General features: G+C 40.7%; 5 protein-coding genes across 17 annotated transcripts; 2 read left to right on the forward strand and 3 right to left on the reverse strand.

The window, feature by feature from the left end:
* The first annotated feature begins 3,443 nt into the window (after positions 1-3,443).
* Positions 3,444-12,676, forward strand: ZNF397 (zinc finger protein 397). 3 transcript variants are annotated; one of them, XM_512090.8, is made up of 4 exons: positions 3,444-3,985; positions 5,256-5,749; positions 6,017-6,158; positions 8,125-12,676. In XM_512090.8, exons 2-4 carry the CDS (start codon positions 5,336-5,338, stop codon positions 9,171-9,173), a joined length of 1,605 nt encoding a protein of 534 aa, XP_512090.3. In that variant the 5' UTR covers positions 3,444-3,985; positions 5,256-5,335; the 3' UTR covers positions 9,174-12,676. The 3 variants fall into 3 exon arrangements, with proteins under 3 accessions (XP_512090.3, XP_063651682.1, XP_009432159.1); XM_063795612.1 differs by having other exon boundaries at positions 3,444-3,947; positions 8,125-9,635; XM_009433884.5 differs by having other exon boundaries at positions 3,447-4,554; positions 8,125-9,635.
* Positions 12,677-13,936: 1,260 nt separating this feature from the next.
* On the reverse strand, positions 13,937-53,180 carry ZSCAN30 (zinc finger and SCAN domain containing 30). 3 transcript variants are annotated; one of them, XM_009433883.3, is made up of 4 exons: positions 53,050-53,180; positions 26,796-27,306; positions 26,368-26,512; positions 13,937-17,258 (listed from the first exon to the last, which is right to left on the reverse strand). In XM_009433883.3, exons 2-4 carry the CDS (start codon positions 27,201-27,203, stop codon positions 16,327-16,329), a joined length of 1,485 nt encoding a protein of 494 aa, XP_009432158.3. In that variant the 5' UTR covers positions 27,204-27,306; positions 53,050-53,180; the 3' UTR covers positions 13,937-16,326. The 3 variants fall into 3 exon arrangements, with proteins under 3 accessions (XP_009432158.3, XP_529948.4, XP_054527766.2); XM_529948.6 differs by having other exon boundaries at positions 53,003-53,169; XM_054671791.2 differs by lacking the exon at positions 53,050-53,180 and adding an exon at positions 30,331-30,446.
* Positions 53,181-53,194: 14 nt separating this feature from the next.
* LOC468520 (zinc finger protein 271) lies at positions 53,195-72,248 on the forward strand. The gene is made up of 3 exons (XM_523909.8): positions 53,195-53,310; positions 53,929-54,151; positions 68,898-72,248. Exons 2-3 carry the CDS (start codon positions 54,103-54,105, stop codon positions 70,865-70,867), a joined length of 2,019 nt encoding a protein of 672 aa, XP_523909.2. The 5' UTR covers positions 53,195-53,310; positions 53,929-54,102; the 3' UTR covers positions 70,868-72,248.
* Positions 72,249-95,197: 22,949 nt separating this feature from the next.
* Positions 95,198-107,450, reverse strand: ZNF24 (zinc finger protein 24). Of its 6 annotated transcripts, none has more exons than XM_009433742.5 (4): positions 107,353-107,450; positions 103,205-103,707; positions 102,803-102,950; positions 95,198-100,745 (listed from the first exon to the last, which is right to left on the reverse strand). In XM_009433742.5, the coding sequence occupies exons 2-4, from the start codon at positions 103,622-103,624 to the stop codon at positions 100,207-100,209; spliced, it is 1,107 nt and encodes a 368-aa protein (XP_009432017.2). In that variant the 5' UTR covers positions 103,625-103,707; positions 107,353-107,450; the 3' UTR covers positions 95,198-100,206.
* A 23,096-nt stretch (positions 107,451-130,546) lies between these two features.
* ZNF396 (zinc finger protein 396) lies at positions 130,547-139,969 on the reverse strand. 4 transcript variants are annotated; one of them, XM_054671792.2, is made up of 5 exons: positions 139,660-139,912; positions 139,020-139,256; positions 136,496-136,984; positions 136,076-136,220; positions 130,547-132,597 (listed from the first exon to the last, which is right to left on the reverse strand). In XM_054671792.2, the coding sequence occupies exons 3-5, from the start codon at positions 136,910-136,912 to the stop codon at positions 132,152-132,154; spliced, it is 1,008 nt and encodes a 335-aa protein (XP_054527767.2). In that variant the 5' UTR covers positions 136,913-136,984; positions 139,020-139,256; positions 139,660-139,912; the 3' UTR covers positions 130,547-132,151. The 4 variants fall into 4 exon arrangements, with proteins under 4 accessions (XP_054527767.2, XP_009432171.3, XP_063651678.1 ...); XM_009433896.5 differs by lacking the exon at positions 139,020-139,256 and having other exon boundaries at positions 139,902-139,969; XM_063795608.1 differs by having other exon boundaries at positions 138,751-139,664.
* Between the last annotated feature and the right edge of the window lie 4,210 nt (positions 139,970-144,179).

Here is a 144,179-nt window from a genome sequence, read left to right on the forward strand (position 1 = left end):
TTGGATACTACAAATAAGCACTGTCATGCTCTGTTAATACATCCTATTATCTGTCTCTAAAAAATACAACTGCCAAATTAGTGACATCATGGAAGAGCCATAGAACACATTGTGAGTAATAAAAAACTCTTTTTGTAAAGGCAATGGCCTCTGTGTCTGTCATCTTACCATAACTGATAAAAACAAATCCTGGGTTCATATTAAAATAGTCTAAGCATATTATTAAAAATGTTCCTACCTGTATACTCCATTTCTTTGAATGCTTCAAATACTGTCACTAGTTTTTGCATCAATACTTCCTCTTGTATATATGTATTATATATTCATTCATTTATTCATCAAAATATCTACACAATGCTAGGCCATACAGGAGAGACAACAATGGAAGACAAAATCCTTCCCCTCATGGAATTTATACTCTAGGAATTACAGTGATGAGTGAGGTGAAAGGGTATATATTTTACTTCATTTGAATCCCTACTTTTCTTCTCAGTGTTTCACATATACAAATATTTCATAACATTTGCTGAATGAGAAAATGATTTGGCCAGGCGTGGTGTCTCATGTCTGTAATCCTAGTACTTTGGGAGGCTGAGACGGGAGGATCACTTGAGCCCAGGAGTTTAAGACCACCCTGGGCAATATATTGAGACCTCGTCTCTATGAAAAAAAATGTTTTCTATAAAAAATAAAAATAAAAGAAAATGCTTCCTTTCCTTTGTGCATCAGAAGCCATTTTCTGTATCCTTTATTATTGAATAGTTGTTTATAGTTAAGAGACTTTCAATGGGCTTACGTCACTTGATAAATATCATAAAGTAGACCGATGTTGTATGATACAGTAATTCAAGCAGTTGGACTTCACTGAATGAGCAACCTTACTCACTAATCACTGGTAATGCCTGGAGCTGACATTATTTCACACCTGTCATCCATATCATTAAAAAAACAGAAACAAAAATCAAGAACATCTGAAGGAGGAGAAAAACAAAAATTATATTTCTCTACCCTTGATTCAATAATTTTGCAAATATTTTCACATTAAAGCAGACTGGATATGTGTGAAACTGGGGATGGGGGAAGATAGAGGGAATGATTTCAAGGGCATTGATATAATCGATAGCACTGAAAGTTAAATAAGTCATGGAAATTGTTGGCTAAGGTCCTTAAGGGGCTCTAAGGAAGCCCTAAGGTCCTACAGTCCTATGGGGTAATCAGTTGCTCTCTCAGTAGGAACTTAAACTATGTCCCAGAAACTGGCTCTAGATCTCTAATCTACATCTCTTGCAAGTAAGTAATTACTAATATTTTATATTTTAAACATATGTAACATCTTATAAGGAAGGACAGGAGTCTGGGTTTTTTCTCAGTGTCTCACTTTCTTACCTATACAAGGGAATCAGATTACCTATCAAAGCAGATATTACTGTTGCAAATTCAACATTCATCTATTTATTTCCCTTTTCTGCCTTTTTAACACAGCCCTAATTTCATGCATTCTCCCCAGAGTGTCTGTGTCCTTTAGGAGAGGCTGGCCTTCTCCTTAGCCCTGGGATATAAATTTCAATTGTCCTAATCCCACCATGGAGGCCTTACCTCCCTTGTTAGTGATAGACATAAGCACTCAAAGCAATTTCAGTTAATAAGACATGACGGAGAAATCTGTCAGGGAAAAAGAGTCTCCTTAATCGTATAAAGGGGCAAAAGATAAAGGTGTTCCCCTTTTTGGTCTCTGAACATTATCTGTAGTCTGGAACTGAGGAAATCATTTTAGGACCATAAAGGAAGCCAGACTGGAGAACAACACACTTAAAGATGGCAGAGCCAAAAGAAGGAAGAAACCTGTGTCCTTGACAATATTGTCCAGATACAGAAGTAACCAACCCTGGGAATGATTTTATCTCCATGCATCTAGCTATTAGGATTTGTTTTTAAAAGGCTTAAACAATAAGGACATTTAGTAAGGTTCCTGTTACTGCAGCCAAAAGCATTTCAACTGATATGCCTTCTCTCTTTCAATAGTTTCACTCTTACATAGTAGGTTTCTCAATATAACAAGGTGTGTTAGGTTGGATGCAAAGATAACTGCCAAAATTTCCTCCTATGATCAAGCTGCTTAATGTCTATTTCCCTTTTCCACCATTCTAGTCCTTCTGTCATGGAAAACTGCAGAAAAATGTAATGCCAGTTCCAGACTCAGGCTTTAAGAGAATTAGCATCTTTCCTCCTCCTTAACTCTCTTGGAAGCCAGTCACCATGTAAGAAATCTTAGGCTAAACTCCTGAATGGAGAGAGGCCTTGTGGAGAAGAATCAAGTAACTTCAACCAAGAGGCAACACCAAGACTTCAGCAATTTGAGTGAAGCCATCTTGGACCTTCCACCCCAGTTAAGTGAAGATAGCTGACACATCATAAAGCAGACTAGCCATCTCCGCTAAGCCCTTCCTGAATTCCTGGCAACAGAACTGTGAGCAATAAAACATCTGCTGTTTTTAGTCACTAAGTCTTGAAGTGGTTCATTATGAAGCAATTGATAATTTATAAACAAATTAATATTATTTGGTTTTTTGCTTTGTAAAATTGCTGTAGTCATTTCACAATGATAAAATTATTTAGTGAGTCACTAATAGCTTTGAATGCTAACGAACATTTTTCTCAAATATGTGTTTTAAGTCTTGGCTCACAAAGGAGAATTTGTTTCTATGTATGTATGTATCGCTTTGTTATTATCCTGTGTACTTTTTTAATATAACATTTTAAAAATATGTAACATTTAAACATGTAAAATGTAACATTTTAAAAATAAATACAAATAAATGGGAAACGATTTGCAACAAATGAGTTGCTATCCTTAATAAGCAAAAAATTCTCACAAATAAAAAAGAAAAATTTTACTCCCTTAATTTTTTAAATGGGAAAAGCCATCTCTGAAGAACCATAAATGGTCAGTAAACATGAAGGGGGACCATCTTAAGCTCACAAAGTTGAAACATGAGGCATCATTTTTCACCGACTAAATAGCCAAAGAAAAATTTAAACAGTGAGACAATACCAGCAAGCTTCCACTGAAGAACGGGAAGACCCTAAGATAGGCTCCTGGAGTCTACGATACCAGTCTCCTTAACTATGGGGACGTGGACGTCCCTGGTCACAAGCTGCCTGACTTTGGGCGATGTCTACGGCTGTAAATTTGGGATTACATAGCCACAGCACAGAACTGTTGTAAGGCTCCAGTGATACTCATAGGCAAAAGCAATATAGGTGACTGTTAGTTTTTGTTCAGCCTATTCATCCTTACATTTACTTTTGTCGGAAAAGAACTGGAATCACAGGAAAATCTGAGTTTTTTTTTTTTTTTTTTGAGACAGAGTCTCGCTCTGTCGCCCAGGCTGGAGTGTAGTGGCACATCTCAGTTCACTGCAAGCTCCGCCTCCCGGGTTCACGCCATTCTCCTGCCTCAGCCTCCCGAGTAGCTGGAACTACAGGCGCCCGCCACCAGGCCCGGCTAACTTTTTGTATTTTTAGTAGAGACGGGGTTTCACCGTGTTAGCCAGGATGGTCTCTATCTCCTGACCTCGTGATCCGCCCGCCTCGGCCACCGCGCCCGGCCGAAAATCTGAATATTTTAATGGAAAACTGGGAGTGAGATTCGGGAATTACTTGACACCAACAATGATGGGTGGTGCCAGGGTGGGAACGGCCCAGGCGAGATGCGGGACCCTCCAGGTGCCGCCGCTCACAAGGACCCCCGACTCCTAGCGCACCCTCCCCTGGGCTTGGAGGTTCCCCCGGGCTAGCGGCTACCGGGAGAAGGCGGTGGAAACGGTAGAGCCCGCGGCTCTGATTGGCTACCTCAGAGCAAGGGGCGGGGCGGCGGAGGACCCGAAGGGCGCGAGAGCGGAACACTGCGTACGCGCACTTCCGGTCTTTGTGGCTTGCAGCTCGGGGTGGGTGGCTCATTTCCTGGCCGCTCCTGGGCTTCGCGGTGAGGGACGTGGGCCCCTAGGAAGAGGGAGGTGGGGTTGGGAGCGCGCGCCGGACAGTGGAGGAGCCCCTCTCCTCGGCCTGCCCATCCCCAGGTCGCGGCCCCTTGGCCCGCGCGGCGTCTCCAAGCGACTGGGGAACTCAGAGGAGGCCAGCACTCAAACTCCTGCTTTCCAAAGGAAAACGCAGTTCCGCTGACCCCGTGACTACGTAAATGCTGCGGTTTAACCAAGGATATAAAAATAGAAGGGCTAGTTAGTGCGGCCGGACTGGTTAAACCTTAAATTTGTAGGCTAAATATTCTAATTAATCTCTTAACGTTAACCGTAGTGTGAGGAATGAATTTTACTCATCTGTCCTGACAAACTAAGGGCATACATTCCTATCGATATCTCGCCATCCTAAAAGCAGGTCAAGTTTGGTCTGTGTCACAACATTTAATACCTATTTGTTACCATATTTTGCTTTTGAACATTTTTAGTCTTGGGATATTCTAAGCTTTTTCAGAACTGATACGGATCTTTTTGCTTCTTTTGTGTATGTGATACCTATCATGTTTTTGAACACATGGTAAGCATTTTACAGATACGTCTTGGTTCTTGGTCAATTCCTCTGTAGACTCGTTTATTCATAAGCAAAAATCTTAATGCTCAGTAAGTGCCTCAGTGTTTGTTGAAGTAATTCGGTAAACAGCAAATGTGATCAAATGACAAATATCCAATATTTACATCAACTCATGTTTAATGTGAACTTTTAAAAAAACGTTATTACTGCCTTAAATGAAAATCAACATTACTTGCTTTAGATAGAAAGTAAGTAAAAATAAATGTTTAAAATCAGTATTACTAAATTCTGCCTAAATATTTTTACCCTTGGAAGTCTGATTCTGAAGCCTGTATTTTATTTAAAAGAGAGTTCTACAAGTTTATTAATATATACATGTTAAAGATAGACTTTTCTCCTTGATACAATCAGAATTGAAAGAGAATTGGAAAGGAAATTTTCTCACTATGTGATTGATGTTAATGTTGCATTCACATTCTTAGGCTTCTAAAATAGTTTTTTCTAACATTAGTGGTAGGAATTCTTCATAATGGGAGACACTAATTGAGGTTAATGATTTTTAGTTTATCATCACATTATTGTTTTATTTAGTGATAGCCCCAAATCTACTCCCTTTCAATATATTACTAAAGTTACTCATCTTTATTATTACAAGTACTTAGAGATTTTATTGATTGCTGTAAGTTAACTGCTTTTATATCCTTCAGGAAAGAAGAGATTACTCACACTCCTTCTCAAGCACAGAACCAGTTGTACTGAGCTTTTTGCTAAGCTGTTTCAGCCAAGAATGGCTGTGGAATCTGGAGTGATTTCAACTCTGATACCTCAGGATCCTCCGGAACAAGAACTAATACTAGTGAAAGTAGAAGATAACTTGTCCTGGGATGAGAAATTTAAGCAGAATGGGAGTACTCAATCCTGCCAAGAATTGTTTCGTCAGCAATTCAGAAAGTTTTGCTACCAGGAGACACCTGGGCCCCGGGAGGCTCTGAGCCGACTCCAGGAACTTTGCTATCAGTGGCTAATGCCAGAGTTGCACACAAAGGAGCAGATCTTAGAACTGCTGGTACTGGAGCAGTTCCTGAGCATTCTGCCTGAGGAGCTGCAGATCTGGGTTCAGCAACATAATCCAGAAAGCGGCGAGGAAGCTGTGACCCTGTTGGAGGATTTAGAGAGGGAGTTTGATGACCCAGGGCAGCAGGTAGGAACAGAGAAAAGTGATGTGGGAAAAGGAATTTACAGCCTGGAGCATGTAATGGTATCATAACAGTAGGATAAAAATTTTTATGTCTCTACTGAACCCTAACCTGAAGGGACTAATAGAGCCATACTTGTCTATACCCTTGAATGGTCTTTTTCCCCTGTCCTTCATCCCTGGAGATGTCATCATTGACCTCTTTGAGATTTTTACTAAGCAAGTTTTCTTAGGGATTTTCTCACAAAGCTAACCATATTTTACTGATTTCAGGTCCCAGCTAGTCCACAGGGACCAGCAGTGCCATGGAAGGATTTAACATGTCTCAGAGCATCCCAAGAGTCAACAGACATCCACCTCCAGCCCTTAAAGACACAGCTGAAATCCTGGAAACCATGCCTTTCCCCTAAAAGTGGTGAGGAATGGGAAATCATCTGGAAACTCTTGACACTTAGGCCTCTGTTTTTGAGAATGCAGAATTAATTGCACTTGACAAACTTGCCACATGTGAGCATCACCTTTATTATTCTAAACCAGAGGTGCTCGCTTTAGCGGCTTTGTATTCACCCCTCATGAATTGCTGTCAGCCCTCCTGTGTGAGTTTCCCTGTTATTCATTCATTCATTTCATTATGTTGTAACTTTATAAAGCGTCAATACATGTCTGGTACTGTGGTAGGCCCCAGGAGAGGTTTCAGGTCTAGGTGGGTGATGGACAAATAAAAAGGCAGTTGCAATGTAGTAAATTATAGAATATAAGTAGGCAGTGGGTACTGTTGGAGCACATCTAAAGGCACCTAACCCAATCTTAGAGGATCAAGGAACACTTCCTGAAGGAAGAAAATCTAAGCTAAGACTTGAACTATGAGTAAGAGAAAGCCAGGTAAATAGGTGGGAGGAGGAGTAGCCCAAGTAAAGGCCATACCATCCCGAAGGTGTGAGAATATAACCCATTCTGAAAATTGCAGGTAGTTTAATTTGACTTGAATGGAGAATTGACAGGTGGTAAGAAAAGAACCAGAGAGGAAAATAGGATCCAAGTCATGAAGACCTGTATGTCATGCTAATTTGTTTGTATAGTTTCTTAAGTGCAGTGGGATGCAGTTGAAGGATTTTGGACAAGGAGTGACATAGTTTGATTTGTAGTTTAGAAGTTAGCTGCAAATGGAGAATCGTGAGGAAGGCAAGAGTATAGTCCTATTAAAGACTGCTGTAATCCAAGTGGCCACAGTGTATTCAATCAATATGTGTTATGGTAAGCAGTGGAGAACATAAAAGCTGACTCCTGTTCATCAGCATTTAAGTTGTTTTGCAACATCTGGTAATTATTAAAACTAGAGTGTGAGGGAGAGGAGTTGAGGATGATACTGAGGTTTCAGTCGTCAACAGTCTGGTTAATGGTAGTACTGTTCATGTGAATGAGAAAACATAAGGAAAAACAAATACATCTGATGATGTGTTTAGGTTGGTACATTTGGTGCTTGTGAAATATTCAAAAGTAAAATGCCCGATTAGCATAAGACTCTAGAGCTTAATAAAATATGGATATAATTGGGGATCTGGGCAGACATTAGTCAGACAATAGCTTACAATGTAAGATGTAATGGAAGCCAAGGGTAGAGAGTTTGTAGAGTAAGGATACATGAGAGCCCAAAACAGAATCTGGAGGAACGCTCGTGTTTGAGTGATTTACCCTAGAATCTAAGAAGGAACAGCCACAGAAATAAGGCTAATATCACTGGAAGAGAATGTCTCTAGAAGGAAGGTGTGATCCTCAGTGTCAATGCTACAGAGAGGCTAAGTAATAATCTAGAAAGTACTTAGTGGATTAAAGAGCTATGAAGTGATCTTGATGAGAGTAGTATCAGTGGAAGTAGGGGATGGGGCGGTGGGGGGCGGGGGAGGACAGTAAGGCAGAAACCAGATTGTGGAATGAGGATACTTTCACTTGAAAGGCTGCAGACAACTCTTTCAAGAAATCAGTATGAGAGAGTGAGGTTGCGAAACCACTTGAGAGAGAGTGAGGTTGCTTGAGGGAGATATGTAGGCAAGAAGGTTGATTTTAAAAGGTAAGAGACACTTAAGCTTATTTAAAAGCTGATGAACAGGAATCAGTTGAGAAAGAGATTGTAAATAGTAGAAAAAAATTGTAGGTAATTTATCAGTTGATGTCTCAAAAGAGGCAGGAAAGGATGGAATTCAAAGTGTAGATGTAGACTTTATTATTAGATAAGAGAGACCCTCTTTTGGCCAGTTGAAAAAAAAGATACTGGAGGACAGTGACATCTTTATAGGTAGAAGCTTCTGTTTTCTCTCATGTAGAAAGTTTTGACGGTGACAAGAGAAATGTAATATCTGTTTTTTTGCTACTTATTGTTTCAGATTGTGAGAACAGTGAAACAGCAACAAAAGAGGGCATCTCAGAAGAAAAATCACAGGGACTCCCTCAGGAACCTTCATTTCGAGGAATTAGTGAGCATGAAAGCAATTTAGTGTGGAAGCAAGGAAGTGCTACAGGGGAGAAACTAAGATCTCCTTCCCAGGGGGGCAGTTTTAGTCAAGTGATCTTCACAAACAAATCTCTAGGAAAGAGAGACCTTTATGATGAGGCTGAAAGATGCTTGATTCTAACTACAGACTCTATAATGTGTCAGAAAGTTCCTCCAGAAGAGAGACCTTATAGATGTGATGTATGTGGGCACAGCTTCAAGCAGCATTCCTCTCTAACACAACATCAGAGAATCCATACTGGAGAAAAGCCCTATAAATGTAACCAGTGTGGGAAGGCCTTTAGTTTGAGGTCCTATCTTATTATTCATCAGAGAATTCATAGTGGTGAGAAAGCATATGAATGTAGTGAATGTGGGAAAGCTTTCAATCAGAGCTCAGCCCTCATTAGACATCGGAAAATCCATACTGGTGAGAAAGCTTGTAAATGTAATGAGTGTGGCAAAGCATTCAGTCAAAGTTCATATCTCATTATACATCAAAGAATTCACACTGGTGAGAAACCTTATGAGTGTAATGAATGTGGGAAAACCTTTAGCCAGAGCTCAAAACTCATTAGACATCAGCGAATTCACACAGGAGAGAGACCCTATGAATGTAATGAATGTGGAAAAGCTTTCAGGCAGAGCTCAGAGCTGATTACTCATCAGAGAATACATAGTGGAGAGAAACCCTATGAATGTAGTGAATGTGGAAAAGCTTTCAGTTTGAGCTCAAACCTTATCAGACATCAGAGAATTCATAGTGGAGAGGAACCTTATCAGTGTAATGAATGTGGCAAAACTTTCAAAAGGAGCTCAGCCCTTGTTCAGCATCAGAGAATTCATTCTGGGGATGAAGCTTATATATGTAATGAATGTGGGAAGGCTTTCAGGCACAGATCGGTCCTTATGCGCCATCAAAGAGTCCACACTATAAAGTAATTTTTGAATACTGTGAATAGTGTAAATACTTCAGTCAGATTTTTATGTTTGTTAGTCAAAAGAGTTTACTTTGGAGCAAAACTCCATAAAGGTTATAAAATACTAGGTCTTGAGTCTAGCTTGCTTTGTGCAGCGTTTCCCAGTGCTAATGTAAAGTGTCCCTTGAAAGCTTTTCCTGTGACTAATCAGAACAGAATACAGAAGAATCATTACTTCCAGCTCTTCTCTTATTAGGAATACTCAGGAAATACGAAAAGTGGGAATGTAACATTGAAACCTCATTTTGTATGAAAGTGTCATGAATATAGCAACCCAGGCTCTGTCACTGCATCTGATTGTTAGTGTGCTAGGTTATGGGGCTGGTGTGGACTGTGTGAGGCACTTTGTCTCAGGAACTAAAAAAAAAAAAAAAAAACTGACCCAATAAAGAACAGTGACAGAGCAGCAGGAAAAGTGGGGAAATGGCTTCATCAATGATTTGTTGAGCCCAGGGCAGGCCAGGAATTAGATAGGCATGAGAAGAAAGAATATAATTTACCCAAAGTTTATTTTTTGAGTACCTACTTTGTCCCAGGAACTAGGAATACAGTGGAAAACGACTGTAGTCTCTACAGTCTAATGGGCAAGGCAGCCAGACAGGCAGTGAAAGTGGAATGCTCCTATGTGACCTTAAGGAGCACCTGACTCAGCCTTGGATAAGGAAATGGGGGAAATGGCCTGAAGGATGAGGAGGAGTTAGCCAAGGTGGTACTCCAGGGAAGTGGTACCCCAGTAAAGAACAGTAGCCAAAGGCCAGAAACAAAGTGTGGAGCATTCCTTGAGTTCCTGTTGTAGTGAGATCTTGTCTGTCAGAGAAGTCTGGGTCTGGCCAGACTCTTAAGCAGTGCCAATGGAGAAGTTCCTGTTAATAGACAAAACCTGGAGCCCTTGGGCCACAGGGTAGTCAAGAGCTTTGTCTTGGTTTATGTGACCCCAGGGAAAGGGCAAATATGTGGTTTCCTTGCCCAACCTGTAGGCTATCCTACAACTTCCATGAGGGTGGTGGTGGGAATGAGGGTGAGAAAGAGCCCAGCCTATACCTCAAGAGTCTGTTAGAGTGTTAAGACTCTATTCTCCTTTGAGTCTAAACACAATATCAGAGCTGCTGTCAGGTTTCTTAAAATTCCCAACGCTCTGGATCAGAAGCTGCCATATCATTTGTTTCTGGGGCTATACGCCCACAATTCCTAGTACATTCCCTTGGGCTTTGGTGCTCAAAAAATATTTGTCAGTTGCTGGGTCTGTGACATTCTTTGGGCACCTCGCACATGTTCAGTTTTGTCTTACGTCACCAGTATTTCACAATATCTTTTGCAATTTTTTTTTTTTTTTTTTTTTTTTTGAGATGGAGTTCGCTCTTGTTGTCCAGGCTGGAGTGCAATAGCACGATCTTGGCTCACCACAAACTCTGCCTCCTGGGTTCAAGCGATTCTCCTGCCTCAGCCTCCTGAGTAGCTGGGATTACAGGCATGCACCACCACAGCTGGCTAATTTTGTATTTTTAGGAAAGACAGGGTTTCTCCATGTTGGTCAGGCTGGTCTGAATTCCCGATCTCAGGTGATCCGCCCGCCTCGGCCTCCCAAAGTGCTGGGATTACAGGCGTGAGCCATGGCGCCCAACCATCTTTTGCAAATTTTATTAAAGACAATGCTAAAAGGAAGTGACAACTGAAACTAATGGTCACAGTCAGTCGAGACTTCCCTTTTCTGAGGGGCCTAGCAGGAAGAGAATATTTAGACTGATGCTTAGTGTAAGAAGGAATGTTGTACAGGTTAGCCAGCAACACAAAGACATATTCAAAAGACCTAATAGGTCAGAAGAATAACACACCACACCAAAAACAAATCTGTATGGAAATCTAGAATCATGTGCATAGAAAAAGAATTTTCATGAGGATAAAAAGAAGCAAAGAGAAGTAATGCTCTTATTGGGGCATGCATCAGTGGACATGTGCTAACCAGTAAGAACAGCAGGAGGCCTAAATGCCGATGTTTAGGGAGAGAATATGGAAAAAATTGATGGGATTATTTGGAAAAGATGTAAGATATTAAAATACATGGTAAGAGCTACTCAACTCTTGTTTTCCTCCTTTTCCATAGATAAAGACCTGAACAAACTGAAAAGGTAGGACGTAAAGTAGGAATTGTAAAACGGAAATACTCTTTATATAAGAAAGCTCTACTGTATGTCAGAAAGCAATGTAATAGATAGACCAAGCACAGTGGCTCACACCTATAATGCCAGCACTTTGGGAGGCCAAGGCTGGAGGATTGCTTGAGTCTAGAAGTTCAAGCCGAGCCTGGGCAGCATAGTGAGACCCCATCTCTACAAAAAATAAACAGAATTTGCCAGACGTGGTAGTGCATGCCTGTAGACCCAAGTATTTGGGAGGCTGAGGTGAGAGGTTCGCTTGAGCCCTGGAAGTCGAGGCTTCAGTGAGGCAAGATCACACCACTGCACTCCAGCCTGGGAGAGCAAGACCCTGTCTCCAAACCAAAAAAAAAGGAAAAAAGTAAATGTAACAGATACTTGCTAAGGGCTTTGTATATACTTATTATTGTTATTTCTCAGCACGTATGTAGCAGATGAGGAAATGAAGGCTAAAGGTCATATATCTACAAAGTGGGGAGGTCAGACTTTGAACCCACAACCTGACTGTGGAGCCACTTCAGTATACTCTCTCCCCATAAGAAAGTTCCAATAGAAAAAAAAAATGCTACTTAAGTAGGGAAATCACAAAATAAGTGCCAATGAACAATAAATGTTCAACCTCACTACAGTTAAAATGTATATTAAAGCAAGAGTTGAGATGACACTTTTCCTTATAAAACAGACAGGGATTCAGGGACATTGGGACTCTAATGCTGCTGGTAAGACATGAATAAATACATACCATCTCTGGCAATCAATACCAGAAGCCTTAAGCATTGCCTTTTGACTTTGAAGTTGTACCTGGAAATGTATGTTTCAGTAACCATCATGAATGTACACAAAATCCTGAAACTGTTAAAACTGATGTCACAGGCCAGGCACAGTGGCTCATGCCTGTAATCCCAGCACTTTGGGAGGCTGAGGCGGGTGGATCACCTGAGATCAGGAGTTCGAGACCAGCCTGACCAATATGGTGAAACCCCGTCTCTACTAAAAATACAAAACAATTAGCTGGTGTGGTGGCATGTGCCTGTAGTCCCAGCTACTTGGGAGGCTGAGACAGGAGAATTGCTTGAACCCAGGAGGTGGAGGTTGCAGTGAGCCGAGATTGTACCACTGTATTCCAGCCTGGGTGACAGAGTGAGACTGTGTCTCAAAAAAAAAAAAAAAAAAAAAAAAAAAAACTGATGTCAATTAATATTAAATGAGGTATTCATGATATATTGTTAAGTAAAAATATTACAAAACAATATGTACAGTATGATCCTATGTAAAATACATATTTATGTATTAAAAATACTGAAAACATAAACTCAAAGTGCTATACTGGTTATCTGTGGGTGCTGAGGTTGTAGGTGATGTAATTTTTTTCTTGTGCTTTTTTGTGTTTTCCAAATTTTTCTATAGTAAACCTCTAATACTCTTAAAATTAGGGGGCAAGAGTGAATGGAATCCCAGGATGCTTGAGAAAATATTTTAAAAGCATTTGCTTTTCATAGCATCTCTTGTCTCTTCCAAGTTTCAGGAAATTAGCTAACTTGTTAACTCTGATCCCTTCATCACTGGTAAAATGACAATGGTAAACATAACCATCTCACACCTAGTATATTAAAAAGTCTACAAAGTATAAATCTGGGTGCAAAAGGAATTCTTGCCTGAAAGATTTACAGTTGAGAAAAGCAATAGCTTTGAAGTGGAGATCTTTGATTATTAGAGTTTTTCCATGTATTCCGTAGCCATAAGCAAGTCATCTTCCAACTCTAGACCCTCACTTAAAGGAGCTGATGTAGATGATCTCTTATGGTCAAAGCTTCAACATTCCACTTTTTATGAAATGGAAGGGGCACCAATATAGGGTGGATGTCAAAGGAAATTTTTTTGTCTTCACCACTCTTGCTTGGAAGAAAAGTAATTCATGCCTTTCCCTTCTGCTCAGGGCTGTCCTGTTTCTCTTGGTATAGAAGCAGTCCAGGGAATAATAATGTCTACCTTAAATGAGTCTTAAACAGATTTTAAAAGATAATGTGCAATTTAGGCAGTGTACTTAACTTTGATTTCCTGCCTTTCCCCTTCCCTCATTTCCATAGCCTGCAACTAATACATACAGCTGAAAGGATTGGAAATTTAAAGCAAATCCGACCCTCATCTCTCCAAGCTCATTGAAGACCTGCTGAGGGAGGAGGTGGTCATGGCAGGTCCACAGGTCTAAGCTTGGTCCTTCTCAGCAATTAGTGTTGAAGATTCCAGTCTGGTGCATACAGCCACCTCCACTAAAGGGAAGAGAGAGTCCTAATTCTGGTGAACACAGGACATGTTTGTGTTTAAGAGGCTCCTTCTTGCTCTCATTCCCATTGTCTTCCAACAACAACTAAATCTCAGATGCCCCCTCACTTTGGTTAACTGCAGCCCCAGAGACTGTCTATTTTAGTTTCCCGACATTTTTTGGCCCAGAAAATAGAAACTGAGAACACCAGTTCCCTATCTTCTTCCCACAACCTCTTCCCCATCGTCCTAGCATTATCTCTGTTCATGTTATTGTGTTCCGTATTCTTGAATGAATAATTTCAAAGCAAACTTTTAAAACTCAAGTTTTATTGCAATACATCTTGCATTACATTCTAATAATAAACGGTTGAAGTATAAATTTTGAAATTAGTTACCAAAAATCATTTACTAAACAGTAGTTTTACTAAAAATACTAGGATTGGGAAAAATAAACACTAATAGAAAGTACTCCAAAATGTTAACAACGTTTCTATGGGCAATGGGATTAGGGGTGGTTTATACTTTCTCATTTTCTGTATTACCAACACTTACAATTCACAATCAGGAGAAAAACCTATTATATGATACTTAAAACATTAAATCTCTGATTGTCACCTATAGGAAAAGGCAACTCACTATCCATTTGAAAGATCCCTTTAGACTTCTGATCGACCTCACTCGATAACTGCACAACCTCTGGACACAAAGAGGCCGAATTGTCCCCCCAATTTCACCTCCCCTATTACCCACAACAGCAGTGATATGGTTTGGCTCTTGTGTCCCCACCCAAATCTCCAATTGTAATCCCCAGGTGTTGAGGGAGAGTCGTGGTGGGAGGTGATTAGATCATGGGAGCAGATTTCCCCCTTGTTCTCATGATAGTGAATTCTCATGAGATTTGGCTGATTGATAAGTGCCTGGCATTTCCCCTGCACTCTCTCTTGCCACCTTGTGAAGAAGGTGCTTGCTTCCCCTTCGCCTTCCACCATGATTTAAGTTTCCTGAGGCCTCCCCAGCCCTGCGGAGCTGTCAGTCAATTAAACCTCTTTTTTTTTTAAATAAATTACCCAGTATCAGGTAGTATCTTCATAGCACTGTGAAAATGGACTAATACAAGCAGTGATCACCAAGTCTTCTTTAGAAATGACACTACCTAGGATATCTTAGAAGAGGAATCAAACTTTCTTTTAGGTATTAATTGCCCTCAGCAATTGTGGGTTAATTAAAACTGCCAAAATAAAAATTAGCAGAGAGAGTTACAGGCAGAGGTTATAGCCCATACAATGGCATGAAGATAAGATAGGATCTGGAGACAGCCCATCATCAGGACTCTTCTCTCCAGCAGGAATTAGTTGTCATAAAGCCTGGCTCAGAATCCCCATGTGTTGCTTTTCCTCTTCCTACTTATAATCACTGAGTTGGGGAGCCTATTCTAGACCCAGAATGACTTGTGAGACTCTGAAGTGCTCAGAATTAGTGTGGTGAGAGACTGGTGCATTTTATGGGAAAAGGCATGTATATACACAGGGAAAGAATGCATATCAGAGGCTAGAGAGACAGTGGGGACTGGAGTGTTTGTGTCCCATGACTCTGGGACTCAGGCATTGGGAAGTATAAAGGAACACGGTGATCTGCCTTCCCAGGCTCTGCTATTCCCCATTCCCTGCCCACACCCCTCCTTACCAGGCTTGCAGGCCCTGAGCTATTATACTTGAGGGCAATAAATATTTGTTGAATTACTCCCTCAGATTCATTTTTTTAAAAATTAGGTCTATGACAATTTCTGCAGTAGAGAAGAGTCTTCATGGAGTGTCTCCAGATCCTGTTCTCTTCTCCCCTGCCCTTGCTACCTTCTACCCACCTTTACGTCTGAGATACCATCATATCCAGGAAGTCTTTAGTGACTCATAGACCAGATTTAGATATCCCTGCCATGTACTTTGATGGAAACCCGCATTTTTCCTACCAAAGCACTTACCACACTTTACTGTAATTACTGTTTAGTATATATGCATATCCTATTAGCCCTTAACTCTGGGAGGGCAATGACCAGGTCTACCTCAATGCCTAGCACATAGCAGGTGCTCAATAAACAAGTAGACTTGAATTAACCTCAGCAGGAAGCTCAGGATTGAGGAGACAACTGGCAAGGGGGCAGAATGAGGCACCATTCCTCAGGTACTATTTTACTGCCTCAGATATTATTAAACTAATAGCATAATTCAATATTTTCACAACCTCCCAATTCAACATTTCAGATAGTTGAATAACTCTCAGCACATGCCTCCACCTGACAAAATACAAATGCTCTTGCCAGGCACATTTGCCATCTTATAAGAAGCTCTTTCAGGATCTCTGCCCCAATCCTGGCATTACTGTGAAGGTGCCCAATGGAAATTATATCTGAGTTGGCAGAGAGTGGAGTGAAGGGGATATTGATGAGTCTCATCCAGAAATGGGTTAGGCATTTCAAGGAAATATCTACCATTCTTTTTGGAGAAGACTTGGGTAACATTTTTCTTCCATTTAACACTTCAATAATCATAACAAACATCTTTGTGTGGATGTCTTCTTATAGTACCGAACTGGGCGGGAAGGACAGAAGTTCTGCTCTCAGGAAACTTTTCTTTTCTGTGGAGTCTCACCCCTACAGTGAACTCCTTGCATTTCACAATTGTACAACTCTTACCCACAGAGTTAAACTCTGGTGTGTGTTCTCTGATGCTGCATAAGGCCTGACCTATGCCTAAATGTTTTTCTACATTCACTACATTCATAAGGCTTCTCTCCAGTGTGAATTCTCTGGTGCTGGGTGAGGGCTGAGCTCTGATTGAAGGATTTTCCACATTCATTACATTCATAAGGTTTCTCTCCAGTGTGAATTCTTTGATGTTCAATAAGGATAGAACTCCTACCAAAAGCCTTACCACATGCAATACATTCATAGCCTTTATCTCCAGTGTGAATTTTCTTATGCTGAATAAGGGCTGAGCTCCGGCTGAAGGCTTTCCCACATTCTCCACATTCATAAGGCTTCTCTCCAGTGTGGATTCTCCGATGCCTGATGAGCTCTGAACTGCCCCTGAAGGCTTTTCCACATTCACAACATTCATAGGGTTTTTCACCACTATGAATTCTCTGATGTCTAACAAGGTCTGAGCTCAAACTGAAGGCTTTGCCACATTCTTTACATGCATAAGGTCTCTCTCCAGTATGAATTCTCTGATGTCTAATCAGCTTTGAGCTCTGGCAAAAGGCCTTCCCACAGTCAAAGCACTCATAGAGCTTTTCCCTAGTGTGAACGCTCTGTTGTGTAATATCATTTGAATTCATACTGAAACTTCCTTCACTCTCATGAGATTCAAGGACACTGTGTTCTGTGGGGATTCTTCTGTTGAAGGTTGCCAGACTGAAATGTCTGTCCTGGGAAGGAAGCTGACTGATTTTGTTCCCTGCAGCATTTCCCTTTTGCTTCTTAGAGTTGTCCAGACCTCCCAAAGCTTCTTCAGCTATCTGTTGGGAATGTGTTTCTCCAGGAAGTTTTCCCAGCGATATCATAGCTGCTGAGGCTACACATTCAACAATTTCTTGCTTTGCCATCAACACTTTGCCAGCCACCATCCTGCCATCTAAAAATGTGAATAGAAAGTGTAAGTATCATTTACTTCCCATGACAGAAGAAACTGTTGTAGCAGGAACACAAACTCAATGAAATAGGTATTTATTTATTAGGAGGACAGTTCTCAAAACTAGATTCCCAATCTAGAATTCAGAGAAGTGGCCTGGGGTAGCCAAATATGGCCCCCTTGGAGAGTAAGGTAGACAAAGAAATGAATTAGTATTGGAGAAGAGGGATGGTGAACAAGGAAAGACATTAGTTAGAGGGAATGGTGACAAACAGGAATATTGGCGATAAACCAGGAAGCTAGGAGACAATCTTGGGTTAGAGAAGATACATTTTTAGGTAATGAGATAATCAGGAAAAAAAAGTTAAAAGGAATGATCAGGATAAAGAAAGATATCTAAGAGTCTTAAATCTGTGGTCTTCTATCAATATAGGAGAGCAGAAGATATGATTAGGAAATGCTTTGGGAGTTAGCACTGAACAGAGGTAGCTGGGCAGCAACTAGAAAGCATTAAGGCAATTTCAGATTCTGATAGGTTCCAAATGAATTAAATAATTATAAGCAAATAGAATAAGACACAGACCCAGAGAAAAGAAATACAGGTTCCTGACTCATTCTCAGGTCAGGTGGGAATTTTTTTTAACTTTAAAAAAATTTTTTCACTTAAATCATCCATGGAATACAAAAGAATCTTATAGTTTTACTTTTTTAAATGTATAAGTATCAAAGAAGGGGATGGAGACAACTCCTTCTTTGAGCATTTATACCTAAAAACATGACTGCCCAGAGCCAGACCTTCTGGCTCTCACAAAACATGCCCCATCTCTAGTAGTCTCCTGTTATGAGTTACTGGAAATCTCTCTAGATAACTACAGTAACTCATAATAGAAGGCTACTAGAGATGGGGCATATTATGTCAGCCATCTACTAGTTATATCTAGAGATTTCTAGTAACTAGAAATGGCTGATATAACTTGAATTATTTTATTCTGAAAAATACATCTTCCCAAAAGCCCTCTAAATGTATATGCATTTTACATATCAGGAAACTGAGGCTCAGAGAAGCTAAGTGAGGCCATAGAAGTAATAATTGCTAAGAGTTAGGGTTCAAATAAACATTCTTAACATCAAAACTGGTAATCTTTATGCTATCTGCCTTCCATATTGGAAGGATGCAGGGCTGTAGTTGCACTGAATCAAAATATAACTTAAAAATCATTTAAATTTGGCTTTGGAAAAGCATTATGCTTTTATATAAAAATGAATACCTATTTCTGATATTAAGTTCACAACACTTCAAACACAACAATAAAGCACCACAATTGATACCTGATCAAAGCAGAGGATTGTCTGGCTTCCCGTTTTCCCCATTCCTTACCAGAAATTAAACACAGACGACATCACCTCTAAAATTCATATTGTCCTTGGATTTTAGATAGAAATTTAAATTATTCATTGTTTCATTTATTCAAAAAGAAAACATTTATGAAAAATATACTTGCATACAATAGAGGCATAAAAATTAAAAGTACCAAATAGGTTAAAGTCAGAGACCCAACAACCTAATGAGAAATTTTCTGAAAGTAATAAATAGGTCAAATTATTAAGAGTATCAATTATAGGGTATAAAGTGGCAATATAATTGTGTAGGGACAAAATTAAGGGCAATGAAAATTAGAAAAGCAATGTAACTTATGGGATTTAAATACGTCTTCAAATTCTGTAACTATATGAAGTCAAATTATGAGACCAGAGAAAAATTTTGTCCTCAGATGTATACATCAGGAAGACATCAAGATTTTTATTTGTTCAACTATACATTTATTATTGTATTTAAAAAGTTGGAATAAATAGCTAACTAGAGTAATTCTTAGAAAAGACAAATAGAGATTACAAGTAGAGACTGGGCACGGTGGCTCACACCTGTAATCCCAGCACTTTTGGAGGCTGAGGCAGGCAGATCGCTTGAGGCCAGGGGAGTTCAAAACCAACTTGGCCAACATGGCAAAACCCCATCTCTACTAAAAGTATAAAAAATTAGCCAGGCATGGTGGTGCATGCCTGTAATCCCAGCTACTCGGGAGGCTGAGGCACGAGAATCACTTGAACCAGGGACGTGGAGGTTGCAGTGAACCAAGATCACACCACTGCATGACAGAACAAGACTGTCTCAAAAAGAAAAAAAAAAAGATTACAATAAGAAATGGTCACTTGATTATTCAGAAATACTTGCATAGAGATAACCCAATTACTATCTCCCAAGAATGAAAACTAATTCGTAATCAGGCCCAAGTCTGGAGGCTGGAGGGTGGGGTACAGATTTATAAGAGGCTCTTTGGAGGAGAAATAAGGCACAGGTATCTCTGTTAGAAGAGCTCTTCTGTTTTTGTTGTTGTTGTTGTTGTTTGTTTGTTTTTGAAACAGAGTCTTGCTCTGTCACTCAGGCTGGAGTTCAGTGGTACAATTATCAGCCACTGCAGCCTTGAAATCCTGGACTCAAGGGATCCTCCCACCTCAGTCTCCCCAGTAACTAAGAGTACAGGTGCGCATCATTGCATCCAGTTAATTAAAAATTTTTTTTTGTAGACACGGGGTCTTGCCATGTTGCCCAGACTGGTCTTGAACTCCTGGTCTCAAGCAATCCTCCTGCCTCAGCCTCCCAAAGTGATGGAACTACAGGCATGAGCCACCACACCCAGCTAGCTTTTCTCTTTAACACACCTCCTGCTTTTCTTACTTGTTCTCTGGGGTGGCTCCTCAGTGAGTTCTGCCAGCTCAGCAGTTCAGTGAGCAATTCCATCCTGTTTAGTTTAAAATCCTTTTAACTAGGGATGTGGCCTTCAATTGCATATTGACGAGTATGCTTTTAGCCTTAATGCTATGTCAGTGATGCTCCACTGCCCACCCAGTTCCCCTTTACCAATATGATGCCTCCTTCCCTCAGCCACTGTGAATGTTGGCTCCTCCAATGATGTGAATGTCTGTGTCTCCCCAAAATTCATATGTTGAAGTCCTAACCCCGAAGGTGATGGTATTAGGAAGTGCGGCCCTTTGGAAGGTGACTAGGTCATGAGGGCTTAGTGACCTTATAAAATAGGCCCTATGGTGCTCATTTGCCCCTTCCACCACGTGAGGACACAGTGAAAAGGTGCCATCCATGAGAAAGTGGGACCTTACCAAATACAAAATCTGCTAGCACCTTGAACTTCTCAGCCTCCAGAACTGTGAGAAGTAAATCCGTGTTGTTTACAAGCCACTCAGTTGATAGTATTTTGTTATAGCAGTCCTAACCGATTAAGACAGCTCCTAACTATACAGAGATGCCTCCTTCTGTGGAGAATTACCCTGGCTGATGAGAGCCACTTGGCCCAGGAAGTAACTTCCACCTTCATTGCCCCATCTCTGCGTCAAGAAGAGACAACTCTGCAGTGCAATTATGCTTCAGCGGCCCATGAAATGCTCCAAGGATTAGACCAAGGCTAGACTGTAACTGAGACCACATCATTGCTTGCTCTTTTCCCTTCCTAATCCTGCTTCTCTCCCTCCATTACAGATTTTTCCTGAAGAACACATCGTCAATAAATCACCTGCACCCAAATCTCCATCTCAGGCGCTACTTCTGGCAAGGCATATCATGAGGCTAGTGAAGCACCTACAAGAAACTTATAACTCAAGGTTGTAAAAATGGCATGGTGACTCTTACAATCATATCACAGTGGGCCTCTCCAACAATTTAAACCTCATGACCTAGGTGAAAGCTGTAAAAGGATCCACATTAATTCTTCAGAGGCAGGGCTAAGACTTTCAAGACTGAAAAGAGACTAGCATAAGGAGACTTAACAGGAACCCAGTCAAGGCCATTCATGGCCATGGGACCACGCATAAATGGAGAACGAGTAAATTTTGCTAAGTCCAAGGACATTGGAGAGATAGAGTCACTATTACTGATATGGTGACTGAGTCAACAACATACTGCCACTATGAAGTAATAAGAAAATAAAAAGTTAAAAAATGTAACAGATAACAGTTGGAGGGTGAATATATTTTAAATCAATCAGATCCTCATTAGAGTATTTTATTTTGTCTTGATCCCCAAACTTCAGATGAATGTGGAGAAACTGAAGCATGTCCAGAGAAAAGTGGCAAGATATCCAAACAGACAGAACACAGATGGGATCAGAGGGAGTGAGAGGCTTAGTTAAAACAAGGTCAGGAGGCTGGGCACGGTGGCTCATGCCTGTAATTCCAGCACTTTGGGAGGCCGAGGCGGGTGGATAACAAGGTCAGGAGTTTGAGAACAGCCTGACCAATATGGTGAAACCCCATCTCTACTAAAAATACAAAAATTAGCCAGGCGTGGTGGCGGGTGCCTGTAGTCCCAGCTACTCGGGAGGCTGAGGCAGGAGAATCGCTTGAACCCAGGAGGTGGAGGTTGTAGTGAGCCAAGATCACACCACTGCACTCTAGCCTGGGCGACAGAGCCAGACTCCATCTCAAAAAAAAAAAAAAAAAAAAAGGTCAAAGTGCAGTGTACTCACTGCATTCAAGTATAGATTGTGTTTTATGAGGACTCTGTAAACTAAAGAAAGTGGATTATGAATAAAGTTGGGAGTATTTCATATGGACATAAGGAAGAATTTTAATATAGTATGTTTACTAGGGTTTCCATAACAAAATACCACAGAATGGGTGGTAAACAACAGAAATCTCTTTTCTCACAATTCTAGAGACTAGAAGTCCAAGATCAATGTGTCAGCAGGTTTGGTTTCTTCTCTCTCCTTGGCTTGCAGATGATGGCCACCTTCTTTTCTTGTTGTTGTTGAGATAGTCTCACTCTGTCATCCAGGCTGGAGTGCAGTGGCACAATCTTGGCTCACTGCAACCTCCACCTTCTGGGCTCAGGTGACCCTCCTGTCTCAGCCTCCCAAGTAGCTGGGGCTATAGGCATGCACCACCATCCCTGGCTAATTTTTGTATTTTTAGTAAAGACAGGGTTTCACAGTGGTCTTGAACTCCTGACCTCAAGTAATCTGCCTGCCTCAACCTCTTAAAGCGCTGGGATTACAGGCATAAGCCACTGCACCCGGCCACAGATGGCCACTTTCTTGCTAGGTCCTCACAAGATCATCCCTTGGTCTGTGTTGTGTCCTAATCTCCTCTTCTTTTAAGGACATCAATTATTTTGGATTAAGGCCAACCCTAATGACCCCATTTTAACCTTTATAAAGGCCCTATCTCTAAAAAAATGCAGTCATACTCTAAGGTTCTGGCTGGGGGTTACATTTTCAACATATGAATTTTGAAGGGACACAACTCATCCCATAACAAATAACAATATGAAAAGCCCAAGAAACACTTACCACAGTCTCTGTTCCTTAAGATTTTAAAAAAAACAAAGTAAAAATAGTCTACCTAAATGATTTCGTCATTTACCTGATTTAAGGCAGGGGACCTGATGAGATGAATTTTCTTTTTTAAAAGTTTAAGTTCCAGGATGCATGTGCAGGATATGCAGGTTTGTTACATAGGTAAATGTGTGCCATGGTGATTTGCTGCACCTATCAACCCATCACCTAGGTATTAAGCCCCACATGCATTAGCTATTTATCCTGATGCTTTCTCTCCCACCCCCACAGGCCCCAGTGTGTGTTGTTCCTCTCTCTGTTTCTATGTATTCTCATTGTTCAGCTCCCACTTATAAGTGAGAACACGTGGTGTTTGGTTTTCTGTTCCTGTGTTAGTTTGCTGAGGATAATGGCTTCAGGCTCCATCTGTGTCCCTGCAAAGGACATGATCTCATTCCTGTTTATGGCTGTATAGTATTCGATGGTGTATACATACCACATTTTCTTTATCCACTCTATCACTGGTAGGCATTTGAGTTGAATCCATGTCTTTGCTATTGTGAGTAGTGCTGCAATGAACATATGCATGCATATATCTTTATAATAGGATAATTTATATTCCTTTGAGTATATACCCAGTAATGGGATTGCTGGGTCAAGTGGTATTTCTGGTTCTAGGTCTTTGAGGAATCACCACACTGTCTTCCACAATGGTTGAACTAATTTACATTCCCACCAACACTGTAAAAGTGTTCCTACTCCTCCACAGCATTGCCAGCATCTGTTGTTTCTCGACTTTTTAATAATCGCCATTCTGACTGCCATGAGATTGTTTCTCATTGTGGTATTGATTTGCATTTCTCTAATGATCAGTGATGTTGAGCTATTTTTTATATATTTTTTGGTGCATAAATGTCTTCTTTTGAGGTCTCTGTTCATGTCCTTTGCCCACTTTTTAATGGGGTTTTTTTCTTGTAAATTTAAGTTTCTTGTAGATCCTGGATATTAGACCTTTGTCAGATGGATAGATTGCAAAAATTTTCTCCCATTCTGTAGGTTGTCTGTTCACTCTTATAATAGTTTCTTTTGCTGTGCAGAAGCTCTTTAATTACGTCCCATTTGTCAATTTTTGCTTCTATTGCAATTGCTTTTGACATTTTCATCATGAAATCTTTGCCCATGCCTATGTCCTGAATGGTATTACCTAGATTTTTTTACTAGGGATTTTATAGTTTTGGGTTTTACATTTAAGTCTTTAGTCCATGTTGAGTTTATTTTTGTACAAGGTGTAAAGGAGGGATCCAGTTTCAGTTTTCTGCATATGGCTAGCCAGTTTTCCCAGCACCATTTATCAAATAGGTAATCCTTTCCCCATTGCTTGTTTGTGTCAGGTTTGTCAAATATCACGTGGTTGTAGATGTGCAGTCTTATTTCTCAGATCTCTATTCTGTTCCATTGGTCTATGTGTCTGTTTTTGTACCAGTACCATGCTGTTTGGGTTATAGTAGCCTTGTAGTACAGATTGAAGGCAGGTGGCATGATGCCTCCAGCTTTGTTCTTTTTGCTTAGGATTGTCTTGGCTATAAGGGCTCTTTTTTTTGTACCATATGAATTTTAAAGTATTTTTTTCTAATTCTGTGAAGAATGTCAATGGTAGTTTAATGGGAATAACACTGAATCTATAAATTACTTTGGGCAGTATGGCCATTTTCATGATATTAATTCTTCCTATCCATGAGCATGGAATGTTTCTCCATTTGTTTGTGTCCTCTCTGATTTCCTTGAGCAGTGGTTTGTAGTTCTCCTTGAAGAGGCCCTTCACCTCCCTTGTTAGCTGTATTCCTAGGTATTTTATTCTCTTTGTAGCAATTGTGAATGGGAGTTAATCATGTTTGGCTCTCTGGTTGTCTATTGTTGTTCAGGTGTGCAGTACAGACACAGAGATATAGGAATCTCTGTATATAGGAATGCTTATGATTTTTGCACATTAATTTTGTATCCTGAGACTTTGCTGTAGTTGCTTCTTGGCTTAAGAAGCTTTGGGGCTGAGACGATAGGTTTTTCTAGACATGGGATCATATTTTCTGCAAATAGAGACAGCTTGATTTCCTTGAGATGAATTTTCAAAACCCGTTTTAATGTAGCACCTGCTTGGTGCAGAAGATACTTAAGAGGGCCTGCTTGGCTAATGGTAGTATCAGGGTATGATGCCTGGGGAAGGTTGGGAAGCAGTTTCCCAGAAGAATTCAGTGGATGGATGGTATGGATTCCTTTGGTGAACTGCCAAGGTCCAGGGTCTGGCCCTTGGGCTTAGGTCCTCATATACCTAATTTTATCATCATACAAAAAATAGATTTATCTCTTGGGGTAGACTCTTAATAACTAAGCCCGTGAAACTCAGTAATAAAAACAGAATGAGAATTAATGAGTAATGTAACCATCACATGGACCGGACTGAACAAATGCAATTTTCTTATTACAGCTAAGCTTCATAGGAAGTTAATAAGATTGCTTGGTGAAGACAAAATCAGAAGGGTAGTCAGATTTAACAAAAGATTAATGAGAACAAGCTGGTATACCTGATATATCTGCTGCCCATAGGATGATTTTGCCAATAACATAATCAAAGTCCTTTCAGTTCTAATCCCTGGCATCTGTGACAGCTATCAATTTATTGCCTCAGTTTCAAATCTACGCTTCATTGCCCTGTCTGTGATACTGGACTATTTGCCAGCTGGCATGATGTGCGCTTTATCAATAGAGGGGGTTGCAGAGGAACTGTAAGAAAGGGCTTTTCTTCCTGGTTCTGGCATGTTCTTTGTGTTTGTTTCTGTAGCACATGGGACACCCAGCAGTACACATCCCAATGAGTTCCAAACGCCCCATCCCTATGGGTAGCTTCCCAGCAAGTTCTGTACCAGGTCAGCTCCCCATGGGGAGCTTCTAGCACCCCAGAGTGTGGCTCCTCAGTGAGTTCTGCCAGCTCAGCACTGCAGTGGCATCTCCATCCAGTGGGCTGTGGCTGTGCCCTCTCCAACAAGGCCTGGATCTAAGACCTGGCAGGAAAGGGGAAGTTGTGGCACCCTCCTGCAAATTTGTTCTTACCTTGGATGTTCTGCCTCAGCCCTAGAGACACTCTATATCTGTTATTCCTGTATTCTTTTGAGTTTCACTTTTTGTTATAACACTTAGTAGTTAATAATTCTTAACATTAAACTTTCCCTGTTCAAGTGATTATGTGGTTTCTATTACTGAAAATGTATTCATCTCCATCTTAGGGACTGTCTTGCCAATGAAGCCAAAATTATATAACAGAATACTGAGCTTTGAATATTATGGATATTTAGCCAGGCATGGTGGTGTACAACTGTAGTCCTAGCTACTCTGGAGGCTGAGGCAGGAGGATCACTTGAACCCAGGGGTTCAAGGCTGCTGCAGTGAGCTGTGGTTGCACCACTGCACTCCAACCTGGGTGATAGAGTGAGACCCCATCTAAAAAAAAAAAAAGAAAGAAAAAAGAAAAAGAAAAAAAATAATTATGGGTATTAGAGAATTTTACTAAAGACTTTAATTCTTAACCCAAAGTTACAAATGATACTGGAATTTCAGATTCTAGGCAGAGCCTAAGGAAGAATATTTCTAGGCAAAGAAGCCTTTCCACAATACTTAGTGATAGCCACAAGTGGCTGTCATTAAGAAAATGAACCGTGCCACAGTTGATAGCTCTCACCTCCATCCTCAACCCCACATGGACTGGGGCTTCTCACCTCTCTCCTGGAAAGCCTGGGACTCCTGAGTCTCAGTCTTGCACTGGTTCTCTAAGGGCTGCACCGGGCTATTCAGAGACAGAGACTTCAGTGCTCCTGTGGATGTCATTTCCTGCCAGAACATTTCTTGGCCATGAGTTGTGTCCTAGGAGTAATCAAGTACCAGCACTATCATTCTGAGGATACACAAGCAGAAAACTCCTAGAGCAACAGGGCAGTAACAGAAGAATCAAAAACTCAAATGATTAGAGAGAAAAAAAACAGGACCTTAAGAGCCCTAGTGACTTGAACCCAATGAGTGAATAATTAATAACCCAAAAGAAAGAAACTGTATAATTCTCTGAGAGCTGAGTCAATGCCCCAGTCATAATTATGGCTTCCCCATTAACTTACAATAGATCAAACAAACAAAAATGTTTACTTCTTACCTGTTGCCTTGGCTCCTCCAGTTCTTTTTCCAGCTCCTCCAGCATAGTCACAGCTTCCTCTCCATTCTCTGGCCGATGCTCTCGCAGCCAAGCTTGCAGCTCCTCAGGAAGGATGGCCAGGAACTGCTCCAACATCAGCAGCTCCAGGATCTGCTCCTTGGAGTGCACCTCCGGCCTCAACCACTGACAGCAAAGCTCTCGCAGCCGGCTCAGAGCCTCCCGAGGGCCAGTGGAGTCAGAGTAACTAAACTGCCTGAACTTCTGCCGGAATACCTCTTGGCTCCAGGGGTTTTCCTGAAGGCCAAAGTCCTGGTCCAAAACATAATTTTCTTCTTCAACCTTGACAACTAGAAGTCCTTCCTGTTCTTCTGGAGCATGGTAGGCCAAGACTGTGGCCTCTCCTGACATTCTGGGCAGAGACAGTCTGAAAAGGCTGCCCAGGTGAGGCAGGGAGGAGATGGAGATTTGCGTCTGAGAGATTCCTTCTGAATTCCAACTCCCCAGGACGCTCCTGAGGGTGGACAATGCTCATGTTACACAGGGAAAATAATGTACTTGGAATATAAATACAGGTTTTTGAAGCCCAGTTGCCAGGGAGCATAGCATTGTAAAGAAAACTGACTAACAGGGCACTTCCACATAAATGATACATTTATAGATGACTCAGGATTTTTTTAGGATGTGAAAGAAAAATGTTAGTATGGCTGAAATCAATTTGGCCTTTAGTAATACTGTTAGGAACAACATTAGGGATAATAAAATAGTGCTTGTAGATTACAGAGAGCAAGAAAAGCACTGTAGTATATGATTACATCTCAGAAATAACCACCATTTTATTGAGCACTAGCTTGATACTTAACATAAATTTTATATGCTTTTCCTAACAAGTCTATAAGGACAATCAAAATTATGCCCATTTTTGCCAGGCAGGGTGGCTCACGCCTGTAATCCTAGCACTCTGGGAGGCTGAGGCGGGAGGATCACGAGGTCAGAAAATCGAGACCATCCTGGCTAACATGGTGAAACCTCATCTCTACTAAAAATACAAAAAGTTAGCCGGGCGTGGTGGCGGGCGCCTATAGTCCCAGCTACTCGGGAGGCTGAGGCAGGAGAATGGCATGAACCGGGGAGGGGGAGCTTGCAGTGAGCCAAGATGGCGCCACTGCACTCCAGCCTGGGCAACAGAGTGAGACTCCGCCTCGGAAAAAAAAAAAAAAATTACGCCCATTTTCCTAACGAGGCTACTAAGTCATAAGTTGACCAAAGACAGCCAGGGAGCAGCAGAACTGGACTCTGCAACCAAAGTCTTTAGCTCTTTCTATTATGCTATGGGGCATCCCAAAAGAAGGGAACTCACACTTAATAAACACCTACTATGGGCCAAGCACTTTACAAATACTATTTTACTGGAGCTTGACAATAACACCATCAGGTATTATCATCTCAATTTTACAAACGAGGAAACTAAGGTTCTTAAAAGCCAAGTAATTTGTCCAAGGCTACAAACTGGTAAATAGCAAAGTCGAGACATGAACCCAGGCTGCAACTCTACAGTACTTGCTCTTTTTATTTCTTTTTATTACAGAATGGGTTGATGCCCAGGACAATCTTGGCTGATACTAAATCAGAAATGATGGTGAAAATGTTAGGAAGGGATCATGGAGAATGGGCAAGGTGAATGTAGAAACAAGGAAAAATTATTCTTGACTTTTAAGTCGCAAGGTTCTGAAACAGCACAAAGAAAAATGGATTCTTTCAACAAATACTTCAGCATTCACTCTGTGCTAAATAGCATACTAAAGAGCACTCTCAGAATTAAAAGATGTGTACCAAAGGACTCTTAGTTTATTATGGGAAAGCAACACGTAAACACAGTGATAAATCCAAGGACGGAGCGAAGTAGACAACGTAGCACAAGGGAAAGATGACTGACCAAGACCAAGGAGAAACGGATGGGAAGAGCCAGAAAGAGCTGCCTGGAGGAGACATCTCAGCAGAGCCTGATATGAGTGAGCTGAGTGAGATGGAGAGGAAGGTCACCCAGGCAAAGTGAAAATGGGTATGAGAGAATGTGGCCCACTGAGGAAACTGAAGGTAGTTTGGGGAGACCAGATTAATGGCTGTCACTTCTGACTACGGCTCAAAATCAGCCATGAAACATGAACTGCAAGGCAGACTTCTTGAGTCAGAATCTCCATGGGACAGGGCTTTAGTAAGTGCCACAAGAGCTTCTGATGAGCAGCCAGGTTAAGAAGCCGGTGCCAGACCCTGGGGCACAGTTAATGAATGGTGAGAGAGGAGGTCTGAGAAGTTGAACTACAGAGTTTGCATTTGATCCCCATGGCCACAGTGATGGCTGGAAGGTCTGTGTGCCCACCCAGAGAGTGGCGTGGAGAAGACATGGGAAGGGGTTTGTTGCAACCATTCAGAAGAGAGACTGAGAGACTGAGCTATGGGAGGCAAAAGACAAAAAGATGGGAGATTTGACAGGACTTGACACACCGTATAAGGGCTTGGAAGAGAGAGGGGTCAAGGACTCAAGTTTGTGGTTGGCCCTTGTGACTAGAGGATGATGGTGCTATTTGCTGAGCTATTCATTAAGAAAGTTAGGTCTGAGATGCCTATGAAGCAGCGTCTCCTAAACCGTGCTTTGCCAGGTATTAATAGATTTTTCATACATAGCTAAACACAAGAACCCTGGGGATATTTCTCCTAATTTTTTTTTTTTTTTTTTTTTTTTTTTTTTGAGACAGAGTCCACTCTTTCGCCCAGGCCAGACTGCAGTGGCGCTATCTCGGCTCACTGAAAGCTCCGCCTCCCGGGTTCACGCCATTCTCCTGCCTCAGGCTCCCGAGTAGCTGGGACTACAGGCGCCCGCCACTGCGCCTGGCTAATTTTTTGTATTTTTAGTACAGACAGGGTTTCACTGTGTTAGCCAGGATGGTCTCGATCTCCTGACCTCGTGATCCTCCCGCCTCGGCCTCCCAAAGTGCTGGGATTACAGGCATGAGCCACCGTGCAGGGCCTTCTCTTAATTTTTTAGTGTAAAATACTAGAGACCAAGCACAGTGGCTCATGTCTGTAATCCCAGCATTTTGGGAGGCCAAAGGCAGGAGGATCACTTGAGTCCAGGAGTTTGAGACCAGCCTGGACAACATAGTGAGATCCTGTCCCCTCTTGGCTTCCTCGGGGAGCCAAGAGAAAGGCTGAGACCCGTCTCAAAACCGAGCTTTGGCCACGTGAGAAGTGGCAGGAAGGAGCCCATTGGCGAGTGTCAGACTCCTGAGCCTGCAGCCCGACACAAGACACGCTGGGTAAGCGCCTGAGGAGTCAGCTGACCAAAAAGGCGGGTGGCTGAGTGGGCAAGTGGAAATGGATGGCGGGACTGACCGACGGAGCGGCGGGCGGGCCCCCAGATACAGCCGAGCCCCGGCCTGTGGCCGAGGGGTCGAAGAAAGGCGGCGCGGAGGCCGGATGCGGGACAGGGGCGGTTTGGGAAGCACCCGGGACCGCCCTGCTGGACCGCCCCACTCACCCTTCGCTCTACCGGCGGCGGCGGCGGGAACCCACCCCCGGGAGCGAGAACAATGCCCGGCCGCACGCGCGCCGGAAGTGGGAGGGTGCCCCTCTAGGAGCCCGGAGGACCGCAGCTCTGTGGCAGGCGCGGGTCGTGTCTCGCAGCGGGGGCGCGGGTCCGGCTCAGACCTGGCGGGGGCATCGCAGAGTACAAGCGGTTGATGCGCTGCTGAAAGGGTGGGGAGCATAAGATACATATTAAATATAATTATATATTCTATATATTTTAATACATAAAATATACGTATATATTCAAACATATTTTTCCTCGTTATGTCGCGGGCTGGTATACCATCGAGAAAATACCATCGAGAAAATAAAAACCGAGAACCCATGATCTCTACATTTTGAGAGGAAGAGGAGCTGACCACGCTCACCGCGGACGTGCTGACTGCGAAGACGACAGTCCTAGGAGCTGCGGAAGGGCTGGGGCGGGGACGGGTCCTGCCCACGAATGCCGAGGACGCCAGGTGCTGCGGAGGGGTCGGGATGGGGGGCAGGAGAAGCTGTAAAGATTTCCTGGTGGACTCTGCCCTCGAGCTGCCCGTGGCCGCGTGCTGGATGCTGACACAGGAGGAGGAGGAGCGCCACGGGTTTCCCGCGTAGGAAGCGGCAGGAGCCAGGGCACAGCGGGGCGGGGTTCAGGGCACGCTCGGAATTGGCCCAGCATCTTAGCTGGCCAGAAACTAGGCCAAGGGGTTGGTTAGAGTGAGTTAGGTTGTGGAGAGTGTCAAATACCAGGCTCAGGTGTTAGAAATGCATTGAATCATCAGTGCAGGGTATTCACATATAACATGGCTGGAACAGTGTTCAGGGCGGTGTCTGTACCGTATAGAGTGGATTAAAGGACAAAAGAGATGAAAGAATACAGGTGACACATGAATTTAGCAAAATGTAATAATCTGTGAAAGTATGATTGAAAATAGGGCAAGGGATGACATCGCCAAGGGAGGTCTTTTTGGAAAATAAACGGGATTGTGAAATACCAACGTTTTGGAATGGGGAAGAAAAGGAGTTCGAGAAGAGGAGCTACTTAGGGAGCGCCCAGATGGTTCAAACATCATAAAAACAACAGTGTTTCAGCAGAGGGAACACTGTTGCTTTGCTGCAGAGAGCCGAAAGAGGGTGAGAACTAAGCTGATGGTGGAATTTGGGGGAATGACAGAGGAGGGCAAGAGAGAGAGATGTTATCTGTGGACTGTCCTTTCGAGTGGTTCAGAAGAGTTGGTAAGACTGAAAATAGACAATAATCTCTTTTGAGAATTGTGATACTGCAAGAAAAGAAAAAGGATATTGGTTGAACTAAGCAACCGGATTTAAAGTATTCTTATTTTCAAGGGTAGTGGAAAGCTAATTTGTAGAAAAGAAAAGGTAAAGTTTAGTAGGCACAAGAAATTGAAGATGGAAGAAAAGAGATACAGCTGATGGGGAGGAAATGAGACCAGATGGGCTGGTGAAGTAGTTTGTCTCAGAAAAGAAGGAAGTGATTTGTTCCTGAATAGGAGGAAAGTGGAGGGTGAGTGCAAAAGAAAAGGGAGAAGTTGAAGATGTTTATGTCAGATGACTCTGACCACAAAGGTGTTAATCAGAAGATGTTACAGTTGAGCCAGACTTTGAAGAATGTTACGACGGCCAATGACTGGAAGAGACGACTTCAAGTTATGTTCTTTATCTACTATCCAATATGGAAGCCATTAGCCATTTATGGCTATGTGTAGGAAAGCTGCCTGTTGCATGGCAAGAGTAATGCTATCTTGAAGTGAAACATCATAATAACCAGTGTTTGACTCTTGCATACCAAGGCATTCCCCCAGCAAGGTGAAGAAACAATGCCTATAACATAGATAACCCCTCATAAAGAAACACTACCTGTAGCATAGAAAACCCCTCATAAAGATCCTTATCTAATTTTCCCACTGGTCAGAGTTTTGCAAGAGGGTCTCAGACATGACAAGCTGCACATGTTTTACCAAAAAAAAAAAAAAAAAAAAAAAAAGCTTGCAATAGAAAGAATAATATCTGCAGGGCAGGTATGGGGATCCACCATCTTAAGTCCTTTTATCCCTACCAAATGTTTCCTTCTGAGAAACTGCATTTGTCAGCTCAGCTCTCTCAACCTCTGGGAGTAGGTTTACATATATTTGCTCACTTGATATATGGCTGATAGGAACTGAGCAAGTAAAATTTTCATTTCATTGAATTTTAATTAATTTACATTTAAATTGCTACATGGGATTAGTGGTTCCATACTAGACAGTGAAGCTAGCCTGTACTTGTTAAAAAGAACCCAATGAGTGAAATGAACAAAGTAAACATAGCACATTTCTAATGAAGCACATAAAATAATGAGTGGCCAAAAAAAAAAAAAAAAGACTGTAAAGTTGTCTTCTACGTAAAAAGTCCATAAAGTTTATACACAGAACATACTCAATTTGTTCATTCCCTTAAAGGATCTAGCAACACACTTTTTAATGTAAGTACCCAATTTCCCCATTTTTAATGAACAGATGAATACCAGTATCTGCTAACACTGTGGGGTGGGGAGGGGAGAGTGATATATACCTAAGAAAATTAGCAACTTCATCAATAATAAACACTTCTCTATCATTTATTTATTTTCTTTTAAAAAATGTATTAACACCTGAATAATGCATTGATTTTAGATAATGAAGTATCAATTTTGGTCAACTAATTTTGACAAATATGTCACATCAGTCTAAGATGTTAATAAAAAGAAATGAATGCGAAAGTATATGGGATCTCTCTGTACTATCTATCTTTGCAATAATAGATAAATTGAATTTTAAAATATCTTAATAAAAAGAAGGCAGAAATAGGGGAACGAGGGAACAAATACCTTGTCTGCCCTTCTTTGCTGTGGGGTTTCAATAACCTGTTAGACTTACACGCCATATCCTCTGTATCTCTTATCTGCTCTTTTTAATTTTTGTTTCTCATTTGCATATTTTACCACCTATTTTCCAATCACTAATTCTTTCTTTAGTGATAATGTACTTTTAAACATATCCCTTGAGTTCTCAATTTCTGTCATTGGATTTTTTAATTCAGAATTTCTCTTTGGTTCAAGTTCACATCCATTATTTTATTTATTTTTTGAGACAGGGTCTCACTCTCTTGCCTAGACTGGAGTGGAGTGGCACCATCTCAGCTCACTGCAACCTCCCCCTCCGCGGCTCAAGCAATTCTCCTGTCTCAGTCTCGCAAGTAGCTGGGATTACAGGCACAGGCCACTACTGTGTCCAGAATTGGTGGGTTCTTGATCTCACTGACTTCAAGAATAAAGCCGCGGACCCTCGCAGTGAGTGTTAACAGTTCTTAAAGATGGTGTGTCCTGAGTTTGTTCCTTCTAATGTTCGGACATGTTCAGAGTTTCTTCCTTCTGATGGGTTCGTGGTCTCGCTGGCTTCAGGAGTGAAGCTGCAAAACTTTGCAGTGAGTGTTAACAACTCTTAAGGTGGTGTACCTGGAGTTTGTTCCTTCCTCCCGTCCGGAGTTGTTCATTCCTCCCAGTAGGTTTGTGGTTTTGCTAGCCTCAGGAGTGAAGCTGCAGACCTTCACAGTGAGTGTTACAGCTCATAAAGGCAGTGCGGACCCAAAGAGTGAACAGCAGCAAAATTTATTGCAAAAAGCAAAAAAACAAAGCCGCCGCAGCGTAGAAAAGGACCCCAGCAGGTTCCTGCTGCTTGCTGGGGCAGCCGGCTTTTATTCCCTTATCTGGCCCCACCCACATCCTACTGATTGGTCCATTTTACAGAGAGCTGATTGGTCCGTTTTATAGAGTGCTGATTGGTCAATTTTGACAGGGTGCAGATTGGTGCGTTTACAATCCCTGAGCTAGACACAGAGTGCTGATTGGTGTATTTACAATCCTCTAGCTAGACTTAAAAGTTCTCCAAGTCCACACTAGATTAGCTAGACACAGAGCACTGATTGGTACATTTACAAACCTTAAGCTAGACACAGGGTGCTGATTGGTGTGTTTACAAACCTTGAACTAGACACAGAGTGCTGATTGGTGTGTTTACAAACCTTGAACTAGACACAGAGTGCTGATTGGTGCATATACAACTCTCTGGCTAGACATAAAAGTTCTCCAAGTCCCCACCTGACTCAGGAGCCCAGCTGGCTTTGCCTAGTGGAACCCGTGCCAGGGCCGTGGGCGTAGCTGCCTGCCAGTCCTGCACCGCGTGCCTGCACTCCTCAGCCCTTGGGCAGTCGATGGGACCGGGCACCACGGAGCAGGGGGCGGCACCCGACGGGGAGGCTCCAGCTGCGTGGGAGCCCACTGCGGGGAGGGGGGGCGCTTGGGCATGGCGGGCTGCAGGTCCTAAGCCCTGCCCCATGGGGAGGCGGCTAAGGCCCAGCAAGAATTTGATTGTGGCACAGGCAGTTCTGTGGGACCCCGCGCCCCCTCCGCAGCTGCTGGCCCGGGTGCTAAGCCCCTTACTGCCCAGGGCCAGCGGCGCTGGCCGGCCGCTCCAAGTGCGGGGCCTGCCGAGCCCACGCCCACCCGGAACTCGCGCTGGCACGGTTCCCGCCCACGCCTCTCTCTCCACAGCTCCCCGCAAGCAGAGGGAGCCAGCTCCCCCTCGGCCAGCCCAGAGAGAGGCTTCCACAGTGCAGCGGCTGGCTGAAGGGCCCCTCAAGTGTGGCAAGAGCAGACGCTGAGGCCAAGGAGGTGCTGAGAGTGAGCGAGGGCTGCTAGCCCGTTGTCACCTCTCACTACCACCTGGCTAATTTTTTGTATTTTTAGTAGAGACAAGCTTTCACCATGTTAGCCAGGCTGGTCTCGAACTCCTGACCTCAAATGATCCACCTGCCTTGGCCTCCCAAAGTGCTGGGATTACAGGCGTGAGCCACCGTGCCCGGCCCGTATCCATCATTTTAGAAAGTTTTTTTTTTTTTTAGATGGAGTCTCGCTCTGTGGACCAGGCTGCAGTGCAGTGGCACAATCTCGGCTCACTGCAACCTCAGCCTCCCAGCTTCAAGCGATTCTCCTGCCTCATCCTAGCTGGGATTACAGGTGTGTGTTACCACACCCAGTTAATTTTTGTATTTTTAGTAGACACGGGGTTTCACCGTATTGGTTGGCCAGGCCAGTCTCAAACTCCTGACCTCAAATGATCTGCCTGCCTCAGCATCCCAAAGTGCTGGGATTACAGGCATGAGCCTCCGTGCCCGGCCCATTTTAGAAAGATTTTTATGGTAAAACACACATGCCATTAAATTTACCATTTTAACCATTTTTAAGTGTACATTTCTGTATTAGTCCGTTTTCATGCTGCTGATAAAGACGTGCCCAAAACTGGGCAATTTACCAAAGAAAGAGATTTAACTGGACTTACAGTTACACATAGCTGGGGAGGTCTCACAAACATGGTGGAAGGTGAAAGGCATGTCTCACATGACAACAGCACGAGGGAGAATGAGAGCCAAGCAAAATGGGTTTCCCCTTATCAAACCATCAGATCTCATGAGACTTACTCACTTCCACGAGAACAGTATGAGGGAAACCACCCCCATGATTTAATTATCTCCCATTCCCTCCCACAACACATGGGAATTATGGGAGTACAATTCAAGATGAGATCTGGGTGGGGACACAGAGCCAAATCATATCAACTTCAGTGGCATTAAGTGCATTCACAGTGTTGTACAACCTTCACAAACATCCATCTCCAGAACTTTATCTTCCCAAACTGAAACTCCATACCAATTAAACAGTGATTCCCCATTTCTCCCTCCCCCGAGCCCCTGGCAACCACCATTCTACTTTCTGTCTCTATAAATTTGACTACCCTTAAGTACCTCAAATAAGTGGGATCGTACAATATTTGCCTTTTTGTGACTGGCTTATTTTACTTAACATAATGTCTCCAGGTTTATCCATGTTGTAGTATATGTCAGATTTTCCTTTCTTTTTAGGGCTGAATAATATTCTATTACATGTATATACCACATTTTATTTATCCATTCATCTGTTAACAGACACTTGGGTGGCTTTGCCCTTTTGGCTGTTTTGAATAATGCTACTATCATTATAACAGTACCTTTAATCCATTTTTAATTTTTGTATATGGTGTAAGGCAAGAGTCCAACTTCATTCCATTGTATGTATCCGGTTTTCCCAGTATCATTTCATGAAAAGACCACCATTTCCACCATTGAATGGTCTTAGCACCCTTGTTAAAAATCAGTTGACCACGTGTGAGGGTTTACTTCTGAGTGCTCTATTTCATTGGCCTGTATGTCTATTCTTATGCCAGTACCACACTGTTTTGATAATTGTAGCTTAATGAAATCAGGAATTAGAGTCTAATAAGTCATTCTAAAAATAGCTTCTGGTTTTCCGTCAAATTCTTTTCAATCTTGTCTTTTACGTCCCTGAATAAAAAACAGTATTTTATCCAAATCTAATTATCCTAACATAAGAAACTCCAGTGATTCTACTTCTATCATCAATTGTTTCTGCTGGTTGTTCTTAGCTCGGTTGCCTGGTTATCTTTTATCAGGAATTTTCATGAAAAGTTGATGGGGAAATAATTTGAAGGTACTCCTCTTCTTTATTTTTTGAGACGGAGTCTTGCTGTTGCTCAGGCTGGAGTGCAGTGGTGCGATCTCGGCTCACTGCAAGCTCCGTCTCCTGGGTTCACACCATTCTCCTGCCTCAGCCTCCCAAGTAGCTGGGACTACAGGCGCCCGCCACCATGCCCGGCTAATTTTTGGGGGCTTTTTCTTGCTTGTTTTTTGTTTTGGGTAGAGACAGGGTCTCACCATGTTAGCCAGGATGGTCTCGATCTCCTGACCTCGTGATCTGCCCGCCTCAGCCTCCCAAAGTGCTGGGATTATAGGCATGAGCCACCGTGCCCGGCCGAAGGTACTCCTCTTCTAGAGAGAATCATTGTTTGCTTCTGCCAGCTATCTGGGAGCTCCAGTAATTGTTGGTCATCACAAACCAGTTTTAGGTATTGAGATTTTTCTGGGTCAACCAGATGACTTGCAGTTGGGCTACAGTCTGTGGAAGGGCTGGTTTACTACAAGTTCACCTTTATTCCTAGAATGTAGTTGATTTTGGGTATAATTCAAAGTACCAAGGTCCCAACCCTTAGTCTCTGATTCCAACTTTCTTCTCTCTGGTCCTATGAGGCTATCAAAAATGCCATTCAGTACCCTCAGCTGCCTCTTCCAGATAAGCAAATAATCTGAAAGTGAAAGCCCACTAGATGCTTTGGTTCACCTCACTGGACTTAGATCATTTCTTGGATCTTGTTCTAGTATTCTGTACTACCTTGACAGTTCTAATGCCTTCCAGCTGATTTCATATTTTTATATGGATTTACTGGTTGTCCTTAAGGGAAGTGTGATCCACATTACTCACTGTACCAATAATGGAAGCTGAGTTCTGTGACTTTAATTTTCCCCTAAAAGAGAGTATCTTTTGAAGAATAATAAGTTTTTAATTTTAATGTAGTCCAATTGAAATTTCCTTTTTATATATATTGGGCTTTACTGTCTTTTTTAAAGATTTCCTTCCCTACTCTGAAGTCATAAATATACTTTCACATATTTTCTTCTACAAATTTTACAAAAAGTTTGCTTTTCTCCCATGTATTTAATATACTTGCTATTTGCTTTGTGTGCAGTTATGAGGCAGAGATCTACAATAACTATTTCTAGATGAATAACTAATTATCCATTAATCACTTACTGAATTGTCCTTCTTATCCATGCTGGTTTTCATGCCAGCTCATTCAACTACATTATTCATCTTTGATCCCACATATAGTGTTATGATGGAGATGGCCATAGGCTATTCCATCCATCTATACAGTTAGCATCATAAGAATGATTAAGAATACATGAACACTACAGGTCACTTAGTATTGCTTATCAATCTTATGTTTTTCTAGTAAGCTCACCTTCGCACGAAGTTTATTTCAAGCCATTTTCTCAAGCATTATTCTCCTCACCCCTCATTCTTAAATGATGATATAACCTCCTTCTTCCCAATGAATTGGAATGTCCTCAGTTTCCCACTAACTTACCTGAGCTTGCACCCATTCTCTCCTATCATCTTAGTTAGCATAGGAGAAGGGCCACTCATATCTAAAGACCTATTCTTCCACTTGTATCTTGGATCCCATCTCCTTCCCCATCAATCATATGCCATCAACAGTTCATTCTCTTCCTGTGTTATCTACTCTCTCTCTCCTGGATTCTTCCTGCTATCTTTTACACATTACATATCTTTCCTATCTTAAAAATTATCAAGCCACCAACCAAGCAAATAAACCATCCCTAAACTCCACTATTACCCTATTTCTTATTTTCTTTTATTCATAACTGACTTATTGAAGTTGGTCTGTAATGACATTCTCCATTTCCAGATATCCCATTTTTTTCTCATACTGGTTCTCTTCAACGTTTGTTTTTTATGAAGAGGTGTTGGATTTTGTCAAATGCTTTTTCTGCATATTTTGTCCTTTATTCTGTTGATATGGATTTGGTTGATTTTTAAACTGATGCTCAGATGGATTCCTGGGATAAATTCCACTTGGTCATAGTAGAAAATCCTTTTTTATATGTTACTGAATTCAGTTTACTAGTATTTTGTTGAGAATAAGACATACTTGTCTGTAGTTTATGTTTCTTGTGATGTATTTGACTGACTTGGATATCAAAGTAATATTAGCCTCATGAAATGAGATGGAAGATATTCCTTCTTCTTGTTTTGGGGAGGGGGAGAGTTTGTGAAGAACTGGTATTAATTCTTCTTTAAATGTTTGGTAGAATTCACCAGTGAAGCCCTTGGGGCCTGGGCTTTTCCTTGTGTGTCTTTTTTTTTTTTAATTACTAACTCAATCTCTTTATTATACATCTATTCACATTTTCTATTTCTTCTTTAGTCAGTTTTCTGTCTGCAGGGCATGTCAGAGACCTTCACAGCAGCCCCTCCCATCACAGGCCTTGGGGCTTAGGAGGAAAAAATGGTTTTGTGGGTGGGGCCTAGGGCTCCCCTGCTGTGTGCAGCCTAGGGACTTGTTGCCCTGCGTCCTAGCCGCTCCAGCCATGGCTGAAAGGGGCCAACGTAAAGCTCGGGCTGTGGGTTTAGAGAGTGCAAGCCCCAAGCCTTGGCAGCTTCCACGTGGTGTTGAGCCTGTGGACACACAGAAGTTAAGAATTGAGGTTTGGGAACCTGTGCCTAGATTTCAGAGGATGTATGAAATGCCTGGCTGTCAAAGCAAAAGTTTGCTGCAGGGGCAGAGTCCTCATGGAGAATCTCTGCTAGAGCAGTATGGAAGGGAAATGTGGGGATGGAGTCCCCACACAGAGTCCCCAACAGGGAACTGCCTGGTGGAGCTGTGAGAAGAGGACCTCTGTCCTCCAGACCCCAGAATGTTAGATCCACTGAAAGCTTGCACCATGCACCTGGAAAAGCCACAGACACTCAATGCCAGCCTGTGAAAGCAGCCAGGAGGGGTGCTGTACCCTGCAAAGCCACAGGGGCAGAGCTGCCCAAGGCCATGCAAGCCCACCTCTTACATCAGTGTGCCCTGGATGTGAGACATGAAGTCAAAGGAGATCATTTCAGAGCTTTAAGATTTGACTGCTCCAATGGATTTCAGACTTGCATGGGGCCTGTACCCCCTTTGTTTTGGCCAATTTCTCCCATTTGGAATAGGTGTATTTACCCAGTGCCTGTATCCCCATCATATCCAGGAAGTAACTAACTTACTTTTGATTTTACAGGCTCATAGGCAGAAGGGATTTGCCTTGTCTCAGACTTTGGATTTGGACTTTTGGGTTAATGCTGGAATGAGCTAAGACTTTGGGGGACTGTTGGAAAGGCATGATCATGTTTTGAAATGTGAGGACATGAGATTTGGGAGGAGCCAGGGGCAAAATGATATGATTTGGCTGCGTCCCCACCCAAATCTCATCTTGAATTGTAGGTCCCATAATCCCCATGTGTCAAGAGAGGGACCCAGTGGGAGGTAATTGAATCATGGGGGCAGCTACCTCCATGCTGTTCTTATGACAGTGAGTTCTCATGAGATTTGATGGTTTTATAAGGGGCTTTTCCCCTTTTGCTTGGCACTTCTCCTTCTTACCACCATGTGAAGAAGGATATGTTTGCTTCCCCTTCTGCCATGATTGTAAGTTTCCCGAAGCCTCCCCAGTCATGCTGAACTGTGAGCCAATTAAACATCTTTCCTTTATATATTACCCAGTCTCAGGTATGTCTTTATTGGCAGCATGAGAACAGACTAATACAGTAGGCTATACCATCTAGGTTTGTGGATGTATACTCTATGATGTTCACACAAAGATGAAAGCACCTAATGATGCATTTATCAGAATGTATCCCTAGCATCAAGCAAAAGATGACTGTACTTCCTTCCTTCTGCTGTTCTGTTGCTATTGTTTTTAAGTTTGCTCTCATTTTTAGTTTCTTAAGGTGGAAGCTTAGGTTTAGATAATTTTTTTTCTAAAATAGACATATTAAAGCTATAAAATTTCCTCTAACCATTACTTTTGCAGCATCCCATAAAATATTTTATGTTGTACTTCACTTTTATTCAGTTTAAAGAATTTTCTAATTTCTCTTATGATTTCTTCTTTGGATCATGGTTATTTATATTATGTTATTTAATTTCCAAATATTTGTGGAGTTCTCAAATTATGCTGACTCAATATGCCCTCTGGGTCAGTGGAATCCTCACTGTCCCCAACCTCTTGGTCTATAGATACCCAACTGGTCCTATCTTCTAGACTCTAAGAGGCTTCACTGGTCCCTGAGCCACCCTCAGCTGAGGTGGCCCTGCCATCTCTGCCCTTGGTAGTGTCCCCACCCTCTGGGTACCTCGTTTCCTGCTTTTGTAATACCAGAAGTTGGACAGCTTTTCTTCTTTTCATCCTGTCTCTGTCCTCTTCAAAATTAGCAGTGTTTCTGGTGATAGCATTGTCAAAATCCTTGTCAGTTTTCCATAGATTTTAAGAGAATCCATACAATTAGGCACAAGGATTCTCTATGGATCCTTCCTGGATAACCAAATTTCTATCCTGGATTCTGCTCAAATAGTTAATTGGATCCATAAATCACACACCTAATCGCTTCACCAAAACGTTTGTCCCAGTGCTGTCTCCAGAGCATGCTATCTGAGATAGGCTGAGAAATTTCCAAATCATCAAATGATTTTTGCTTAACAGTTTCCTCCTCAGTGTATCTCTTTCCTCTCATATTTTACCATAAGAAGGAAGGAAAAAACAAGCTACACCTTCTACTCTTTGCTTGGAAATATCCTCAGCTAAATACTCAAGTTCATTAGTTACAAGTTCTACTTTCCACCCAATAGCACAGCATGATTCAGCCAAGTTTCTGCCACTTCTAACAAGGATTGCTTGTTCTCTAGTTTCTAATACATGTTCCTCCTTTCATCTGAGATCTCACCAGAAGTATCTTTAATGTTCATTATTTCTAGCAGCATTCTCTTCATAGCAATATATGTATTCCCTAAAATGTAACTTTCTCTACTGTCCTCTTTACTTCCTTCTGAGCCCTTACCAGAATCACCTTTAATCCTCCTATTTCTACAGTCTCTTCAAGGCTTTTTCTATTAAGAATTTCAAAACTCTTCCAGCTCAATCACTTACTCAATTCCAAAGCCACATCTATATTTTTAGATATTTGTACATAGCACCCCACTTCTGGTACCACAAACAAGATGGCATAATAGAAATGTATTCTCTCATAGTCTGGAGGTTAGAAGTACAAGATCAAGGTGCCAGCAGGGCCATACTCTCTCTGAAAGCTCTAGGGAAGTGTCTGTTCCATCCCACTGTCTTAGCTTCAGGTTGCTGGCAATCATTTGCATTCTTTGCCTTTTGGATGCATTACTCCAATCTCTGCCTCCATCATCACATGCATTCTACTCTGTCTCCTCTGTGTCTGAATTTGCCTATCTCATAAGAACACCAGGCATTGGATTAAGGCCCACTCTAATCCTTTATGACCTTAACTTGATTATATCTGCAAGGGCCCTGTCTTAGGCCATTCAGGTTGCTATAACAAAAAATATCATAGCCTGGGTAGCTTATAAACAACAGAAATTTATTTCTCATAGTACTGGAGGCTGGAAAGTACAAGATCAAGGCACTGAAAGATTTGGTGTCTGGAGAGGGTCTGCTTCCTGGTTCATAGAAGCCATCTTCTCACTGTGTCCTCATACGGCAGAAAGCCTTGGAGCACTCCAAGTCCTACTTTATAAAGACACTTAATCCCACTCATAAAGGCTCTGCCCTTATAACCTAATTACCTCCCATAGGCCCATGTCCAAATACTATCACATGAGGAGTTACAATTTAATATATGAATTTTGGGGGGACATAACATTCAGCCTACACAGACCCTATTTTCAAGTAAAGTTACATTCACAGGTAATGGAGGTTAGGGCTTGAACCTATCTTTTGGGGGGATACAATTCAATCCACAACGTGATTAACATAAACCAAGATTTATTTAAACCACTGTGGGCCAGAAGCAGTGGCTCATGCCTGTAATCCCAGCACTTTGGGAGACTGAGGTGGGTAGACTGATTGAGCCCAGGAGTTCAAGACCAGCCTGGGCAACATAGTAAAACCCTGACTCTACAAAAAAATAGAAAAATTAGTCAGTCATGGTGGCATGCGCCTATATTCCCAGCCACTTAGAAGGTTGAGGTGGGAGGATCACTTAAGCCCAGGAGGTTGAGGCTGCAGTGAGCTGTGATCACACCACTGCACTCCAGCCTGGGTGACACAGTGATACTTTGTCTCAAAAAAAAAAAAAAGAGAGAGAGAGAGACAGAGAAGGCAACCACCATTTATAAAAAGAGAGAGAGAGGCAGAGAGAGAGACATAGAAGGCAAGCAACACTTACTGAAAAAAAAGAAAGAAAGAAAACACACACATACACACACACAAAACACCATGACTTGGCTTTCAGTTATTTAACAGGTAAAGATTTTTCAAGGTGATGCCAATGACCTTACTGATAAAAAACAAAGGGAATTATCTGACCTGAACTCAACTTTAAAGATCTTGGGGAATTATAGTATTTCTTGACACAAAGCCAGTCACTTCTGTCAAAGTGAACCTTGGGAACTGTGATTACACTGGCCATTATTTTCTTTTCTGAATCAGAGTTTTCAGCACTGGTTCTGAGTTTTAGGAAGTCAGTGTCAACTGGACATGCACACTGACATGTCAAAGATGTCTTATTACCCATAATTTAAAGATCTTATTCACAACAAACATGTTAATACTTGTTAATATTTATTTGAGCAGCAGCCTACTTGTTAATATGAGCAAAAGGCAAGTTAATTTTTAATGTGGCTTCACAATTTTGATTTATTTCCTTTTTTTCCCCAGAACTGGAAATTGATTTTTAAATTGAAATCCCTTCCTTGTGAAAATTGTTTACACAGTCTAAGTATCAAAGAAAATTAATTTCCAATACAATACATGATAAGCAAAAGTCCACATGTAGGTCTTTATGTTCATTTATCTGAGGAAGAAGTCTGCAGTTTTCATCCTTTTCTCAAATAAATTTACTATCTCAAAAAGATTGAGAATCACTGCTCTAGAGCGTATGCCTAAGTTAGACATATATTAGTACACATGTTAGTTTGACCTAGTTTCCCCCAAGTGAAATGAGAAATAGAATTCAGGTAGAATATTGGTGGTGGCCTATCAGTTTCATTCTTGAGAATTTTATATCACTTCCCATGCCTGTATTATCACTGCTAATCTCTCTGGAAACCCTTCAATTCCATTTACTTCATTGAGAGGAACTTCTTCAGTGTCAGCTGGTATGGACCATAGTTGGCTCTAGATTTGTTTTGGCCAGTCCAACAAACAAACTCCAGGTTAGCTCATCAAACTCACACACAGAAAGCAACATCTCTGGCAACACTCCACAAAGCTACAAATCTAACATAATCTGAAAGAATGGTTTGGCTTCCTTCGTCAAACACCCAAAAAATCTACATTCATATCATCACTTTTGGGTAAAAGGTTAACAAAACACTTTACCTTTGTACATGAGAATTAACCTTTGGTTAATTTTCTCATTCTGTTTTATTGAAAACTCATTAATAGGTCAATTATGTTACCCAACAATATTGTTTATGGTAAAAATGTTTCCTGATTACCAAAAGAATTATAAATGAACTATAAATATTGACTATGCTAATGGATACTATAACTTTGGGCCTCCCTGAGTATAGTGACTCTTGTAATTGGCATGTCTCTTACAGAAATTCTAGAAGCTATGTCCATGGAGTTGCTATAAGACATATTAGCTCCTGTGGAAGTTTCTAATCCAGATGCATCCCACAGGTTCCCAATGTAAGTCTCATCTCCTTGCATCTGAGCTGTCAACTTGGAATGGGAAGGCCAAAAAAAAAAAAAAAAGCCTGGATGCTTGTGTAAAACACTGTGAGTACCACTACCACCGAAGAGGGGTAGGTGCTGCCTACTGGTCAGCTGTGGCTTCTGTCCTATCCTTCTAAGTTAATCTGATGCCAAGGGTGATCTGCAGTAGTCTTGAAGGTCTAAAAGTCTAGTTGAATTCAAGAAGAACATTCTGGTGGGCAATGATATACACCCAGCTTCTTTTGGAAACTACTTGAAAATTTATGTTTCTTCCTTCTCTCATCTTCTTATCATCTAACACAATATGTGTTAATAGTTAACTTTATATGTCAGTATTTAAGTTATAGGATATGAAAGAAGGAGGGTTATCATCTGGGAGCAGAATGAATGCCATTCATGGACCAACAAAAAGACTATTTTCCTCTTTTGGGAAATGGTTAGCATGTTAATAGTTATGTGATAGTAGTATTATGTAAGGTGAAAGCACAACTTCATTGTTATCATAATTTGGAGAATTAAAGTATGGCTTAAAGAAACATGTATGGTACTAAGTTGACAAGGGGCAGACCATGATGCTTTTATAATGTGTCATCTTGCTTAAAGTGCACCAGTTTTCCTAGAATTATTTATTTTATGTTTACAGTTTGGGTGGGCCAAAAAGGCAATTTTTGGGAGATGTGTAATGTGGAAAGGAAATAGTAGCCATTTGTAGTTCACATATGTTGTTGCTGACTGGTGACTCACTTTGTTGACTCATTTTGTAGCAGCTTGGCCTGCAACTACTCTACCATCCTCTAGATCCTCCTTCAGCTTCTCCAACTCCTGGCCTATGTATGTGTGTTTATGACAAACAGCCCCAGCTTCTGAAGGATACCCTCACCACCAAGGTCAAAGGCAACAAGAACTAACATGGATTTCAGTCCATTTTCATGAGGTTCAAGTTTGTACTTGTGACTTCCAGCCTGACCTTGACTTCTCCCACTTTACTTCCATCTTCCTTTCTGACTACTCTGCCAACATCAAATTCTAGCATCAGACACAACACCATTATAAGAGTGCCTAACTAGCTCTCATAATTGTGTAAGCCAATTCTCTTTAACAAATCCATATGTACATATACATATATTCAATTACTTGTTGTGTGTCTCTGGTTCAACACTGACTGATATATCAGGGATAAAGAAGGTCATTTCATTATGAAAAAGGAGTCAATCAAGAGGCATAACAGGCTGGGCATGGTAGGCCACACCTGAAATCCCAGCACTTTGGAAGGCTGAGGCAGGCGGATCACCTGAAGTCAGGAGTTTGAGACCAGCCTGGTCAACATGGTGAGACCCCGTCTCTACTAAAAAAAAAAAAATACAAAAATTAGATAGATGTGGTGGCACGCACCTGTAGCCCCAGCTACACCAGAAGCTGAGGCACAAGAATAGCTTGAACCCAGGAGGTGGAGGTTGCAATGAGATGAGATCATGCCACTGTGTCACAGGATACTTGGGGTGTTGCTTTTCTAGTCAGAAACCTCTGTGGCCAGTGGTGCCTTTGCCTGAGTTTTGCTTGGGCCCACTGGGATCGTTCTGCCCACTCACCCTGGCAGGCTGTGCTTGGCTAATGCTACCAGCCTGTATCTCACCCCTGCCAAGGGTGAGCCAGGCGTGAAGTAGCAAGGGATGTGTGAGCGAAAGAGTGTGGGGTCTGGCCACTGCACACAGTCAGGCACGCTGGCTGCTGCAGCAGGGTGGGCAGCTCCAGGTGCCAGTACGGGCCCTGGCTCACTGCAAGGCTGTGACTGGACTAAGTACACCACAGTGGTGCCCGGAAGCTTGGAGACTCCAGGAAATGCAGGGCCCCAAAGGGAGTCACAATCCTGGCTCAGGGAGCTTCCTGGTCTGGGCTTCCTGAAGGGCCACAGCTCTTCTCTCCTCTTTGCCTGCAATGTGGTGAGCAAGGGGCATGTTTCAGCTCTGTTTGTGTTACAGCTCTTTCAGCCCCACCATTCAGCAGGTCTCAAGTTCTTGTCCTGCATCCAGATAGAATGAGGTATGTAGACAAGTGGAGTCTGAGCAAAGTGAAGAGGAGCTTTACTGAGAAGGAGGAGCTTTACTGAGCAACAGAATAGCTCAGAGGAGACCCTGGAGTGGGTAGCTCCTCTCTGCAGGCAGCTTGTCCCATCATCTCTGCAGCTGTCAGCAAAGAGGAGGCCCTGAAGTGGGTAGCTCCTCTCTGCAGGCTGGTCCTCCTGTTGTCTCTGCAGCTCTCAGCAGAAAAGAGGCCCTGGAGTAGGTAGCTCCTCTCTGCTGGCAGGTCTTCTCCCCCAGTCTGGCTGAGTCCAGGGAATTTTATGGGCCTCAGAGAGGAAGAAGTGCATGCTGATTGGTCCATTGGTGGCCATGGGCAGGTCCAAGAAAAAGCACCACCAGTTCCCCCTCCAGTCAGGGGGACTGGTGGCCTGGCCATTAGGCTTCAGGCCTTCTGGGGACCCGCCCCTTTCTGCCTCAGAGCATGTCGCCTCCTACTGCTTTCTATGGTGCCCAGGCTGTTCGTGGGGACAAGCACCTGCAGGCAAATGCTGAACTGCCTTCAGCCTTCCCTCAGCCTCCCTCCTATGTTTGTCAGCACCCAAAGTCTGGAGGGGGCTGAGGCAGCAGAGGAATGGCCTGTCAGCACTGCCTCAAGTATGCGCACAACTGGCTGGGCTACAACAGCACCCTGGCTCGGCCCCAACCTTGCTCCTAGATCAGAGCAGTCACCAGGAGCAGGGAGAGGCCAGGCAGCAGAAGCAGATACCTCCAAGCCTGCTGAGGTGGGGGTGCCTTCCCAGGCCCCTAGAGTGCAGAGATATCCAGGTTGGTCCGCAGCCACAACCTGGGTGGCTACAGCTGCACAAAGGAGGTGGGGGATGCAGGAAGGGCTCATGCCTGCTCCGGCACTCCTGCCTGCTTCGGCACTCCTGCCTGCTCCCAGCCTCCAAGAACACGGTCTGTAGCAAGGACTTGGGTGGCTGCAGTTGCACCCAGGAGAGCAGGGCTCCTGCCTGCTCCTGGTCTCCAAGAACACAGGGAGGCTCAGCCAGCAGCCATGACTTGGGCAGCTGCAGCTATGCCTGGGGAGCTCCCACCCGCCAACTTGGAAGGAGCTGGGCTCCTGCTTGTCCCCGCTCCCTCTGGCTCTGTGAAGCTCACAGCATGGGCAGAGCCTCCCGGCTGCAGCCAGCATCTTGGCAGTGGCCACTCCAGATGGTCCAGATGGCCCACTGTTGGCAGCAACAACACTCCAGCCTGGGCAACAGAGTGAGAGACTCCATCTCAAAAAAAGAGAAAAAGGAAAAGGAATAACAATCCTAAACATTTATGCAAATTGTGAGCTTCAAAATACATAAAATTAAAACTGATAGAATCACAAGGAGAATAGACAAAACCACAATTATTGACAGAGAATTCAATACTCATCTTTCAATAATTACTTTTAAAATTAGTAGAAAATCAGCAAAGTATATAGTAAACTTCAATAATACCATTAACCAACTAACAATAATCAAATAGTCGACCCAACAGCAGCAGAATATATTAATATATCCTTCTCAAATGTGCATGGAACATTTATGAAGACAGACCATGTTTTGGGCCATTAATGAGTCTCAATAGATTTTAAAGGATTCAAGTCATACACAGTATGTTCTTTGACTACAATAAAATTAAATTAGAAATAAATATCAGAAAAATCTCTAGAAACCCCCCAAATATTTAGAAACTGAAATAATCCAAGTTCAAAGTATTCTGAACTGAATGAAAATAAAAAGACAACACATCAGAATTTGTGAGATGCTGCTAAGGCAGTACTTAAGGGAAAATTTATAGCACCAAATTTCTATAACACAAAATAAGAAATATTACAAATCAGAGGCCTCAACTTCCACTTAAAGTAACCAGAAAAAAAAAAGCAAGTTAAACCCAAAGCAAGGAGAAAAAAGGAAATAATAAGGAACCGAGTGGACATTAATAGACCAGAAAATGAAAGACAATTTTTAAATAAATGAAAAGCTGGTTCTCTGTAAAGATAAAAATGACAAAGCTCTGGCCTATCCGACAAGGGGAAATGGGAGAAGATACAAATTACTAATAGCAAGAATGAAAGAGGTAACATCACTGCAGATTCAACAGATACAAAAAGGACAAAGTAATATTATAAACAACTTTATGCCAACTTATACAAAATTGGCTGATTCTTTAAATGATACAAAATACTAAAGCTTACCCTATAAGAAATATATAACCTGAATAGCACCATATCTATTAAAGAAACTGAATTTGTAATTTAAAACCTTCCCAGAAAAAAACTCTAGGTCCAGATAGGTTCACTGTGAATTCTGCCAAATATTTAAGGAAGAAATAATACCAATTCTGTACAAACTCTTCAACAATACTGAAGACAATGGGATGCTTTTTGAATCATTCTTTGAGGCCCACGTTACCTTGATCCCAAAACTAGACAACGACATTACAAGAAAACTATAGGCCAATATTCTTCATGAAAAATCCAACAATATATAAAAAGGATAATACATCACAGTGAAGCAGGGTTTTTTTACAGGAATGCAGGTTTGGTTTAATGTTCAAAAATCAATCACTGTAAATCACCATATTAACAAACTGTCTTCTCAAAAGATACAGAAAAGGCAATTGACAAAATCCATCCTACATTCCTGATATAAATTCTCACCAAACTAGAATTAGAAAAAAACTTCCTCAGTCTGTTAAAGGGTACCAATAAAGAAAACCACAGCTAACATCATGCTTAACAGAGAAAGGATGCTTAAGATAAAAAAAAAAGACAAAGATCTTCACTTAAGATTGGAAAAAAGACAAAGATTTCCACTTTCTTCATTTCTACCAAACACTGATATACATAAAGATCAATTTTACTTCTTCTTTTCCAATCTGAATGCCTTTCTCCACCTCCCTTTGCCTGCCTTACTGCACTGAAAATAAGAAAGGCATCCAGATTGGAAAGGAAGGAGTAAAACTGATCTCATATGTAGAATATCTGATAGAATCTACAAAAACAGCTACTAGAACTAATAAATGAATTTAACAAAGTTGCAAGATACAAGATTAATATACAAAAATCAATTGTATTTCTCTATATTACCAACAAACAATCTGAAATTAAAGGAAAAATACAATAGCATCAAAATATATTAAATACTTAGGAATAGATCTGTCAAAAGTTATGAAAGATCTGTAAAATATTAAAAAGAACTATAAAATATTGGTGAGAGATATTAAGGAAGACCTAAATAAATTGAGAAAAATATTGTGTTCATGGATCAGATGACTCAATATTGCTTTAACATGTCAATTCTCCCCATATTGATCTACAGATTCAATCCAATCCCAATCAAAATCTCAGATAGCTTCTTTGTAGAAGTTGACAAACTGATTCAAAAACTGATATGGAAATACAATGGGCTTAGAATAACCAAAACAACAAAATTAGAGGTCTCAGACTACCTGATTTCAAGCCTTATTATAAAGCTAGAGTAATTAAGTGTGGTGTTGGACTAAAGAGACAAGTAGATCAATGAAAAAATAGAGAGGCCAGAAATAGACCCACACATATATGGATAACTGATTTTACAAAGCTTAAAGGAAACTCAGAGGAGAAAGAAATGGTACAGAACAACTGAATATCCACATACCAAAAAAAAAAAAATTAACTTTACCCTAAATCTCAGAGTTGTATGGGTACAAACAAATTAATTCCAGATGGATCAGACACCAAAATGTAAAACCTAAAAATCCTGGAGGAAATCTTGGTGAACTTATTTTAGGCAAAGATTTCTCAAATATCATACAAAAAGCGTGATCCATAAAAGAGCCAATTGATAAACTGTGCTTCATCAAAACTTAAAACTGATGCTATTCAAAAAATATTAACAGAAAGAAAACTGAAGGCACAATATATTTGCAAAGCATATATCTTCTTCTTCTTCTTTTTTTTTTTTTTTTGCAACAGGGTCCTGCTCTGTTGCCCAGGCTGGAGTACCATGGCATGATCACCACCCACTGCAAGCTCCACCTTCCAGGCTCAAGCAATCCTTCCACCTCAGCCTCCCAAGCAGCTGGGACCACAGGCACACACCACCACATCCGACAATTTTTTGTATTCTGGGTGGAGAAAGGGTGTCACCGCATTGCCCAGGCTGGTCTCCAGCTCCTAGACTCAAGCAATCCACCCACCTCGGCCTACAAAAAGTGCAGGAATTACAGGCTTGGGCCATGGCACCTGGCCACAAAGCATATATTTGACAAAAGACTAGTGTCCAGAATGGACGAAAGATTTGTACAGATACTTCACCAAAGAATATATACAGATGGCATATAAGCACATTACAAAATGCTAAATATTATTAGTCAGTATGGAAATGCAAATTGAAACCACAGTGAGATACACAGTGAGTTGGTAAGGATGTGGAGGAACCGGAACTCTCATGTACTCATGTTAGGAATGCAAAATGATACAGCCACTCTGAAAAGTAGTGTGGCAGTTTTTTTAAACATTAAATGTACATCTACCATGAGAGAGGAGGAAAAAAGCATATGTCCATATAAAGACGTGTGTACATGAATGTTCTCAGCTTTATTTGTAACAGTAAAAACCTGGAATAACCCAAATGCCCATGAACTGGTGATTGGATAAACAAACTGTGGTATATACATACAATGGAATATTATTCAGCAACAAAAATTAACTATTGATACACACAGCAATAGAGATAAATCTCAAAATAAATGCTTAGTGAAACAACTCTGACAAAAACAAGGACATTCTGTATGATTCCATTTAAATAAATATCTAGAAAATGCAAACTAATCTCTAGTAACAGCTGACCAGTGGAGGGGGCATTGGGAGAGAGGCTTACCAACGGGCAGGAGGAAACTTTTGGGGTTTAGATGTAATAAACATATTATTTTGATTGCAGTGATAGTTCCACAGCTGTATTCATTTAACAAGCCTTATCAAATTATATCCTTTAAATATTTGCTGTTTATGTCAGTTATACCTCAATAAAGCTGTTTTGTTTTGTTTTGTTTTGAGACAAAGTCTCGCTTTGTCACCCAGGCTGGAGTGCAGTGGCGCAATCTCGGCTCACTGCAACCTCCGCCTCCTGGGTTCATGGGTTCACGCGATTCTCCTGACTCGGCCTCCCAAGTAGCTGGGATTAAAGACGCGCACCACCATGCCCAGCTAATTTTTGTATTTGTAGTAGAGACAGGGTTTCACCTTGTTGGCCAGGCTGGTCTCCAACTCCTGATCTCAGGTGATCCACCTGCCTCAACCTCCCAAAGTTTTAGGATTACAGGCCTAAGCTGCGCCTGGCCAAAAAGAAAGCTGTTTTTTTAAAACTATCTGCACTCCCTACTTGGGAGGGTTGGACTCAAGTTCCCACATCTCTTTCCTCTTACGGTTATATTAAGGGCTTAGTCATACATCCCTAAATTTCATATATCCCAACAGGGACTTGGGCTGGGACAGGAAGCCCTCTTCCTCCACCTCAACTACCACTTAGCCACCCACCATTTTCTCAAACCTCTTCCTTTCCCCACCGGACAGCTTAAACCAAGTCACACGTCTCATTGGTCTCAAACCAGAAATGAGGTCCCAACTCCTCATTTCCCAAGATATTTCCATGAACACAGCAATATCCTTTCCTACCCTGATTACCCCGCACCCTCCATTTCGGGTCCTTCTCACCCTGATCAGTGAGAATTGTTCTAGCAAGCAAACCTTAAATAGACCTCGTACCCTTTCTAGATTGCAAAGTAGATAAAAATCCAACTTTCCGTTAATTCAGGGATTAATTACTGAGCATCACTTATTTCTTGGGCAGTGGTTCTCAAAATGTGGTCCCAGGACCAACAGCTTCAGGATCACCTGAGAACCTGGGCTGCCACCGCCCCCTCCCCCACTACTAAATCAGCAACTCCGGAGTTGTGGGGCAGAAGTCAGTATTTTAACAAGGCCTCCAGGTGATTCTGATGCGCGCTACTCTTCTGGGGGTGTGAAAAACCAGAGAGGACAGGAAGAAAGTTAGAATTAAAGCATACCTACGAATCAGATAAGCGATAGGGGGAGGGGTGGTTATTTAAAAAACGATAACTAATTAAGAACTTGTATGTAGTAAGAAAACCTACCCTGCCCCAGAGAGCTTTCCCGAAAGATAATGGATTCCGACATTCACCTCAAGAACCGGCAGACAGAGCAGCAAAGGATCTGTCGCTGGCCAAGCAGGTCCCTGGCTAAGGCACTGCTAGGGACAGCTCGCGGCGGTTCGGGGGTTAATTCTCGGCAGCCCTCCGTCACCCGGTTTCCCACCCCCGCCTTGCGCCTGCGCGGTGAAGCGCCATAGAGCTGAGCACTCCTCCCAGATTCCTAGAGCGGACAGGGCGATGGCGGGTTCGCCGGGTGTGAGGCTTCACAGCGGTCCGGTGACCAAGTCGAGGTAAGGGTGATGTCGGCTCGCGGATAGCAGAGGAGTTCCGGGTGATCTTGCCTAACGAGCAGGAAACTATGCGTGGTTTCTCGAGTCCTTGGAGAGTGAAGGCCCCCGGGGTCGCTCCCGGGCACGGAGAGCCGATTGGTTCACGGCCTAGTGTTCGGTTTGTTCCCAGTCAGCCCTTGCTGGCCTTGGGTTCAACCGAATGAACGCCAGAAACTCTGTGGGGTGGGGGGAGTCACCAAGCGTGGTGCATCCATACAAATCAGCCTACCGTACTGGGAAAGAGCCACCTGAATTTGTGAATGTTGTAAAAGCAAAAGGAAGAAAAATGATCAGTAGTGTCATTTTTGGATAGGAAGGGCAGCGAATAACATAGTGTTAACCACTAGAATTCACTGTAAAATTCCCCTCTCTGCGTTATCTTTCCAGTTATACCTTTTTTCGGTAGCATTAACCCCTAATTTTGTTTGAACATCTCTAGACTTGGAATGGGGAATGTGTGTCTTAAGTGGGTTAATCCCTGGCTCTTGGATGATGGGGAGGAAGCCTAATACATTCTGAGAGAAAAGCAACTGGAAGTCAAATGAGATTTTTTGTTTTCTCCTTCTTTTATATCTTGAGGATTTTTCTGGTGGTCTAGTCTCAGAGATTACATCTGTAGTCAGCACAATGATTCCCTTCCAAGCCCAGTGGTGCCCAGTTGCCTCCAGGTCCCAGACCTTTATGTGGACAAGAAAAGCTTACAGAGGAAATGGTAATTCTCCACTTGCACACTGAGGTGTCCAGTTGCAGCCCATGGAGATCCAGTTCAATTATGAATCTCAGGAACACCACCTTCTGTCAGGTGAGAGGCAGGGTATTATATCTTTCTTAGTGGCTTTGGCGGGGTGGGGAGGATGAGGGGGTGTCACTCTATGCTAGTGTCTTCAAATGATCCCCCTTAACTCTGTTAGGCAGTATTACCTTTTTAGTGTACCAAGCATAGTCACATGACTTTATGTCAAAATCTGGCAATCAAATTCTCATGCAGCTGTCTCCACTTTTTTAAGACCCCAAAGTCATTCATTTTTCCCTGTATAATGACCTCATTGCTAATCTGTCAGTTTTGGTCATTTTTCTTATCTACTGTAGGGGCATAGTTAAAAGTTCTGGAGTCTGACAACCTAGATTCAAACAGTAGTTTTGTCACTTAACTGGCTCCAGTAAAGTTACTCATATATTTTACGATTCTGTTTCCTCACTTTTCAAGTGCATAGTACTTCATACCTTGAAGTTATTTTGAGATTTGTATCTATGTATTACTCCAGAATAAAGAACCCCAAAATTTAGTGACCTAAAACATCAGACTTCTTAAACCACATTATTTCTTATGATTCTGTAGGTCATCAACTTGAGCTGGGTTCACCTGGGCATTTTTTTTTTCTCTTGGTCTTTTCTGGGGTCATTTTGCAGTCATCTCAAGGCTGACTCTACTGGGGCCAGGGTCTAAGATGGTTTCAATCACATTGTCTCAATGTCAAACTGTTAGTGCTGGCTATGGCTTGAGTCCTCATGTCTTCAGCAGGTGACGCTGGACTTTTTCACAGGACAGCTTGTTTCCAGTCAGAGAAGGCAAGCTCTTTTCATACCTATGTTTGTGTTTCATCTGTTAATGTGTTTCATCTGTTAATGTCTCATTGATGAAAGCAGGTCATATGACCAGTTCTAAAGTCATTATAGAAGGAAACTACACAGGGATATGCGTACTGGGAGATAGGATTCACTGGGGTACACTAATACTATAACAGGCCAGGTGCAGTGGCTCACACCTGTAATCCCAACACTTTGGGAGGTCAAGGCAGGAGGAATGCTTGAAGCCAGGAGTTCAGGACCAGCCTGGGCAACAAAGTGAGACCCCATTTCTACAAAAATTTAAAAAATTAGCCAGGCATGGTGGTGTGTGTGTGCCTGTAGTCCTAGCTATTTAGAAGGCTGAGGTGAGAGGATTGCTTGAGCCCAGGAGTTCAGAGGCAGCAGTGACTTATGATTGCACCGCTGCACTCCAGCTTGGGTAACAGAATAAAATGCGATCTCCAAAAAAACACCAAGAAAAAAAAAAACTAAACAAGATCCTTAACGTAAAACTCTGAGCACAGATTTTGCTTACAGTAAATTCTTTATAATTGGTAGCCACTATTATTTTAAGTAAGATAATTTTGATCTCAACATTTTTCAGGTGTTCTGTAGGGTCTCATTTCCACATCATATGTTACTTCTTTTTGGTTTGTCCTCTCATTGCGCTGTTTTTCCTGTGAGTCACCTTCAGTTGTCCCTTTTCTCACTCTAGATCTTCTGCTTCTTTTTAGTCTTGGAGCATCTTTATTTTATTTTACTTAGTTTTTCTCACCTATGTGTAGAACTTGTCCTTCCTTAATAATCTATTCCAAGACATCTAGCTCTTCCCTGAGAATCACTGCAGAATTAGACCTTCTCCTTGCAGTTTTGCATAAATTGATATACTTAGTCTTTGTGTTTATGTCTCTTAGAATATGTATAAAATAACATTTTATTATAGAGAAATACAGTTATACTAAAGTCAATTTGTAAAGAATAGGAGAACACAAAACAAAATTTAAATAACCTTCAGCTCCACCCTCTAGAAATAGTCACTGCTAACATTAATATATCCTTAAAATCATTCATCTAATTCACCAAATATTTATTATTGATAAATGTTTACTAATAAGATCATACCTTATTAATTACTAGCCATATAATATTAGTTATTAAGGGTTTGCTCTGTGTCAATAACTGTTCTAAGTGCTGGGGATATAGCAGTGAGCTGAACACACAAAGCCTTTGCTGTCAAAGTGCTTACATGCTAGTGGAGGGAAGGAGAAAATAAATGAATGCTCATTATATTATCAAATAATGATAATGGTTATGGAGAAATTAAACCGGGATATATCAGTCAGGATTCTAGCAGGAAACAGATGGCTCATTCGAGTGCAGTAATTCAAAGTTTCATGAAGAGGATGGGCATGATTACAGAAATCAGCAAGGGATGGAGAACGGCCATGGATCAGACAACACTGGGGAGCAGTTACTACCTGTAGGTCTTCAGGGACCAGGGGAAAGATTGATTACCAGGCCCTGGAAAGTATAGCTGTAGGATTTAGCCATCTGATAGGAGCTCTGGCCTTTGCTAAAAGGCTCAGCTAGTGGCCCAGCGAGGAGAGAGCCAGGATATAGGGTGACCAGTTCATCCCAGTTTGCCTGGAATTTAGCACTGAAATCTGCAATAGCCCCTTCAGTTTTAGGCAAACCAGTACAGTTAGTCACTCTACTATTTTCCCACTTGTGCCCAAATCTACTTGCATACCAGAGGGCATGGAACCCCAGGTGGTGCAGTCTGTCAACATCAGTCTCCTGGTACAGAGCAGAGTGGGGCACAGAGCAAGGTGGAGAGTAGATCTGGAGGGGTAAAAGGACAATATTCATTATAATCCACCACTTTTATCCTGCAATATCCACCCCAACATAGCAGAAAAACAAAGTCCCTTAAGCTGCCATTTCATTTCAGGTTGACATAATTAAATCATATTCCCACCGGCAACCTGGAATTTAACTACCACTAGTGCCCTTCACATAAAATGGTGAAGGAGAGGGGGGAAAGGCATAATTAACATAAAACATGACGGCAACTGTTTTTGCTATTCACAAAGCCTAAATTGATAATCCTAATTATCTTCTTCCATTACCCATTTTATATCTCCCTTACTCTCTGCCAGCACCTCAGTGGCATAAATTTCTTTACGTAGTTAAGTAATATAAAGCTGCTTTCCTGGATGATCTGAGTCCTCGGTAATCCTGCTTCTTTCAGGCTGCTTCAGTGTACCATTGATTAGGCCTACTAGACATGAGAGGACTAAGACGCATCCTATTGAATCCTCTTGAGTTCCAGACATACTCTTTCTTGCCCTTCCTATGTTGCAGCAATCAATTCCCCCTTGGTAATTGAGATCAGTCATCCTGTCCAGTAAAGTGATCCCTTCTATGTTGGTTCAGCAGCATGAGGATCCCAGAATGACCAGGAGACAGTTTCATTTTTTTTTTTTTTTTTTTTTGAAATTAACAAAATGATGACTTTGTTCCATGGTGGAAATTTCTCCTTTAAGGACTAGAACTTCAAACTCACCATGCCAACAATTATGGGGATAGGAAGCAAAAATAATACAAGCAAATTATTAGGTCTCTAATAAGAGGAACCATTCTCACTCTTCCTCCACCCTTGGTTCCTGTACCTGTGTATGTATTCTGGCCACGGTGAAAAAAACAATATTTATTGTCCTTTGATTTAAGGCATATATTGCATCTATATGACAGCACCCCAGACTTACAGGGTATTGTGTTGTTGACATAACTCAGCCTTTAGCAGATCATTCCACATACTTCTGGATTAATGGGCGTATGGCAAGACCTATGAATTACATGTACGTGAATTCACTGTTATACTTTCTTTCCTGAAAAATGAGTTATTTGGAGGCAACAGAGTATCGAATACCGTGGTAATAAACAACCTTAAGTCAATGCAAATTTGTATCTGGACTATGTATTTAATACTTTGTAAACAAATTGCTGCCCTCTTTTTGATAGAAGTGGTTCAGTGTAATGAATCTGCCCCCATTTCCAGGAAATGGTTTTGGTCTTGGCTTTTAGGGGCTTGGTTTTGGTCTTGGCTGTTAGCTGCTTGGCCACATAGCAGTTGTGATAGGCATATCAACCTTAATGAGGGGGGGTCCATATTGTTGAGCCCATATATAGTTTTCATTCCCACTGCCATGACTACTTTGTACATGAGCCTATTGGATAAGCATTGGAAAAGAGACTGATTGACAGTCATAAAGTAGATCATCATGTCTGTCTGATGGAAAGGCTTCTTCACAGTGGATGCCCTTTGGTGAGGATTCACATGGGACACAAATATATTCACATTCATTGCCCATTCTGGGAATTCCATCCTCATACTTTTCCCCCAGAATCTTTGCTTCCAGTCCTCCAATCTTGTTCTTTCCAGGTACCTACATAATCAAATAACCAATTAGTCACTACCCATGAATCAATATAAACATATATCTTAGGCTATGTTACCTTTCATGAAAAGTGGACAACTAGGTACATACGTGAAATTCTGCCCACTGGGAGGATTTGCCTTCACCAGTGTGTTTGAGGCCACTTCTGAGTAGGGGTGTAAGTGAAAGCTGTTTACTTTTGGCTGGTGCCACTCCCCACCATTTGTAAACCAGTTCTGTAATTTTTCCTTGGCTGTTAACTGGTAATAGGGAATTCCCATGAGACCATAAACATAAATTGAAGGGGAGAGGTAGTGAAGCAGTAGGACCAGGTACTGTGGAATCCTAGTCACTTGCATATGGAATTTACTTTTCTTCTAGACTTTCTTTTGCAATGGAACATTGCTTTGTGTGTGATTTGGTGGAATAACAACCAATACACAATGAGCAGTCTAATGTGTAGTCATTTGGTGCTCTGTGTTCAAGTGTGAAATCTCTATCAGTGCCCAATAGTAAGCCAGGATCTGCTTTTCATATAGAAAATGGTTGCTGACAGAAGAAGATGTGGCCGTACTCCAGGGTGGTTCTCTATGGAGGCTTGTGAGAGTCTCTATACAGCATCCATGACTGCCACTGGCACTTCCAATACCATTAGTTATCCTGGTAATAAGAGTCTCACTCAAAAGTAGCAACCTTACAAGTTAATTAAATTGGTCATTTCAGCTCATTGAGCTGTGGTATCTGTCACCTCAAAAATGCAGAGGCGCTCCAAGTCTTGCACCTCCCTGCAATGGTAACATTTGGGTAGAGCTATAAATGAAGTGAGAAAACAAGCCAAATGACTATCTGAGAGTGTTCCAGGAAGAGGGAGTAGCAAATGCCAGTGGGTCCTAAATGTATCAGGAACAGAGGGAGCCTGGGGTAGACAGGTATTAGGGGTGGTAGTGGAATGAAATGAGGGCAGAGAGAAAGAAAGGGACCAGATAATGTGGAACCTTATAAACCATAGTAAGGACTTGGAATTTTATTCCCAATATAATAGGAAGCCATTGGGGTTCTTTATACAGGATAATGAGAAAGGTAAGTTAGGGAGAAGAAATCAAATGTTTCAAGAAGAGAGTAATCAACTATTCAAATCAATCCAGAATAAGATTGAGAAGTGACCATTGGCTTTGTCAAGATAGAGCCTATTAGGGACTTTAATAAATCCAGTTTTGATGGAGTTTCAGAAATAAAAGCCTAATGACAATGGACTAAAAAGAGAATAGACCAAATGTTGGTTACAGCATAGAACAATGTGAACTCCTCATACACCATCCTGATGGAAGTCTAAATTGGTTCAACTACTTTGGAAATACCTAGTTGAGACCCAAACAAGTCAAGGTTATATAAACTTGATATATAACTTATAGTTTATATAACCTAGAGAAACATTTGTATATGTGTACCAAGATAGATATACAAGCATATTCATAACAGCATTGTTTATCATAGCAAAATGTTATTGTTTATTGAAGGAGAATAGGTAAATAAATTGTAGTGTATGTTACGCTGTAGTAGCAAACATGAATGGACTACAGCTAAACTACATCAACATGGGTGGATCCTCCAGGTGTAATGTTGAGCAAACAAAGCAAGCCACAGAATACAAGTAGAATTCCATAAATATATAAAGTTAAAAAACATCCTGTTTTAGTCTGCTAGTGCTACCATAAGAAAATACCATCTACTGGGTAGCTTAAACAACAGAAATTTATTTTCTTACAGTCCTGGAGGCTGAAAGTCCCAAATCAAGGGACCAGCAGAGTTGGTTTCTCCTGAGGCCTCTCTCCATGGCTTGCATATGACTTTTCTCTGCACGCAGAGAGTGGCTTTTCTCTGCATGCATGCCTCCTGGTGCCTCTTCATCTTCTCCTGAGAACACTGGTCTTATTGGATTAGAGCCCTCCCTATGACCTCATTTAACCTTAATTACCTTCCTAAGGGCCCTCTCTACAATCGCATTGGGAGTTAGGGGTTCAACATACGAATTGGGGATGGTGACAGGGAGGGAGGGGGCAGTGCACAAGCACAAGTCAGTCTATAACACATGCAAAACCAAACAATACTTTCTTAAAAATACAAATATTTGGTAAAGCTCTGAAGAAAGCCAGAGAAGGATAAACACAAAATTTAGCACAGTAATTACAAGAGTAGGTGGGGGAAAGAGATTGGAGGAGGAAGACAGGAACAGGGAAGCATGCAGAAGGGAATTCTAGCATGTTGGAAACCTTCTGGTAATTTTTTTTTAAGTTGAATGGAAGGTTCAATTTTGTTTGTTGTATTATTCATTTTTTAATTGTACATATATGCATATAGATGTATCCATATTTTTGTATATAAAATAATAATAAATGAGAAAGTAAAGTTTTTCAAGGAGAATTGCTATAAAGGGAAACAAATGAAGCAATAGAAGGATGGAATATAAGGTCAAGGTTTTTTGTGTTGTTGCTTTTTAATATATTTTTACTGACTTTTATTAAATCTACTTTAGTCAGGCATAGTTTATGGACCATAAAACATACCTCTTTTAATTGTGCATTTAGATGAGGTTTTAGATGAGAATAGAGTCTGCCTCTGTCACCCCAGGTGGTGTGCAGTGGCGCAATCATAGCTCACTGCAGCCTGAGCCTCCCAGGCTCAGCTCAATTGATCTCCCACCTCAGCCTCCCAAGTAGCTGGCATTACAGTTGCACATCACCATGCCAAACTAATTTCTTTTATTTTGTAGAGACCAGATATTGCTATGTTGCCAGGGCTAGTCTCGAACTCCTGGGCTCAAGCAATCCTCCCACCTCAGCCTTTCTGAGTGCTGGGATTACAGGTGTGAACCACCACACCCAGCTTGCTTTAGATGAGTTTTGACATATTTATACACCATGTCCACTACCCTCACAAGCAAAACATAGAATCTTTATATCAACACCCTTCTTCCAAATTTCCTTCCAGTCCATCCCCATCCCTAGACAACCATTAATATGCTCTCTGTCACTACATATTTGCTTTGGCTTCTCTAACATTTCATGTAAATGGAATCATACTTGCCTGCCTTTAGTTCAGCATAATGTTTTTGAGATTCATCCATATTTTGCTTTATCAGTAATTCTTTTTTATTGCTAAATAATATTCCATTGTATGGCTATATTATAATTTGTTTATTGATTCACTCGATGATGAACATTTGGATTGCTTTCATTTCTGGCTGTTAATAAAGCTGCTCTAAACATTTGTGTACAAGTCCTTGTGTGGACATACGTTTTCATTTCTCTTGGATAAATATTAATATCTAGAAGTAGAATTGCTGGGTTGTATGGTAAGAAAATGTTTAACTTTATGAAAAGCTGCTAGAATTTTCTAAAGTTGGTATACCATTTTGTATTTTCATCAGCAGTGTTTGAGAGTGCCAGTTGGTCCACAGACTAGTCAGTATTTAGCCATTAACTATGTTAGTTGTATTGTCAGTAATGGGTACCAGTAGCTCCTTGAGGTTGAATTTTATTTCCCTGATAACTAGTGATACTGAGCATTTTGTCATATGCTTACTAACTATTCATATAACTTATTTTGCGAACTGTGTATTCTAATCTTTTGTTCGAGTTGTATTATTTTTAAGGTGTAAAAGTTCCTTGTATATTGTAGATATATAATCGTCAAATATATGCTTTATGAATATTTTCTCCCAATCTGTAGCTTGAATTTTTTTCTCAGTAATGTCTTTTGAAGAACAGAGGTTTATAATTTTGATGAAGTATAACTTACATTTTTTATTTTATGATTCATGCTTTTGGTGTCCTATCTAATATCTTTGCCTGCCCCCAAATCATAAAGATGGTCATCTGTGCTTTCTTCTAGAAGTTACATACTTTTAGCTTCAATGCTTGGATTTATGTTACATTTCCAGTTAATTTTTGTGTATAGTGTGAGGAAAAAGTTGGGATTCATTTTTGTCATTATGATATCTACTTCTGACACTTTTGTTTTATTTGTGTGTTCATTTGTTTTTGGAGACAGGGTCTTGCTCTGTTGCCCAGGCTGGAGTACCGTGGTGCGATCACAGCTCACTGCAGCCTCAACCTCCCAGGCTCAAGCGATTCTCCCACCTCAGCTTCCCAAGTAGCTGGGACTACAGGTGTGCGCCACCACACCTGGCTAACTTTTATATTTTTTATAAAGACAGGGTTTCACCATGTTGCCTAGGCTGGTCTTGAACTCTTGTACTCAAGCGACCTACCTGCCTCAGCCTCCCAAAGAGCTGGGATTACAGGCATGGGCCACCGTGCCTGGCTTAGTTTCAACACTTTTTGTTGAAAAGAGTTTGTCCTTTCAATACTGAATTACCTTGCCACGTTTGTTGAAGATCAGTGGTACATATGTTTTTGGATCTATTTCTGAAATCTGTTCTGTTCCACTAATAGGTATGTCTGCACTTATGCCAATGCCACCCTGCCTTGATTACCGTGGCTTTAGAGTAAAGCTTGAAATCTGGTAGTGTAACTACTACAGTTTTGTTCTTTCTCAAAAGTGTTTAACCTCTTCTGTGCCTTTCTACATAGAGTTTAAAACTAATTTGTGTTCCCCAGTGGGCAGGTAGATGCATACCTGCCCCCAAAAGCCAAGGGAGCTGAGAGGCCATATAAAGAGGCTAACAAATCCAGTTTCCTAGAAAGAATCACTTACTAGAGATGAGGAGAAGTCATGTCTGAGGTGGCCGCAAGATTTTGGATCCCCACCCTTGTCCTCAAGAAAGCACTCTTTATGTAGCAAGCTTTTTTTTTTTTTTTTTTTTTTTGGTAAACATTTGCAGCTTGTCATGTCTCAGACCCTCTTAAAAACTCCGACCACTGGGGAAGTTAGATAAGCATCTTTATGAGGGGTTATCCCTGCTACAGGCAACATTTCTTTGTGAGGGGCTATATCTATGCTACAGGAATACCTTAGCATACAGGAGTCAAACATAGGTAATTATGGTGGTTTCATTTCAAGATGGCATTACTCTTATCATCAACAGGCTGTTTTCCTCGAGTTTGTCAGTTCATCCTAAAAAAGACCTGCTGGGATTTTGATTGGTATTGCTTTGAATCTGTAGATCAGTTTGGCGAGAATTACCATCTTAACAATATTAAATGTTCTTATTTATAAGTAATTGTATATTTCTGTTCTTTTTTAGTTTCTCTGAGCAGTTTTGTTTTCATTATGCAAATGTTGCACATATTTTGTTGAATTTCTAAGTATTTCATTTTGGGGTACAATTGGAAAAAACATTTTCGACTGTGATTGTTAATTGCTTGAATATATAAATACAGTTGGGTTTTGTATTCTATTCTAGTAAACTGATTTAAAAGTTCCAATAGCTTTTTTGAGATAGGGATTTTTCGGTATATGTGGTTGTGTAGTCTCTAAAGACAGTATGACTGTTTTCTTTCCTATTTGTATGTGTCAGTTATTTTTCATGTCTTATCTTTTTGGCTAGGATGTTGAGTAGAAGTGGTACAATATTGAAGAGAAGTGATAAGAGTAGGCATCTTTGCCTTACCCCCTTGTTCCTAGGAGAAAGGCATTCAGTATTTAACCATTAACTATGTTAGCTGTAGGTTTTTCTTTGCTTTTTATTGGAGTAGTCAATTTGCGTAGAATATAATTGATATGCTTAGATTTAAATGTACCAGCTTCTTATTTTGTTTTCTTTTTTATTCCATTTATTTCTTTTTTTCCTTTTTGTCCAATTTTAGATTATCAGGTTTTTGCACTTTTTCTTCTGCTAGCTTATTATTTACATAGTCTTCTATTATTTTAATGGTTACCTCATCCTAGGCTTTCTCACATGTGATTCTGTGAAAGAATTAAACCCCAACGCTATCAGGCTCTCTTATACATCTACTATGGTATTAACTGTGTACCATCACTGGAGAATTAAGAAAATAGTCACTCAGTTCATTTTCTGTTTCATTCTCTTTTGGAACTCTGGTTGAAAAAGGCTGCCTTAGAAATTAGAACGTGTACACTGGATTTATTACAGTTTAACTTACTACTTCTAAGACAATGCTGAGACCCTATAATACTGTAGTTCTTCCTATCCCCTCCTCTTGTGCTATTTTTGCCATATATTTTAATTCTATGTATTTTATAAACTCCACAAAACATTCATATTGCTTTAATCAGTAAGTACACATTTAGATTTACCCGGACACTTTACTTTTCCAGTGCTCTTCATTCCTGCATTACCTTGCTTGCATCTGGGATATTTTTTATTCTTGAAGAATTCTGTTTAGTATTTATTTTAGTGCAGGTATATTTTTAAAAACCTTTCTTGGTTTTTATTTAACTGAAAATATCTTTATTTTAACTTTTCTTTCAGGCATTTTATCTTCTTATGCAAGTCTATGTTGGCACTTCTTTTCCTTAAGCACTTGGCAGATGACATTCCATTATCTTCTGGTTTTCATCATTTCTATTAAAGTTAGGGTTGAGAGAGAATTCTCCATGGGCTCTTGTGGGTCTGCACATCTTTTAAGCACAGGAATTGCCTGCATTTGTTCTGGACTGTTTTTTAAGAATGTTGTGGCTGAGCACAGTGGCTCACACCTGTAATCCTAGCACTTTGGGAGGCTGAGGCAGGCAGATCACGAGGTCAGGAGATCGAGACTATCCTGGCTAACACGGTGAAACGCCATCCTACTAAAAATACAAAAACAAAATTAGCCAGGCATGGTGGCGGGCACCTGTAGACCCAGCTACTCGGGGGCTGAGGTGGGAGGATTGCTTGAACCCAGGAGGCGGAGGTTGCAGTGAGCCGAGATCACACCACTGCAATCCAGCCTGGGCAACAGAGGAGGATCTATCTCAAAAAAAAAAAAAAAAAAGAAAGTTGTATAGCAGGCAACCTTTGAATATAGTGATAGTGTCCCCCTCTAAAGCAGAGGACAGGTGTCCTTATGTCCCTGCCTCAGGGTTCCTGTCCTGCAACACAACTTACTTTTGTCACCTTGTGGGAATTAGGGTTCAGGAAGGCAAATACTGCTATTCTGTCTAATGCTGTTGCTGTGTGTAATAAACTGTCCTTTGTTTCTTATCTAGGATTCTCATGTCTTCTGCCAGGGGCTGTGAAACTGGGTAGATTGACTTGTTAGCTTGCACTTAGGGTAAAATCCCAGATTTTTCAGTTTTTGATAGTGTTGGTAATAATGATGGTATGCTGACAGAGACATAACTTTCTGGAAGAGGAAGTATAAGGGCCTCACGGGCTCTTTAACAGATTTTGAGGGAAGTCCATGAGAATTGGTAGTGAACATGTTGACCAAATTGTATGGTCAACAGAGCAATAAATGTTTCTTCATTTTATTGCCTGTTAATGAGTAGGAATTCAGGAGGTGGTTGCAAGCCAAATCCAGGAAGCATGTTCAAAGACAGCTATCTAAACAGTACGCTGATTGTTGCTAACTGTCCTCCGGGGGAACTTCAATTTAGTGGTCAGCCTCAGGTGTGTGCCATTGTAACAAATAGCAGTTAAGCTTCATATTGGGTGGACCAAAGATTCCACCCACTTTCAGACAGTTACAAAGATATGTAGCTACACTGAGCATAAAAGGAGGAAAATTGATGAACACTATGGACAGAAAGCAGGTGAATTGCTAGAACTTTGGCTGGTTTGCTTGGGTTGGTTGCTTAAAGATTAAGGAAGAATGGAAATAGCTGAGCCATCTTACTACTTAGTCCCTCCTATAGTCTGTCATGCCAACCTTAGATCCCTTTGGAGATGACAGTAAAAGTAATTTCAGAGTTCTTTTACAGTGGATCTAAGATGTGATAGAGGAACTTTGGCACCCTATGAGAGAGGGGGCTTTCCCTCAGACAGACAAAACTCCTGCGAGATACCATGGACAAGATATTAACTCGTATCCAGGCTCTTACAGCTCCACGCTGAAATTACAGTGCTGATGAAAATGACCAACTTGATATGAAGAATTAGATAAAGTGTACTGTTGTTACTGCTTCTACATCTGAATGTTTAGTAGGTATTAGTTCTTGTATTTCAGTATCACTTAAGTGCCAGAGGGGATCCTCCCTATTGGAAAGAACTGAATATAGGGAAGTGCCAGAAGTCCTTTGGGACCCCTCACAAACCTAATGACTCCTTTGAGCTAGTCTTTATTTATAACTAATGATTCTGCTAATTGGAGCCTTTAGCAAGAGGGAAGAAGCCTCCACTTGGAAGTACCCCTTTAGGTTTTAGACTTTCGCCCGAATTGAATGTGTTTTCAGCTCTCCAGACTATTTGTAGTCTGACAGTGATATGCCTTTTGTAATAAACACCACTCAACAATGGGCTGATAGCCAAGAAATTCAATGGGAACCGGTGCTGTGGCATAGGCCTGTAATACTAGCTACTTAGAGGGCTAAGGTAGGATTGTTTGAGCTCAGGAGTTTAAGATCAACCTGGGCAACCTAATGAGACTGCATCTCAAAGAAAGAAAAAAAAAATTCAGTGAGGCTTTCATGTGCCCTACCATCATAGGTATCTGGTATTATTGAGTATAGGAATGGCTCCTCAAAAGTCAACTCAAAAAAGATATCTAACTCTACCTTCCTAGCCTTTTTCTGGTTCACACTCCTTAGTAAGGAAGTTTGTTCACTGAATATGGCTGTTGCCAGAAAGGGATTATGTCTTCTTGGTCACTTCCTTAGAAATAACCAGGACAAAAGAGGTAGAAATTTTTTATAGACCTGATTTTGAAAATTTAGGATTCTGTTCTGACCATTCCTGGGCATGATGTTTCTTTCTTTCCCCTAATGGCAGTTGCTGGCCAGCCTGGTTGGTGGTAGGTATACCTTCCCAGTTACAGCCTAGCCAAAATGGAGCTTATGGGGTTCAAATTTAATTCTGATCCAGTTATCTGGATTCTTTTTGTTGGATAGCATGTCCTAAATCATAAAGATAATGATCACTCAGTTGAGTGCACTGCTTGCAAAGTGGCTCATATAGACCATAACACAATACATTTTCTTGTAACCAATTTTCAGAGTGATTTATATTATCACTTTGTGGTCTGTGTTTACTGCTACAAATTGTCATATACAAATATAGATCTCTTTTTTTCCCGTAATTCAACAGTTTTACTTACTTTGGTATGTGAAAGGAAAATAAATCTCCAGACCCCAAAGTCACTAAGCTACAAGGAAAAGTCAAGCTGGGAACTCCTTAGGACAAACCTGCCTCCCATTCTATTTAAAGTCATACCTCTGCTCATTGAGAGAAATGCATATCTGATTGCTTCCTTTGGAAAGGCTAATCAGAATCTCAAAAGAATACAGCCCTTTATCTCTTATCTACTTATGATCTGGAAGCCCCCCCCCTCCCTACTTTGGTTATCCCACCTTTCAGATCAAACCAGTGTACATCTTACATATATTGATTGATGTCTCATGTGCCCCTAAAATGTATAAAACCAAACTGTGCCCTGACCACCTTGGGCACATGTCATCAGGACCTCCTGAGGCTGTGTCACAGGCATGTCCTTAACCTTGGCAAAATAAAATTTCTAAATTTACTGAGACCCATCTCAGATATTTGTGGTTCTCAGGTATATTCATTTTTAAAAATAGCTAATGCATGCAAGTGATGAAAGAGTCAAGCATTATCAAAGTGTATGCATTAAAAAGTTTCTCAGAATTCCTCATACTCCTCACCGTGTGACTCCCAGTTTTCTTCAGGTGTAATTATTGTTATTTTCGTGGATATTCTTCCTAAAGACATTCCTATGGGCAGAACTAGGATGGCCCTCCATTTGAGTGAAAATAAAAACCATAATTTTCATAGTAAGATGGAAGGTATGCAGCATTATCCCGTTTGGAAGCCTATTGATGTTTTCACATAATAAATTCAAATAGTTGTATGAAAACTCAATACTGAAGTGATTGTTGTACTTAAGGACTGGGATCATTCTTATTTGTGGCTTTATTATATAAGGTATTGAGAGCATAGTAAACGCTCCACTGGTGTGTTAACAATCAGTCTTGTACCATTTCTAAAAATTGATAGAGAAGATGCAAACGAAGTAATTGAAGCATTTTCTTTTCCTTGTTTTTCTTTTTCTCTTTTTTTTAATACCATACATTTAGCCCAAATTGCTGGGTAGTACTAGATAAAGCCGAACCAACTTCTTTATCTTTTTTGAGATTCACACTGCTTGCCTTATATATGTTAATAAAATGCTTATGTATTAGTTCTAATTTAGTCACAATTTACTAATCACTAATTAGGTTTCAGTATTCCTAGATCTCCTGTGACAAACATACAGAGCATATCTGGTACATCACTTCTATAAATGATCAATGCGATCCATTACTTATTGAATCTTTCTAGGTTTCCTCAGAGGGTAATGTTCATTTTTTGGAACACTCACACTATGATCACATTTTATAGGTAAATACTAATCTGTGTCACCTGAAACTTTCTTACAATATACAGAACGCATTCCATTTGGATTTTGTTTATTGTTCCAGATGGTGAGAACAAGACCAAGATTGGAAAGCCAGCTTCAGAGGAGGGAATTACAGCAAAAATTGAACCATTGACAGAAGAGTCTAGCAGTCTCAGAGAGAATGTTCTCCAGGATTCTGAAGGCAGAGAATTCTGTGAATTTGGGGATAAATTAAATGAAAAAGATCAGAACGTCTTTAAAAGGAGACCTCATAACTGTGACGAATACGGGCAAAGCTTTGTTTGGAGTACAAGCCTTTTTAGGCATCGAAAAACGCACTGTGAGAAACCTTATGAATGTGATAAGTGTGGAAAGGCCTTTAGTGTGAGCTCAGCCCTGGTTCTGCATCAGAGAATTCACACTGGGGAGAAACCTTATTCCTGTAATTGGTGTATTAAAAGTTTCAGTCGGAGCTCAGACCTTATTAAACACCAAAGAGTCCACACTGGTGAAAAACCTTATAAATGTGATGAGTGTGGGAAAGCCTTCAGTCAGAGCTCAGATCTTATTATACATCAGAGAATCCATACAGGAGAAAAACCCTATCAATGCAGTCATTGTAGTAAAAGTTTTAGCCAGCGCTCAGATCTGGTTAAACATCAGAGAATCCATACTGGAGAGAAGCCTTATACTTGTAACCAGTGTAACAAACATTTTAGTCAGAGTTCTGATGTGATAAAACATCAAAGAATCCACACTGGGGAGAAACCATATAAATGTGATGTGTGTGGGAAAGCCTTCAGTCAGAGCTCAGATCTTATTCTGCATCAGAGAATCCATACTGGGGAGAAACCATATCCATGTAATCAGTGTAGCAAAAGTTTCAGTCAGAATTCAGACCTTATTAAACATCGAAGGATCCACACTGGAGAGAAACCCTATAAATGTAATGAGTGTGGGAAAGCTTTTAATCAGAGCTCAGTCCTTATTTTACATCAGAGGATTCATACTGGAGAGAAACCCTATCCCTGTGATCAATGTAGCAAAACCTTCAGTAGGCTTTCAGATCTTATTAATCATCAACGAATTCACACTGGAGAGAAGCCTTACCCATGTAATCAGTGCAATAAAATGTTTAGTCGAAGATCAGATCTTGTTAAACATCACAGAATTCATACAGGTGAGAAACCCTATGAATGTGATGAATGTGGGAAAACCTTTAGTCAGAGCTCCAACCTTATTCTTCATCAGAGAATCCACACTGGAGAGAAACCTTATGCATGTAGTGATTGTACTAAAAGCTTTAGTCGCCGTTCAGATCTTGTTAAGCATCAAAGAATACACACTGGAGAGAAACCATATGCATGTAATCAGTGTGATAAAAGTTTTAGTCAAAGCTCAGACCTCACTAAACATCAGAGAGTACACTCTGGTGAAAAGCCTTATCATTGCAATAGTTGTGAGAAAGCCTTCAGTCAGAGTTCTGACCTTATTCTTCATCAGAGAATTCACACTGGAGAAAAACCATATCTGTGCACACAGTGCAGCAAAAGTTTCAGTCAGATCTCAGACCTCATTAAACACCAGAGAATCCACACTGGGGAAAAACCATATAAATGCAGTGAGTGCAGGAAGGCTTTCAGTCAGTGCTCAGCTCTTACCCTACACCAGAGAATCCACACTGGGGAGAAACCAAATCCATGTGATGAGTGTGGCAAAAGCTTTAGTCGGCGTTCTGATCTCATTAACCATCAAAAAATACACACTGGTGAAAAGCCGTATAAGTGTGATGCATGTGGGAAAGCCTTTAGCACATGTACTGATCTTATTGAACACCAGAAAATCCATGCTGAGGAGAAACCCTACCAGTGTGTTCAGTGCAGCAGAAGTTGTAGCCAACTCTCTGAACTTACTATTCATGAGGAAGTCCATTGTGGAGAAGACAGTCAAAATGTGATGAATGTGAGAAAACCTTTAGTGTATACACCAACTCTATTCAGTACCAGAGACACCGTACCAGGAAAAAATCTAATGAATGCTGTTGATTATTGATGAGTATGAAAAAGGTTTTAATCAGTGTTCAACTCTTATGCTACATTAAAACCACACTGGATCCGGATACGTGTGGTGGCTCACGCCTGTAATCCCAACACTTTGGGAGGCAGATGTGGAAGCATCATTTGAGCCCAGGAGTTTGAGGCTGCAGTGAGCTATGATTCCACCGTTGCACTCCAGTCTGGGCAACAGAGCAAGACCCTGTCTATTAAAAAAAAAAAAAAAAAAAAAAAACACCAATACCACATGGGAGAAAACATTAATTCAGTTTTTGTAATGAAAGGTTAACTCAGAGCTCAGACATTACTAAAATTAAGAAAAATTCTCCAGCCTGACCAACATGGTGAAACCCTGTCTCTACCAAAAAATAAAAAATAATTAGCTGGGCATGGTGGCAGGCGCCTGTAGTCCCAGCTATTCGGGAGGCTGAGGCATGAGAATCACTTGAACCTGGGAGGTGGGGGTTGCAGTGAGCCGAGATCTGCCACTGCATTCCAGCCTGGGCAACAGAGTGAGACTCTCTCAAAAAAAAAAAAAAGAAAAAGAAAAACTCTGAGGAAGAGTCCTGCGAGTTGTGGGAAAACCTTCAAAGTGAAAAACATTTTTACTGAATGTCAGTATACCACAATAGAAACAAATTTCTATCTTTTCTATAAGGTTGGAAAAGCTCTAGTCTTATTCAGACATAACCTACAGGAAGAGAGTTGTATTATTGTAAGAGATCTAATGCAGAACTTATCAGATAATGTAAAAATCAGTGTGGGAGGTATTCAGTCAAAAGTCAGAAGGAAATGTATTATCGTTATAATCTCAAACCTTAAGAAAGCCTAAATTACCAATTGCATATCAAATTTTTTTGATAATGTAAGGAAAACTTAAATCCCCTCCATATCCTAATTGGCATTTATAATAATATGACACTTAACCCTGACAGCTAGAATCTTACTTTATTTTAATGCTAGATATCTATTTTTAAATTCCACGTGTGTAAACTTGCTATACTCTTCTGATATTAAACTTACTAAGTACATAATTCCAGTGCCCCCTTTTCTCAGAAGTTTTTTTTGTTTTTGGTTTTGGGGGGTATAGTTTTGGTTTTCCTAGTGCACATTAGTTTGTGCAAGTTCTTGCAATGTTCACAGCAAATATAGATTTATTTTGCTTTGAATAATGCAGCCCATAAACTTTATTGGTTTGAAAGTTCTTCACTACCATTTAATCACAGCTTCTAAACATGTGAAACAGGATCTTTAAAAAATTTTTCCATATGTCAAAGTGTAGAGATGTTTCTAGCAGCATTTATCTTGTCATCTATAGATTGAACAAAAAGTGGTAGCTGTGAAATTGTGATTTATAATAAATACATATTTGGTCTTCATCCCCTGGTACAGAGCTCCTAAGACCCTTGAAATTTCCTGAGTGGTAAGAGTAATTAGGATGACAAGCCCCTTTAACCACACCTGAGTTTATGTTAATGGGATTACTTTTGGAAAGACAGAACCACAGGATGGGGGCTAGTTGCCTCGAGAACCAACCATGTGATTAGAGGGTTGGAACTTTCAGATCAACCCCACCCTACCTTGACCTCTGAGAGGAGAGAGGCTGGAGACTGAATTCAGTCACCAGTGGCCAGTGACTTAATCATTCATGCCTACATGATGTAGCCTTCATAAAAAACTAAAGGACAGAATTCAGAGAGCTTCCAGGTTGAACTTGTTGAGGTACTAGGAGGGTGGTATACCTAGGGAGGGCATGGAAGCTCAGTGTTCTTCCCACACACCTTGCCTTATGCATCTCTTTGATCTGGCTGATCCTTAGTTGTGTTCTTTTACAAGAATCTAGTAAATAAACTTTTCCTACATTCTATGAGTCATTCTAGCTAATGCTGAAACTCAAAGAGGGGATTGTAGGAACCTTGAATTTATAGCCAGTTGGTCAGAAGCACCAGTGAAAACATGGACATGAGATTGGTGTCCAAAACTGACACAATTGGTGTCAGTTGTAGAACTGAGCCCTTAACCTGAAGCATCTATGTTGATCTGATTCCAGGTGGATAGCTTCAAAATTTAATTACAGGCACTTAGTGGGTGTCCACAGAAAATTGGAGAATTGTTTGGTTTGGGGAAACCTCATACACATCTGGTGTCAGAAATGTTGTGAGTATAGAGAAGACAATAAGTTTTTCCTATACAGTAGCTAAAGTACCTACATCATTAATTTGTATAGTATATTCTGTGTAAAAATAAGACTTTCTGATATTTTTTTCAAGTGGCAACATTTATCAGACTTTTTTGATTTCTGACATACATACTGAAAACAGGCAACATACATGCAAAGTTTTCCACTGAAAAATAGAAATAGTTTGAAAAAATAAAAAATTCAAATTGTCTTTCTGGTATTAACAATTTGATAAGTTCTGCTACTAAAAGTACTACAAAGTTGTTTCCTTTGATTATCCCCTATAATTGTCTAATTAATATTTTAATTTAGCAGACATTGTTAAATTCTATTCCTTAGGAGTGTAATGCTAAGGCAAGGCCTTTTGGGAGGTTTTGTAGTACATTAAAAGAATATACTATCTCTTCCAATGAAGTGTATATTGTATAGTGATAGAGACTAATATGTACAGAAAACACATGGCTCAATGTAATCATAAAGGTAGGACATGCTTGTAAGAACTCAGAGGAGTCAGGGTTCAATTCTGATTAGAAAGAAAAGGGAGAGCTTTGTGGAACTCCTGAAGTTTGAGCCTTGAAGGATGGGAATAGAGGCATAAAGGCAGGGAGGGAATAATCAACAAAGGCACAAAAGGAAGTGCAAGAAATGTGGAGCATGGTGGTTATCATTTATTCAATAAATACTCAGTGTCAGGCATTGTACTGGTTCCTGTTGAAGAGGGGCGAGGGAAGGGCCCCTGCCCTCAAGAAGCACACAGTTACGATGCATTATGAAAATGCTTATTGAAACATACATTTCAAAGGGTAAGAATAATGTGGAAATGAAAATGAAGTGGGAAAAAAAGGAGTGTGATGCTAAACAAGCAGACACTTTAATTTTCTGGGCTGTAGCTAATTATCTCTAAACAAAAGTACTTGGGGTGGTTAGACTAGATTTTATGTTTCTGCATTTTATTCTCAAAGTAATGAAAAGCCATTAAGGTCCTTGAATGATCTTCCTGCTTTAAAAAGAGTTTCAGATTAAAAGGGGGAGAGAAACAACAGAAAGGAAACCCATTTTTAAAGTCCGGAAATAAAATCACGAGGTCCAGAAGTAGAGGAGCTAAAAGGCATTGACATGATGATAGGTTGAGAAGTGGGTAAGAGAAAGGTAAAATTTATTATCTGTTCTTTGGAGAATTTAAAAAGCAAGAAAAAACAGGGTGGTCTCCAAATTTATTTCTGAAGTTTAGCTATCTCTCCTGAGAATACATTTTGAGAGCCTACTACACATTTCTCTATTCAGTGTCCTATGGGTAAACTGAAATTCATGAACACACACACACACACACACACATGATTTCTTCCTCCAGAATTCCCTATCTTTATGAATTACACTACTAAACACCTTGTCATCCACATAAAATAACTGGTAATCAACCTACACTCCTGACCTCCAGTTTTCCAAATCTGGTTGCTTACTAGGTCTTAGAAGTGAGTTGCAAAATTGCAAAATTCAAACAACTGTCAAGAATATAGACTGGAAGGGAAATACAGAGAATTGGGCCTGACATTTTATGTCGGTTGATTCTTCCAGGCATTTGCTGATTCTTGAACTGACAGGGCAAAGGGCCAAGAAATCTATTCAAAGAATGCTAGAAGGTTAAATGAAACTCAGCTGACTCATGCTAGGGAATAAAAATTAGAGTATAAATTGCGCCAAGTAGGTGGTGTCCTTGTGAACACCCCACATTCTCAATGTAAACATATGGCTACACCCCAAGAGAGGATAAAACCTGACCAAGTCTTAAAAAGACTGAATGCAATGTCAAGTAAGGTCAACTTTTTAGTGAACTAAGTTATCTTGCCCTAATCTGGCTGCCAGCTAGAAAAGAGGGAAGGGTGAATCCTCTCTGGAGGATGGCTATCCAGATTCTACAATTTTTCATGCACAGTATGTTCAATCAAAAATTGCCAAAACCATTAGAATCAGAAACATCAATATGAATTCATACATTTTATGCACACACAGGTGGATTATGCAGAAACAATTATAGAACATACCTCTATACATATGTTAGTATGCATACATACACTACCTAGCTCTTTGAGAGGATCTAGAAGAAATGACACCCAAGCATCAATGAGCATAACTAGATCTTGGTTTCTAAATATCATTCTCCAAATAAAAGGAACCAGGGCTCCTTTGAGAAATGACTGGTTGTAGGGCTAGGGCAGGGAAAACTCAAGATGAGCCTAGAGCATTTTGTAGTACAGAAAGTAGGTAAGAGTTCAAAAAACAAAAGGATAGGGGCATGTCAAAGGAACATAGGAGACAAACTGAAGGAGTTCCCAAGGCCAAATAAGCATACATGCATCCATACTGATAACATAGGTATGGGAGAAGAGACAACTCTTCCTTAGGGAAAAATTCCAAATTATATATTTAGATTCTCTCCTCCTCCAGAGGAAGCTGGAACTGTTGACCTACTTCCAAAGAATAGAGTATGGAAAAGGAAAAACTAACTACAGTGGAGAAATCTGACAAAAACTATCATAAGGCAGGGCTTGTCAACCTTAGCACTATTGACATTTTGGGGCACATAATTTTTTGCTGTGGGGAGCCGTCCTGTGGACTTATTGGACATTTGATACTATCCCTGGCCTCTATCCACCAGATACCAGTGGCAACCCTCCCCCAGTTACGACAGTCAGCCAAAAATGTCTCCAGCCACTGCCAAATGTCCCCTGACGGGCTTCTCACCTGCCTAAGATGCACCACCTAAAGGGTAACATCACCAGTGAGTGATGTTATGTGAATATTATGTACCACTTGGTATGATGTTACAAGAAAGTCACTTCAAATTGTAGTATTCTTTTTAAAAACCTATAATCCCCAAATTAACTAAAATCAGAAATAAAAGAGGGCATGTTACTGCTGTAATTTCAGAAATAAAAAGGATTAGAAGAAACTGCTAGGAATAATTGTACACCACAAATTGGATAACCTAGATGAAATAGACAAGATCCTAGAAACACACAGCCTACCAATGAATTGTGAAAAAGTAGAAAATCTGAATAGAACTATGGCTAGTAAGATTAAATCAGTAATCAAATACCTACCAAAAAAATAGCCCAGGACCAGGTGGCTTCACTGGTGAATTCTATCAAAGAAGTAACACTGGCTGGGCGTGGTGGCTCACGCCTATAATCCCAGCACTTTGGGAGGCGGAGGCGGGCGGATCACAAGGTCAGGAGATCAAGACCATCCTGGCTAACACCGTGAAACCCCGTCTCTACTAAAAATACAAAAAAAAAAAAAAAAAAAAAAATTAGCCAGGCGTGGCAACATGCGCCTGTAGTCCCAGCTACTCGGGAGGCTGAGGCAGGAGAATGGCGTGAACCTGGGAGGCGGAGCTTACAGTGAGCCGAGATCGTGCCACTGCACTCCAGCCTGGGCGACAGAGTGAGACTGTCTCAAAAAAAGAAGTAACACCAACTTTAATTAAATTCCTACAAAATATTACAAAGGAAGGAACAATTCCAAATTCATTTTATGAAGCCAGCATTAATCTGACACCACACCAGACAAAGACACTACAAGAAAGCTACAGACCAATGTCCCATATAAATAATCCTCAACAAAATTCTAGAAAACACAATCCAACAATGCTTTAAAATAATTATACACCATGTCCAGGTAAGATTTATTTTTGAAATTCAGAATGATTCAACATACAAAAATCAATCAATGTATTACATCACAGTAACAGAATGAAGGAAAAAAGTGTGATTAACTCGACTGATGCAAAAAAGCTGACAAAATTCAATGCTTTTATGATACACTCAACAAACAAGGAGTATAAGGAAACTACCTCAGTATAATAAAGGCCATATTTAAAAAAAAAAAACTACAGTGAGCATCATAACGGTAAAAGACTGAAAGCTTTTTCTCTAAGAGAAACAATATGCCTGCTTTCACCACTTCAACATAATACTGGAAGTCCTAGGCAGATCAGTTTGGCAAATAAAAGAAATAAAAGACATCCAAATTGGAAAGGAGGAAGTAAAATTATCTCTATTTGCAGATGACATAATCTCATATGCAAAAAACCCTTAAGATCACACACACACACACACACACACACACACACAAACTAATAAGTGAATTCAGCCAAGTTGCAGGATACAAAATCAACACCCAAAAATCAGTTACATTTCTATATACTGACAATCTACAATCTAAAAAGGAAATGAAGAAAACAATTTCATTTACAATACCATCAAAAAGACTAAAATACTTAGCAATAAACTTAACCAAGTAAGTGAATGACTTGTTCCCTGAAAACTACAAAACATTGCTGGAAAATGCGAAAGAAGGCACATATAATTGGGAAGATACCCTATGTTCAGTCTACCCAAAGAAATCTACAGATTCAGTGCAATCCCTATTAAAATTCCAGTGACAAGTTTTGCATTAACAGAAAAACTAATTCTAAAACTCGTATGGAACGTAAAGGGATCTCAATTAGCCAGAACAATCCTGAGAAGCAATAAAGTTGGAGGTCTCACACTGCTGATTTCAAAACTTACTATAGCCAGGCATGGTGATGAGTACCTATAGTCCAAGCTACTCAGGAGGCTGAGGTAGGAGGATCCCTTGAGCCTGGAAGTTTGAGAACAGCCTGGTCAACAGAGTGAGACCCAGTCTTTGAAGAAAAAAAAAAAAAAAAAACTTAGTACAAAGCCACAGTAATCAAAATAGTGTGGTACTGGCATAAAGACAGACACTTGAGGAAGACAAGAAACTTTTAATTTGAGGAATGTGAACTTCCTTTAAATTATCAGGCCCAAATAGACATTGAAATGTGACAGTAGTCACCTTTTACTCCACGCTTGAGCTGACTATTTCTAACCTACCTGCTATAGGGACTCTAGACTGTCACCACCAAGTAGCCATAAACCTAACAATGCCTTACGCTGGACACCATAGCTCATACCCTGTAGTTCAACAATGTATAGCTAATCACTAATCAGTGTTATTTCTGTAAGCCAATGACAATTCCTGAAACTTTTGTAAATTGCTTTCTCTTTTGATTCATCCTTTTCTTTTTTCTTTAAAAGACTCAAGACTCTCCTTTGCTCTCTGAAGCACTTCCCAGTGGTTCCCAAATTCCAGTCCTCAACCTTGGCCAAAATATACTCTTTACATTAATTTTCCCTCATTTTCTTCCTTCGGGTCAATACACATAGACCAATGAAATATAACAGAGAGCCTAGAAATAAACCCTCCCATATATGATGAAATGATTTTTGACAAGGGTGTCAAGACCATCCAATGAGGAAAGGACTATTTTCTCAACAAATAGAATTGGGAAAACTGCATATTCACATGCAAAAGAATGAAGTTTGACCCTTACATTGTACCATATACAAAATTTAACAACAACAAAAAAAGATCAAAGACCTAAACATGAGAGCTAAAAATATAAAGCTCTTACAAGAAAACAGGGGAAAACCTTCATGACATTGGATTTTTCAATGATTTTATTGGATATGACAGTAAAAGCACAGGCAACAACAAAACCCGATTTTAAAATGGGCAAATTGCTTGAATAGATACTCCTCCAAAGAAGATATATAAATGGTCAATAATCACATGACAAGATGCTCAACATCATTAATCATTAGGAAAATACAAATCAAAACCATGATGAAGGCTGGGTGCGGTGGCTCACGCCTGTAATTCCAGCACTCTGGGAGGCCGAGGCGGGTGGATCACGAGGTCAGGAGATTGAGACCATCCTGGCTAACACAGTGAAACCCTGGCTCTACTAAAAATACAAAAATATTAGCCGGGCATGGTGGCACATGCCTATAGACCCAACTACTCGGGAGGCTGAGACAGGAGAATCGCTTGAACCCGGGAGGTGGAGGTTGCAGTGAGCCGAGATCGCACCACTGCACTCCAGCTTGGGTGACACAGTGAGACTCCGTCTCAAAAATAAATAAATAAATAAATAATAAAAAACCATGATGAGATACCACTTCAAATCCATTAGGCTGGGTATTTTCCAAAGAAACAAACAAAATCAGAACTTGTTAGCCAGTATGTGGAGACATTGGAACCCTTGGGCATTGCTGATGGGAATGTTGCTGTCTCCTGAAAAACTTAAAAATAGAATTGCCATATGATCCAGCAATTCTACTTCTTGATATATACCCAAAAGAAGTAAAATCAGGGACTCAAGCAGATATTGTACATCAATGTCCATGGTGATTACTACTCATAATAGCCAAAAATTAAGGAAAAATATCCTGTCCTGAAAAACAATTTTAGGAAGAAATGAAGAGGCATGGAAAGAGTAAATCTGAAGGTAAATGTAAATGAATATTGACTGCAAGATAATAATCCCTAAAATCAGAACATTCTCAAGGAAGTAGTAAAAGTATCAATTTATAATGGATTCTAATAAAAACCAAGGAGGCATGTTATAATCTCTAGGGTAAAACAGGAGTATATCTAGCAACTTAATAGAAGGTAAAATGCATTAATTAAAAGTATTGATTAAAAGAACGCAACAAAAATAGAAAAAAAACAGAACAGGGAAGACAAATAGAAACACGGTAGATATAAACCCAAATACATCCGTAATTATATTACATGTAAGTGAACTAAATGACAAATATTCTCCACTAGAAACTTTTTTAAAAAATTAATTATATGCCACTTACACAGGACACACAATAACTATAAGGACTCAGGAAATTTAACATTAAGAGTATGGAAAAAGATACAATATTCAAACACTGAAGAGAGCTCTTAAATAGCTTTACTAATATCAGACAAGAAGTAGACCTTAAGGCAAAAATATTATTAGAGATAAAGTAGAACATTCTATTGATTAAAGAGTCAATTTGGCAAAAATATAAATATTCTTAAAGTATATACATCTAATAATGAGACAGAGTAGGGATGGGACTCAGCCTACCCCCACCAATGTATTTTTTCATAACATACTTGCTGACTGGAGGTTAGCGAGCTCTCTGAAAAAAACTAAGATAAGCAGCATCCCACCATAAATCTCACTCAAAGGAGTTAACCCTGTTGCCCTGATGTGCACAAGACCAGAAGAATGATCTTTAACACATGCTTCATTATAATACTAAATTTCCCACATATCTGCCATTTTGTTTCGTTGAGGTGGTGGTGTTTTTAGGAGGGGGTGTTGTTTGTTTGTTTTGAGACAGGATGTCACTCAGTCACCCAGGCTAGAGGGCAGTGACATGATCACAGCTCATTGCAGCCTTGACCTTCTGGGCTTGAGTGATCCTTCCACCTTAGCCTCCCAAGTAGCTGGGACTACAGGTGCACACCACCATGCCCTCCCTAATTTTTTTATTTTTGTAGAGACGGGGTCTCACCATGTTGCCCAGGCTGGTCTCAAACTCCTGGGCTTAAGTGATCCTCCCATCTCACCCTCCCAAACTGCTGGGATTACAGGTGTGAGCCACCACACTCGGCTTATCTGCCATTTTGATCATGTGACATGTATGTTACCATGATTCCTTACTGCATCTGCCCACTCTGCATTCCATCCTGCACATGTAGTGATGCTCACCTACCTCATGAATTATGCATGTCATCCTCGTTAAGACACCGTGATGCAGTCTCCTCAGGGAGTCAGCCAGAGAACCCTTTTTCCTGTGCCGTTTCCCTTATGCCTAACATTTCTGGGCATAAGTCTTAATAAAACTTAATCTCAGAAAAGTTTGTCTGGCCTGATATTAATTTCTATTACATTGAGAGCTGAAAATGTCATACCAATAACATATTTCTTGGCAACCATGAAGGGATTGTGAGGATTTTTATACTTATTCTGGGGGGTTGAGAGCTAGCAGGACTGGTTGATGTGACCCCTTTTTGCAGCTAATGAGGAGGTACCTGAACCTTTGATTCAGTGTCACCACAAATGGTAAGTCTTCCTCTGGCCTCACGGGGCTCCTTGCTCACCCATAAACAATGTTCTCTTTTCCTTTCTATCTTCATTTGCTCCTTTCAGCACTCCTTTTGTTTTTTCTTCACTTTCCCCATAGTTTTACTATTTTGGATTGCCTTAATAAACATCTGTGAGAGATGAATTAAAACAGTTTCCCCCAGGGTCTGATTAACCTGGCAGGCAGCAGGACAGGTTGCATCCCTCCCTTGGCCTACGTGGTCTGGTTTGGGTTTCAGTCCCGAAGAATCAGGCAGACTGGTTTGGGCTGGAGTCCCAAAGAATCTGGTTTCTGGCACTCTGGCTGTTGACTCTGTAACTTTGTTTAAAAGCCCTCTCTACTTCATTTCCCTGTGCCACACTTAGTGAGGAGGAGAGATCTGTGACTCTTCCTGATGTTTGTCTGTCCAGTGTGTAGTCCTGTCAGTTTGGGGAGACTGCCTGAGATGGTGCCAGGGACACCTGGCTGGACTTAAGGAAAGCATCAGGGATGCCTGGATGTGACAGTCAGTGTTGGTTTTCTGCACAGTAAGAAAAGTTGAGAGCTCAAATGATTAACCTGCAACTATGGAGTTAAGTTGAGTCTTCTAATACTATCTTCCTCTCTTCTGCCTGCTTTGAATCTGTTGCTACTAAGCTGTTGGTGCTGAGGTAAGACTCATTATTTATGGTCTAACTGAAATATAAACATTGGAAACTCATTTGAAACTGAAGGAAACAACGGGTACAAGAGGCTTTTTAAAACAAACTGTCATAGAGACTGCTTTACCCAAATTTTGGTCCACAACTTTCCTTAGATTATCTATTGGGGTAAACAAAATTTAGCCATGTGAACAGGTTCCAATTTTGTAAAAAAAAAAAAAAAAAAAAAAAAAAAAATCATTTGGCTCCATCTATCTTTTATGATGTGTTGACTTTGTATTGCTATCATATATGGATAGAATTCTGAGGTAAGAGCTATCGGATCTTTATGTGTATATATACGTGTTTAGATGTGTTTATGTGTGTATACATGCATTATGTTAAGTGTTGTGTCTAGCATGCTCCTAAATTGGCTTATAAGTAAATGAATACTCATAAATTAAGTCCAATGCTGTTTTAGTTTATATGACTTTAGCAATCTTTGACAAATAAAGATCATTTTAAAGATTATTGGCAAAATAAAAACATCTTCAAAATTCATACCTTTGGCCTCAATTAGGCAGGTTAAAAGACTGTGCTTGCTAGATGCTATAACATCATAAACTGATACTGTAATTTTTGATAACTGTTCAACTTGCCTGCTTGGAAGCCATTAGATTCTAGGCAAGGCCCGGGGACATGTGGAGTTAGCCATGCCCCTCACTATGATGGAAAAGAGTCAGATATTATCTTCAGTTCCTGTGTCCTAGGCTCTGCACCTGGTACATAATTAAAATTGCTTACACTAAAAATAAAAGCGATGTGTTTTTTTTTTATAAAAAGGCATGGGGATGTGGTTTATTAAAGAGAAAGTAATTTTTTCCAGTTTAGAGGGTTTAAAAATTATTTTGAATTAAAGATAGGATAAAACTAAAGGTTTAAATGAATTATAAAAGATTTATAAAAGACTACTCTTGTAAAAAAAATTACATGTGGGAGCAAGTTGAGTTACAATTAAAAGGGTATTATTTACTTTTTCCACAAATTAAACATTAAAGTAAAAGCACATGATGCAAAGCCAAAATGTGGGCCCATGTGTCAAAATAAAAAGGGTTTCTTGGAACGTTAAGTTGCTCTAAGCAAAAATTGTATAGTTATTTATGGGCATCTTACCTTGTGGTCAAACTAAGTAAAATTAGATAGATTTGTTTATAAGATTTTATTTAAAATTAACCTTAATGCTAATAATGCATTAATACAAAGGTAGAATTTGGTTTTCTCTTTTAAACAAGATTTTTCTGTAATAATTAAAAGGATAATAAAAGATTTCAAAAGGAGACAGATTCATTTGGCCTTATGATGTCTTCACCAGATCTTATTGTCTGGAAAACCAAGTCTCTACCAAAGAATAAAAGTTTTGCTTTTAAAATATCTTTAAATTATTATTATTTTGGCTAAATAAATGGCTTATAGTGACCTGGGATTCTATTTTGTGATATCAAGTGTTTTAAACATTTGCTATTGACAAATTTTCCAAGATCAATTTCTAAATTAAATCTGTTTTTTTGGTCCTAATTAACTTTTTAACTATTAGGTCCCCTGAAGTCCAAAAAAGACATATTGAGCTTAGTTGGTATATTAAGATCATATAGAAAACACTGTCAAATATAAAACGGTGTTTAAATTTCTTTGGGTCATAATCATATAAATGTTATTAATTTGTATTCCAAAATTGTATTTTTGGAACAAAATACAATTTTTTTCCTAATTCTCATTCTGATTTGTCTATAATTCTGATTTGTCTCAGTATTTGTTATCAGTAATAATTATGGTTATGTGAAATTACTGTGTGCCACAGAGATGGCTAGATTTCCTTGTTAATTGTGTCTTTAACTGTGACTGTCCTAAGACTTTTGTCATCCATGGATAATTGTTGTCTTGATCCTTTTCAAAAGGTGGCTTATAATCAGCTATAAAACTCTCATGGGTGCCCTTGAATGAAGGTTTCTGATAACTTTAGTGGTTGTGCCATTGAAATAGAAAAAAAAAAAAAAACTTCCAGGACTTGCGTAGAGAGCCAATGTGTTCATGCGGACTATTGGCCCAATATTGGGCAGAACAAGAGTTAATTGCACGGACTTACCTAGTAGAAGACTGAAATAGGCCAGGCACAGTAGCTCATGCCTGTAATCCCAGCACTTTGGGCGGCTAAGGCCAGAGGATCACTTGAGCCCAGGAGTTTGAGACCAGCCTGGGCAATATAGGGAGACCCTGTCTCTACAATCAATCAATCAATAAGCTGGGTATAGTGGCATATGCCTGTGGTCCCAGCTACTCAAGAGGCTAAAGTAGGAGGGTTGCTTTAGCCCGGGAGGATGAGGATGCAGTGAGCTGTGATCACACCACTGCACTCTAGTCTGAGTGACAGAGCCAGACCCTGTTTCAAAACAACAAAAAAAGACTGAAATAATCTTTCTTAGACCTTTTTATTTAAAACATTGCTGATCCTTCTAAGTTTTTCAGAATCAAGAAAACTTTTTTCTCTTTTAAGCTATTTATACCTTTTAACAACTGAGTAAAGTAGACTTCTGTAAGCAAAATTTGGGGCATTATTTCTTTCTGTCTAGTTAACTTCTCCAGAATTTGAAAATTATTTGTGAGTATTCCTAACTTGCAGCAATATAGTTGTTTGCCTAAGTGCAATAAGAATCTGTCTTCTTTTGTAACAGGCATAATTAGAGACACTTTTTGTTTTAAGGCTTTGACTGGGATAGCATGCTTTCAGATTGCTTTTAAAAATTGGGGATTACTTAGAGAACCAATAAAAGCTCCTTGGAGGAAATGGTCTCATACTTTGTCTATGCAGTCCCTGCACAGGGTTCCTGACCTGTGGAAAAGAATGTCACTTTCTGACAGGTCCAGGAGCCCCCAAACTATTATAAGACTTCTAGAGGAAAGGAGTTCACCCAATTCATACAAGTATTTGTAGGTGCAAATACATCCACAGTGGGGCTCAAGGCTTTAAAAAGTCTAACCAGAGATTCCTATGGAAGTTTCAGCAAAACCAATTTTTTTTAAAAAAAAGGATACTATATGGCAAATGATTATTCTTGCTGTACTTTATACAAATAATCACACCAAGTATAATAAGATAAAACAGCCAGACATGGTGGCTCACACCTATAATTCTAGCACTTTGGGAGGCCAAGGCAGGTGGATCACCCGAGGCCAGGATTTCGAGACCAACCTGGCCAACATGGAAAAAGAAACCTTTTCTCTACTAAAAATACAAAAATTAGCTGGGCATGGTGATGCACATCTGCAATCCCAGATACTTGGGAGGCTGAGGCACGAGAATCACTTGAACCCAGGAGGCAGTGGTTGCAGTGAGCTGAGAGTGCACACTGCACTCCAGCCTGAGTGACAGGGCAAGCTTCTGTCTCAAAAAAAAAAAAAGACTAAAACTTACCGCAAGATAAGTTTTAGTCTTGTTATACCATGTTCCAGCATGATTTATCTTTGGTAAAACTGGGAGACTGGACAGGAAGATTACGTTTTGTTTAAAAAGAAAATGTATAGTACACCAGTTATTGGATTCCAGTTCTTGTCTGTTGTTTTTGAGTTTTTATTATTTTCTACAATTTGGATTGGCTCTTCAATTCTTTCTGGGTTCCAAACCAACATTTTCAAAATTTTCTTCTATTTTTCAGACTAGGACTCAATGAAATTGCTGCCCCCATGTTCCTGAGGCTCTGCAAGCTGAAGCTTATTTCTCATGATATAGGCAAGAAAAATGTGTCAGGTTGCCACCACCTTCCTCCCTGGTAACTAAAGATATTTTGAGTCTAACATCTAGATACATTGTGTCCAACATTAACCTTTGTTTTTCTTCTGTTTCCATAGAAATGCCTCTTATTAAAAACCTGTTTGCCTTCATTAATATAGAGGCTCAGCCTGTTTGCAATGCCACCTCCTGGAATGAGACACAGTTGTTTAAACTAATCTATTCTCAGGACTAGGAAGCTGACTCAACAAGGGTGTGGATGGTTGAAGCTCGTATCTTCCAGGCTTCAACAGTCCCCAGTCAAGCTGATGATGGAACAACATATACTATACTAGGAGTATCTAAGTCCCTATAAATCATTAGATCAGTCAGCAAGAGATTTTTACAACCTCCAATGTTAGGCAACGACAACAGTCCAGTTCAGGAAGAAGCAGCTCCAGAAGACAAGACCTCCATCCCCTTCTCCTTAAGAATAAGGAGGGTAAAATCTCTCAGGGGGAATGAAACAGGGTAGAGGTGGGACTCAGCCAGCCCCCACCAATGTATTTTTTCATACATACCTGCTGACCAGACCTTGCAAACTCTCTGAAGAAACTAAGATAAGCAGCATCCCACCATAAATCTTACTCAAGGCACCATATCTGCTGATTGTGGGACCTTGAAAAACCACAATAAGCAACATCCAAACATGAATTTCACTCAAAGGATTTAACCCTATCACCTACATGTGCACAAAACCAGAAGAATGACCAATCTTTGACCCATGCTTCATTATAATACTAAAATTCCTGCCCAAGGAGGGGCTTATCTGCCCTTTTATGGTCATATATGTTACCAAGATTCCTTACTGTATCTGCACACTGCATTCTACCCTGCACATATAGTGACACTCACCTACCTCATGAATTCTGCATGCCACCCTCCTTAAGACATCACGATGCACTCCCCTTGGGGTGTCAGCCCGAGAACTTTTTCCTGTTCTGTCTTCCTTATGCCCAACCTTTCTGGGGGTAAGTCTTAATAACCCTTGTCTAGGAAAAGTTTGCCTGGCCTCATCTTCATTTCTATTACTAATTTCTATTGAGAGCCAAGAACCTCATGTACATAACAATAATTTCACTCCAAAATATATAAAGCTTAAATTGACAAAACTAAAATAAGTGATAATTCTGTAATCCTAGTAGGAGACTTTCACAATTCTCACAATATTTTCTTTTATGTATTTATTATCATGACCTCTACACACTGAAACAACTCTCACATTTGTAAAATATAGAACAAACAGAAAAAAAATTCTAAGGAATTACAGTGTAGGTTGACAATTTAATTAACAAAATGGCCTCACGGATGTATAGATAACAGTGCAACCAATGGCAGAAAACTTATTCTTTTTAGATGCACAGAGAAAATTTACCAAAACTTAGCATGAACTGGTTCATAAAGCAACTTACAACAAATCTCATCAGATGGAAATCATTTAGAGTAGTGCTGTCCAATAGGACTATTTTTGTCCTATTTATATTGTTGAATACAGTAGTCAGTATAGTCAACACAGCAGTTACTAGCCAGATGTGGTTATTGAACACTAATATATGACTGGTGTGGCTGATGAACTAAATTTCATTTCTAATTAGTTCAAATAGCCACATGTGGTTATGGCTATCATATTGGAAAGCACAGACTCACCGTATATTTAGACAATCACACACACACTCACACACATACAGTGTAAATAACCCATGGGTCAAAGAAGTAAGCACAATAGAAATTAGAATATATTTTTATCTGAATGATAGTAAAAATTGTGGCATACAGCTAAAGTCCTGATTAAAGATAAATGTATTCAGTGTATGTATTAGGGGAAAAAGGCTAAAATGCAATGATCTAACTATTCCAAGAAGTTATAAAAAGAAAGCAAATAAATCTCATGAAAGTAGAAAGAGTTAAATGGTAAGGAGTATGAATTAATGAAATAGAAAATAAACATTTAAAAAAGGAAAATAAAGGCAAAGTGGATTTTTTGAGAATAATAAAATTGATAGTCTCCCAGTAAAACTGATCAAGAAAAAAAGGACTATTTGTCAAACAAAGAATGCAAAAATGTCCATCAGCCCAGATCCTGTGGTCATTACAGATATAATATAAGGGATAATACAAAATTAGCCGGGCATGGTGGTGCATGCCTGTAATCCCAGCTACTCGGGAGGCTGAGACACGAGAATCACTTGAACCCGGGAGGCAGAGGTTGTGGTGAGCCGAGATTGCGCCATTGCACTCCAGCCTGGGGAACAAGAGCAAAACTCCGTCTCTAAATAAATAAATTAAATAACCTTAAAAAATTGAAAATCTGTCCAAAATATACACAAGAAGAAATCTAAAATCTGAATAGCTCTGAGTCTCTTAAGGAAATTAATTATAGTTTAAAATTTGCTCATAAAATGTATTCTAGGCTAGATAGTTCAATGAAGAATACTTTCAGCATTAAAGGAAAAAATAATTAATTGTACGCAATCTCTTCAAGGTAATGGGAGAAGATGGTATACTACCGAACTAATTTTATGGAATCTGTGGATTATGCTCTTTAGAAAGGAAGATTTCCTCCCTCAAACAAGACCAGAAGGAGCCTGGTTTTCCCTAGAATTCTCCTCACATCTCCCCAGGACACCCTCCAGGCCTTTGTCAGGTAGTTACTGCTGAGCCTTTCATCATCATTTAAAGGAATCTCTTTCCAACAGTTAGCATTCACTTCTCTGGCAGACTGAATCTAACTAACTATCTACAATGTGACAAAATATACATTTATCACTTACATTACACTCCTCTACACAAGGTGCTTGTTATTTGTAAAGATGGTTTTCATTTAATTTCTTTTGGTCTGTTTACTCAATAATATAACTAATTACACAGGACCAGTCAAAATTCCAGACTGCCAGTTGGTCTAGGGGGCTCCACAGGAAGCTCCAAAGCAATGCGAACATTCCTTCCCAGTAAGCCATGCTATGGGGAAATAAGTGGCTATATAAACCATGAGTTAGCAAACTATTTTAGGAGGGCCAGATAGCCACTTGTTTTTGCAAATAAAAAGTTTTCATGGAACATAGTCATGCCCATGTTATCTAAGGCTGCTTTCTGCTATGATGGCAGAGTTAAATACTTGGAACAGAAACTCTATGGTCCTCAAAGCTGAACATATTTACTATCATGTCCTTCAGAGAAAATGTTTGCTGACCCCTGATCTAAATGAGAATTTTCTTCCTTTTAAAATGTTTTACTGATTTCCTGCTGATTATAAATTTACTGATAGCTTATTGTAAAAAAAAAAAAAGAAAAGAAAAAATAACATGTAAGAGAATAAAGATAAAAGTCACTTATTGCCAGAAGCCTACTTAGCAAATTGTATGTATAATGGTAAACTAATTTTTTTCCTATTGTTATGTCATATTTTACATGTCCATAACATAGCTCTATAACATCATTTAAAATTATGTCTATAATGGGTGGATGTTAGTAATTCCTTTCTTGATATTCCTCCTTCCCCCTCCCTGACCCAAGCTTTCTCAGTAGCCACACCTGCCCTGATTTTCCTTTAAGTAATTCGTTCTTTTCCTGAGACATTAAGTTTTGTTAACTTTGAATTTTGACAATTTCAAAATTATATAAAAATTGAAAGAATAATACAGAGAATTCCTGTATACCTTTACCCAGAGTCCTCGAATGTTAACATTTTACCATATTTACTTTATAATTCTCCATCCTACCAACTCTATCTAATCTACTTACCTATCTAGACATATATCTATATATAACACATCTAGACATACTACTATACCTATTACTGTTACATATACCTATCTAGGCATATTTTATATATATGCAATATGTACATATATACATTATATGTATATATATTTAATTTTGGAGGGGAGAAAATGTATACAAATTTATTTAACATGTATACACGGGGAGAATCACAGAATGATTGCCCCACATATGTAGAATATTTGTCTGAATTATTTAAGAGTAAGTTGCAGACACTATGCCCCTTTGACATTTATGTAGAGTAAAATGGGAGAGCATTTTGAGCAGAGGAGTGACATGGTCTGACTTATATGATCTAGGGGCTGTGTTGAGAACTGAGTAACATAGGGCAAGCAGGGAAGCAGGGAGGCTATTAGCCTGAGCAACTGGAAGGACAAAATTACCATTTTCTAAGAGGAGGAAGACTAAAGAAGGACACGTTTGGGGAAGAAATTTGCTTCTGGGTATATTAGGTTTATTATGCCTAATCAGTCATGGTACCAAAGCCAATTTATAAGGCTCCTTATGTTTTCAGGGCCAGAATTTTCTGCTCTTACGATACTGATGATTGTCTAAGATTGCACCATCCACCCTGGAGGTTGCTGACTCCCATTTGATTGCTGGCCTGCCACTCATCCTGTGCTGTTTTCTTGGAGCCTGACCTCCTCAGTGATTGCTGCTGGAGAGACTGAATGGTGCAACCTGGAAGTGCGGTGTAGCTGATGCTCTGTGGTGGAAATCGACCAGATGGAGAGAGGAGTCTGCAGAGAAGTCTTCTCTTTCTTCCTCACCCCATGGTAAGGTAAGATGCAGTACTTTAGTTCACATGGCTTGTGCCCTGAAAATGATCAGTGAGACTAAGCAAACAGCTGTGCCTTTAGAAGGTACAGACAGCTCAGTAACACCTACTCATATTTGCTTTCTCTCCTCTGCTTCACTTCTCATTTACCTTCAGTCATGCTTTTCTTGAATTGCATCACCCTAATATTGTCTTAGTAATAAGGTTTTGTCTTAGGCCCTATTTTCTCAGGAATCCAGACTAAGACAGGTTTCATAGTGGAGATGTTTATTAGGCAAAGGGATACATGAGTCTGAAGTTCAGAGAAGAGGTCTCTGGGCTGGGGATATCGATTTTGGATTGTAGATAGTATTTAACAAGATAAGACCATGAAATCAACTAGGAAGTGGATATAGCTAGAAAAGAAAAGAGAGCTGAACACTGAGCCCTCAGGCACTCCAATATGTAGAAAGAAGTCCAGAGAGGTGAGGAAATACCAGCATTGAGACTGAGAAGAAACAGCTCATGAGGTAGAGGGAAATCAAGAGTGTTGTTCCGGAAGCCAAACTAAAATATGTCAATTATACAAAATACTATTCATTGGTAAGCAATGTAAGTCTGAGAAATGAGAATTGGAATCATCAACACTGAGGTTATCAAACTTGGCTAGAACTCTATGTTGAGAAAAATTGTATAATATATAATAATGTCACACCTCTCACTCCTGATAAAATTTGTATCTTCTTTTTCTCCTGATCAGTTTGGCTAGAAGTTTATCAATTTTACTATTATTTTTACAAGATACTTTTGGTTTAAATTGAGTATAGAAATTCATTTTTTGCTCTTGTTTTTCCGTTTCCTATTTTATTGATTTCAAATCTAATCTTTATTTCTTTTCCTCTCTTTATCTTGGGTTTACTTTATTCTTATTCTATCTTATTAAGTTGGAAGCTGAGGTAATTGAGAAATTTTTTCTACTATAATTGCTTTATTGCTATGAATTTCCCTCTAAGTAATACTTTGACTGTATCTCATAGATGATGATGAAGTTAATGATGATGATAATAATTTTAATATATATTTTTTGAAGAACTGTTTTAGGTTCACAGCAAAATGGAGCAGAAGGTACAGAGATTTCCCATATACGCCCTACCCCGACACATGCATAGCCTCCTCCATTGTCAACATCCCCCACCAGAGTGGTATATTTGTTACAACTGATGAACCTACGTTAACACTACATTATCACCCCAAATCCATAATTTACATTAGGGTTCACTTTTGGTGGTGTACACTACAAGGGTTTGGACAAATTTATAATGACATATATCTACTATTATAATATATACAGTAGTTTTACTGTCCTAAAAATTCTCTGTGCTTTGTGTATTCATTTGTATTCATCCTCTCTCCCCTCTACCAACCCCTGCAACCACTGATCTTTTGGATGTCTCCAGAGTTTTGATTTTCCAGAATGTTATATAATTGGAATCATACAGTATGTAACTCTTTCATACTGGCTTCTTTCACTTAATAATATGCATTTACATTTCCTCTGTTTTTTCATGGCTTGATAGCCCATTTATTTTTAGCACTGAATAATATCCCACTGTCTAGATATTCCATAGTTTATTTATCCATTCACCTACCAAAGGACGTTTTGGTAGTAAATGTAAATCTAATCTTTATTTCAAATCTAATCTTTATTTCTTTTCCTCTCTTTATCTTGGGTTTACTTTATTCTTTATTCTTATTCTATCTTATTAAGATAGATAATTCTGGCCCAGAATGTGGCCTATCTTGGTGAATATTCCATGTGAACTTGAGAATAATGTGTATTCTGCCATGTTAGATGAAATGGTATATAGATGTTCATTATATCCAGTTATTGGTGGTGTTGAGTTCAACTATGTCCTTACCTGCTGGATCTGTTCATGTCTGATATAGGGGCATTGAAGTCTGCAAGTGTGACTTCATGGTGCTTTCATCTATTGCTCCTTGCAGTGTCATCAGTTTTTGCCTCATGTATTTTGACAATGTTGTCAGGCACATACATGTTAAGAATTGTTATGTCTTCTAGGAGAATTAATCCCTCTATCATTTTGTAATACTCTTGGTTGTCCCTGATACCTTTCCTTGTTTTGAAGTCTGCATTGTCTGAAATTGATATAGATGCTTCCACTTTCTTTTGATTAACATTAGTATGGCACAGCTCTCTCCATCCATTTACTTTTAATCTATTTTTGTTTTTATAGTTAAGGTGGGTTGCATTGCTTGTAGACAATATATACTTGGGTATTGTTTTTGATCGACTCTGACAATCTCTTCCAATTGATGCATTTAGACCATTGATATTTCAAAGTGATTATTGACATACTTGAACTACCATCATATTCGTTACTGTTTTCTATTTGTTGTCCTTGTTTTTTGTTACTATTTTTGTCTTCTGCTCTTTCTATGCCTCTTGTGATTTTTCTTTTTTTAAAAAAATGTGGTCTTACTATGTTGCCTGGCTGGTCTCAAACTCCTTGGTTTAAGTGATCCTCCTGCCTCAGCCGCCTGAGTAGCTGGGCCGATAGGCATGGGCCACTGCACCTGGCTCATGGGTCTTGTGATTTTAATTGAGCATTTTATATGATCCGCCTGCCTCGGCCTCCCAAAGTGCTGGGATTACAGGTGTGAGCCGCTGGGATTACAGGTGTGAGCCGCTGGGATTACAGGTGTGAGCCAATGCGCCCGGCCAGGTGTTGGGTATTTAAAAAATACACACACATACACACGTTCGTGTCCAATACAGGGACATTGTATTCTTGAACTTTCTTCTGGGATGTGTTTAAGTTTTATCTTCTCAGGTCTTGCTTTTAAGTTTTAAGCAGTGTTTAGGATTTTTCTCCACAAAGTAGGCAAGATCCTTCCCTAGTACTCTAACCAGGAGTTTTTTCAAACCTCAGCACTACTGCCATTTGGGGCTAATTCATTATTATAAATTGTAGGATACTTAGTAGCATTTCTGGTCTCTACCCACTAAATGCCAGTAGTGCCCATCTCCTCTGGTTGTGACAACCAAAAATGTCTCCTGGGGGACAGAATTGCCTTTGAGAATCACTGCTCTGATGCTCTATGAATTATGAGGTTTTCTACTCTGGCTGATACCATTCCTGTCTCTTTGTGAGTTCCGGTGATTTTTCCCTCTAATCCTTTTGGATAGTTCTTTTCCCAAACTCAGGTAGTCTCCTTACATATATATGTTTATTAAGTACTCAACTGAATACTTGAGAGGGACTCTGCAGATCTCCACTGTTGTCTTTCTGTGCACTTATCTCCTCTCTGATACTCTGTCCTGCAAAAGCTAGCCACCTTGGCCTCCCAGGACTTCTTGCTCCATCTTCTCAACTTAAGAAAACTGCCAGTCTCTGCCTGAGCCACCCTCCCTGTGCTGAGGCCTGGAAATTCTCCCCAGGCAAGTAAATGGGCAATCCAAGTTTGCCTCATTTGTTTTTTGTCTCTTGGGAATCCCATCTTCCCATTCTTTGCCTCTGTCTGCTACATTTTGTCTGATATTTTATTTATTCAGGTAGGTTAGATCTGATCCCTGTACTCCATCTTGGCCTGAAGGTTTTTGTGTGATAAAAACAGCATATTTTTATGTTAATTAGAGAAGTTCAGAAGACAGGAAAAACTGAAATGTGGGAAAGGTGAGGATTATTGGAGTATGTCTTTCCGTAGGTGTGAGAAGACAGCTTGGATCCAGTGGAGAGGTTAGCCTTAGGCAGAAGCAGACAGTTGATCTAAAGTTCAGAGGAAAGAAGGAAGCCGTATATAGACATATAGACACACGTTTTTTTTTTCTAAATATGTATTTGTTGTGAATAATGGTGTGATATAGATGGGGAGAGGTATATAGATAGAACATTTATATAGGTGTATAGAGAATAAAAAATGTTACTGGGATGTTATTAGGATTATGGATTCGCATGACTTTTTGGGTGATTTTTATTTCTAAACTTTTCCTATTATATTACCTTTATAATATGTAAAGAAATATTTTAAGAATTTAGATAAACTAGATGGAGATTTTGTTTTGTTCAGCTGTTCTCAGCACCTTGTCACATTACTTATTTGCTTAAAACCTCTAATGGGCTCTCATTACATTCAAAGAAAAAGTTATAGTTCTATCAATGGCTAACCAGGTCCTCCATGATCCAGCTTCTCCCTGCCACCCTCACTACATTTGTCTTTGGCCTCACCTAATTCCCCCCATGTTCATTCTGCTCTAGCCGTACAGGCCTCTTTGGTTTCTTGCACAAATGAGGCATTGCTCTTACATCAGCTTGCTTTGCAGTTGGTGTTTTCATGCCTGGAACATTCTCCAGTCTCATGGCTTGCTTCCTTATACTATCTTTTCTCCAATGTCACTTTCTCAGTGAAAACCTTCCCTGGCCAGCCTATCTAAATTGCACTATCTTTCCTTCTTGACATTTTGTATCCCTTTCCTATTTTCTCCCTAACCACTTCTCATCATATGACATACAATATGCTTTCTTAAAAAACTGTTTCTCATTTACTTTTGGTTTTCCACTGCCACGTGTAGTTTTTCACACACACAAGCAACAGATGTAAATCCCAGAACAGTGCCTGACCCAGAGTAGGCATTTAAATGTGTTGAATAAAAGCTTGCAAAATGTTTTCCTCAAATTTGAAAGACATCTCTTTGAAAACTCCATCTTAGGAGATGTGATTAATAGAGGTGCCAGGTGACATAGAGCACTGCTACATTTCTGGCCATAGAAAAGAGCCCACAGGGTGAGGCTGCTCAGGTCTGTGTGTGCTCATTCACGTCTTGAGTCCACAGGCCTGAGAATGAAACAAAGAGCCAGAGAACCATGGAGTTGGGATGGAGGTCATTGGAAGGGCTCCAAGGGTTGTATACAGGGAATGCTTGAGGGGAATCCCCCAAGAACAATGGTAGGAGATGGGTACAGCTCTCAGCAGTGTAACCCTTAAAGTCCCAGGTTAATGAGTCTAGAGGAAGAATAAGAAGAGAATTGCCAAAGAGGCAATTGTGTAAAAAGCTGTTCATCCACATTCCCAACATCAATGTTCAGTTACTATTGGAATGTAAAGTGTATGTATGTGGGGTGTGTGTTATAGGGAGAATGGAGTAACAAATGGCAAAAGTTGACACAGGCCAAATCATGGAAGGCCATGCTAATTTTATTAACTTATATAGTGCATAAAGTCTAGAATTTAAAATTACAAAGGTTTTCTACAAATCAATAAGAAAATACAAATAACCTATATTAATCAGAACAGAAACCCAATTCAATTATCTTAAACAAGAAAGGGACTTTATTGGCTCACAAAACTTTAAAGTCCGGAGGTAGGGCAGGCTTTAGGCACAGCTGGATCTAGGGCCTCCAGAAAAATGACACCAGAACTTAGTTCTCTTTCCATTTCTGCTAGCATCCGAGTTTCTCCTCAGACAGACTCTCTCCACATGGCACAAATTCAGGCTTACATGGTCCTTGGTTCCTGGGATCTCCATAAAGCCTTCTTTCCAGTAGTTCCAGCAGAAGTTCTGTTAAGGGCTTTCCTTAGCCTGGCTTAAGTTATATACCCATTCTTTTATCACTGTGGCTAGGAAGCTGTGGGACTCAGGAGGCCAGGCCTGGTCACATGCTCACCTAAGCCAGAGGGAATAGGTTCCCCACAAATAAATAAAGGTTGTGTTACCAGAAGATGGGGAAGGAGATGCTGAACAAATAAAAACAATATATCCACACATAACCCAATAGAAAGCAGGTAAGGGATGCAAACAATCCACAGTAAACTATAAATGGCCAATAAACATGAAAATAACCCCATCTCACCATTTTTTTTTTATAATCAGGGAAATGCAAAATAAGAAAAGATTCTTTTTCGCCCAACAGATAAAAACTATCAAGTGTAGGTATGGTTATATGGGGAAATGAACATTCTCCATACACTTGGTGAAAATACAGTTATGAAGGCCTTTGGGAAGACTGAAGGTGGACAGAGAACAAACCCTTTGATCCAAAAATCCACCTTACTGGACTCCAGACTAAAGAAATATTCACACACATGCACAAAGACATCTGAATAGGATGTTTACTTTGGCAATGTAATAGCGAGAGGAAAAAAAATTAAGGGAATAGTTAAATAATGGCATTTTCATAGTATTTAATCATATTCAACCATTAAAGAAATTTAAAGACCTATCTTTTTTTGAGACCAAAATTTAAAAAAGCTACAGAATATGAGATCCTATTTATGTAAAAAGTGTTTTTATGTGTATGTATATTCGTACGGAAAGGTGACTAGAGGATGTATGTTAAACTGTGGTAAGTGGAATGTGATTGGTAGCATTGGAGAAAAGGGTCTCTCTATTCAAAGAACTGTGTTTTTTATACAATGAGAAGGTAGTCATTAGACTTTCATAATTAAAAAAAGGAAAATGGGCAAAAGCAATTCATAATAGGAAATGCAAATGGCCAAGAAACATGAAAAGATGTTCCTCCTCATTAATATTCAAAGAAAAGAAAGAAATTTTGCCTACCAGATTGGCAAAAATTTTTAAGGATTCAGGGTTGGCAGACTATAGGCAAACAGGCATTCTTACTAATGATGGAGTTGTAAATTGGTGAAATCTTTTTGGTAGTAGTTTTCAAAACTGCAAATGTGAAACCTGATCCAATAAATTTCTAGTTATTCATCCTACAGAAATACCCACACAAGTAGCAAAATACATGTACAGGAATGTTAATTACACTTCTATCTATAATGAACCTAATTATCAATCCATAGGGGATTAAATAAATTACAGAATATTCATGCAATGGAATAGTATATAGTTATGAAAAAAGAACATCTTCAATGTGGGGGGAGAGGAGGCAAGTCTCAGTGTAGTGCATGTGAAATGGGGTTATGTCCTACTTTATACGGTAGCTGAGGATTAAGAGTTAATCCATGATAAAGCACTTCAAATAGTGCCTGTCACAGCAACCACAGGTGTCAGCTATTAACACATTATTGATTAAATAAGTATATGCCTAAATCTGGAAGAACAAACAAAATTATCATGACTTCTGGGTAACACTGTGAAAGGAAATATCCTTTTTCATTTTACATTTCTGCACTGTAAAAAATTCAAACCAGCAATGTTTAATAGCTTTCACATTTGTTAACCATAAACACAAATTTATCAAGGTTTAATAGCCACCACCCATGGCATGGTGAATATGTCCCTGGAGTCTACAGAACCAGATTTGAATTTTATCTCTAGGCCACATGCAAGTCACATGATCTCTGAATCTTGCTTTCCTAGTCCACAAATCTAAGTGAGATAGGTACGGTGTCTAAGCCAATGCCTAGCATGCAGATTATTTCAGTACATGTAACCCTCCCTTCAATTTACATGAATATGAGACATATTGCTAAAGATCAAGTACCAACTGGGTATGACTACAGAGAGCTTAACCTCCAAGAAAGCCAGAAGAAAAAACCAGCAAATGCTCAGTGGCTACTGGGCAGATATCAGCAATCTGCATGACCTAAAATGACTGCTCATTTGCTAACCAAACAGATACTCTGGCGATGCCACTGCTTGGCAACTGCCATATCACCACTTCATCAGAAGCTAGGCACTCCCCCAAATTTCTATGATTATCTGTGTGGGTAATGAATGTGTGGATGGAATTTAAAAATCACTACATAGTATTTAAAATCAATTTGTCTAGTGGGGACTAAGCCTAACCAGAGATAGAAAGTACACATCTCATCATTTCCTCTTCTTGTGTGCCACCATCCAGTTTTTTTTGGCCCAGTCCCTTTTTCCCACAGAGCTTTGCCTTAGCCTCAGAATCCTTTCTGAACAATGCAGATATTAGAGCTGCCAAGACAAAAACAGTATTTGCCAACCCTAATACTACTTTTTCTACACTCACATTACCAAATATCTTTGGCATTTATGACAAATCTACCACAGGGAAGCTTCCTTGTATATAGGAACCACATACGATCTTAAAAAGCATGACATAATAGCCATTGAGAGGTTGCTCCCTTCTTACCTACTCTGATACAAGAATTCTGTCATCCCAGCCGTCTTCCAAATATGCCACCTCAAAACCTACTTGGAAAGAAGCCAGTTATAAATAAATAAATCACATCATTTATCTTAGAGCAGAGGAGTTTACAGCTTTATTGGACACTGACTTGTTTCCCCTCAGCCACAAAGAGAAAAAGACCCAAACAAAAGTCCCTACATTTTCTTGTATAACTTAAAATACATTATATCATTACTACATATTTATACTTCAATAAATCTTAATCTATAAAGCACATTTTTTATAATTGTTATCAGAAAACCTATAAACAAGCTCCATTCTGCCTCACTTTTCCACCAGCTGGCCTTGCATTTATTACTATGCTTTTTAATAGGCTCATGCAAAATCTCACCTTCCATTTTTAAACTTGATCCAAGCACCAGATATAACCAAAATCTCTGAACTAGGAAATATTTGTATTCACATGGGTCATTTTCCACACAATGATGCCCATTATAAAAAAGCCTCCTCTCATATTCTGTATTTTAACTTCCAGAGTTTTCCACTAAACAGTAGAACCACAGTACTTGGAATTCTCAGCCAAGGAGTATATAATCCTACTACTACAATGTATTACTTTAATACATTTTAAAAAATGTGTTAAGACTGAAAATTTAAAAAAAATTCAATTGTGATAGGTTAATAAACTAGTTAATTGTCTAGTTGTTTATTTTTTAAATAGAACAGTCCATTCAACTTAATATGTAGGTACAACCTCAATGCTATTAGAGATTGATTAGTTCTTTAAAAAGATTCACAAACTTCCAAATTGTGGTAAGAGTATCGTGGACTCACCTCTCAACACTGGAGAGCCAGCTAGCTCTTTTGAGCCGAGTCCTCCTCCCCCTCCAAATACAACACCCTGGTAAAAAAAAAACTACAGTTCTGGGAACCTCACAGGTGACCTCCCCTGAGGAATGCTCAGACAAGGGGAAGAGGCTAACTCACATAAAACAGCAAACCCCTATGATTTACAGTGGAAGAAATACCTACCTACTTATGGTAGGATTACAGTACCTAGCACAGTGCCTTGTCGGTAGAAAATGTTTAATAATAAATGCATGGCTGCTTTTTTAGCCTGACGTTCAACCCTTTTGTACCAAAGGAATAAAAAATAGGTAACCTGATACTTGCCCACCTGTCAGGGAATTTTCTGTCCTTAACAAAGATGAAGGCAAAATAATGAACTCGATCATCTTTTTCTAAAAGCCATGACAGACCATTACCCTTATGTTTACATTTGCCTTCAACACTGCCATCCGCTACAAATTTTTCCCTAGTGTTATAATTTCTACCTTCATTATTTTACAACTGTTTATTATTTAGACTGTATGCTTTTTAATAATATATGGGAAAACATTATTTTCATTAGTAAGATGACTCCAAATTATAGAGAGGATGAGTAGCTTTTGAATTTTCCTGCAGGCAAAATATAAATTCTTGATACATTTCAATTCTTAGATCAAAGTATTTGCATATCTTCCCCAATCAAGGTGTTCCATTCACTTTTTGATGTTTTATCACCATCACTTCTTATCTGAGATCTTATGGCTCATTTTGAGGCTCTTAGCCATCCTTTATCCTCTTATTTTCTCAAATGCATATTCAAATTAGGTAAAAGGAAACAAGGGTAAATTTTTAAAAGATGGTTTAAAATGGTTTTCAGACTTTGTAATTCCTGTTGCCTTTTAATATATAAGGGAATGTATCCATATAAAGAACATTTCAATGATCAATGCAGAAATAATGTATTTGTCTTAAAAAAAGGAAACTTTCAAGAAAGGGACAATGAATCAGGTAGTTCATTATTTGGAGAAGTAATACAGACTATAAACATCACATGGAAAATTTAGGCATTAAGACCTGAATTAAGTTTAAAATTTCAGTTTCTAGGCAGGTATGACACCATTTCTTTCAAGATAAATATCATAATGGTGAGTGAAGATTTTTACATTTCCCAGTGGATTTTCTGACAGTCAACAGGGAAAAAACTATTCTGCATCATTTCATATTTTAAATTTTGTCTTCATTTCTGAAGAAAAAGACCTGAGTGCTGATTCTTTTTTTTTTTTCAATTTCTTAAACTTTCACAACATTCAGAAGTTTTTCTGCATTGTGTCTTCTCTGATGTCTAAAAAGATTTGAGCTTTGACTATACGATTTCCCACACTGAACGCATTCATAAGGTTTCTCCCCAGTATGGATTCTCTGATGATTAATAAGCCCCGAATTCTGGCTAAAGGCTTTCCCACATTCAAGACATTTGTAAGGTTTTTCTCCAGTGTGGACTCTCTGGTGTTGCACAAGAATGGAACTTCGGCTGAATGCTTTCCCACACTCAACACATCCATAAGGTTTCTCCCCACTGTGAATTCTTTGATGAAGAATAAGGGCTGAGCCCTGACTGAAGTGTTTTCCACATTCATCACATATATGTTGTTTCTTTCGAGAGGGATTTCTCTTTCTTTCAAACCTGCCCTTGGGGAAACAGGTTTCTCCATATTTAAAAATTTGAGGAACACCCATATTGAGAGTGCCAGGAACTTCATGGGATTCTACTGCTGAAGGAAGCTCCTGCTTTGGAGCTAGTGCTCCATTTTCAGTCCTACCATCATCATCTGAAATAAACAGAAAATGTAAATATCATTCATTATCTATTAAGGGAAAAAGAAACCTAAAAAAAATTTTTTTTAATGAACAAAAATAGCTAGCACACATCTATAAACCACTCTGACACTGGTGTTAAGGCCTATTCTCAAAAAAGAAAAAATGAAATTACTCTGAATAACAGTATAACATCATGATATAAGAGATATCTGAATAAAACATAGGCAAGTGGTTTACAAATGGTAGTCAGAAAACAAAGGTCAGAAAGATGGTAGAGTCTAAGATGGTTAGGGAGATAGTCAAAGTGATGTGGCTAGGTATGGATGAAACTTTGTAAGAATAAAAATAAAATAAAATTGGCCACTAGGAAATCATTATAATGTTCTTTTACTTTGAGAAAGGGAGAAATTACATCAAAATACAAAGATGTAAATTAAAAAAACATGTCAGAAAGTGGCTATTTCTGAAATGAACAAGCCAAGTCAGGTCACAGCCAATGTTAGCCTAAAAGCAGAACACAGGAGTCTTGACAAGAAGGGGCTGAAGATAAGCTGGGGGCCTCCTGTGTTAACCAAAGACATGACATAAAAATTCAGTATGCCCCTAATAAATGAAAGTTTTCCAATAAAAGAAGCTTCTCCCATGTGGTATTTGTCATGGTACTTAGAAAAATGGTTATTTCTAAGCCTCAGTGAAACGTGTCCAATGAAAGAAAAGCCTGAATTACCAACATGGGTTAGCATCACTTACACGCAGGCAGAGATAACAGCAAGTGTCATTTAAGACTTTTCTAAAACTTCATGCCTTAAGGAGTAAAGATCCAGTTCATACAGGGTTAGCAACTGCCTTCAGCGAAGAGGAAAACAGTAAATAATTAACAAAAAGATCAAGTCAGGAGATAAGGCTAAGAGAGAGAGACTGAAAGGTTAGAGGAGGGTAGTGAGGCTTGGAGACTTGAAAAACAGAGGAGTGTGAAGATTAAGTGGAGACAAACGGCACACAGGAAACAGAAATTCCCAAGTGTGGAAGAGACTAGACAGCTGAAATAAGGAATGCAGGTGAAAAGTCACTCTAAAATTCAGATGATGAGAAGTTGAAAATATCACCCCCATATATCAAGAATGATACTTCTCAAACTTTATTGCACAGAAGAATGTCCCATGAAACATGTAAAACTGCAGATTTTCAGCAGACTTCAGCCCCACCCCAAAAGTTGACTGGCTGGCACTGTCCCCTCAGATGTGAAGAAAACCTGCTCAGACCTCATTCAGTGGCATACCAGCACCATCTCCAACTACCTCAAGGAATGATTACTAAAGCAGAGTCAAACAAAATTTCATTTTAGTTCACATAAACATGAGAAAGCAATCTAGCAGTTTTAGGAATATACTGGGCCATATCAAAGGATACACATAAGTATATGGTGTTAATGGCTAATATATTGGGAAAGACTGGTCTCGTGAATTAATACAACTTTGAGCTTTTAAAAAAGCTTTTTCTGCATTTAAAGCATGTTATAGCTAAGGAGGCTTTTTTTGCATAAATACTTAGAAAAAGGAAAAAAATTACTCCAAATATTTCTACAAAAGAAGCTTCTTAGAAGAAAATGACTCTAGGTAGACGTTGAAGGAAATCAGAAATAAATATTTAGAAAGACTTCAGTGATATACAACAAAGAGATTAGAAGAGGTTTTCAGGTAAGCTTACTGTACCAATGGAATTAGGCAGGAGATTGAAAGTAAAAGGATGTAAAACAGATGACAAGTAATACTGAATGCAAAATAGAGGGACTTGGTCCATGGGTGGGTGCTGGCTCAAAGTAAGGCAAATGCTAGCCTGACATGGGCAACTCTTTTTAGGAAGGAGACTGAAAGGGAAGAAAAGGCTGAAGATGTTAATGTCTAGGAATAAAAGGTCTGAGGCCAGCAAAATCAACTTAATCAGAAAAAAACTGAGATATTAGATTAAGAGTGATATGATGCCCCCACCAGTGAGAACAAGCAAAGTTCTGAACAAAAGGCCTATACTCTCTTTCACCCTCTAGCCCACACAGAGTTCTGGTCCTCACCACAGTGCCTTAGGGAATGGAGCTCCCAGGATGCCCACTTGAGCTGGTTCTCCACAGCATCAAGCTCAGAACTTGGTAATCCCTGAGCTTCTTCTTGAGATACCATGTCTTCTACTAGTACTTCCCGTTTTCGTCGACGGAGAGAAACCTGGAAACAGAAAGATTTGATTCAGAGAAGGAACTGTAATGAGAATCAGAACTAAAAACACGTAAGAGAAACCGCATGAAACAAATACTGCAGAAGCCTAGATGGCAAAGCGGCACAGATAACAAGGAGTGGTAGGGGAATGGGGGAAAAGGCATAAACATAATTCTAACTTAGTTGAGTGGAATTAATTCAGCAGCTTTGCCTACTAACTATGCCAGTGCTTCTGACACAGGAAATGACACAAGCAGGCTCACCGGTTGTCCAGGGTCATCAAGTTCACTCTCCAAATCCTCCAGCACTGTCACTGCCTCCTCTCCATTCTCTGGATGATGATCTCGAACCCAAGTCTGTAGCTCTTTGGGTAGGATGGCAACAAACTGCTCCAGCACTACCAGCTCCAAGATTTGTTCTTTTGTGTGCGTCTCTGGCCTGAGCCACAGACGGCAAAGTTCCCGGAGCTGGCTCACAGCCTCACGGGGCCCAGGTGAATCCTGGTATCCAAACTGCCTGAATCGCTGTCGGAAAATCTCTGGGTCTGGGAGATGGTTCCAGGGGATACTTGATCCCTCTTCGCCATCAGGATCCTCCTCCAACTTCACTCTCAGAATTTTTTCGTCTTCATCTGGAGTTGGGATGATAAGTATTGAATCTTCTTCCACTGACTGTGCAGACATTCTGATTTATAATATTTCAAGAAAAGACAGCTGAGGCAGAATATAAGCCTCAGGGCAATACCCCGTTTTCTTCACAGGCACTCCTGAGGCATAAGAAATAAAAGATATATAAATAAGCAAAAATATCCTAAGAATTTGAACTTATACTGGTAAAAGTAAAAGATACTTGTTCTTTGAGTTAAAAATTCCAATCAATAACCTACACCAGGAATTGGCAAACTACAGCTTCACGGCCAAATCTAGCCTGCCACCCATTTCTGTACAACACTTGCACCAACAATAATTTTCACATTTTTAAATGGCTGTGGTCTTCATCACAGTGCCTTAGGGAATGGAGATCCCTAAAATCAAATGAATACCTAATGATATTTAGGGAATGGAGCTCCCCAAAATCAAATGAATACCTCATGACATGTGAAAATGATATGAAATTAACATGACTGTGTCCATAAATAATTGTACTTATTCATACTTCACGCTACAATAGCAGAGTTGAGTAGTTTCAACAGACTAGATGGCCTAAAAAAACCCAACACAGTCATGCACTACAAAATGATGTTTGGGTCAATGAAGGACCACATAGATGACAGTGCTCCCATAAGATTATAATGGAGCTGAAAAATTCAAGATTCACCTAGTGACACTGTAGCTGTTGTAAGGTCAATACATTACTCACATGTTTGTGGTGATGCTGGTGTAAACAAACCTGCTGTGTTGCCAGTTTAACACATACAGTTATGTATGGTACATAAAACTTGATAACAATAATAAACGACTATGTTACTGGTTTATGTATTTACTATACTTTTTATACTATATTATTTTAGAGTGTGCTCCTTCTACTTACTAAATAAAAAAGTTAACTGCAAAATGGCCTCAGGCAGGTCCTTCAGGAGGTATTATAGAAGGCATTGTTATTATGGAGATGACAGCTCCATGTATGTTACTGCTCCTGAAAACCTTCCAGTGGGACAAGATATGGAGGTAGAAGGCAATGATACTGATAATCCAGACCCTGTGTAAGCCTAAGCTAATGTATGTGTTTATCTTAGCTTTTAACAAAAACAGTTCCAAAAGAAAAAAAAAATTGGCCAGGTGCAATGGTTCACACCTGTAATCCCAGCACTATAGGAGGCTGAGGCAGGAGGATCACTAAAGACCAGGAGTTCAAGGCTCCACTGAGCTATGATCACACCACTGCATTACAGCCTGGGCAACAGAGTATGACCCTGTCTCTAAAAAATGAATTTAAAAATAGCAAAAAGCTGTGCCGGGCACGGTGGCTCAGGCCTGTAATCCCAGCACTTTGGGAGGCTGAGGCAGGCAGATCACGAGGTCAAGAGATCAAGACCATCCTGGCCAACATGGTGAAACCCTGTCTCTACTAAAAATACAAAAATTAGCTGGGCGTGGTGGATTGCGCCTGTAGTCCCAGCTACTGGGGAGATTGAGGCAGGAGAATCTCTTGAACCCGCGAGGTGGAGGCTGCAGTGAGCCAAGATCGCGCCACTGCACTCTAGCCTGGCGACAGAGCGAGACTCTGTCTATAAAAAAAAAAAAAAGCAAAAAGCTTACAGAATAAGGATATAAATATATTTGTACAGCTGTACAATGTGTTTGTATTTTAAGTGAAGTGTTATCACAAAAGAGTAAAAAAGTTAAAAAAAAATGTAAAAGTTTGTAAGTGAAAAAGTTCCAGTAAGCTAAGGTTAATTATTGAAGAAAAATGTTTTCTTAATAAATTTAGTGTAGCCTAAGTGTTCAGTGTTTATATGGTCTATAGGAATGTACAGTAATGTCCCAGGCCTCCAAATTCACCACTCACTCACTGACTTCTTAGAGCAACTTCCAGTCCAGCAAGGTCCATTCATGGTAAGTGCCCTGTACAGGCATATCTTTTTTTTTTTTTTTTTCAAACCTTTTATATCATATTTTACTCTTATCTTTTCTATGTTTTGATACACAAATAGTTAGCATTGTGTTACAATTCTCTACAGTATTCAGTACAGCAACATGCCGTACCGGTTTGTAGCCTAGGCGCAATAGGCTATACCAGATAGCCTAAGTGTGTAGTAGGCTACGCCATTTAGGTTTGTGCAAGTACATTCTATGACGTTCGCACAAGGATGAAATAGCCTAACACATTTCTCAGACCATAGCACTATCGTTGAGTTATGCATGACCTTATTTACTATATGGCCGCTTACAGAAAAAGTTTGCCAATCATGACCTACTAAGACGACAAACCCTATGTCAATAATCAAAAGAATCCAAGTAAGAACCAGACTACTTCAGTGCTTTCTAAATGTGCCTGACCCTGGAACGCATTATTTCCAATTCAGGATTGGTGTTTCCTGACACACACAAGTCAACTCAAAAGGAAGGTTCGCTTTATTATTATGTGCTTAAAAAAATTTTCTTTACCATTTAAAAAATAGTTTTAAGGTGTTTAAGAACTCCTTGGACTTAAAATATATGTGAAAAAATGTTCACTTGCTGAGTAGCAGATCACATAATATTGAAAAGATCATATGTGAAAAACAGATCACATAATTTTGAAAAATTATCTTGCACATAATACGTAAATATTCAGTCTTCCACCACACCATACGTACATTTATATTTATAATGATAGGCATTAATCACAGAAACTTCTATTAAGAAAAGGCACTCGCATAAGCACCTTGACTTCCTGCAGTGGTCCAGTGTCTTGTCCTTACACTGGAGGACTCACAGTTTCCCCAGCTTCTACCTTCAGGGAAACTGTATACTGCTTCTGGACCGTTATTATTTGCACGATCATGCCCGTGCTGTTGTTTACGACACATACTAGCAATGAGCCATTCAGCCTATTTATTTATTCAGGGCCCAAAATCAGAACAATAACAACTTAAAAAAACTTATTGTAACCCAAGCAAGATGAAGACTAGAATCAGAAAAGGCCTTATCAGACAAGTAATACATACTGGTTTAATTAAATACCCTGGAGTGTGGTGGCCTTATAAATAAGGTCTAGCCAACATTCATTCGTTCCTATTCCAAGACCCTGCTTATCAACGGTGCAAGTATTTCTACATAATTTTCTCTTCCTTTTATGCTGTAGAGCATACTGCTTGTGGGAAATGGAGGGAAGGCCCACGGTCCCGACAACGTTTGGGCAGGGTACCTCGTCCCAGGTGGATCGCCCACCTTACTGCTGCATAGACCTGCTGTGTATCCTGGCCCCGGCCCCGGCCCGACGTCCTCTAGCCCCTCTTCCCAGCACTCAGGACGGCGGATTTCAGATGACCAAAGGCCACCCTGTGACAACAGCGTCGGAACCACGGCACTTCCGCCTGCGGCCGGTGAGACTACAAATCCCAGCAGCCCCGCGCAAGTCTCGTCCCACTACCACCTCCTCCCATCACGACTCCCAGAACCCTCCGCGAGACGCCAGGGCCTCGAAATAGAACAAAACCGGCCGGTGGGGGAGGGGGAAGGTGAGGGTCTCGGAGGACACAGGGGGTTAGAGAGCTCTCTGCAAATGCCGAAGACCCAAGCAGGCCTGCCGCCTACCTCTCCCGCCCCACAACTGCTAGGCGCGGAGACCGCGGCCTGTTCCCCGCGCCTCCCGGGAAGCTGAGGAAGGTCCCGGACAGGCTTCCCCGCCGGCTCCTGCTAAGAGGTCCGCAGGCCCTAGCCCGGTGTCCCCCTCCCTCTCATAACGTTCCCCGCACACCGGCGCAAACCTCCGGCTCAGGAACCGCAGCAGCTTCGCTGTCCACGGCAGACGCAGAAACGCCGTTCACAAGCCTTTTCCCAGAAGCCCCCGGCGCGGGCTGCTTCCGGTCTGCGGGCCTGAGGAGGCGGGGAGAGGTAAAGCCCACGTTGCCATGGAGAAGCGCCCCGGGCGGGGGAGGGGCGGCCCCACGACAATGACCGCATTGAGGCTGCGCTTGGCCTCGCGCCTCTCCTCGAACAGCCCAGCGTCCTCTGGACCGTTTAAAAGAAAACATAAAGAGGACTCTACCATTAAGATAGTCCTTACAATTTCGCAAGCCCTTTCACGTGCATTATCTTGTGGATCCTCTCAGTAATCCCCTGCAAGAAGGAATGAAAGCGAGTATTTGTGAAAGCTTACTACATTGTGCCAGGCGCTCTCGTCGTGCTTTACATGTCATTTTTTTTTTCACAAATAAATGATGTAGGAACTTTCATTATCCCCATTTCACAGCTGAGATAGTTGAGGCACAAATACAGTAAATAACCTGACAAGAGCTCACAACTCATTTGTGGGTAGCAAGATTTGAAACCAAGACGTGATTCAAATCTTTGGCTCCCACTAGTAATGTCATGGAGCTTTATTCCGACCTATTTATCTGTCAGGAAAACTAGATAAGACAGGTTAAGAGTTTTGGCAGTGATGTCACGGTGAATTTGTAGAATGCATGGTCATCTTAAAGCTGGGCATTTTATACCATAAAACAACTGCTGACGCGATCATTTAAAATTACAAATCAGACCACTTCACTCCCCTATTTAAAGCCCTCCAATTTATGTCATAATAATTTATGACATAAAAACTCCTTATAATGGCCTGTAAGTCCCCTATGGTCTGTTGCCTGCCCGCACCCCCAGACCCTGGCGCCCCCAGTCACCTCAGCTCCTTGGCTCATTGTGGCCCAAGATCCTCAGCCTCACCGCCTGCCTTTCATGGCTCATGACCCTTCATGGCACTGTTATTAATGGAAGTGATCTCATTTATTTACTTGTTTTTTGTTTTGTTTTGTTTTGTCTTTAAGTCCCTTTAGGGCAGGGACCTTGTCTGTCTTGTTCACCACAGTATCCCATCCTAGATCCTGGAAGCTGACTGCCTGGTAAATAGAGAACTCAATAAATATTTGTTGAATAAATAAATGAATTGTGGGATGGTTACATTGCTGCCTTTAGCTAGGTCACATGATTGGCATCAGACACCACACAAAGGAGCCCTGTTGTTTAAGGACTGGTCAAAAGTGTAGATCCAGCCTAACATAAGCATTTCAAGATCCTCAGGCTTTGACTTTTTGCCTCATTGGAGAAAATGCCCTCTGAAGAGTGCCGTCAGGCTCCGCTGGATTCGTGCATGAGAGAGCAAGTGAGCGAGCAGCTGATGGTATACCACTGCTTTTCACTCCGACCAGAGCTCTTCTCACAACCCCTGCTAACACTTCTCTCCATTGCAGGAAGCTTCAGAAATACAGCCTTTTCACTCTGCTACTTGGATACGGCCCCTAAGCAACTTGGCTGCTCTTCCCAACCTTTCCCTCTTATCTGATTCGTAAAGGCTAGCTGAAGGCATTTTTGTTTTAAGAGTTTTTACATCTAATTAATGTTGGAAAACAAAAATAATAAATCTCAAACCTAACCTTGAGGAAGTTAAAAATGTTGCAAAATTTTACAAAACCCTTTTCCTGTGATTATATTGTTTGTTTGTTTTGTTTTTGAGACAGGGTCTTGCTCTGTCACCCAGGCTGTAGGGCAATGGTGCAGTCTTGGCTCACTGCAGCTTCAACCTCCCAGACTCAGTGATCCTCCCGCCTCAGCCTCCTAACTGGGCATTTTATACCATAAAACAGCTGTTGACGCAATCATTTAAAATTACAAATGAAACCACTTCATTCTCCTATTTAAAGGCCTCCATTTTATGCTGTAATAATTTATCTTGAAATGCTTATGGAAGGCTGGACTTACACTTTTGATAAGTCCTTAAACAACAGGTGTGCTCCACCATGCCCAGCTAATTTGTTTGTTTGTTTGTTTGTTTTTCAGAGATGAGTTCTTCCTATGTTTCCCAGGCTGCTCTCCAACTCCTGGGCACAAGTGACCCTCCTGCCTTGGCCTCCTAAATTGCTAGGAGTGCAGGCATGAGCCACCGTGCCTGGCCTCCATTCTTTTATTCTTAATTATTTGTAAACTACTAAATGGAAACCACAGTAAGGTTTTCCTCACTAAGTTACTCCTTTGAGGGCAGGGGCTACTAACACCCGCTTTGAAACACCATCCTTCTGAGGTCCTCTGGGATTTTTTCCTGTGGCCCTTGTTGCCATCTTAAAGATCTAGTCAAGATAAAACATGTTCCTCTGGACAACCTGAATGGAGGGAGCAGCTTCATACCCGGGCCTGACAACCTTGCACATATCCACATAGGCCACATAGGCAATGCCTGAACCACAGCTGATCTGAGTCTTGGCAGAACACCTTGGGATCCTCCCAGAAGATGAGTGCATGAGAGGCTTGTAAGCAGCTAGTGCAAGGCCATTTCCCACTCAGCTCTCTGTCTTCCAAAGAGACTATCATGAGGCAGTTTCTATTGCTTCCTGGGTTCCAATGAGCCATTCTGCCTTACCCTTTTAGAGTACAGCTACAGGTTATAACAAGGCTTAGCTGCAGCATGGCATTAACCCCTCAGCAACAAGGTGTCCACAGTGTATGCTGTAGTCATCCAGCCCCTTCTGTTTTGGTGTCATCATTTTGGTATCTGAGACAAAAGCTCATGGAGAGCTGGCACTTGCTTTTGCTTTCAATGTCTGTGCAAATAATAATATGTCTAAATTCAAAAAGGGTTCATTTCTTTACCAGCCAAATCTTTCAACCTTGCCTTGATACCAAACATCTGATTCATTAATTAATGGTAAAACGAACAAAATGACCAGACAGATACTACCTGGGTACCAGAGATAATAGAGATGAATAAAATGAAGTCATGATTCCGTCTTTGTTTTTCCCTTTAAAAGAGATGAGATCTCACTCTGTTGCCCAGGCTGGAGTGCAGTGGCATAATCACAGCTTGCTGCAGCCTGGAACTCCTGGTAGGGATCCTCCCGCCTCAGCCTTCTAAAACGCTAGGAGTACAGTTGTGAGCCACCATGTCCAGTTTGATTCCTTCTTTTAACATTACCATCTTGTTAAGGAAATCAACAACAACAACAGAAAAAAACAAGTATTCACAAGGCAGTGTAGAAGTGCTACAGTAGAGAAAAGCAGAAGGCCTGTAAGGGCTCCTAAATGAGATAGTGTGCTGAGAGGGAAGGGAGGCACCCTGAAATGGAGGAAGCCAGCCAGAAAAGTTTTCAGGCTGGGCATAGTGGCCTGCACCTTTGGTCCCAGGTACTCAGGAGACTGAGGTGGGAGGATTGCTTGAACCTGAGGGGTTGAGGATGCAGTGAGCTCTGATCGCATCACTGTACTTAAGCCTTGTGGACAGAGTGAGATCCTGATCAAAAAAAAAAAAAAGTGTTCACACTGGAAGGAAAGCGTAGACCTTCAGATTTGGTGTTATCAGATTCCATCCAAGACTGATTTTTTTTCCAGGCTTTGGAGCTCTCAGTCCCCTTCAGCTCAAAAGTATCTCCCTCTGGGCACTTTAAGTACATTGCTTAAATATTCCATTTTAGCTAGTAAGTATACAGTATGAGGAGTCTTTTGATTGCAAGTGACTGAAAACCTAATAGGCAAGCATCGTTAGCTTCCCACACAAAGTGCTTTCCCTTGCTTCTAATACACTCCTGATTTTTTTGGATGGAGAGGGGGAACAGTGTGCCCAGCTGTAAGCAATAAAGTGTAATTGAGCTAAGCTATCCATGACCATTCTGCTTCCCTGTGCCAGACACTCGCTTTGCCTTGCTGGCACCGAGGAATGAGTATGTGATGCATTTCTGGTCCATGAGATATAAGGGGAAATAGTTTGTATCTTTGAAGAAATCTGTCTAATTCATTTAAGTTGTCAGATTTATTGGCATAAAGTTGTTCACAATTATTTCCTTAATATCATTAATGTGAGTTCCTTAATATCTTTTTAATGTTTGTAGGGATGTCCCCTCTTTCATTCCTGACATTGCTAATTTCTGGTTTCTTTTTTCTTAATCAAGACTTCAAGTTTTGCTCGAGGCTTGTCAATTTTATTAATTTTTCAAAGAATCAACTTTTGGCTTTGTTTGTTTCATTATTTGTTCTCTATTTATGGAGTTCTTCTCTTAATAAAATTAACAGACAGCAAAATATGGCACTTTTTGGGGGGCAGATATTTCTGAGTTTTAGATTTGTGAAACGACCACCAAAATCATGACACAGAATACTTCCATCATTCTATAAAACTCCATCATGCCTTCGCCACATCCCAATTCATGGCAACCACAGATTTGTCATCTGTCACAATAGTATTGACTTGTCCAGAATGTAATAAAAATGGAATCATAAAGTATGTTATCTTTTAAGGCTGGTTTCTTTGATTCATCATAATGCCTTTGAGATTCATCTGTGTTGTCACACGTATCAATAGTCGATTCCAGTCTATTAGTGAGTAATATTCCACTTGTATCTATCGTAGTTTGTTTATCCATTCAACCACTGAAGGACTTTGGGGTTGTTTCTGGATTTGGGTGATTATGAATAGAACTACTATAAATGTTCATGGACAGAGGCCAGGCGTGGTGGCTCATGCCTGTAATCCCAGCACTTTGGGAGGCCAAGGCAGGCAGATCACCTAAGGTCAGGAGTTCGACCAGCCTGGCCAACATGGTGAAACCCTGTCTCTACTAAACTAAAAATTAGCCGGGCATGGTGGCACGTGCCTGTAATCCCAGCTACTTGGGAGGCTTAGATAGGAGAATCGCTTGAACCTGGGAGGCGGAGGTTGCAGTGAGCTGAGATTGCGCCATTGCACTCCAGCTTGGGCGACAGAGTGCGACTCTGTCTCAAAAAAAAAAAAAAAAAATTCATGGACAGGTTTTTATATGAACATAGATTTTATTTCTCTAGAGTAAATATCTAGAGGTGGGATTGGTGGGTCATATGGTAAGTACATGGTTAACTTTCAAGGAAACTGCTGAACTGTTTTCCAGAGTGTCTGCACCATTTTGCACCACCAGCAATGCATGAGTGCTCCAAATGCTCCCCATCCTTAACAGCACTTGGTATTGTCTTTTGCTGCTGCCATTTATCCATTCTAATGTATGTGTTGTCATAGCTCATCATGGTTTTAATTTGCATTTCCCTAAAGGCTAATGATGTTGGACAACTTTTCAGGTGCTTTTTGCCACCCATAAGTACTCTTTTATGAAGTGTCTGCTCAAGTCTCCCTCCCCATTAAAATTTTTTTTCTTGCTATTGAGTTTTGGGAATTCTATGTTGGACATAAGTCTTTTGTCTAATTTGTGATTTGAAAATATCTGAGTCTGTAGCTTATATTTTCTTCTCTTACTAGTGTGTTTTGCAGAGCAACACTTGTTAATTTTTATGAACATCAATTTATTTTTTAGTGCTTTTAGTGTCATATCTAATAATACCTAATACCAGACCATGAAGACTCTCTCTTATGTTTTCTTCTAAGAGTTTTACAGTTTTACATTTCACATGAATATATGATTTAGTTTGCATGAATTTTAGTATAAGGCATGAACTATACCTTACACTAAAGGGTTTTTTGTTTTTGTTTTGCATGGAGATGCCCAATTGTTTTATTTGATAAAAAGTTCATCCTTTGTCCATTGAACTGCCTTTGCATCTTTATAAAAAATCAATTGGTCATATTTCTCAATTCTCTAATCTGTTATATTATCAAGCATGTTATCTCACATGCTTGATTACTGTAGCCTTATGATAATTGTCAAAAACCTGGGCTGGGCATGGTGGCTTATGCCTGTAATCCCAGCACTTTGGGAGGCCAAGGTGGGAGAATCACTTGAGGCCAGGAGTTCAAAATCAGCCTGGTCTACATAGAGAGACCCCCATCTCTACAAAAAAATAGAAAAAATTATCTGGATGTGGTCGTGCACACCTGTAGTCCCAGCTACTAAGGAGGTTAAGGCAGGAGGACTGCTTGAACCCAGAAGATTGAGACTGCAGTGAGCTACGATTATGCCACTGTACTTCAGCCTAGGTGACAGAGCAAGACCCTGTTTGTTTAAAAAAAAAAATCTGGTAGTTTGAGTCCATTTAGCATTCCATATATCTTTTAAAATCAGCTTGCCTATATTTACAAAAACACCCTATTCTATTGGAAATTCTATTGGAATTACATTAAATCTATTGTTCAATTTAGTGATGTCCATGAACACTCTACATCTCCCCATTTATTTTGATATTCTTTGATTTTCTTCATCATCATTTTGTAGATTTCAGTATACAAATTCTACCCATGCTTTGTTCAATTTATTCTTAAATACTTAAGTGTTTTATGAGCTATTTTAAATGTTTTTCTTTTGAGACAGTGTCTTGCTTTGTCACCCAGGCTGGAGTGCAGTGGTGCAATCTAAGCTCACTGCAGCCTCCACCTCCTGGGTGCAAGGATTCTCATTCCTCAACCTCCTGAGTAGCTGGGATTACAGGCAAGTGACACCACGCCCAGCTAATCTGTGTGTGTATGTATATTTAATAGAGATGAGGTTTCGCTATGCCGGCCAGGCTGGTCTCAAACTCCTGGCCTCAAGTGATCCACCAGCCTCAGCCTCCCAAAGTGCTGGGATTATAGGCGTGAGCTACTGCACCTGGCCTTTAAATAGTATTTAAAAATTTTTTGATTTCCAGTGTTTATTGTCAGTATATATAAATGTAATTGATTTTTGTATATTGGCTTTTGCTATGGACTAAGTGTTTGTGTTACCCCGAACTTTGTATGTTAAAGCCCTAATTCACAATGTGGTGGTATTTGGAGGTGAGGCCTTAGGAGGTGATATAGTTTGGATCTGTGTCCCTGCTCAAATCTCATGTTGAATTGTGATTCCTCAATGTTGGAGGTGAGGCCTGGTAGGAGGTGATTGGATAATGGAGGCAAGTTCTCATGAATGATTTAGCACCATCCTCCTTTGGTGCTGTTCACGTGATAGAATTCTCATGAGATCTGGTAATTTAAAGCGTGTAGCACCTCCCCTCTTCTCTCTCTTCCTCCTGCTCCAGCCATGTAAGATGTGCCAGCTTCCCCTTTGCCTTCCACCATGATTTGAACTTTCCCAAGGCCTCCCCAGAAGTTGAACAGATGCTAGCATCATTCTTCCTGTACAGCTTAGAGAACCAAAAGCCAATTAATCTCTTTTCTTTATAAATTACCCAGTCTCAGGTATTTATTTATAGCAATGTGAGAATGGACTAATACTGAAAATTGGTACTGAGGAGTGGGGCATTGCTATAAAGATACCTGAAAATGTGGAAGCAGCTTTGGAACTGGGTAATGGGAAGAGGTTGGAAGAGTTTAGAGGGCTCAGAAGAAGACAGAAAGATGAGGGAAAGTTTGGAAATTTCTAGAGACTTGTTGAAGTCTTCCTAGAGACTTGTTGACCAAAAGGCCGACAGTGATATGAATAGTGAAGTCCAGGCTGAGGAGGTCTCAGATGAAGACGAGAAACTTATTGGGAAATGGAGTAAAGATCACTTTTGCTATGCTTTAGCAAAGAGCCTGGCTGCATAGTGCCCTGCTCTAGGGATCTGTGAAATTTTGAACTTGAGAATGATGATTTGGGGTATCTGGTGGAAGAGATGTCTAAGCAGCAAAGCATTCATGATGTGGCCTGGCTGCTTCTAACAACCTATGCTCATATGCATGAGCAAATAAATTAGCTGAAACTGGAACTTACATTTAAAAGGGAAGCAGAGGGTAGAAGTTTGGAAAATTTGTAGCCTGGCAATGTTGTAGAAAAGAAAAGCCCATTTTCATGGGAGGAATTCAAGCAGGCTGCAGAAATTTGCATAAGTATAAAGGAGCCAAGTGCTAATAGCCAAGACAATGGGGAAAAGGCCTGGAAGGCATTTCAGAGACCTTTGTGGTAGCCCCTCCCATCATGGGCCTGGAGGCCTAGGAGGATAGAATGGTTTCCTGGGCCAGGACCAGGGCCCTGCTGCCCTACACAGCCTTGGGACACTGTTCCCTGCATCCCAGCCACTCCAACTCCAGCCACGTCACATAGGGGCCCAGATACAGCTTGGGCCACTGCTCCAGAGAGTGCAAGCCATAAGACTTGGCAGCTTCCACATGGTGTTAAGCCTGTGGGAATGCAGAGTGCAAGAGTTGAGATTTTGGAGCCTCCACCTAGACTTCAGAGGATGTATGGAAAAGCCTGGAGGTCCAGGCAGAGGCTTGTTGCAGGGGTGGATCCCTCATGGAGAACCTGTACTAGGGCAGTGCAAAGGGGAAATGTGGGATTGGAGCCCCCATACAGACTCCCACTGGGGCACTGCTTAGTGGGGGAATGGCAGATCCACCAGCAGCTTGCACCCTGCACTTGGAAAAGCCACAGGCACTCAGTGTCAATCCTTGAGAACAGCCATAGGGGCTGAATCCTGCAAAGCCACAGGGTGGAGCTGCCCAAGGCCTTAGGAGTCTACCCATTGCATCAGCATGCCCTGGGTGTGGGACATGGATTCAACAGAGATTATTTTGGCACTTTAAGATTTAATGATTGCTCTGCTGGATTTGGGGCTTGCACAGCACCTGTAGCCCCTTTCTTTTGGTGGGCTTCTCCCTTTTGGAATAGGAGTATTTACCCTATGCCTATACCTTCATTGTATCTTGGTTGTAACTAGTTATTTTACAGGCTTATAGGTGAAACGGTCTAACCTTGTCTCAAATGAGACTTTGGACTTTTGAGTTAATGCTGGAATGAGTTAAGACTTTGGGGACTGTTGGGAAGATATGGTTGTATTTTGCAGTGTGAGATGGACATGAGATTTGGGAGGGGCCAGGAGCAGAATGATAGAGTTTTGTTCTGTGTCCCTGCCCAAATCTTATGTCAAATTGTGATCCCCAATATTGGAGGTGGGGCCTGGTGGGAGGTGATTGATTGGATCATGGGGGTGAGTTCTCACGAATGATTTAACACCATCCCCCTTGGTGCTTTTCTTGTGATAGAGTTCTCAAGGGATCTGGTTATTTAAAAGTGTATAGCACCTCCCCACCTCTCTCTTGCACCTGCTCCAGCCATGTAAGAGGTACCTGCTTCCCCTTCATCTTACACCATGATTGTAAGTTTCCTGAGGCCTCCCCAGAAGCCAAACAGATGCTAGCATCATGCTTCCTGTACAGAAGTAAATTTCTGTTGTTTAAACCACTCAGCTTATGGTATTTTTGTTATAGGACCCCAAACTCACTAAGACAACGTTATATTTTACAATCTTGCTATACTCCCTTATTATTATTAGGAAGTTTTTTATAGATTCAGTGGGTTTTTTTAGGTAGATGTTCAAGTTACCTGCAAATTGGGAGCACTTATTTTTAAAATAAACAGCCTGCATAACTTTCTTTTTTAATTTTTAAAATTAGAGACAGGGTCTCGTTTTGTCACCCAGGCTGCAGTACTATGGCGTGATCTTGGCTTACTGCAGCCTCAGCCTCCTGGGCTCAAGTGATCCTCCCACCTCAGCTTCCTGAGTAACTGGCACTACAGGTGTTGCCGCCACATCTGGCTTTTTAAAAATTTTTGTAGAAATGGGGTCTTGCTGTGTTGCCAGGCTGGTCTCAAACTCCTGGCCTTAAGTGATCCTCCTGTCTTGACATCCCAAAGTGCTGGGATTATAGGTGTGAACCACCATGCCAAGCTGTGCATAATTTTCATATCTTGCCTTATTGTACTGGTTAGGACTTCAATTACAATGTTGAATAGGAGTGCAGAGTAGACATCCCTTTTTTTGTTCTCAGTCTTAAGGAGAAAAACATTCGGCCTTTCATAATTAAGTGTTATATTAACTCTAGATTTTTAGTAGATAACCTTTACAAGTTTGAAGAAGCCTCCTTCTATTCTTTTCATAAATGGATGTGAATTTTGTCAAATACTTTTCCTGCATCAATTGATATGACCATGTGGTTTTTCCTGTTGAGACTATTAATATGGTAAATTAGCTTCACTGATTTTTGAGTACTGAGTCAACCTTACAGTTCTGGGATAAACCCTCTTGGTCATGATGTTTTATCCTTTCTATACATTGCTGAATTAAATTTGCTAGTATTTTGTTGAGGAGTTTTGTGCCTACGTCTATGAAGGATATTGGATTGTAGTTTTCTTGTACTGACCTTTTTTTGTTTGTCGGTCTTTTACTGTCTGTGTCATTTAGATTCAGTAATTTCTATTGATTTATCACTATTTCCTCTGTCATCTCTGTTTCCCTATTGAACCCATCAGGTGAATATTTTATTTGGATTGTTGTATTTTTCACTTCAAAAATTTCCATTCATTTCCTCTTTATATCTTCCATTTCTTTCCTGATATATATCCTTCCATTCATTCACCCTTACTTTCAAAGCATGGTTATAAAACTTGCCTTAAAGTTTTTTCTGTGAACCCTAATGTCTGTATCATCTAGGTGTTGGCATCACTTGATTTTTTTTTCTCTTGCAAGTGGAGATATTCCTGGTTCTTTCTGTGCCTAGTAATTTTGCATTGTATCCTGCACATTTTCAATATTATGCTGTCAGATCCTGGGCATTATTTAAGTCATAAGGAGAATGTTGATGTTTTTCTTTAACAGTCAACTGCCCTAGTTAGGGTCAGGTTGCAAGTTCTGATCTGCATTGTGTGGGCTGTAGTTCCAATGTCAGTTCAGGTTTCAAACATCTCCAGTTCAATTTGGGTCTTTGTGTCTGCCACCCAGTGGCCAATCTGGGGCCTAAGCGGTAGTCTATCTTGTAGCTCAGTTCTCAATGCCTGTGATGTGCCAGTTAGGGTCAGCTTCACACATGCGCAGTTTAGAAGCAAGCAGACAGCGCTCATACAAAACTTTAGGGGATCTCACTTGATCTCCATCTTCTTTGCAATAACTTTATCACTTTTCTGGCTCCCTGGGGTCTCTCTTACCAGTTCTTCAGTTAGAAAGCTGGGGTTTTAGTTTCCTGGTTTAGTTCTGCTGTTTACTTCTCCCAGCTGCATTCTGCATCCTGGTCCAAGCAGCCAGAGGACACAGAGAAAATAAAAGCAATGGGGATTTGCTCCATGCTTCTGGGACCAAAGCAACTCTGTTCAGAACAAAGTGTTCATCTCCCTCTGAGTTTAAAGTGCCTTCCCACAGCCTGGGTGACAGAGTGAGGCCCTGTCTCTAAAATAAATAGATCATTAAATAAATTAATTTAATTAAATGCCTTCCAAAAGACTACTGCCATTGCAATGCTGCTGACGCCAATGCTACTGCCATACTATTCCCTGAAGACTGGGGTAGAAGAGAAGGGAAATAAAGCAAAGAATACTGTATGTGGGATTTCCCCATTCTCTCTGACCCTTAGAACCCCGCTTTCCCACTCCAAACTTTATTAGGGCAGGGATTTTTTTTTTAAAGCAGCTTCAATTTGTTTCTTCCAATACTTTTCTTTTTCATTGTGGTAAAATATATGTAACATGAAAATTGATCATTTTAACCATTTTAAGTGTACAATTCCTTAGGCCAGAGACAGAACTCTTATCTTGGAACTTTCTATTCATTTTCGGTGTGCACTTCTGGGTTTCAGGCTGCCTTTGAGTATAAGCAAAGAGATGCCAAGTGGGGAATTTCATGCGCATCTGTGTGAAGAAACCACCAAACAGGCTTTGTGTGAGCAACAAGGCTGTTTATTTCACCTGGGTGCAGGTGGGCTGAGTCTGAAAAGAGAGTCAGCGAAGGGAGATAGGGGTGGGGCCATTTTATAGGATTTGGGTAGGTAAAGGAAAATTACAGTCAAAGGGGACTTGTTCTCTGGCAGGCAGGTGTGGGGGTCACAAGGTGCTCAGTAGGGGAGCTTTTGAGCCAGGATGAGCCAGGAGAAGGAATTTCACAAGATAATGTCATCAGTTAAGGCAGGAACAGGCCATTTTCACTTCTTTTGTGGTGGAATGTCATCAGTTAAGGCAGGAACTGGCCATCTGGATGTGTACGTGCAGGTCACAGGGGATATGATGGCTTAGCTTGGGCTCAGAGGCCTGACATTCCTGTCTTATATTAATACGAAAAATAAAACTAGATAGCAGTAAAATGTTGGGATGGTGAAAATTTTGGGGGGTGGTATGGAGAGATAATGGGCGATGTTTCTCAGGGCTGCTTCAAGCGGGATTGGGGCAGCGTGGGAACCTAGAGTGGGAGAGATTAAGCCGAAGGAAGATTTTGTGGTAAGGGGTGATATTGTGAGGTTGTTAGAAGAAACATTTTCGTGTAGAATTATTGGTGATGGCCTGGATACGGTTTTGTATGAATTGAAAAACTAAATGGAATAAGAGAAGGAGAAATACAGGTATTAAAGGACTAAGAATTGGGAGGACCTAGGACATCTAATTAGAGAGTGCCTAAAGAGGTTCAGCATAGCCTTGCCAGCAAAGATTATTTATTTACTTTAAGAGTTAAGAGTGGCAGTTTGGGGATAGCACCAGGAGATATCAGCTGTGATGGCTTGGAGAAACAGTGTAAACCGGCAGTGTAAACAAGAGCAGGGCATGTATGAGTAGTTGAGAACGGAGAATAGGAGTATGACTAGACAGAAAATAGTAGGGATGACAAGTTTTTTGGGGCACAGTCCAAGTTGGTCTGGTGTCTGGGATGAGACTGGGGCCTAATAAAAAGGAGCATCTATACAGGAGCTCAAATGGGCTGTACCCTGCAGCATTGTGAGGACAGGCCTGAATTCTGAGAAGGAAAAGTGGTAAAAGTGTTGTCCAGTCCTTTTTAAGTTGGTGGCTGAGCTTGATGAAGTGTATGTTTAAAAGATCTTTAGTCCATTCTACTTTTCCTGAAAACTGAGGACCATAAGGGATATAAAGGTTTCACTGAATACTAAGAGCCTGAAAAAATGCTTCGCTGATTTGACTAATAAAGGTTGGTCTGTTATCAGACTGTATAGAGGTGGGAAGGCTAAACTGAGGAATTACGTCTGACAGAAGGGAAGAAATGACTGCGGTGGCATTCTCAGACCCTGTAGGAAAGGCCTCTACCTATCCAGTGAAAGTATCTACCTAGACTAAGAGGTATTTTAGTTATCTGACTCGGGGCATGTTGAGTAAAGCCAATTTGCCAGTCCTGGGTGGGGACAAATCCTCGAGCTTGATGTGTAGGGAAGGGAGGGGGCCTGAATAATCCCTGAGAAGTAGTAGAATAGCAGATGGAACACTGAGAAGTTACTTCCTTGAGGATAGATTTCCACGATGGAAAGGAAATGAGAGGTTCTAAGAGGCGGGCTAGTGGCTTTTACTATAGCATAGCCTGCCTTTGTTGGTGTGTGGCGATTAGGCCTGGTGGAACTGCCATCAATAAACCAAGTGTGATCAGGGTGAGGAACAGGAAAGAAGGAAATATGGGGAAATGGGATGAATGTCAGTTGGATCAGAGAGATACAGTTATGGGGGTCAGGTGTAGTATCAGGAATAATGTGGGAGGCCGGACTGAAGTCTGGGCCAGGAAAAATGGTAACTGTGGGAGACTCAACAAAGAGTGAGTACAGCTGAAGGAGCTGGGGAGCAGAAAGTATATGTGTCAGGTGTGAAGAAGAAAATAGATTTTGGAAGTTATGAGAACTGTAGAGAGTGAGTTGAGCATAGTTTGTGATTTTAAGGGCCTCTAAAAGTATTAGGGCGGCGGCAGCAACCGCATGCAGACTTGAGGGCTAGGCAAAACAGTAAGGTCAAGTTGTTTGGATAAAAAGGCTACAGGGCACGGTCTTGGTTCTTGTGTAAGAATTCTGACTGCACAGTCCTGCACTTTGGCTGTGGGTAATGAAAATGGTTGGGATGAGTCAGGGAGAGCTAGGTGGGGGCAGTCTCTAAAGCTGTCTTCAAGGAACGGAAAGAGGAGTGGGGAAAGGATTTAGGATCTATGGGGTCAGCTAGGTTTCCTTTTGTGAATTTATATAATGGTTTTGTTAGGATGGCAAAACCAGGTATCTAAAGTTGAAAGCATCTAACCATGCCTAGGAAGGAAAGGAGTTGTTGTTTTGTAGAAGGTGTTGGGGTTTGAGAGATCAGCTGGACACAATCAGCAGGGAGAGCACGTGTGTTTTTATGAGAATTATGCCGAGATAGGTAACAGATGAGGAAGAAATTTGGGCTTGACTGAAATAATGGGGGCTGTCTGTGAATTCTTGCAGGTAATTTGCTGAGCCTAATGGGTGTCAGGGTCAGTGCAAGTGAAAGTGAAGAGAGGCTGGGATGAAGGGTGCAAAGGAATAGTAAAGAAAGCATGTTTGAGATCCAGAAGAGAATAATGGGGTGTGGAGGGAGGTTTTGAGGATAGGAGAGTATATGGGTTTGGCACCATGGGGTGGATAGGCAAAACAATTTGGTTGATAAGGTGCAGATCCTGAACTAACCAGTAAGGTTTGTTTGGTTCTAGGACAGGTAAAATGGGGGAACTGTAAGGAGAGTTTATAGGCTTTAAAAGGCCATGCTGTAACAGGTGAGTGATAACAGGCTTTAATCCTTTTAAAGTGTGCTGTGGGATGGGATATTGGCATTCAGCGGGGTAAGGTTGATTAGGTTTTAATGGGATGGTAAGGGGTGCATGATCGGTCACCAAGGAGGGAGTAGAGGTATCATACTTGTGGGTTAAGGTGGGGAGATACAAGGGGAGGATGTGAAGGAGGCTTTGAACTGGGGGAAAAGGCGGCAATGAGGTGTGGCTGTAGTCCAGGCATAGTCAGGGAAGCAGATAATTTAGTTAAAGTGTCTCGGCCTAATAAGGGAACTGGGCAGGTGGGGATAACGAAAAAGGAGTGCTTAAAAGAGTATTGTCTAAGTTGGCACCAGAATTAGGGAGTTTTAAGAGGTTTAGAAGCCTGGCCGTCAATACCTACAACAGTTATGGAGGCAAGGGAAACAGGCCTTTGAAAAGAAGGTAATGTGGAGTGGGTTGCCTCCGTATTAAGAAGGGGATGGACTTACCCTCCACTGTGATAGTTACCCAGAGTGTCTGTGATGGTCCTGTAGGCTTCCAAGGCGATTGGGCAGTGTCAGTCTTCAGCAGCTAAGCCGAGAAGATCTGGGAAGGAGTCAGTCAGAGAGCCTTGGGCCAGAGTACTAGGGGCTCTGGGAGTGGCAACCAGGTGAGTTGAACGTCGGATTTTCATTGGGGTCCCGCACAGATGGGATATGGCTTAGAAGGAATCCCGGGCTGTGGGCATTCCTTGGCCCAGTGGCCAGATTTCTGGCACTCGTAGCAAGCTCCTGGGGGAGGAGGTTCTGGAGGAACCCCTGGCAGCTGCGGTTCAGGCATTTGGAGTTCTTGTGTGCTGGAGATGTGGCTGGGGTTTGTCTCACAGTGGAGGCAAGGAATTGCAACTCAGAAATATGTTGCTACTTAGCTGCCTCTACTCTATTATTGTACACCTTGAAGGTGAGGTTAATTAAGTCCTGTTGTGGGGTTTGAGGGCTGGAATTTAATTTTTGGAGCTTTATTTAATGTCAGGAGCAGATTGGGTAATAAAATAAAATGTATATTGAGAATAAGACAGCCTTTTGACCTTTTAGGGTCTAGAGCTGTAAAGCATCTCAGGGTTGCTGCTAAAGGGGACATGAACTGGGCAGGGTTTTTTATATTTGATGAAAAAGAGCCTAAACACTAACTGATTTGGGAGAGGTTGGATAAAGAAAAAGGAGCATTAACCTTGACTATGCCTTTAGCTCCAGCCACCTTTTTAAGAGGAAATTGCTGGGCAGGTGGGGGAGGGCTAATCACAGAATGAAACCGTAAGCTGGACCAGGTGTGAGGAGGAGAGATGATAAAAGGATTATAGGGTGGAGGAGCAGGGGCTGAGGAAGAATTGGGACTTAGCTCGGCCTGGCAAGGAGGGGAGAGGTCAGATGGGTCTGTAGAAAAGGAAGATTAGAAAGACTCAGCGACGCTTGGGGTTGGGACTGAGGGGACCAGTGGGAGGGGAGGAAGATTTGGGACGAGCTGCATTGGGAACAGAGACTAGTGAGGGACCGATGTGTAAAAGAATGCCTGGACATCAGGCACCTCAGACCGTTTGCCCAATTTACAACAAGAATTATTTAGATCTTGTAGGATGGAAAAATCGAAAGTGCTGTTTTCTGGCTATTTGGAACCACTGTCGAGTTTGTATTGGGGTCAAGTGACATTGTAGAAGAAAATAAGGCATTTAGGTTTTAGGTCAGGTGTGAGTTGAAGAGGTTTTAAGTTCTTGAGAACACAGGCTAAGGGAGAAGGAGGAATGGAGGCAAGTTTAAAGAGAAGGGTAGAGACACGGAGAAGGGGGTGGGGAGCAGCCCTGGGCTGCAACATGGGTGAGCAGCCAAAGCAGGTGTCCCCGCAATTGACTTGCCACCAAAGGAATGTAGGTGAATGATCAAGGCAGGCATCCCCGCAGAGATCAGACACCAATGGAACGTGGGTGAATAATCAGAGAGGCGTCCCCACAATTATTAAACACCAAGGGAAGGCTGCCTTCCCGAGTCCGTGACCGGCGCTGGAGTTTTGGGTCCACGGATAAAATGTGTCTCCTTTGTCTCTACCAGAAAATGAAAGGAATTGAAATTAAGAGAAAGGAGAGATTGAAGTGTGGCGCCAAGATTGAAAGGAGAAAGAGGTTGAGGGATAGTGAGGGAGGTTGAAGAAGAGAGTAAAAAGAGGCCGCTTACCGGATTTGAAATTGGTGAGATGTTCCTTGGGCTGGTTGGTCTGAGGACCCGAGGTCGTAGGTGGATCTTTCTCATGGAGCAAAGAGCAGGAGGACAGGGGATTGATCTCCCAAGGGAGGTCCCCCAATCCGAGTCACGGCACCAAATTTCATGTGCGTCCATGTGAAGAGACCACCAAACAGGCTTTGTGTGAGCAACAAGACTGTTTATTTCACCTGCGTGCAGGCAGGCTGAGTCTGAAAAGAGAGTCAGCAAAGGGAGATAGGGCGGGGCCATTTTATAAGATTTGGGTAGGTAAAGGAAAATTACAGTCAAAGGGGGGTTGTTCTCAGGCAGGAGTGGGGGTCACAAGGTGCTCAGTAGGGGAGCTTTTGAGCCAGGATGAGCCAGGAGAAGGAATTTCACAAGATATTGTCATCAGTTAAGGCAGGAACAGGCCATTTTCACTTATTTTGTGGTGGAATGTCATCAGTTAAGGCAGGAACCAGTCATCTGGATGTGTACATGCAGGTCACAGGAGATATGATGGCTTAGCTTGGGCTCAGAGGCCTGACAAGGGGGAGTGTGCTTACTCTATCTTCCCTGGAGTCAGAGCCTCTGTTCTTGTTTTTATCATTCTACGCCCCCTCCTACTTACTTGGTTTAAGTTGCTTTTTTGTTTTTTTTCCCCTCTAGTTTATTAAGGTGGATGATTAGATAATTCATTTTAAATATTCTCTTTTACTATAGCTATTTAAAGGAATGGTACATCTGGGCTTCAGTCGTGCTTTCCTGTTGTTTTCTATTTTTTCCCTTCACATTTATGTGCTTAAAATCCTGCAGTTTTCATAGCTCTTTCTTCCACATGTGTCAGCTTCATCTTCAAGCTGATGCAGCATTTCCTAGCATCATAACCATTCACAGTAACATGTGGGAATAGGACGATATCATCTGTATGTCTCTTTTTTTTTTTTTAGAAGAAAGCAAGCTTTTCCCAGAAGTCAGGGGGCAGGCTTCTCCTGATGTCTCATTGGCCTGGATTGGGTGAAATACTCATTCCTAAACCAAAAGCAGTCAAGTGGAATTGTTTTTGTTTTAATTTTTTTTCTTTTTAAAAAGATGGGGTCTTGCTTTGCTGCCCAGCTGGTCTTGAACTCCTGAGCTTAAGCAATCCTCTGGTCTTAGCCTCCCAAAGTGCTAGGATTACAGGTGTGAGCCACCATGCCTGGCCCACAGGTGGAATTGGATGATCATGATTGGCTTGGACTAATCATTTGGGGTAGAAAAAGTATTAAGAAGTCAAACCGTAAAACCACCTAGGTGACAAGACTGGTAATAGCCAAAAAATTAAAAAAATTTAATAGGCTGATCCAGTTCTGATGCAGCACATTAACATGTCCAAATGGAGATATTCTACCTAGAATCCTGACAACTACTTCTAAGATGGATAGACTGGAGCCCCCAAAGCTATATAGGAAAAGATACCAAATGTCTATGTGGTTGATCATTAACTATGACACTAGAGTCCACACCTTATGTAAGCTGTCTCTCAATGTCATTGTCACCTTTGAATAAAAATGACCCTTCAGTTGAAGACAAACCATTTAGATTCAAACACAACTAAGATTAATACACCCAGACAATAAGGTACATCCATTGAACAAAATCTCAGGAATCAGCAAAGTAATTAAACATATAGATTTATATAAGAAAATAATTTTGAGTCTAAGAAATTACAACCAATTTTTATATTATTTCCTAGCCATTCAGGATTTGTGGCCTATATGGTCCATTTGAACATTCTTCCAGGGCTCCTTGGATAATCTCATCATCCCCTGTCCTCAATGTTTAGTGGCAAAGGGAACATTATTTGGGCTTACAGTCAGTCAGTCCTTTCACCAAGGACATCTGGATTTTATCTTTCAGATTCTTTGCTTTTGAATAACATTCATTCCACAGGATTTTCTTTTCTTTGCTAGAATATAAGCTTTATTATGGCAGGGATTATAAAAAAGCAGCTTCATTTTTGTTTCTTCCAATGCTTTTGTTTTTCATTGTGATAAGATATACGTAACAAAAATTTATCATTTTAACCATTTTTAAGTGTACAATTCAGTGGTGTTAAGAACATTTGTAATGTTATTCAACTATCACCACTTTACATTTCCAGAACTTTTTCATGATTTTAACAGAAACCATGTATCCACAATAACTTCCATTCCCCCTTTCCTCTAGCCCCTGATAATCATTATTTGACTTTATGTCTTTATGAATTTGCCTATTCTAGTTACCTCAAATAAGCAGAATCACATTTGCCCTTTCATGTCTGGCTTATTTCACTTAGCATAGTGTTTTTAAGGTTCATCCTTGTAGCATGTGTCAGAATTTCATTTGTTTTTATGGCTGAATAATACTCTGTTGTATGTCTATACCAAATTTTGTTTATTCATTCATATGTAGATGGTCATTTGTGTAGTTTCCACCTTTTGGTTATTTCAAATAATGCTGCTATGAACATTGGCATACAGATACCTGTTTGAGTCTCTGCTTTCAAATCTTTTGAATATATACATAGAAGTGGAATTACTGGATCATATGAGAATTTTGTTTAACTTTTTGAGGAACCACCAAACTGTTTTCCATAGCAGCTACACCATTTTACATTCCCAATGGCAATGCGCAAAGGTTCCAATTTCTCCTCATCTTTTCCAATACCTGTTTCTTTTTAAAATAATAACCATCCTAATGGTTGTGAAGTGGTATCTCATTGTGCTTTTGATTTGCATTTCCCTAATGATTAGTGACATTGGCCATCTTTTCATGTGTTTATTGGCCATTTAGGTATCCTCTTTGGAGAAGTGTCTATTCATGACCTTTGCCCATTTTTGAAATTTCTGTTGTTGTTGAGTTGGAGGGGTTCTTTATATATTCTAGATAGTAATCCCTTATCAGATATATAATTTTCAAATATTTTTGTTCCACAAGTATTTGAGTGCCTATTATGGGCCACGTACTGTGCCAGATGCTTGGGAAACAATGGTAAATGAGGCAGCTTATGCTCTCAGGCAGCACGAAACAGTGGAGTCAATACAGAAATAGATATAATCTCCATTTAGCAGGGCAAAAAGTTATCACATTGCTTCTCAAATAAGCAAAGGAAAATGTAGTTTATTTTTTATAACTGATAATCTTTTTTCTTGAATCCTTGCCCCATTGGGTGGGTGGGTGGGTGGTGAAAGAGCTGAATTAAATTGCTATATTTAGTTATTATTAAATTGAATTATTCAGTCCATTTTAAGTTCAACTCCCTCTCATGGCTATTTCTCACTCTGCCCTTTTCTGCCACCTGCTTGGGAAGGTGAGGGGGGCATACATTCCCTGTGATGAGGTGGTGCTATGGATTAGGTGTTAGGTGGGCTTGCTGTTCTGATCTTCTCTGGTTTCTATTCTGGGCAGCTGGTCTTCTGTGGTGCTTGCTCACCAAACCTGCAGCAACAAATCATCTGTTTTTTTGGTTGGGCTGGGGGCCAGTGTCTCTTCCTTGGTGATTTGCCTCCACTTTGTTTCTAGGAAGAGCTATAGGTCCCCAGTAAGGTCTGGTGGGCCCTGCAGCTCTTAGCTACAGGATCCACAAGGTTACTTGCTCAACTATCCCAACTTTCCAGCTCTATAGTCAGCTATTTTCCAAGGTTCCCACTGGGCACAGAGAACTGCCGTATCTCTTTCAAGCCACATACTAGCTGATAGAAGCCATTTACCTAACACTGAATGGCCGTTTTAATGAGAGTTCAGTGTTGGGGCACTAGCAGTCTGTTCAACAATTTTCCTCCCAATGCACTCAATGGCAAGGGGGCACAGCCTTCTCCCCTTGATTCTCCCCTAACCCCCTCCAAACTTCTGCAGGGTTGGGCAACAGAGGTGAAAGGACACCCTGTGCCTGACCCTCTCATTGACTCACTCTTCCCAGGACTAGGAGAGCCTTAAAAATTTTTCTTTTTGCTACTCCATAACTTTTTCCATCCCAAGGTGTCATTTATTCTCCTCTTCCTTGCAGCCATACTTGTAATTTAATACTTTAAAAATATTTTATTTCATGAGATAAATGTAATGGTAAGGATAAGAACAGACTGATATGCAATTAACATAAGAGTGTGGTGGTGCTCTCCAACCTACTCTTTGGGTGTTAGGGAAGAAGTGGTACCTAAACTAAAACATGAAGAACACACAGGAATTAGGTAACATGTGAAAGCTAGATAGGAGTTCAAAAGGAGTACATGGAAAGGTCCAAAGGCTAGAGGACTTCTGATATTTCAAAATGGCTGAAGCATAGAGGCAATGGCAAGAGCTGAAGCTGAAGTGGTAAGCTGTGGTCAGATCACAAAGAGCCTTAACAATCTTGTTTAGCAGTTCTGACTTTATCCTAAAACAAGGGAAAGCTTATGTCTTAAACAGGGAAAGGGCATGATAAAATGTATGCCTTAGCAAGATTACTCTGGTTCAGAGATGAATGCATATGAAGAGGGGAAAGTTAAGGGCCACATAATTCCCCTCACTCAGGGACTAGCCACCATCTTGAATTTTGCCAGTGTAAGCTGGAAAAATATAGGGTAGGAGGCAGGGTCACAACAGCATATTTAAGTGTTGAAGGGATGGATGCAGAAGGAAGGCAGAGAGTGAAGAAATAGAAGTGAGGAAGAATGACTGGCAGCCAAGGCCTTTCAGAGGTGAGAATGCTGACGCTCAGGGGGGAGAGACCCCTCTCTCATTCTCAGATGGGGGAGAGGCCCCTCTCTGATTCTCAGAAGAGGGAGAGGAAATGATGGGTAAAGTGTAAATAATTTGGCAAATTTAGTCATAGGAACTTGTAAGAGTTCTTATCTTTTTTTCCTTTAATGCAGGAAGCAAAAGATAGTTGTCTGCCCATAAGGAGGAAGGTGGCAAAGGATTAGTATGGCAAACACGGTTGGCTAACCCAATGTCGTCCTCAACCCCCATCTGGCCTGCTTTCCCTCTAGAGGTTGAAAACGCTTGCCCTACCAGACACAGTTGCAACAAGGAAACATAAGCCAGATTTTGCTAAGGTTTTTGGAAAGCTTTTTGCTTAGCATGGCTGTCTTTCTCCTTTCTTCCTGACTTAATCCTAGTTCCTAGAGCTGTGACAGCTCTCTCGAAAATCGGACAAAATAGCATGAGGTAAAGTTAGACCAGTCGTCATTCTAGCTGCAGATTGAGAGCCAGCAACCCACCTTCCAGATTTCAGGTTGAAAATTCCTATTTGTTTAAACCACCAAAGATGGATTTTGCATCCAGAAGCATTCCTAACACAAAGGCTTGCTGTTTTAAGCCACTGTTGTAAGGACAGTGATGAACATTTGACTTGGTCTCTGAAGAGAATGGGAGTGGTAAACAAAAACAAACAAACCATATAGGATTATTGGTAATCTTGAAGGCCCAGATGAAGTGAAAGCCATAAAACAATACCAATTTCATTTTGGAGTATTTACTATCCCTGAAAATTAATATAATGGGGGTGCTAATGCTAATTTTTAAAACCAAGGTTAGCTCAACGAATTCTCCTTTTATATAAACTAGTACCATTCACTCATTAGGATACCTACATAACTGCAAAATAATTCAAAGTACACAGAAACACCCTTTAAAGATTCATCATATACTTAGACGATATGATTCATACCACTTTCTTGTGGAGACACTCAAATTATTCACAATAAATAGAATGCAATCTTACAAAGTTGATGGCAGCACCAAGTGAAGATGGGTGCTTCCTTCAAAATACTTGATTTAGATTCTGCCATCTTATTCACATAGAACCTAAGAAACTCTTTCCGTAATTAAGCAGTAATTCACAATATATACATCTCTGAGGCACTTGTTGTTTCAATAGATGGTTTGTTCCTCTCCGTAATTACAAAGACAATGAGCCCCAAATAAAAAGTATCCTACATTTTTAGTGACTCAAGATACACACAACTCAATATAAAATTCATATTCACTAGAGCTACAAATCATAATCACTATCAGAAAATTCTATAATAAAATTTACATTCACTTCTCCTCCTCCTAATCTTACATTTATCAGCATACTAACTAAGCAGAGTGTGGTAATTCCACATATTTGGAGCTCCTCTAAGCCAGTTTCTGGTGATACTCTAAGATATGGTTGGATTTTCTGAGAATGAAATGTTTTATACTTTATGAGGAACCCAACCAGACAAAGAAGTTTACTATGAGTCTCTTCCCTTATTCCAAGGACTTTGATTTCTGATGTTTGCCTCCATATTGGGTAACTGTAGCACCATGGAAAACACAATACATGTATTATTGTAGTAACATTACAGACTTTTATCAAGAATCTCTGGAAAATAGATAATTATGTTGTTTGTATACTGTCAGAATAATTTTAATAATGTACAATTCAGTAATTTTATTTTTAAACAGGGAATCTGGCTGAATTAAATGCAGGTAAAACATAGTTACTCATATCCCATAGATAAACCAAATAAGATATCCCATAAATGTCTTAAAACTTATAAACTATAATGGTTAGGTTCAACAATTGTTTATAAGGGACTGCAGTGGACCCTTTAAATTGAACTTCAGTGATTTGTCCATATGTACAAGAGCATCAAAATCCAGGGTCTCATTTCATGACAGCGTGTCTAGAAACTCATCTTACTAAGAATACAGAAGACTCTGAAAAGGTTGTCTTGTGATGCTTGAAACGTATTCATAGTTGATTTATGCCAGAAAAGGGGACACTGAAAGTATTGTCATCAGCAGTTACGGGCTTCCTCTTCCAGTTAAGCTGTGGTACATCTCTCCGACATACACTGTACTTGACAACACTTGTGGTACATCAGTCTTGTTTGACAATTTTGTTCATCTCCCTTTTTTATATTAAGATGATCATCCATCTTACAGAAGCACCCATAGATTAATATTGTTATGAAAACATTCCTTATGTTTAGCTGACTCCTTGTAGACAAGCAGTCATTTTCATGTTTCCATTGACTTATTTCCAAATTACATTGCAAAGGAGATTATTTTTTTCCAACACGGGAAATTAACTTGATATTAATAGTATGGAGGCTCTTGTGTGCTTTCATAAGATAAGGCCCTTTATTTATCTGCCTCCTGAAAGTGACCTGGGACACTTCAGCCTAGTCTTGAAGTACATATTCTTTTGGGCCTCTGCAATCACATGTTCATATTTTGAATCTGGTAACAGAAGACAAAATAGGAATTTATTTTTATTTTTATTTATTTATTTATTTATTTATTTTAGAGATGGAGTCTCGCTCTGTCTGAGCGGTTCAAGAAATTTTCCTGCCTCAGCCTCCCTAGTAGCTGGGATTACAGGTACACGTTGCCATGCCTGGCTAATTTTTTGAATTTTAGTAGAGACGGGGTTTCGCTGTGTTGTCCAGGCTGGTCTTGAACTCCTGAGTTCAGGCAATCTGCCCGCCTCGGCCTCCCAAAGTGCTAGGATTACAGGCATGAGCCATCGCACCCAGCCAGGAATTCTTTTTGAGTGCTTTAATTTTTGGTCTTTAGAATTCTAGTGCTCAAGTTATGAAATGGAGGAGAATGTCTATTTTTACACTGAATAACTCACACATTCCTTCTCAATGAGGGAAAAAACATACTTGTCTAAAAAGATATATACTAATTCATTATATGTGTTAATAATGAAAATAGTAGAACATGTCTGAGAATGCCTTTTCAAGGGCTGCATAGGGATGGAAATCTGAATTAAGCTTTGGAATTGCAAACGTCAGAATTGAGACTGCATTGATAAGCAGAAAAGCAAACAATGCTGACATGAGATCTTCAACCTTCTCTCCTGTGGCTTTCATGATTCTTGAAAGGAGACTGGTGCTTACTAAGACCACTGATTTGTACTAAGGAGCGTTTGCATCTTGTGTCTTCCCTTGTGCTGAAATAGCTCTGAGTAAATGCTTTGATTCCCTCATGATACTTATGGGACTTTTTTTCTAATGTGTCTTTTCCTATGTCTAAAAAGATTTGAGCTCTGACTAAAGGCTTTGCCACAGTCATGACACTTGTAGGGCTTCTCACCAGTATGGGTTCGTCGATGCTGAATCAGAATTGCGCTTCGGCTGAATGCCTTTGCACACTCGTCACATGCATAAGGTTTCTCTCCACTGTGGATTCTCTGACGTAAAATAAGGGCTGAGCTCTGACTAAAGATTTTGCCACATTCATCACATTTCTGTTGTTTTTTCCAAGAAGGGTTTCCTTGTCTCTTTTCAAACCTACCATCTTGTTCATAGGTTCCTCTATATGTGGAACTCTGGGAGGCATTCATATGAAGGATATTGGAAACACTGCAATGCAGTTCTATGCCTAAAGAAGTCTTTTGCCTTGAAGCAGATTTCACATTTGTAGTTTTGATGTCTTCATCTGAAATGGAAAAACAAATGTCACCAGGAAAGAGAAAGGATGATCCAAATGAAATATACATGATTATTGCTAGCATGTTTATAAAACAACACACAATGTGAAGGACGGAGAGTGTAAGACAAAATATTGAGAAGTTTATATAAGACATAGAGAAAGGTTTACATACTGAGGAGGCAGTCAATTAACTATAAAGTTGCAAAGTTCTATGGAAAAGACAGAATAGGGAATAAGGATAAAAAGATATGTCAGAGACTAAGGAAAGTCTGGAAGGAAAGAAAGGGCTTAGAAAGAAGAAATGATTGGAGACACAGAGAGCTAGAAGGAGAGGAATCCAATGTGCCAGTGGGAGTAAGAAACAAGATTTAGTACTGGAGTATCAATAAACAAATAAAGCTTAATATTCATAAAGGAATCAGTAACTATGCAAAGAAATGAGCTGAAGAAAGCCAAGGGGCCAAAAAGGAATGTGGAAAATAAAGTAAGAAAATATAAGTTAGGCCAATAAAGGGAAGATTATAGACTAGGATAACTAGTACCTCAAAAGATCAAGGGTAGCAGAGTACCCACTGATGAAAAACCTCTACTCCTGTATGGATTTTATATTACTGGTTGAATCGCTGTTTGTTGTATTATTTTGTATTACATTTAACATCCATGAAAAATGTACATGGCTGCTTATGGGCTGCGGCCACTCAGGCGGCACACAAATCTGGCTTGATGCAGAGGGCCTTATGACTCAGGGTGCCTAAAGCTCCAGCAGAACTGCTAACTCAGATGTGAAAATGCCAGTGTAATGTGGTTGCATTACCTGAAGAAATCACTTCAGTTATCCTCATGGTGGCATTTTAACTGAAGCTGCTGAAAGACAGGAGCTTAAAATGAGTTTATAAAAGCAAAGTACAACAGTTTTGGACATGTCTGGGGAGATGACTTGGCTGGGGCTGACTGTGACTACTGGGGGTGCCTTTATCTGAAGTAATTATATAAATAAGATTAAAAGCAACCCAGAGAGGTACTGATGATAAGTGATTCCCTGGGCCCTCTCAAGGCCTAATCAAAAGGATAGGGTGAGAAAGGTAGTCTGGGGAGAAGAATTAGTGATGCAGTGTGATATTGAATAAGAAAACTGAGTTGTTGTTTTACTCTTTAGAATTTACTTAAAATGGATCTACCTGCTGTCTCTACAATCTCCTTAGAATCACCCAACATAAGCTCAAATCTTAACATAAGCCCTTCCCAATTCCTTCTTAATGACACACCCCGTAGTTTCTGTGCCGTGTTCTCTTTCTTGCTGCAGCAAACTAAATAATCCTAACTTGAAAAAATATATAAAAATCAAATCAAATGGGTCTAAATAGTTATTACAAAAGGAATTTAAAATTATTTATTGTATTTATTCACAAATATGGTGTCTCAGTCCATTTTCTGTTGCTTAGAATAGAATACCTGAACTTGAGTAATTTATTTATAAAAAGAATTTATTTCTTATAGTTATGGAGGTTGAGAAGTCCAGGGTGGAGGGGTGCATCTGGTGAGAGCCTTCTTGCTGGTGGAGACCCTCTGAAGAGTCCTGAGGCAGTGGAGGGCATTTCATGGTGAGGGGGCTGAGCATGCTAATATGCTAACTCAGCCCTTTCTTCCTCTTCTTATAAAGTTACCAGTTCTCCTATGATCACCAATTAACCCATTAATCCATGAATGAGTTAATCCATTTATGAGGGCAGGGGTGATAATTCAATTACCTCTCAAAGGCCTCACTTCTCAATACTGCCACACTTGGGATTAAGTTTCAACATAAGTTTTGGAGGAGACAAATATTCAAACCATAGCATATGGCATACTCATTTATTATTACTAGCTTAAGTGGAAATCATTTTATAAATGGTAAGGATTCTGTCTCAAATTCATTTTTGATAGTTTATATTCCAAAGTGACCTCAATGATTAGTCATTACTATCAAAATCCTGGCATCAATTAGTACTTTACAGTACTGAGACCAAGATCATCTCCCAGAAGCTTTCATAAGACATGACTCAGTACCACAGAAATCATGTTGTGGCCTTAAGAAATGGTTCTATTATTCTATCAAGTGATTCTGGTTCTCTCTGCCTTGTACTGCAAGATCCTGGACCTGTTGCATTCTGTTTCAAATTTCTACGAATCTTAAAAAAAAATGTAGGAAAGGCCTCCATGAGGACATTCACAGGTAGGATGTGGTTCTTGCCACACCTGGCTTTGAGGTTGATCACTTCTGTAGTCACCACCACACCAAGCTGCTGAGGCTGGGATGGTCTCCCTCCCTTTCCTGATGGAAAATACTTTTTCGTGAAAAGACTTTCACTTTTCTAAGTAAACCAAGACAATTTCTAGACTGGAGGTATTACGTGTCCCAGTATAAGCCTTCAGAGAGCCAGTACTTGCCAAGTTAGGGTGAACAATGTTTTCTAAATCTCTTTCTAAATTACTGTATTTCCTTTGTGTAGTTTCTTATAAAAATTCCCTTGGAAAAACTCTAACCTTGCTTAGCTATCAGCCACTCCTGAACTATGGAAGCAGTGCTGGAGAGAAGGAAGGAGATGCTCCCAAGTAGGATTTCCCTCTTAATCTCTGGCTCCTATTTTATCCAGGATGATCATCTAGAAGGAGGGTCTCTGCTCAAATGTTGCTTCATCAGAGAGGCCTTTCTACCACTCTATATAATAAGATCCTATCCCCACCATTCTGTTTAAAGTAGCATGGCCCTTTTATCAAATGAAATTTTACACTGAGTTCCAATATATAAAACAGACGAAAACACAGCTACTCTGTCTGAAGCAGGAGCAGTCACAGCCTACAAGGCCTCTAACTCAGCCTTATTTCTACTTCTTACCTTCCCTCTAGCCCCCTTATTCTTTGTTTTGTTTTTATTTTTTCCCCATAGCACTTATTTGTTTAGTATCTGCAATGGAAGAATAGATTGCTACACAGCTATTCTGGAGCACTTATAGAAAGCAATGCAAAGAGCAGTTGAGGCCAGTTGAAGATGTGAGGGAGTAGAGAAGTGTATTCAAAGCACGTATGAGAGCAAAGTCACCTTAGCAGCAATATAGGCGATTCTGCTACTAGATCCCACCAGTAACTGAGCAGTTATATAGGAAATGATGATGAGGATCAGTGGTCTCTGGGCTGTGTACCTTGGGGTCCCACAGAAAGGCCTCAAGGGCTGCCTGAAGATAAAAGGGCTACTTTAAAAAGGCATGAAAACCCTGATGCAGATGTCAGGGATTTAAAGTCTGAAGATTTTATAAGAATCTCTGAAAAAGAAGCAAGAACAAAATACTGAAGATCTTCATTTAGTAGGACAAATAACAGAAGTTCCCACAGTAAGGAGGAGATGAGAAGGAGAGATTTGAGGCCTCTTGCATAAATCAGCTGAGATGTGTGTGGTGAGCAGAGGGCCCCCACACCTTCCACCATGAACTGAATCCTGCCCCCTCACCATGTGGTCTTAAGGACTGAAGCTCCCATGATGCTCCCTGGAGCTGCTTCTTCACGGGCATGAGCTGGCTACTTGGCAATTCCTCAGTGATTTCTGAAGGTGCTAGCTTCTCTGCAATCATGTCCTTCCTTCGTCCAAAAAAGATCTAAAAACAGGAATAATTGAGGCTGAAGAACACCATCAGGTTGGGACTTGAGGATAAAATAACAGAGAAGAAACTATGCAAAAAGTATCATGGACACAGGAAAAGGGAGGGAAAAAGTAGAGCCACCTTCTATTTGCTGGGACACCCATTAGTACTTTCACCCCTATACATCCAGTTGTGCTGAGTGGGAATACAGTTTGAGAGCTCTACTCCCAATGATGTGCCAGCGCTCTTGACTCAGCCTGGGGGTTCATCTCCACAGGCATCCTTCTTACCTGCTTTGGTCCATCAAGCTCTCTCTCCACATCCTCCAGCATAGTCACAGTTTCCTCTCCATTCTCTGGATGATGCTTCTGCACCCAGGCCTGAAGCTCTTTTGGGAGGATGGCCAGGAACTGCTCCAGCACCAGCAGCTCCAGGATCTGCTCCTTGGTGTGCACCTCCGGCCTCAGCCAGAGATGACAAAGTTCTCGGAGCCGGCTCAGAGCCTCATGGGGCCCAGGTGAATCCTGGTAGCCAAACTGCCTGAATTGCTGGCGGAAGGTCTCTGGGCTGTAGCTGCTGCTCCAGTGGAGGCTAGAGTCTGGATCACAGGTCTGCTCTTCCTCTTCCATCTTCTCTGTCAGAATCCCATTACACTCCTCTGAAGTTGGTGTTAGGAGTGATGATGACTTTCCCAATTTTGCAGACATTTTGACAGGCAAATAGCTCAGTACTGTTAGGCTTTAATCCTCAAGGAGGTGAAGCTGTCCTGATGGACACTCCTTAAATATGATTAAAGAAACAAGTGGAAAGAAGACAAAAGACAAATGCTTCTTAGAACAAAACAACTAAGATTAGAAACATAAGACTGTATAGGAACTACTGACCTTAGTCTTAACAGAAACCATGCTTTTATTTATTTATTTATTTTTGAGATGGAGTCTTGCTCTGTTGCCCAGGCTGGAGTGCAGTGGTGTGATCTCGGCTCACTGCAACCTCTGCCTCCTGGGTTCAAGTGATTCTCACGCTTCAGCGTCCTAAGTAGCTGGGACTACAGGTACCCGCCACCACGCCTGGCTAATTTTTGTATTTTCAGTAGAGACAGGGTTTCACCACGTTGGCCAGGCTAGTCTCGAACTCCTGACCTCAGGTGATCCACCCGCCTTGGCCTCCTGAGGTGCTGGGATTACAGGCTTGAGCCACCACGCCAGGCCCAGAAACCATGCTTTTGAAGAATACTTCTTTAAGAGAACCAAACAGCTAAGACTCATTAATTCATATGCATAAGTGATTCACAATTCATTCTGAAAACCATGCCCACAAGGCTACTGAATATTACAATAAGAGATCAGCCAGGATTGCATAGAAGCTCCCAGATAATGGAAATAAGGGAAGCCTGAGAAATGCTCTAACTCCGGAGCCAGTTCAAAGAGCCAATCGGTATTTAGTGTGCTGCAAAGAGCTCAAAGAAATAGTCTCATGAGGGAAGCACTTTTGTGTGACTTTTTTCAGCTTTTACTGTTAAAACATTACTTCGACATTAAAGGAACCATTAAAAAAAAATAAACCAATCAGCTGGGCACTGTGCTTATGCCTGAAATCCCAGCACTTTGGGAAGCCGAGGTGGGAAATGGGAGGATCACCTGAGCCCAGGAGTTTGGGACCAGCCTGTGCAACATAGTGGGACTCCATCTCTACCCCACCAAAAAAAAAAAAAAAAAGAAAAACAACAACAAAAAAGGCAATCACGTTCCTTCATCTGAATGTATTTCTATTTTTTTCCGTATCCATATTACTTACTTAACTATTTTAAAATACTTAGGTTGTTTCTAATTTCACTATTATAATTAATGCTGGGAGGCACCTCTTTATGAATATACTGTTTTTCTCCTTTCAAAGTATTTCTTTCAAGCATGTCCCAAGGCCTCTGCTTGTTGAGGATCAAAGGAGAATAGCAAATTCTGTCTTGCTATGTATTATCAAAATATTGCACAAAGACTGTATCAATTCACAATACCATCACAATCACAGTGACTTGTGAGGGCAATGATTTCTTCAAGTATTATTAGCTCGTTAGCAACAAAGTGGGGGGGGGGACGGCACTTTCCTTTGTATCATTTTACTGTTAAGTATCACCAGTAACTAATCGCATTTTGTTGTTGTTGTTGTTTTGTTTTGTTTGAGACAGAGTCTGGCCCTGTTGCCCAGGCTAGAGTACAATGGCGGGATCTTGGCTCACTGCAACCTCTGCCTTCTGGGTTCAAGCGATTCTCCTGCCTCAGCCTCCCAAGTAGCTGGGATTGCAGACGTGTACCACCACGCCTGGCTAATTTTTATAATTTTAGTAGAGACGGGGTTTCACCATGCTGGCCAGGCTGGTCTCGAACTCCTGACCTCAGGTGATCCCCCTGCCTCGGCCTCCCAAAATGCTGGGAGTACAGGCGTGAGGCACTGCACCCGGTCTAATCATATTTTTTTTAATTGGGCAGGAGGTATATGATAGTGTTTGTACAACTTCAGCAAATGATGACTACTTTAAAAATCTTACGTGCGCCTCCATCTTCCATCGTTATGTATCCTGCCATTTGACTTATTTTCTCACTTCACCAAGTATTGTTCTAGGCCCTGTATAAAGCCTGTGAGTTCATAAAGTTGTTACCAAGTAAATGATACAACTTTACACAATGATGTGCTATGAAACAAACAATAGCAGACACACATATTAACAGAATTTACTATGTGCCAAGCACTGTTTTGAACACCTTAGTAAAAATAAACAAAGGTTAAATCCTCATAAAAGCCCTAGATTATTTTTACCCCCATGTTGTAGACGGGGAAGCAGTCACAGCAAAGCCAGGTACTCTGGCCAAGGGCAAAGCTGGGGTCTGAACCCAGGCCGTCCACATTTATCCATGGTGCTGTGTGGTTAGAGGCCATAGGCAGCAGGGGCCCTTGTGGTGACCCCTGCGCGTTGTCTCAGCGCAGAGGAGGAAGCGGAGGCAGGCAGCCGCGCTCCCAGATGAAGCGGGGCCAGAAGAGTCTGGGGAACAAGACCTGAGAGGTGGGAAGGGTTGAGGTCACCGGTTTGGAGCCGTCAGGTACCCTAAGGGATATATGAGGGACCCCGGGGCTAAAGCAGCCTCTGGAAGAGAGTGGCCGCCCTGTCACTTCAGCACCAGGCGCAGAATCTGTGCTAAACCTGAGGTAGGGGTAAGGAACCCCCGACACCGCACGACAACCAGAAAGAACGTCCCTGGCGGGGAGGCTTCGATCAAAGCCTGGGACGCAGGGGTCTTTCTGCAGGGGACGCCGCTCTCGGCTCTACCCTGCTGTGGTGGGCCGGCTCTGGGAGGGCTGGCTTCCGACCATCTCCCGACCTCCCGCGCCCACCGCGCCGCGCCGCGCGCCTCCCAGGCTGGGAACCGCCGGGGCGAAGCGGCAGGTGGCGCGGGTTCACCTGGCAGGGCAGGCGCCCGGGGTCCGCCGGGGAAGGACGAGGGGAAGGGGTGCGCGGACTCAAGGGCAGGAAGCGGAGGGGAGGGGCCTGGGGATCTGGGACGGTGTAAGGGTGCTGCACTTGCGCGCGCAGGGAGGGGTGGCGACGAGTCCGCGGCCGCCTCTCCGCGTCCCCCTTCCACCACCCGGGGACCACCGCCTCTGACCGCAGCCTGGGGGCCCTAGAGAGGCCTCGGGTCTCACCTCCCGACGCCGTCGGGGAGAAACCGGGGAACTGCCAGCTGCGCAACAACTTCCGGTTCTGGTGGCGGGTCGGGGCGGGGCCCGGAACGCGGGGACGTTGCCATGGAGAAGAGCCGCTGTGGCCGTGCACTTGGGACAGGGAAAGAGAACCGGGAGGCTCGACCGGTGGGAATTCAGCTGCTCTGCTCAGTGTTCCGTTCAATAAACTAGCATTGTTGCTTCTCAAAGTGCTTTTGCTTACATTATTCATTTACTCCGGTAACTCAGTAAGGTTATTCCCATTTTACAGAAAATAAACTCAAATGTCCTGTGACTTGCCAAGGATTACAGAGAGGGGCGAATGCTGTGCTGTCTACCGCTGAGTACAATCCCTAATACCATTCCCACTCCCGAAGTGGTTACACCCCAAGTACTGATGTTTTAAGGGACAAGTTTGACATCCGCAACCCCATGCTTTCACAGGAGAACACAATGGCCCTTGAAAAAGTGAGAACTGACCCACATAAAATTTGTTACAATACATACACATATATTTCCTCAGATAATCTTAATCGCAATTGAAAAATAAGTTTGAGGCCGGGCGCGGTGGCTCATGCCTGTAATCCCAGCACTTTGGGAGGTCGAGATGGGCAGATCACATGAGCCAAGGAGTTCGAGACCAGCCTGGCCAACATGGCTAAACCGCATCTCTACAAAACATACAGAAATTAGCCGAGTGTAGAGACGCATGCCTGTAGTCCCCGCTTCTTGGGAGGCTGAGGGGTGAGGATCACCTCAATCTGGGGAGGTGGAGACTGCAGTTAGCCATGATTGCGCCACTGCCCTCCAGCCTGGGCTGCAAAGTGAGAGCGTCTCAAAAAATAAATAAATAAATAAATTTAAGCCTAAATGCACCACAGCCCCACCTCGTGACTTCCTTCTCTAGCCCCTTTCCCTAGGGACTCCTGGAAAATGTACTTGTACTCGTAACTGAGGAATTAGGGAGAGGACGGAGATGCTTGAAAAGCACTTGCTAATTAATAAAGAACAATAACAAAAAATCCCTTTTGGTATGACGCCCCCCCAAAAGTATGTTAGTATTGGAATCTGAAGTGAAGAAAGAAGAGGCTGGTTTACTCAGTTTATGACGCTAGGGGACTAGGGAGAGGTTTGGATCCCAATTAAAGTACAATAAAACTAAATTCGAAGAAATTCTTGCTTCAAACAAGGGGCTTTCACAGGATAAGACTTTTTGCTGATGCAGCTGCCAACACAAATAGCAAACAGCCCAAAAGTGCAGGTGGGAATGTGTTTCTGGCGCTGGTGGGTAGGGTAGGTTAAATGACTCACATCAGGGGAGAATTTGAAACGAGGGCAAGGCTTGGCAGTGGTGTGAAGTCACAGGAGACAATTTAAGGAGAATATGAATGACAGTCACAAGCTTCAAGGAGAAGGAGGAACTGTGGGATGTGGCAAGAGGTCAGGGATGATGAATTCATGGGTATGGTCCACCAAACAGCCAGATATCAGAGGCCAAAGTTAAAAACAGCAACAACAAAAAAGGGAGCAGACATAAAAGATTGATTAGAAAAGTTACACAGTCAGGTAGTTAGAGCAAGAACAGGTTTTTGTTTGCTGTTTTAATTTTTTAAAAATTTTGGGGGTAAAGTGAAAAGAAATTAGCAGGAATAAGGTCCCATTAGAGTGAGCACCTACTATATACCAGTTGTATCGTAAACACTGGGAATTCAATGGTAAAATATAGATTCTTGCCCTTTAGGGGCTAATAGACTAAGTAAAGAGAAAGATGAATAAATTGACTTTTCTAAACAATGTGGCAACATTCTGATGGAGACAACTGCAGGATACTATAAAAGCACAAAGAAAGGGAGGTCCTGGGTAGAGACTGGGATTGGAGTTGATGGAGAAAGCTGGTGTTGATACATTTGAGACTGAGGTACCAGTGTGGGATGTTGTTTAGATTTGCTGGATTAAAGGACAGCAGGATGAGTGGCTGAGGATGAGGCTGAAGAGGCAAACAGCAGCCTAGTTTTAAAGGGTTTGACAGGCCAAGTAAAGGGCTATGAACTAAGGTTTTAAGCAGAAACTTGAATTAGTGGCATGTGCACATCTGCAATTCAGGTAGGGCTCTCTGATAGCAACACGAAGGATAGATTTGAAGGGAGGCAAAACTCAAGACAGGGTTACCAGCTCTGAAGCTGTTGCAAAGATCCAGGCTGCAGCTGGTGAAGGTCTGAACTAGCACAGAGGGGACGAGAATGGAGGCAGATTCTGGAAACACTTGGGAGGCTGGTGCTTGCTTAGATGGAAGACTGACAGATGATTGGGTACATAATGTGTCATTCAGGGAAGTTAAACAACAGAGTATGTTTGACAATGGCTTATGTGGATATTTGAGGGGATTTTTGGGTAGACTGGATCAGAAGCTGAATGGGATGCTATCATCAATAACTGCACATAATTGGACATTTTGTGTGATCATGTGAAAATAAATATCAAACATGCTTTATATCTGAATGCTTCCCTTATATAGGTATGTAAAGATCTCTATGACTTTTATGAACCATTTCTAAGGCAATCACTCTACAATGACATTATAGAGACATTTATTTCTCAACTTTGTACTCTTCACCACTCCCTTCATCCCAACATATTTGCTCTCCACCTAGGTAGAAGCTTTTAGGGGCATGGATCTGTGTCTGTCTAAACACATAACCCTTGTTTTTTTTTGACCAGAGGTGCATGAAGTGGATGTACTATACACAGCTGCCATGTTTCTATAGGATAAGGAATTAGAAGGTTAAGAAATTTAGGTTGGCTCAAGCATGGTGGCTCATGCCTGTAATCCTAGCACTTTGAGAGATTGAGGTAGGAGGATTGCCTGAGCCCAGTAGTTCGAGACTAGCCTGGACAACATGGCAAAACCCCATCTCCACAAAAAAATACCAAAAATTAGCTGGGCATAGTGGCATGCACCTTTAGTCTCAGCTTCTTGGGAGGCTGAGATGGGAGAATCACTTGAGCCCAGGAAGTCAAGGCTGCAGTGAGCCGTGATCATTCCACTGCACTCCAACCCGGGCAACAGAATGAGACCCTGTCTCAAAAAAAAAGAAACTTAGGTTTATAAACACTGCATGTTCTCACTTATAAGTGAGAGCTAAACATTGAGTACACATGGACACAAAGAGGGGAATAATAGACATTAGGGCCTACTTGAGTGGGGGGGGCGGGGTTCAAAAACTACCCACTATGCCTATTACCTGGGTGATGAAATAATATGTACACCAAACCCCCATTCAGTTAATCTGTATAACAAGCCTCCACATGTACCCCAAAACTGAAATAAAAAATTAACAAAAATAAAAACTTTAAAATTAAAAAAAAAATTTAGATTGAGCAATAAAAAGCAATTTGCCTACAATGGAACTATGGTTTCCAAGCAAGTGGTGGATGGGTTGTATGTGTAGGAGTCCAAGTGTGGGTACACACTTGTCAACCTGAAATAATAAAAGGGTCAGAATCCAGTTTTAAAGAGTTTATTCAAGCAAAAAGCTGGGAATAGCCATTCCAGGACACACAGACTCCAGAGAAATGGGATCAGTGCTCCAAAGTTAAAAGTTAAATCTTGCTAATATAGGAAGAAGACAAAGAAATTTATCAGGATTGCAACATTTTCTATACAAGGCTGGCTTAATAGTTTCAACAAATTAATTAGTTTGTTTTCTTTTCCATATAGCTTGTTTTCTTTATAGTTGGTTTTCATTTGGTTTCCAATTTAAAAGAGTGTATTTAACATTCTATCTTAAGTCAATGTGATAGTCAAGAAGTCTGTGTGTGAGAAAGGTAAGAGAAAGGTGAATCTATAATAAAGGCCAACAGTGGAGAGGGAAGGGGTCTTCCTCTTCCCTTTGGCCATATATAACATTTTACAAAATAATGCAGGTAAGGGAAAAGGCTTCATGTGTAATCAGAGAAACAGAAGGTTATAGCTCCCTAGTTTATAGGTGCCTATCATGTGACTCAGGATCAGTAATAACATTCTTCCAAGTCCTAAAATAATTTAGAGTTCTAGCAGCTTAGATTTCGAATGACTCTTTTTCACACAGTGAACAGATATGAGAGTTTGTGTGAGGGAACTAGGGGAGCTCTCTCTCCCTTAGTGGAAGACATGAATAAAGTATCAAGTTGGGAAAACAATTAAGGAAGTGTATTAGTCTGTTTTCACACCGCTGATAAAGACATACCTGAGACTGGCAATTTAGAAAAGAAAGAGGTTTA

The sequence above is a fragment of the Pan troglodytes genome, chromosome 17 (assembly GCF_028858775.2).
Source record: "Pan troglodytes isolate AG18354 chromosome 17, NHGRI_mPanTro3-v2.0_pri, whole genome shotgun sequence".
Taxonomy (NCBI): Eukaryota; Metazoa; Chordata; class Mammalia; order Primates; family Hominidae; genus Pan; species Pan troglodytes.

Coding starts and splice junctions, on each gene's coding strand:
- ZSCAN30 (XM_009433883.3), bottom strand. CDS start 27,203: ATGTCAGGAGAGGCCACAGTCTTGGCCTACCATGCTCCAGAAGAACAG. Junction 26,513..26,795: donor TGGAGGAGCCAAGGCAACAG/GTAAGAAGTAAA, acceptor GATTACTCCTAG/GACACAACTCATGGCCAAGA. Junction 17,259..26,367: donor CCAGGCTTTCCAGGAGAGAG/GTGAGAAGCCCC, acceptor TCACATTTTTAG/ATGGCAGGATGGTGGCTGGC.
- ZNF24 (XM_009433742.5), bottom strand. CDS start 103,624: ATGTCTGCACAGTCAGTGGAAGAAGATTCAATACTTATCATCCCAACT. Junction 102,951..103,204: donor TTGATGACCCTGGACAACCG/GTGAGCCTGCTT, acceptor TTCTGTTTCCAG/GTTTCTCTCCGTCGACGAAA. Junction 100,746..102,802: donor CCATTCCCTAAGGCACTGTG/GTGAGGACCAGA, acceptor TGTTTATTTCAG/ATGATGATGGTAGGACTGAA.
- LOC468520 (XM_523909.8), top strand. CDS start 54,103: ATGGAGATCCAGTTCAATTATGAATCTCAGGAACACCACCTTCTGTCA. Junction 54,152..68,897: donor GGAACACCACCTTCTGTCAG/GTGAGAGGCAGG, acceptor TTATTGTTCCAG/ATGGTGAGAACAAGACCAAG.
- ZNF396 (XM_009433896.5), bottom strand. CDS start 136,912: ATGTCTGCAAAATTGGGAAAGTCATCATCACTCCTAACACCAACTTCA. Junction 136,221..136,495: donor AGCTTGATGGACCAAAGCAG/GTAAGAAGGATG, acceptor TCCTGTTTTTAG/ATCTTTTTTGGACGAAGGAA. Junction 132,598..136,075: donor TCAGTCCTTAAGACCACATG/GTGAGGGGGCAG, acceptor TTTCCATTTCAG/ATGAAGACATCAAAACTACA.
- ZNF397 (XM_512090.8), top strand. CDS start 5,336: ATGGCTGTGGAATCTGGAGTGATTTCAACTCTGATACCTCAGGATCCT. Junction 5,750..6,016: donor TTGATGACCCAGGGCAGCAG/GTAGGAACAGAG, acceptor TACTGATTTCAG/GTCCCAGCTAGTCCACAGGG. Junction 6,159..8,124: donor ATGCCTTTCCCCTAAAAGTG/GTGAGGAATGGG, acceptor TTATTGTTTCAG/ATTGTGAGAACAGTGAAACA.